This window comes from Grus americana, chromosome 2 (assembly GCF_028858705.1).
Source record: "Grus americana isolate bGruAme1 chromosome 2, bGruAme1.mat, whole genome shotgun sequence".
Lineage (NCBI taxonomy): Eukaryota > Metazoa > Chordata > Aves > Gruiformes > Gruidae > Grus > Grus americana.
The window spans coordinates 27,647,568-27,777,170 of record NC_072853.1 but is presented as its reverse complement, the minus strand read 5'-3'; the positions used below and the strand labels follow the sequence as shown (position 1 = coordinate 27,777,170).

Here is a 129,603-nt window from a genome sequence, read left to right as displayed (position 1 = left end):
CTCGAGTGAAACGTTGGTATGAATTACAAAAGCGAGAATTATCGTAGCTAAATGTGCGGGCGGCAGATAAGGCAGGGGTGCTGCCTCTTGCGGTTGGGATGGGGGCTGTGGGTTTTGCCTGGTTCTCCAACCTTTCTCCTCCACCAGTGCTGGTCACCTTGTGGCTTATGAATTCACTGATGGGACAGTGGAGTGAGGGGAGAGAGGCGGTGTCTCTTTCCTAGACGATGTGGGAGGTCGCAGTGCAGACAAGCCATGAGGTACGCACTGCGCAGCCCTGACCGGACATACTCCATGGGTGTGCTGGGAAGTGGGATCTTCAGGGGTGCAACAGCCTTTGTGAATGCTGAATGTCCCAGAGAGACCCCGAAGGCTGTGGTGAGAGTGGACGTCAGAATATCCCATCTGCATCATCTGAGTAGTCTACAGGACAACACTTTGGGCCATCAGCTTTCATAGTCTATGGAAGTGCAACAACTTTGTATTTCCAGCCCTTCAGGCACAACCTGCCCTCCTCTATCTCCCAGCTGATCTCCTGGGATGTATTTATGAATGACAAGCAGCGCATGTTGACTACTTAATCTATGTAAGTAGCTGAGCAGACTTAAAAATAGGGTCTGAAATATGGAAGGCATTTTCTGGGCTTTTCTTGGCTCCAGTAAGAACACTAACCCACCAATTCCTTTGTTTTGAGAGACTAATAAAAACAGCAGATGGGTTATGATTAATCACAAGAGGCATATGGTATATGTACTTCTGAATACAACTAAAATCCTTAGCAATTGCCTCCGTATGTTATAAACAGGTATATCATAAAAAGAATTGTTCATACACAAAAAAAAATCTTCATTTAAAATTCGAAAAAACCTAGATATAATCTCTATGTTCCAGATTAAATAAATGCATCAAAGGTATTGATTGAAAAGATTTATCCTCTCTACAAACTAGAAAAATTGGAGCACATAAGCTTAAATGCTAACAAGACACAAAATATTCCTAGGGAGCTACATTTTCTGCAAAGCTCCCTGAACTTCATCAGTCCTGCAAATACTTTGCCATGATAGCTGAAGAGATTAGATACATGAAGAGTCTGAAGATGCTGTGTTTGTCCAGAAACAAACTTATAGACCTTCCAGATGTGAGTAATGCTGTTTTCTTTTTTCTTTTTTTTTTTTTTCTTTTGAAGAATAATGTCTTATGAAAACATTTGAGCAATATATCTTTTCTGGAAATGATTACATAAGTCATGAAAATGCACTTTAATAATTGTATTCTGGATATTATTGGAATACTCTTTGGAGGAAACAAAGGATGTGGAGATTTTAAATTAATAATTCTTCTTTATATACACATATACCCTATAAAACTCAAAATATGAATAAAACCTCAGAGTTATAAATAGGTAAGTTTGTTGCTAAATCCTAATAAGGCTCTCTTCAGTTGGGAAAGAGTGAGGGACAAAAGATGGCATAGCTCCTGAAGAACCATTTTTCTCTTAGCTGTATGCAGAATGTTGGAGCACAGAAAGCGAAAAGCAGAATAGGGAAAGCTGTTGCTAACTGAGGATACCTGAATGAAATACACAAAAGTATCCAGGCTAAGAATGGTGAGGCGAGAGAATACAAACGTGAGGGCTAGAATAGCTCTAGGACTAGCCAAGCAGAGAGATGGCAAGCTAAGCTAGTAGCCTGTTCTGCAGAAACAAAAGATAAACTGCACAGGTGGGTTGTGTGTTACTCACAGGGTCTCTTCCTATGCTAAAAAGTATTTCTGAAGGGGGAAAGCAATGAAGGTAGGTGTTTGCAACTTTTACTGCTTTTTCTAGCTCATCATTTACTTAATACTGTCCTGGTTTTGGCTGAGATAGAGTTAATTTTATTTCTAGTAGCCTGTATAGTGCTGTGGTTTGGATTTAGGATGAGAATAATGTTGATAACGCACTGATGTTTGTTGTTGTTACTAGGTAGTTGTAGTGTCTACACTAAGTCAAGGACTTTTCAGCTTCCCATGCCCTGCCAGGTGCAGAAGAAGCTGGGAGAGCACAGCTGGGACAGCTGACCCAGACTGGCCAAAGGGATATTTGCCGCCATAGAGCGTCATGCTCCCTATAGAACTGGGGGAGTGAGCCAGGAGGCAGATTCGCTGCTCAGAAATAGACTGGGCATCGGATTGTTTTTCATGTGGTAAGCAATTGCATTTGTGCATCACTTGTTTTATTATTATTGTTGTTGTTATTGTTACTACTATTCTTTTTCTTCTTCTCTTCCTTTGTTATCCTATTAAACTGTCTTTATCTCAACCCACGAGGATTTTTTTTCCATTCTCCTCCCCATCCCCTTGGGGAAAGGAGGGGTGAGCGAGTGGTTGCATGGTGCTTAGTTACCAGCTGGGGTTAAACCATGACAAATATGAAAAATATCAATATACATCTTTGTACAGATCTTACTCGTGTACCTTTACAGCTCACGTGCTTCTGAAGAATTGCGCTGTATAACTAGCACTCTCAAACATTCGGGATTTGGTGAGCTCCCTGAAAGAGAGAGCTCTTTTGTAGCTTCACCGGCAGCTTCATTGCACTTGCTTCACTGGTTGGTAGAACTGAGGATTACTTCAATGGATTTTAAAAACTTTAATTTATTTTAATCTTTTATATATTTATCAGTATTTGACATACTGTGGTTTATGCCACTGGTTTTTTGTGCGTTATTTGCTTTCCCCTTGATCTGCTGCTTGAGTACGTTATCCATCTGCTTCTGGACTTTCTATCACAATTTTTGCAGACAGTTGCACATTGAGAGTCGACATGGAGATCTTTGAGAAAACCTACATAGGACAAGAAGCTGGAGAATGTAATGAAAGAATGCTTTACATCCAACTTGAAAAACTGTGCTGTCCAGTAAAAACAATAATGAAAAGATTGTTAAGGAAAATTACCCTGCTGATATTCCAAAACTTTACATTTTAGATTTTATGTTTTAGTTGTGACAAGTAAAAGTTTTGTTTGTTTGTTTTTAATAGAGAAGAAACTGGATGTCACACCTCTGACAGTGTACGCGGATTTTACAGATTCTGTTATTTCTAAAAGAATGGTAGCTTTCCCTAACATAACAAGTGATATTCCCCCTCTAGTGCAAGGAAACATTACAAAAATTAGGATAAGGGTCTCTTTCTAGTTAGACCATTTTGAGCTTCTAACATTTTTTGTGAAATATCCTTGATACTGTGGGTAGGAGTAGAGCTGTTTGGGTTTTCTTAATTAAAAAAAAAAAAATTTAATGGTGGGAGTTTTGAGGGGGGCCAGGAAGGACACAGATTGCTTTCTTGAATTAGGTGATAATTTAACTGAGACATTTGGGCACTATGTGGGTGTATTGAGAAAACCATATATTTAAAATCTGTATACCAATATATCTTTTACATTGTAGGATATATGCTGACTTGTCCCACATGATAGTCCCTTTGGAAAAAACTTCTTAGCTACAGAGTTTTGGCACTGGAGCTGGAAGTCTGTGGACTTTTACAGATCTAGGATATCACTGGGGATAAAAAGAAATGTGGAATAGCTTGCTTGACTGGAGCGGTGCGTTGGGTGGATCCAGTCTCTGCAGGAAGGACAGTCTGGGAAGGTGAGGAGGAGAGGTTTAGCTTAGTGCTCGGCTGTGGGACATGTGACAGGTCTGTTCATAGCTTATGGGTCAGGATCAGAGGGGTGGCACGTTGTAGTGAGTGCCTGCTACACACCAACCGACATATTTTTACTAAATTTACTAATAGTGGGGGTTTTTGCACAGTTTGAGTTCCTTGGCTAACTCCAGAGCCTTAATCTAAAATTAAGGCAAAGCAGGCTAAATTCAAAAACTATTGCCTAGTAAATGCATTTGATTATGAAGTCTCCATTAAGTCCTGTGTATGAAACTCAGTGTCTTTCCCCTGCAAGATTTAGTTATGTATTCTAAGAACACACAAGATATAGCCTATTTTTACAATGGGTAAAACCAGGTCTCAGTAGAGGCTTTCTTGTATTCTCACTTACTTCACACAATGTATGGTACATACCACAGTGATGCATGTAACATCAAGGTTTGCCAGATGGACAACCTAGGCTATTACCTCCAAAGGCTGGGCTTTCCAAAGCTGATAATAAATGTTACATGATTTAAGAAGGGTCTTGAAATAGTCGTTATAAATTTCAACTGCATTGGTATGCAACATTTTCCAGATCAGAGCAGCCATAATTAGGATATAATATTAAATAGAAAAGTAATTCCTGAAGTTTCCATAATTAAATTTTAAAAGAAACTTAGCAAAGATCTCTAAAGCCATTTGCCCATCTCTCAGAACTTATTCTTTGTTTCTCACAAAGCACTGCCTGACACAAGATCTTTGATTTCATTTACACCAATAGGTTTCAAAAAAATATAAATCTGTAACTCTGACAACAGTACATTAAAATGATGCAAAATGCCCATTTAGAATGATGAAAAAATGAACCTCCACTCCCGTCTGCACACGTCTGCTCTATTCGTGGATACTACTAATTCCTACTAATCAGGTGAGCAAACATCAGCAGTAAAATAGCACAGAAATCCACCAATAAAAAAAGATAATCTGAACTATCTTAAAATGCTTTGTATTACTGAAGAATTCTTTTAATTAGTTGGGTTTGAATGACTTTAGTCATAGTAAATGGAATATTTGAATTATCTCATTACTAGTCTTCAAAATGATACTGATGGGTTGTTTCTAAAGCAGAGCATTATTCTTACAGTGTAATTCCCTTAACCTAAGGTCCTCCCTATATTTCAACAGAAAAGTTTGCAACAGTTAATAACTAAGCAGTTTTGCTGCTTCAGTTTACATCAACTGTTTTACAAATTAAAAAGCAATTTAAAGATAAAGAAATAAAGACATATGCTTCATGCATTATGCTAAGTTAAAGCTCATCTTCCTTTGCAAAAATTTAGGATCACATAGTCCCCATGTGTTTCTAATAAATAAATCTCATATTTTAATCAGACAGCTAATCCACATTTACTGTACTAGATTAATCTTGCCACTTGAGTGACAGTTTACTGGAGAGCTAGAAATTGTCAAACTCAGCCCATTTAAGACCCAAAAGACAATCAGAATATCTGAGATCAACACAAAAAAAGTCTTCTACCTGCCTGATTTTAGATGTACTTTAATTTTGTTATCCAGAAGTGTTTCAGTGCAAATGACAGAGCACTTTTAATAGTAGACTATCTCAGCAGTGAAACACTTCTTGTTTCCAATATTTCAAATGAAAGTTGACAAATTATTTATTAAAGCACTGTACAAATTAATTATATATTGTCAAGAATAAAACTGTCAGTAAATCTTAATTGAAGAGCCTTAAAAATTATAGAAGCAACTTCACTTTTGACATATGGGACACCTGGGAATAAATAACCCAAAACTACACCGAGTAACTCAAATTATATTTTAAATTATGAAACTATGATTTTGCATGTCACTTATATGCTCATGAACATATAAAAATATATAGACATATTAAAAAAATATATATCCCGCATATTTGGTACTTCTTTATTTCTCACTTTTTTTCTAAAGTAAAACAATAGTTAAGCCAATTTCTGGAGTTAGTGCTGACAATATTACTGGCACGCAAAACACATGATATTCTGTTCCTTCAATTAATGGCTTCAAGGATAGCTTAACCAAGTATTTGAAGGACTGTACACCAAGATTAGAAATATGTATTAAATAGCCTTTACTTTTTATCTTTTAAGTATAATAACCTGTTTTTAAAATAGCATAAATCAAAACACAAGGTGGTGGAATGTGGGGTTGGAATGTGGGTCTTGAAGTCGGGCAAAAAATTCTTGACAAGGTTATCAGTGGCCTCAATAACACACATTATAAAACTGAGCAAGTACCTTCCAGCAGTTGGTTTGCAAAATGTCAAAATTTGATCACGCTTTTCTAAAGTGCAATGCAAAATAGATGAGTAAATATGAAGCACCATTTTCGTAGAATATTTTAGTTTCAAATGGATCTCTGGTGGTCCTCCAGACCAACATCCACTCAGAGCGGCACTAACTTCAGAGAGATCATTCTGTCTTTCACTTTATGAGCACCATCCTTCTGTATGTGGAAAAGGGAAGGAAAGGCTACTGAGAACTCTGTAGACATGGACAGAAGAGAAACGCTTGTTCTGTGTGTTTGCTTCAGGCTGCAGGTCCCTTGTTCCTCTGGCCATACTGGTCAGAGGGACCACACTTCTGAAAAGTTCTTTAGCTGAGGATTTCCTCAGTTTGAGCTGTTTTACAACTTCTTCAGGTTCAGCCTTCTAGGTCATAGGGAGACATTTGTTTGGGGTTTTCTGCTCAGTTTGTCTTTGATTGATAAATCCAGCTGACACACTAGAACAGCTTTAAAGGTACTTCTGTTTATTTAGCCTATTTATGATGCTGGTGTGTTATATTCAGCAGGATCAACTCACCTGATGCTTATTCCTTTAGACAAGTCTTCCATTCCATTCTTATCCTTAGCCGTGCATTTCTCATATGCGCTATCATATTTAAGGCTTTTCAGATAAACCATCTTATTGGAAAATAGCCGAAGCATTGCAGTGACAGACTGTAGTCTCTTTCTGCTGTGGCTGTGGCTGTTGAAATTGTTACTGAAGAGCTTCACCCATTTGACCTCAGTCCTTTCTTGAGATTCACAGAGCTCTTGCCTGTAGACAACATTGTGAACACATCCCATGCAAAGAAGTCTTCTTACCACATTTGGGCAGACAGTGAGCAGCGCACCCTTTGTTTTCCACTTGAATTTCAGTTTGTTATTTTTCATTTGTATTTCCAAGGATCTTTTTATGGTTGCACCTCCCTCCAATTTAGCAGCTGCTGCACATCTCATTAAAGCATTTTCTACTTCTTGCACCTCATTAAATGAAGGCTGTGTAAGACTGCACTGAACAGCAGTAATGGACTTTGTCACATGGCGTTAGGATCTCCCTCAGCGGATGCCTTGAACTTCTGTAATTCACCCTGAGTCTATCTACGTCATGGAGCACCAGTCCCAAAAAGTATGGAGTGTTTCTGGCAGACTGTTATGAGGCATCAAATACTTTGTTAGTTGGACATAAACTACACCAATTATTACACAGGAATCACTCATTTCATATGGCTTTCACCTCTTTTGAAAGGACTTCTCCATCTCAAAGTAGGTAATGATTTCTCTGCACGTGCAGTTCTTACTGTCTCTGCTGTGACTGCCAGTAAAAGTCCCAACCATATGATGATTTGTTTCAAAATCTGGACTTCATCCATGGGTAGCTGGACTCAGGCCAGGGTGCTAATGTCAAATAGTTTGTAGTAACAACTCTTGATTGTTACTCATAGAGTACATAATGAAAAGAGTGACTTGGAAATGAAAGGTCCTAAATTCCATTGCTATCTCCCTCAGCCATCCAGTCCTCAAGACACACTTTCATATACATTGATTTTCTGTAGCGCTGATAATCCTAGCTTTTCCCTAGATCCTCTTAAAGTTACAGAGTTTTGGGAGTAAACGATTTGTGTGCTGGATAATGAACTTTCAACCCCATATTAAATGATGTAATGCAGTTAAAAACTGCTCTTGAAAGAGACTGAGGTGGATATGCCTCATTCCAAATGCGTGTGACTTAAAGGGTCCCATTATGGAAAAATAAATGCAGCTTCATAGCCATAATTACTTTAGCTGACATGTTTAGCTGAACAGCAATAAAACATACATCATCTTAATATGTATTGTTAATCTTGCCAATGATTTATACCACGCCAGCTAAAATTACCTCACCAGGTTAGATAGAATGAAGTCAATGAAAAGCAGCTAAGCTTGATAATTAAGCCAGACGAAGTGGCAAGTAGTTTTTTTACTGCTTAATATGCTATTGTAATTTACTTGAGTACTGAAAGACAACATGAAATTCCTTTCTTTTAGCTATGATTGGTTCTGCTGTGGATGTGTTCAAACAAAACAGGTATTTCATATATTTTGTAACAGTAAATACACAGGTTTTTCTTTCATTTGGGAGAGCTGCACATTGGAATCTGCTAAGATTTTAGATTAAGAAATACCTCCAGCCTTGAAATTCTTCTGATAACTCATGGAAGGAAAGCAACAATCAAGAGAACTTCTCTGTTTGTCAGGGTTTTTTTTAAATACATTTCTGTCTGTGCTGCTTGGGAGAGGACATTTTTGTTCAGGTGTTTTTCTTGCTATCTTTTCTCATCTGAGGGAAGTCAGTGTAGTGGTGACAGGAACTGGGAATCTTTGTAATAACAGAAAAATCAAATTGTGTATTCATCTACCTTTTCCATTTGAAGATAATTATTATTTAGATAAAATGTACAGTATTTATACTTATCGGGATATTTTCAAGCACTTTAGCATAAAATGAGATAATTATATTTCACCAGCCAACAATATCCTTCTTTTCAATTTGGCCTTCGGGACAGTTTTTTGTAGCATCATTGTGCAAGATGGGCTTGTCAGTTTGTTAAATTTTTTAAGCATTTCATGATGGAAATCAAATGAGCAATTTAATTTTTAAAAATAGAAGCAGTAATTCAAGCCTAAAATTTGGAGGAAAAGAAAATCCATATGTTTTAAATTTTTTTTGTCATAGTTATTTGATGTTCTGTAACAACTTGGAGCAATGTCTTAGTCCAAGATTTCAAACAGAACACACTTGGCTTTTTAATCATGGCCACACAGTCACTTATGGGCACTAGCACGTTCTGTGTGCCAGTGAATATGGGAAAAGACAAATGATGTCAAAACAAAGGCTTGATTTGATAATCTATTTGGAATTACTCTTGATTTTTGTTTATGACTGAGTTATAAAGGATGTGCTCTTACACAAGCCTAATTTTTATGAGGTAGTGTGAATTAATGGTTGCTCTTTCAGTGCTATCGGTAGAACACAGGTGCATCTTTGAGCTTGTTACACAGGCCACTGATTTGCTATGGTAGATAAGGTCATAGGTTAAATGGTTTGTCTGTAATATGATGAATCATACGACAGGAAAGAGAATTGGGTTACACATGGATGTGAGATGAGAAATTGAGATGGAATTGTAAATTTCTAGGAAGCATTTGGATGTGTAATACTGAGAAACAGGAAATCCTGAACGTGTACTGTTCAGCATAAGAATACATTTCTAGGGAAGTAAATTAATTTTAAAGTGCTGAAGTATTTGGATTTTAAAGCTTTTTTGTTTTTCTGGTTCTGGATGATCCTAGATAAAAGGACTTGCAGTACTTTTCACTGAAGGACATAATATTTGGTTCGTTTCTTATACAGCTGTCTAATCAAAGGCCTCACTCTGTTTTATAATTTGTAGGTTTATAAAGCATTTTTAAGACATCAAATATGACTGCATTTTGGGTCCCAATGTAGGTGGTGGAAATGAGGGTTGAAGATGGTCAACACCTTGGAAAACTGAATCTCTTAAGAGCCATTTGAAAGTGGAACTGCTCCCAGCCGGAAATAACAGCTGGATTAAACAACTTCCCAGCTGGATGTTGCTTCTGCTCCCATTTCTATAGACACAGGTAACATCATTATAAAAAAAGTGAGAAACTTGAGGATCAGTTTACGGCATGTCTATAGTGCTTACTTCATTATTACTGGCAAGTCATCCATTTCATGGAGCTGGAGAATCACAGAATTGTCTTGCTTGGAAGGGATCTCCTGCGATAGGATACGATAGGATAGAATATAATCATTTTGGTTGGAAAAGACCTTTGAGATCATCAAGTCCAACCGTTAACCTAGCACTACCAAGTCCACCACTAAATCCTGTCCCTAAGTACCACTTCTGCACATCTTTTAAATACCTCCAGGGATGGTGACTCAACCGCTTCCCTGGGCAGCCTGTTCCAGTGATTGTTTTCATAGGATGGAAGTGAAGGTATGTATACATGTTTCAGAGTGCAGCATGAGTATATATAGGGGCTTGTGAGGATGGCAAAACTTCTGGAATGTAGCATTGAAGGACTGGGTATGCAGAAGAAGACAGAACTGATGTAACCCTATCCATACTGCCTTTTGGCCATGTTTTTTGAAGTGAACCCTCCTCCAAACTTTGGTGAGTTACCTGGAGCAGCCCAAAAGACCCAGGGAGTGAGCGAAAAATGAAGCAGTATGGACACTGAAGGGTCCAATGCATAAGTTAATTTTCTGGCCCTCAGCTATTTATTGTTGTGGATGTTCTCCATGAAGTCCAGTCCCAGTTAGTACTGTACTGCACTACAAGTAATAAATTAATTCCTTCTTCCAAAATTAAAAATAATCTAAATTGCTTTTGTGGTCTCAGAAAACTTGTTTTCTACACCAAATTATTGTCCACTCGTTCAGTTTTGCATGACACAGCAGCTAACAGTGGTCACTGTCCTAAGGATCCTTACATTTAACTATTAGTCTTGAAGACAAAATTTGAGTTTAAATTATGCCCTTGGAAGCCTTTGTGCCTTCTAAACAGTTTGAAAAAAACCTGACACTTTAGAGAACGTTTGACAGAACAAGAATTCAGCAGTATTTGTGGTACAGATTTGTGGAAAGCGATTTTGAAATATTGGTGTTACAGCTTTTCTTCAGAAAGTATGTACAGTGTCTCTTATTTTCAGAAGAAAATAAAAATAAGCTGAAGCGTACACCTGCTAACTATAGGGACGGTGCTGTGCTCCTACCCAGCATGGTCATGGACTGGTTGCTGCTGTTGTGCCATAGAGCAAGCAAGGAATGCACTCAGTAGATGAATCAGATTGCTCTCTTTGGTATTGTTTACAATAATGGTTAATTAGTTTCCTAGGATAGTACCTCATTTGTGGTCAAAATAAAATGTACACCAGATGGAGAGAAAATGAATTCCAAAGTAGTAATCTATTCATATATGGAATTATTCCCTGTAACTCTGTAATGGTGGTGTTTTGGGCTGTTTAAACTCCAGCGAAGGATAGATCAAGCAGATGACATTGCTTAAACATTATTCAGGGTTTTATTGGGTAAACCATAAACGATTGATATATGACTGCTTTTTGACTGGCTTCTTCCATGTGTTGCAATTTCATATTGTGATTAACATTTTTTTTTGTTAGAGATTTTGAGTTCAAATTTTAAAGTTGCTGAAAATGTTTGGATGTGCATAAAGCGTTACTTCTAATATGTTTCAGCATTTTCATTATAAGTTCCACTTTTCCTTAGTTTTGAAATTGTCTTTTAATGTGGTATACAGATGTCTTAATGCAGAAACAGATGCATTCTTAAAAATGAAGAAAAAAAGATCAGGTTCTAAATGTTTGAAATGTTTGGATGTTTTTTGGTTTTTTTCTGGAACAACTTTAAACTTAAAGAGGCTCTTATACCTCATGGAAAACATTGAGAAAGCATGAATTACTTTATCTTTAGAAATTCTATATTTATATTCTGCCTTTATTTTTATTCCTATGGATGATTTCATGTGGAAGCAAGAATATTGTTACTTTATTTTATGCTAAGAATCTGGTTATTCATGTCATTGCTCTCTCCCCTGAAATTACAGTTGTTTGTTTGTTAATTCTCACCCTTTTGAAATTATCATGATGTTAGAAAGACAAAGCTGATTCAGGAAACATAGTCCTAAACGTAAGTAGACAATTAGTCATTTCAGTGGGATTCTCAATGTGCTTGAATTTAAGGATGTGCTTAGTAAGCTTCTTCAAGTGGTCTAAAGTTACTTATTTTGAAATAATTCTACTAAATCTACTAGTCCTATAGTAGATACTTGTACGGCTTAAGAATAAGTAAATAAAAGTCCGTAAACATGTGCAGATTCTTTTTCTATAGGTTTTCTGTTTAGAATAAAGGAGGACTGGAATGCAAACATTTCTGGAAACTTTTGGCTCTGTGATGGACCCAATGGAGACATTTGGCATGATCTTTTCTCTTTGAACAATGAGAATGGCTGAGAGATGATGAACTTCTGTTATACTGCTATGCAAACTGTGAGGGGTATCTCAGTAATGCTCCAAATGTTCTAACACTTTCCTGATTCTGAACACTTTGGCAGGAAGGTGGTTTAAAAATAATTCTTTTCTGATTTTGAGGTAGGATAAAATGTAAACATGGCATACTAAATTCATATCCTTATCACATCAAGAGGGTGTTAAATGTGTGGACGTGACAAAACCAGAGTTGGTTGGGGGACCTTAGCTGTGCTTTCCCTTTAAGGTCTTTAGAAAACAATGTTTTGTATGCAATCAGATTGTATTTCCAAATACAAGAAGATCAGACTATTTTCATAGCTGCCTAGTCTAAGATACAGCATTACGCATGATATAAAAGACAATTAGTTAAAAAATTTAAAGAGAATCTATGCAGATTTTATTTTTTACATTCAACCAATTTATCTAGTATATATAGTGCCTTTCCGTTGGGTAGGGCATAAATCAAAATCCATTTATGATGAGGAGAAAAATGTATTACTGAAGTTTACACAAGTGCTGTCACAGAGCAAATATTTGTGTGGGCATTTGCACAAACTTTGTCTATATGTTGGAAGACATCCACACCCATCCAAGGTCCCGTTATGGAGACCTTGGGAAAATATATATACTTAGAGAATACTGTAGAACTTTAAAAATTCTTTGTAATTTATATACAAAAACTAATTCCTGTCCAATAGGGTGTTTATTGTTAAATGTAGATATACTAATTCACACTGAAATGTTTGTTCCATTTTCCTTTTCAAAAGCAGCTTCATTACAGCATCAAGTTTCACAGTATTTCCTGTTTAATGTTATATTGACATTGTTTTAAGTTGTCGACTCTTTAAATAACACATTTTACAGATAAACATACAAATAAATAAGGCAACATCAAAGTGGTAGATGTTAATTATGCATGCAGATAAAATAAATCTTTGATGGCAGATGGGGCCCTCATTTACCAGACACTGGGGTCTAAGATGGCTCAAGGCAGCAGGAGATAAGAGGTGGAAGATGAAGTCATGGTGTGGCAAAGTGGGCACTGGCTCTAACAGCTGCCCAAACCTTTGGTCTCCAGGTGTAGGTTCCCTTTACTCCTTTTTAGTTCTTTACAGTCTATGTAAAGGAAGGACATCAGGCTTCTCACTGCTTTACCTTCTCATGAACTTCTCCGTAACATCTCCTTTATGGATGGCCAGAGAGCATCTGAAATGTGAGAGAGGAGCATGCTCAGAGCTCTTCTGTCCATGGAGACTGAAATGGTAATTGAATGTGACAAATTGGTGTCAGTAGATGTAGGTGAAATCAGTCTTGTTTCTCATTCAAAATGTGTAAGCACACCAGATTTCTTCGAGGTCTGAAAAGGCACTCTCTGAATTACTCTGTTTCTGAATTTCTCCCTGTTATTCTGGCAGCTAGGTTTTCTGTAGAAGTTGTCCCAAGATGTGTTTTAAAGCAAGATATCTTTTTAAATTATTGTATCTTGGAGAAAGTTTCTCCTTTCTCCAGTGAAATCCTATTACAATTTCAGCTTTGGCAAAATTAACTCAAAGTAATTGCAGTTTGAAACAGCAAATCTCTGCTATGTATTCAATATATTTGCATTGTTCTGCCCAATGTTTAACTTAGAAATATTGCAAATTTCTGAATGAAAGATTCATTTGAGGGAAGTAATTCTAAACTGGGAAAGTGCAAAACTGATCTGTGAAAAAAATCAGTAAATAATTGCATCAGCATAGTTGAGCACACGGGACAGGTATTAACGAGGTAGAAGGGAAATGCCTGTATGGAGTACGAGAGTCAGAACATAGGAATCTTACGTAAGAGGAGAAAGATGAATTGTAAACCAGTGAAAGAGAAGGCAAAATCAGCACAAGAGCTAAAAGGTCTAAATTTCAAAAGTAGCAATAGAAAAGGAACTATGAGGGGAAAGGCAAAATAAAATGGTTTGTGTCATTTGTGAAAATAAGGAACTAAACAAAAGCAACTGCTAAGCACCTGAATCAGCAAACTATCCAGCCGTATGCTCAAGTGCATTTTTATTTAACAGAGCACTCCACAGTCAATTAAGCAGTCACTGGCATCAGGAGTAATCTTTCCAGAACTGGTATGAGAATTAGTTTAATCTCTTAGAATTTTTTTTTTTTTTTTAATTCAGTAAGACGTAGGTTTTGTGTTCCCATTGTTTATAGAACTACAGAAAATGAGGCTGAGAAAATGATAAAAAGATATTGTTTCATATACAATGAAAAGCACAGTCTTCCCGATTACTTTGCAAAATGTATTTGAAAAATTTGCATATAATCAATCCATGATTTTCTGTTTTGGCAATACATCTTAAAAAATACAGGTTTTAAAGTATTTAGGAGAGAGCACTGGCAACGATCTTAGTTGTCTGTGCTACGTCACTGTGACAAGGGAGGGTGACAATTTCATAAGATTTGGAGCTGTCTAGGGCAGATATTGATTATTTTGGAAAACAGCTGAAGTTCTGCTACAGTTGTCCAGTAGCAGTGGTGTATTTCTCTTGCCCAGATGAGCACATTTCAAACAAACTTTTCAAACATCTTAAAAGTGTGATTTAATTAAAGTGTGCACAAATCAGTCATGATAATGAATTAACCATTTATTTTTAGTGGACCATGGCCAAAGGATACTTCCTCCCTGCTCCCTCAAGCAGGACGGAACGGTGTACGCCACAGCCACGACAAGCACATCATCCCATCTTTATCAGCTGTACTCCACCCTCTAGTTGGTGCCATTTTCATTTTCCCAGGAAAAACGAGACATGCTGTGTTGTGCAATGTAGATCATTTGCCTGGAACCGCAGGAAAGGGATCAGGTTTCGAAGCCATAGGGCCTTTACTGAGACTACCTAATTTACTACTATCTCATGTTAAATTGTTTAATCTGAGTAACAGCTGATACTTAAGAAGGCAGCAAAACTTTTCTTCATCAATGAGGTTGTGAGCAATCACATCAGAAGAGAACAGGAGTATATCTTAATTAGCATTTGAAGCAGAGGTATAAAGAAGAATGCATTGCTCAAGATCACCTAAAAGAGATTTTTCTGCAGTAATTATAGACCGGTAACAATTAGGGCAAAAATGTCCATATGATAGAGTCCAGGCTATGCAAGTCTGACTGCACATGGAATTACTTTCTTACCTAATCACTTGTATAAAACATACACAGTTGCATAACATGTGCAAGTAGCTGCATTTGGTTGGATTGTGATTATTCTGTATTTTTTATGCAAATTAAAAAGGACTGTGGCTTGGGAATCAGGGAATATGGATCTGTGTAGTGGGAACTTTGAAAAAACTATATGGACTTGTCTGGCTGGCATCTTTGAATGAGCAATCTGGGTTTTTTTATATATTTTCATGGCTTCTTAAGGACCTGGCATGCGAGTCACTGTGTTCTGAGTTGGTGTACACAGATTGGGTTGGTTTTGTTCCTGACACTTTGGGAGAAAGTGCTGGAGAAGTAGCAACAAGGTTCCTGATTTCAGAGCACTTGGCAAGTATACCAGGGGATTTCTAAACTGTTGGAATTTGGAATTAATTTTTTGTTTTATAAGCTGTGGAGGCATGTATGGGGTAGTTTAAAAGACTTTCTTTCAAACTTCAGTATTTTGTGTGTGTATAGTTACTAAGTCCCAGTCAAGGATAAGACTTTTTATTGAAGTAAGCAAGATAGTTCAGTAGAGCTGTTTGTTGAGTGAGTTTTCTGATGTTGCTATCCTTTTCAGTAGTAAAGTTGTTTAGAAAAACAATATTCTTATGCCTCTATATATCTTTCAGGCTTATTTCTGGAATGAGTAATGTTAAAATTCAGATTATTATTAGCACAGAATTTTTTTGTCTTCTCACTGACTGCTTAACCATGAGGGGTAGCATTGTGTACAATACACTGGATTTTCACATCTACTTGCTGATGATTGATAAGTCAGTTTGGCAAACAACAATTTTGGGGAGGGAAAGCATTTAAGTCTTTTTGGGCTCGTGTTTGAAAAGTAACCCCCTTTTTATTTAGTATGCACTGTGCATCCTTCATGTGAAACTTTCTGTAAAGTATGCAGACTACAAGGTAGTAGTCTCATAAAATACCTTTTCAGATAATTTAAATTAAAATCGGGAAACTAAGGACTATGTGAATTTGTTGATGCTTTTAGATCAGGTTTTTCAAGAACTCTTTTAGCTGTCCCACAGGCTTCATGGAATTCGCTTGGCTGTGGCCCTGGAATTCCATTGGTTTGCTGTCTCCAAGGGCAGAAAGATACCAGCTATTTAAATACTAAATTTTAATTATTGCAATTCTTAGGCTTTCCTTTTTGAATGGACGTATTTTCTGTCATATGTAGTAAAATGTATTACCACTGTGATTTATATTATGACAGTCTACAGATCTGGATTAATATGCTGCCTTATAAATACAGTGTAACTTAGTTTCCTCAGTGAGGTGATTAAGTATCCATTTCAGCTGGCTAAAATTAAGCCAATGAGTAAAGTACACGGACACTCTAAAATTGCAGTTTTTGCTATTCAACACTTGCACCAAATGATGTCTTTCTGTAAAATACTTAGCAGCAGCAGCACAGTGCATCGTAAGAGTGGGTAGAAACAAGGCATTTAGAGGCTTTCACACAGAGAAAAAGGAGTGTGATAAGATTATCATGGGATGCCAAAGAAGGAATTTTATCTGCTGAAGGGTCTGGAGGCAAGGTATTGCTGATTATTCAGACAGTGGTATCTTCTCTCTGTAAGAGTGTCAGAACAAAAACTTACTATTGAAGGAAGGCTACGTGAATTGGGATGATCTTCAATTTAGTATCCATTCTTCTGCTATAAGACGATGTAACACTCAAGAGAGAGAACGTGAAAACCTCTCTACATTGCCCACAGTGTTTAATGTGGCATATGTTTTTGGGAAGAAATGGTAACCCAGAAGATGCTACAGGAAAGTGACTCTTTCTGCACCACTTTTGAAGCAAAAGGACAGTGATACCACGTTTCAACATTCTTTTCCTCTTACATGATTTTTTTTTAAATCTATTATATGACTATTAAAACTAGTCTTTTTCATGATCTTGATGGCAACTAAGGTTTTCCTGTTTTTAACATACTCACAAGCAGTAGAGTTACTGTGGCACAGGGTGGCTTTCTTTTTAGCCACACATTGCTACTGCTCCACTAAAATGAAGTTTGTTGCACTTACCTTTAATAGACTTTTTGTGTCTGAAGGCTTGGAATCAACTTACATTGTCTATTGATATAAAAGACAATTACCATTTTGATTAGCTTCATTTGTGGTTATTTTTCTGATAAGACTGCCTTATTTTTTAAGTCCACTTGTAAGTGAAGTTATCTGAAGCAAGGGAGTCTTGTGTCTGAGGAACAAGTAAAGGAAGGTAGTAGAGAAAACAGAACCAGCCTGTTGTCAAAAGCTGAACAGCAGAAGGACAAGAGGCAATGCTCACAAGCAGTAGCAAGGGAAATTCTGTTTGAATACATAGAGGAGGGGAAAAATGCGGTAAGAGGGGAGTTCAAATGCTTCTGTGGTGTGGCTGCTCCATTCCACAGGCTACGGAGCACCTGCCAGCCCATAAGGCACGCAAGGGAAGGGGGTCACTTGAGTTTGGATCTGTTGGTTTCCAAAGTTAAAAGGGTCTCCTTTCATTGTGTGGCTTATAGGCTGGTTTGTGCCCTCAGTAATCAGAAAATCCAGTTTATGCACTCTTAAGATTTGGATAAGTGAAATGATACAGAGAAACTGATGCTTGTGATTTAAACTTTTTTTCAGTGTGTGTTTTTGATGTTGAGACCTTAAACAGCATCTCTCTTGCACAGGTGAGTCTGTGTCAAAGCCAAGTGTTACCACAAAATATTTCTGTGTTTAATGTCAGTGTATGTATATACATATTTATGTATGTCAGCTATGAAGATGCATTCTCAAATGTATGAGTTCGTAAATCTCAGATTCCAGACCATTCTGTGATACTTATCCCAGTTTAAAAAGAAAAAAAAAATAAGCTTTTTTAACTAATTTGAAGGTAACCTACAAACAGCTGCTAGAAACAACCTTAAAAGAAAATGAAAAAAAGGTATTTTCTTTACAGATGTTTTCCCTAAGAGATGGACACTATTGGGTTTCTTATGCTTATTTTAGATGTGCTAAAATAATTTAATATAACTTCCCAATAATTTTAAATGTTTTTCCTTCATTAACACGTGTGACAATTTATTAGCAAACAGCTATATGAATCTCAACAGGAACAGAGTTTAAGAGGATGGTTGCATTATCAGATTTTTTTTTCCCTGTTCTGCACTTGCATTTCTCATTCATTAGATGACCTGAGAGCAGACTGTACCTGAACATTAGGAGCTCCCATGGTTCAGTACCTTGCTAATCTATGAGTCAACCTCGTGTCTTAAATTTCTGACTGGTAAATACATTTGAAATGTAGTGAGTAAACCTTTTATTGATGCTACAGATCTTTGATTTTTAATATACTGTATTATTAAACTATGTAGTTAATCTTATCCACTTCAAAACCCATCATGTCCTGAGGCAGTATCAGATCTAGACAGTGCTCTTGGACGCTGCAATAACCAAAGAAAAATACCAAGAGAAGCCACTCGATGTCAGTGTTGCTTCACACAGTTTTGTGCAGCACAGCATCATTAACAGTGCTGAAAAGCCCATTTACAGAGATGTTAAAAGTCGAGCCTGAGCCCATTTGAGTCAGGTCTGACTTCTGTGTGGCCTGGATGCTCACCGTTATCTTGTGATAATTCTGATTACTCTGTGGCAAAGGAGGTATTAGTGTCACCGAGGTGGCTCCTAAACATCCTGTATGATGAAGGGATGGAGATTTTTGCTTAATCTGTTTTGTGAAGGGCAAGAATCATAGCTTTTTCAATTTAGGTCCACATTTAAGTATTTGATGATTGAAATCAGGAGTACTTTTAAAGTTAGGTATTACTGAAAATAAATGCATTGCATCCAACTGTAGAAGATATATTGACAAGCTTTGGAGTTTGTGAATTATGTTTGGTTTTGATGCACCAAAATTTCAGAAGGGGAAGTTCCTTACATTTCAGTAGTAAATAATTTGCATACTTAAACATGCTTCTTCTATACCCTGGTTTAATATTTTATGTAACACATGTGATTGATAACATTTTTTTTTTTTTTTTAACAAATTCTCGAAATTCAGGAATGCTTTTTTAAAAGGTGTGGATTTTTGTCACTGTTTTTGTGGTGTTCTGTTAGTACTCTCTTATCATTCTAGTAGCTTGTATAATATTCTCATTCTGCTATGTATGAACTTCACAGTTTGGTCTCTTTGAACGAGTACCTATAACCCCTTATTTTAAATATTAATTCCATTCCCATCCAGATATGCTTTGTCAAACATACTTGGAATTTTCCATAGGATTTCTCTTGGAATTTTAGCCACCTTTCCTAAAGACACAAGCTTTGTGTGACTAAGATTTTTGCCTGTCTTTTTTTCTTAAGTCTTTCATCTAGTATCCTCTTAATCCTTTAGCATTGTTATCTGTATTTGACAGCAAGATAATAGTATCAAAGCTGAGTTAATAGAAACTGTTGGTCAGGACAGAGGACAAGAATGAATGGAAATTAGTTTCCCCACTGAAGAAAAGGTGAGGAAAGCTCAATCATTATATATTCAGCATGTATTCAGAGCTCAATCATATATATCTTCTGGCAGTGACTAGGCAGCCAGAAAGGTGCGTGTAGCTTTGGTGCGTGGAATTTCTCCCTAGGTGCAGGATCCTACACTTGCCCTTGTTGCATTTCATTTTGTTCCTCTCTGCCCAACGCTCCAGCCTGTCCAGGTCTCGCTGAATGGCAGCGCAGCCTTCTGGTGCATCGGCCATTCCTCCCAGTTCTGTATCATCAGCAAATTTGCTGAGGGTACACTCTGTCCCCTCATCCAGGTCATTGACAAATATGTTGATGTCCTGGGTTCAGCTAGGACAGAGTTAATGTTCACCAGAAGCTGGGATGGGACACAGCCAGGACAGGTGACCCAAACTAGCCAAAGGGGGTATTCCATACCATGTGATGTCATGCTCAGCATAAAAGGGGGCTAGTTGGGGAGGGGGGCGCAGCTCCAGGATGCATGGCTCGGGGACTGTCCAGCTTCAGGACAGGTCTGAGTGTGCAGTCTGAGTTGTACAGTCATTGGGTGAGAAACTGCATTGTCTGTCACCAGTTTTGTATATTATTATCAGTACTGTTGTTGTTTCCCTCTCCCTTTGCTGTCCCAGTAAACTGTCCTTATCCCAGCCCATGAGGTTTTGCCTTTGTCTTCCCATTCTCCTCCCCATCCTGCTTGGGCAGGGGGGGGCGGGGCATGGGGCGAGCAAGCGGCTGTGTGGTGCTGAGCTGTGGCTAAATCATGACAGTTGAATAAGATTGGACCAAGCATTGGCCCCTGGAGCACACCACTAGCTACAGGCCTCCAACTAGACTCTGTGCTGCTTATCACAACCCTCTGGGCTCTGCCATTCAGCTAGTTCTCAACCCACCTCACTGTCCACTCATCCAACCCACACTTCCTGAGCTTGCTTATGATGATGTTATGAGAGATGGTGTCAAAAGCCTTGCTGAAGTCAAGGTAGACAACATCCACTGCTCTTCCTCATCCACCCAGCTGGTCATACCATCATAGAAGGCTATCAGATTGGTCAGGCATGATTTGCCCTTGGTGAATCCATGCTGACCACTCCCAGTAACCACCTTCTCCTCCACATGCTTATTGATAACCTCCAGAATCATAGAATGGTTTGGGTTGGAAGGGACCTCAAAGATCATCTAGTTCCAACCCCCCTGCCATGGGCAGGGACGCCCTCCACTAGACCAGGTTGCCCAACCTGGCAGAATAAGTCCAGAATAAGCTGTTCCATCACCTTTCCAGGGATGGAGGTGTGGCTGACTGGCCTGTAGTTTCCTGGGTCCTCCTTCTTGCCCTTTTTGAAGACTGGAGTGACATTGGCCTTTCTTCAGTCCTCAGGCACCTCTCCTGTTTTCCATGACCTTTCAACAATGATTGAGAGCAGCCTAGCAATAACATCTGCCAGCTTCCTGAGCACTCGTGGGTGCATCCCATCAGGGCCAATGGATTTGTGGATGTCGAGTTTGCCTAGATGTTCTCTAACCCGATTGTCCTCAACCAATGGAAGGTCTTCCTTTTGCAAGACTTTCTCTCCTGCCTCCAGGGTCTGGGTTTCCTGAGGGCTGGCCTTAGCGGTAAAGACTGAAGCAAAGAAGGCATTCAGTAACTCTGCCTTCTCTGTATCCTCCATCACCAAGGCATCCACCTCATTCACATTTTCCCTAGTCTTCCTTTTGCTGCTGATGTATTTGAAAAAGTCCTTCTTGTTGTCCTTGACATCCCTTGCCAGTTTTAATTCCAAGTGGGCCTTAGCCTTCCTTGTTGCATCCCTACATTCTCTGACAGTGTTCCTATATTTCTCCCAAGTGGCCAGTCTCTTTTTCCACATTTGTGGACTTCCTTCTTCCCTCTGAGTTTACCCAGGAGCTCCTTGCTCATCCATGCAGGTCTCCTTCCTCCTTTGCTTGATTTCTTACTCTTAGGGATGCACCAATCTTGAGCTCAGAGAAGTGGTGCTTGAATATTGACCAGGTCTCTTGGGCTGCCTTACCTTCTAGAGCCCTAACCCATGGGATTCTCCCAAGCAGATTTTTTAAAAGGCCAAAGTTAGCTTTCCTGAAGTCCAGGGATGTAATCCTACTTATCACTCTGCTCCTTCAATGCAGGATCCTGAAGTCCACCATCTCAATGTCACTACAGCCGAGGCTGCCTCCAACCAGTCCTTCTTTGTTAGTACAAGATCCAGCAGCACCCCTCTCCTTGTGGGCTCCTCCACCACCTGTGTCAAAAAGTTATCATCGATGCTCTGCAGGAACCTCCTGGACTATGCATGCCTGGCTGTGTTGCTTTTCCAGCAATTATCAGGGTGGTTGAAGACCCCATGAGGACCAGGACCTGCCATCGTGAGGCTACTTCCAGCTGTCGGTAGAAAGCCTCATCAACTTCCTCATCCTGATCACATGACCTGTAGTAAACACCCACAACAATGTCACCCATATTAGCCTGCCCCTTAATCCTTACCTATAAGCTCTCGACTCATTCTTCATCCACCCCTAGGTAGACCTCGATACATTCCAGCTGCTCTCTCACATAAAGAGCAACTCCACCACCTCACCTTGCTGGCCTGTCTTTCCTAAAAAGTACATAGCCATCCATGACAGCATTCCAGTCATGCAAGCTATCCCACTATGTCTCTGTAATTGCAATGAGATCATGGCCCTGCAACTGCACACAGACCTCTAATTCTTCCTGTTTATTCCCCATGCTGCGTGCACTGGTGTACAGTCATTTCAAAGAGGTAATTGAGCATGGAGGTTTCCCTGGAGGGGTGCAAGAGGGTCTGCTATAGCCACACACACTCTTGAGGCGGTTGGCTTTCTGGTTCTGATCTTGGGAAGCAGCTAAGGAACATTTGTCACTGCTCTGGTTAGCCTGGCTTATTCCCCAGTTGGATGCAATGGCATCAGCATTGCCACTTTGGACCCCACCTCCTGAATCCTTCAGTTTAAAGCCTGCTTCACCAAGCTGGCCAGCCTGCTGCCAAAGATTTCCTTGCCTCTTCTAGACAGGTGGATCCCATCCCTCCCTAACAGGTTATAGTCATCAAAGAATGTCCTGTCATCATAAAAGCCAAAACCCTCATGATGGCACCAGCCACATAGCCAGGAGTTGATATGCATTATACATCTATTTCTGGCTGCCCCCTTTCCTCCAGCTGGTAGAATGGAGGAAAAGATTACTTGGGCACCAATGTTTTTCACTTGCACAGCCAGGGCTTTATAGTTTTCCTTGATTCTACCCAGGTTCCAGCTTGCAGTGTCATTCATGCCCACATGAAAGAGTAGCAGTGGATAGTAGTCTGTGCTCTTGACAAGTTGTGGCACGCTCTCAGCAACATCTCAGATCTGGGCTCCCAGAAGGCAGCATACCTCTCATGACTCCCTGTCAGGTTGGCAGATGAGCACCTCAGTGCCTCTTAATCAAGAGTCACCCACTACAAGTTCTCATCATTTCTTTTTATGGCATCCACTGCGTGCTGCTGGTACAGTTTCTCCTTGCAGACCTTGCTCGTGGGTGTCTATAGCTGCTAAAGGTTCATATCTGGTTTTGGTTGTGAAGCTGGAGGGTGGAGACTGAAGCAGAGTCCTGCTTTTGTGGGTAACCAGGGTCCAAGGTGCCTCATTATCAGTGGTGCCCACTACAGGTACTGGGTTATGAAACCACCTATCTATCTCCATCTTGGCTCCTCTAATACTGCACAGCCTTTTAACTGTTTCCTGCAACTCAGCCACCTGACACAATAGATCATCAACCTGCACACATCTTGTTCAAGTACTTACCTTTTCACTAGGAGAAGGATCTGAGCGCTCACTGCGACCAACCACCTCTACTGAAGTGTCCTTCCTTACCACTTCCATCTGGGTGGACGCATCAGACATCTCAGGAGAGGTGTTCTCTGTCAGAACACTGGTTTTAGCTCTGAGGCAAGTGCCCACCATTTTGGTGAAGACATAGAGCACTTCCCTGGGCTGTGGGCCTACAAGCAGGTTACAGGGCCCTCCCACACAAACTGCCATTCACCCACTCTGTTCGCAGTGCCCCCTAGGGCCGTTTAAATCTCCCGCGGTTGCTCCTGGCAACGCCCAAGTCACGTCAGCCTCTCTGGCGAGAGCGGCCGGCGCCGGGCGGAGCTCTGCGCTCTGCCTCGGGTTCCCCTGGCTCCGCCTTAGTCTAGCGCTCGGCCGCACGACCCAGCGTTGGCACCGCTGCGCTGCTCGCCGAGGAGGTTTAGTCAGTCCGCGTTGGATTAGTAGTGGATGTTTGCAGGTATTTAGTGAGCGATCTGTCTTCCTGAGAAAACTTACAAAGAGCAAGTCACATTATTTCCATCGGGGCATCTGTGCCTGCCTGAGGTACGAATAACTTCATTTAAGTGAGCATACGTAGACCTAAGTATAGTTCTTGAACTTTCCTGTCAGTTTATGTGAAGACTAAAAGCAGTTCTCGTGCAAGAGTCCAGTGATTTCCTACAAAAGCTGCTTCCAGACGAAGTGAGGATTAGGGCTTCCATTTCAAGAGTTTGCCAGAAATTTTTCTTCTTGAGGTCTAGGTTGGAGTGAGGGGTTAGATTTTTTTTTTTATTTTTTTTGAGGCCAGAGGTAGAGAATCAAACCACCTACCTCCACATATCCACCATCTGTGCAAATATCCAATGTATGTAAAAGTAAGAGGAGCCGATGAAAATAGACTGCCCCCACAGAGGTTACCCCATTTTTATGGAACCTATTATAAATCTGGTTTGAAAAGCCCACCAGAACTGATCTATGACGCAATAATTCTTTCCTTTTATATACTGTCTGTATTCAAAATTTTGATTTATGGTAGTTATCTTTTTAGCATTGGACATACGTACACTACTAGAATCATACTTTTGTGTACTTGCCAGAAAAAAACCACAAACCAACAAACAACTAATCACTGGAAATTAGGCTTTACTTATATAAGGTCATCAAAAGAGCTAATTGTAAAAAATCTAACCTTACAACAGTGTGTGTGTGAATACACTGACTTAAATGTATAAAACCAAAGGTTCCTCATGCTTATCCTTTGGTGTTCCAGAAAACTAAGTGTTATGCCCATGTTTGAGGAAAGGAGAGGGTCTCATAGTCCTGATAGCTCAGGTACGTCGTGATACAGTTTGAAGTACGACAAGTCTGCGTAGTCTGGGAGTTTATAGATTATAGGTTTAGAGGTTAATGAAAGCCACCTGATGGGAAAGTGTTTAAACATCACGTGTGTGTGATATGGTATGTGTTTCAGTTAGGATATTGATGTGTTTTAGGAAAGTGTTTTTTGATGTTTCTTTAAAATTCAAATGTCGGACTACTGTGTAATGAGGTATAGGCTTGCCATTGTGCATACCTGTACATCTGTTTTTCCTTAAAAATTCTGATTTCCTTGTCTGTGGGGGTTGTAAATTATATATATGTGTGTCACTGCTAACTAAGAATACTTCATTAATTTCAATGTTACAACAAGGAACAACAGTTTTCAAGACTAGTGTTGGTGTTATCAACACCAGATTTAATGATAACGCAATTTTTTACTCATCGAAGTAACTGTTGGAGTAAAACAAAATTTCCACACAAATTCCACGTCAGCATGGACATCCCAAAGACTTTGCATGTGCCATTCTGTCTGCATCTAACAGGGATTATTTTCAAGTATTAGTTATAAGATGTTTGCACTCATGCATGCACATGCATAGAGAGAAACCATCCCTTGTTATTGGTGAGGGACAAAAGTCTGTTGATACAGCTAATCCTAGGAGTTCAGATACTAATCTGGGATTGATGAAAACTGTCCAGATTTACTGACTCTGCAAATGTGAGGTGGGAAAATTTCAATCACGGACTTTTTCAAACAGCTTCAGCATTTTGAAGCGATAAGTTTGAAGAATAGCGAGTATGTTCTTGTGTGTTTAGTGATGATTCTTTCATTTCATAATGGGTTTTTTTTAACTGTTTCAGAATATTCAGAGCTTCTAGCAAACCATGATTTATTTTTTTTTAAAAAATGGACCTAGTCTCTTTTACACAATTACCCATATCTATGTGTAGAAATGTATTTTGATTTTTTTCTCCCAATAAAAGCTATTACAGTTCAAGGTACTGAACATTTTATCAAAACTAAGCAGCCTCTGACAGCTGAATAACTTGCTGTAGCCAGAAGGATTGCTGTCCACTTCTGATCTTTGAAAGCAGGGAAAGGTCTGTGTTGTGAAACATTTGGCAGCCATAAAAGCCTTGATTACGAAGTCCTTGAACTGCACTTTCAAGCTAAAGGCAGGGACACACACACAAAACCCAAAACATGAACTTCACATAATAAAAAACCCCAACAAAACCAAACCCAAAAAAGGAATCGATGGTTAGAGGTTTATTCCAGTGACCAGGAGTAAGGCAAACCTGTCTTGTGTTTCTTCTGTTCTTTAAAAAGTGTACATGGTTAAAGGATGGCCAGGGTAAAGAATAAATGCCTGGAATAGTCAAAAGTGAGAGTCTGTCTTAAGCGATCTTTTCCTGCTATTTCTTTTTCTCTTTTTTCCCTTTGCACTTCTAAGGGACATCAGGGGACACCGCCTGAATGTCACTCAGTAGAATGAACTGTGGTCCATTTGCCCTTGTGCTTTTCTCCCTATTGCATTTGGAAATGAAGTCTCATTTCTCTAAAGTTGTGTTGGATGGATAATGCTTCAGTTTTGTTCATCTTAATCTAAAAAATAAAATGTAAATTAATTTATATAAATAAAATGGAAATATTTAAAAAATTTTTTTTTTTTTTTTGCCTACTGCAGAATAGTGATTGGGAAGACACTTGGATCTTACATTTTAACTTAAATTTCTTTGCCATGCAGAGATACAGAAAACTTGGAGGAAAACCACTGTGTCCTTGCTCCATATTGCACAAGGCATTTAAATGTCTTGACGTTTAAAGCTCCTCCATGCTCTTATCACTTTGTGACTGAGCACTTTGTATTGTACATAAGGTGCATGACGTTATTACAAGATCGAGTTACTTGGTGAACTGTCTCTGTTGAGAAAGCCTTTGCTGGGTGGACTATCAAGAGCAGAAGGGAGTAGCTTTGAAGAAGAATGATCATCACAAGCGTTTTTGGCACTTCCCATGTGGAGCTGATAGTTTGCAGTCCTTTACTGCACTTTAAGCTTGTTCTACTTAAGTCTGAGGCTTTGGCTTACAGAGAGAATCTGTGTATGTTTTCAGCAGGACTTATTGCTGCCTCATGTTCTGCATTTTCTACATAAGTAAGCTTTTTACTGTCATTTAGAAGACAAAACAAGTTTGCTAGCACCAGGATTACTGAGATCTTCATGCCTTCCGACCACGGCCAGGAAAGCTCCCCCCAGGAGAGGCAAGGCTGCTCTCCTGGGCTTGGCAGGGAGATGCCTGCTCCGCTGGGCACTTCCCGCTCATATTAGCATAGCCCAGCCTATATCGCACACACACCCAGTAATACCTCATTTTGCCACTGGACTGAGGCCAAAAGCACAAGCATTACAGGGAATATAAAGCGGGAGGTTACTGGAAAGAATCACAAACTAACGTGAGACTAGACCAAATTTTTGCAAAGAGCAGAAAATGTGATCTTTGCTATAAACAGTTCTTGCATTTCATGTAGCTGTTTATATGATTGAAGCATTTAATAAGTGTTTTTATTGACTATAGTTAGAGAGCAGCTGCAGAAATCTTAAGTGCTTCTGTTCATTTTTTTTTTTCTCTGTAGTTTTGGAACTGCAAAATCTCAGAAGAAAACTGGAGACTGACACAGATTAGGGTGATTCCTTGACTGTGCGCTCTTCTGAAAGAGGAACTGCTTTTGGGGGTGGGAATGATGACAGGAGCAAAAAGGAAAAGAAGTGCAGTCTGGAGGAAGATCCAGGCTGTTCGCTTTGAAGATATCAAAGTCTGGTGTATGAGAAGGATGCCCATCTTGAAATGGGTGCCTGTCTACAACTGGAAGGAAAATTTGATTCCGGATACAGTTTCTGGGACAATGCTAGCCATCCAACAGGTGACTCAAGGTACAGTTAACTCATTTCAGATCCATATTTTGAATCTGGTCATGCTGAATCAGTCTGATCATCTTTTTTTTTTTTTTCCTTTTTCTTCTTTCTTGTTTAATATTATTGTAAAGCTTTGGTTAAAAAAAAGACATGCTTATGTATCTAATTTTGATTTAATCTAAAGAAAAATATAAGGAAAAATGTATAGTCTTACCTCTTATGTGTGTATAGTGGATGTGCAAATGTGGATAGAAGTGCCTTGTGCTACTGTAGCCAATTTCTGTGAGTTGGAACTTCACTATATATCCCATCCCTTTGACAATTTTTCAGAAACTTAATAGATAAGAGAGCAGTAACTCTATTCACACAGTGTATGGTTATATACAATGTTTTATCAGTTAAATTACCACCTTTTCCCCTATTTCATATGGAAAACAAAATATACTTAGATGATAATTGCATTGTAAGAGATGCTGTTCTGGAAGAAACATTGCCATTATACTATTACCTGTGGAAGCCCAGAGCACAACAGGAAAAATTAACTTTCTGTGCATAAAAGGTGCTCCTGCCAGAAACATTACCCACAGAGAGGATCTGCCGGCACCCGCGGCTTGCATGCTTCAGCTTCTGTGTTGATTTAATGCGGTATTACATTACCTACCACGTCTTTTCAAGCAGCAATACAAAGTAGGGGTGGAGCTAGACTCCATTTGGCAGCTGGAAAAAAAAAAAAAAAGAGAAAGGAAAAACTCCCCAAAACAAAAGTCTACATGATGACCTGCAGAAAACTAAAGTCTCAGTAATCCAGGTTTGTAAAGTGATTGCTACTGGGAAATAAATGCTTTTGTCGGGTTTTGATGTCTCTTTGATAGTGTCACCTTCTTTTGGCAATATTTTATATTTGTCTTAGGCAAATCACAGCTTCTTATCTGCCTCAGATGGATTTTAACTCCTTCCCTCATGTAAACTATACATATTATTTCTTAAAAATTTCCCATATTAGCTATGCTTAACTATCATTCATGTTGTTAAATTATAAGCACTCCTTTAATTGAATTATGCTGGAGCTGGAAACAACTGGTTTGTGTAAGTATTTGTGCTTTTAAAGTAATTAGGAACATCTGCATTGGCATGATTTAACTTTAAGAACCTTAATACCATAACACTCTAAAGTATCTAATTTCACTGGTATGTGCGTATACAACAATTGTAATTAAAATGCTGCTAATAACAATATGTTGAAATTCATCAAAAATATTAAGTTAAACAGCAGTTCTGCACTGCTGGTAGTTTTAGCCAGGATTTTCTTGTTTGAGTCTTGTACCAAGTAGTAATTTAATGTAACAGAGAAATTTAAGAAGACCCAGTGAAGACAGAAAATATTGGTTTTGTTTTTCTAGATTATTTTTATGTAATCTAGAAATAATTCTATCTTTATTTTATGCTGTTTAAAAACAAACTAATTGAAACTCTTCCCGCCTGCTCACCTGTTTTTTCTTTCACTCTCCTCACTGCTTCTCAAGATTTCAGAATGATTTTAGGGGATGGAAAAGGAGGAGAGTTAGATACCAAAGTGTTTTATCACATTTGTAGTGCTTTAACTTGAACTCAACATATTTACTTAGACCCTGCTTGCATTAGCTCTTTCCTAGTGTGGTAAGCCTTCCAGTTACCTGGACTATCCTTTAGTACTCTTATAGAGAGTGTAATGCAAGAAAATTAGAAGTCATATTTATTATACAGCATGAAGAGAAAAGACCCCAAATTTTGAGAGGTCTTATTGTGTCTGTTTCCATCCACCCACAAAATAAAACAAGAAGTTTTGTAATAAAATGAAAGGCAGAAATTCTAACAATGGTAGGAAAAAATTAGTAACCAGTGATAACTGACATGCAGAACACAGTGTCATTTGGTGTTGCAGCAACGTTTAAGTAAATTCAAGTATATGGAAATAAACTTGAGTTATGGAAGTATATGGAAAAATATGCAGTTGTATTCATATGCAACAATTTTCTGAGTGATGAAAGCTGCATACTCCAGGGTAGACAGCAGTCCAGTAGCTTGAGAATAATTTAAGAAAGACCTTCCAATTGAGCTGTGTTTTTCACAGTTTCCTACTGTGGGATTTTTTACTCATCTGGCATTGGCTATGTTCAGACTATTCAGGTTGGCAGCTGCTCTGATCTGGTGTAATGTGTCCAAGTTCCAACTTCTAATCTAAATTTTACATGATATAGCTGGCTTTCGTTTGTAAAGGAAGGAAAGAAAGAGGAAAGTCACAGTCCTTAGTGTGTCATAGTGAATGCAATCAAGGTAATGCTCATAACTGCTCTCACAGAACTTTCAGAAATTGTTTCTGGAGAATTCCTATGCAATAGCAGGTTTTGGTGTCTGCCTTATAAGTGAGAAAAACAAAAGAGCAAATTAATAGAAATGTCAGCAATCAATGTATGCAGATAGCTGATACAGTTAGCAGGGCTCGTTGAAAGAGCTTTAAACTAGATTTGAGGGGGAAAGGGATAAAACCAGACTCGCTAGAGAGAAGCCTGGGGGTGGCATGCCAATGTTTGAGGGATGGTGTTCTAGTGAGGTCCTTTGGTCTGCTGTCTCAGTGGAGGTAGGGAATGGAGATCCATGTGGCAGCAAAGACACAAGGGTTATTGATGTGTTAGAAATCACAGAAGCACCTGAGAACGGTCACATAGGAATTAGGGCTTCTCCCCCCAGAAAGGTGGCAGGATCAATAGCCCAACTGAAGTGCAGCAGGAAAACGATAATATAGTTGCGATCATGGAAACATGGTGGGATGATTCGCACAACTGGAGTGCTGCAATGGATGGCTATAAACTCTTCAGGAGGGATAGGCAAGGAAGAAGAGAATGTGGGGTAGCCCTGTGTGTTCAGGAGTGTTTTGATTGTCTAGAGCTTAATAATGGTGATATTAGAGTTGAGTATTTATGGGTAAGAATCAGGGGGAAGGCCAACAAGGCAGATATCATGGTGGGAGACTGTTATAGACCACCCAACCAGGATGAAGAGACAGATGAAATATTCTGTAAGCAGCTGGGAGAAGTCTCACAATTACTAGCCCTTGTTCCTGTGGGGGACTTCAACTTACCAGATGTCTGCTGGAAATACAATACATCAGAGAGGAAACAGTCCAGCAGGTTCCTGTAGTTTGTGGAAGGTAACTTCCTGACACAGCTGTTGAGTGAGCCAACTATGGAAGGTGCCCCACTGGACCTGTTGTTTGTGAACAGAGAAGGACTTGTGGGTAATGTGATGGTTGGAGGCTGTCTTGGGCATAGTGATCATGAAATAATAGAGTTTTCAATTCCTGGAAAAGTAAGGCACGGAGTCAGCAGAACTACCATCTTGGACTTCCAGAGGGCAGACTTTGGCCTGTTCAGGAGCCTGGTTAACAGAGTCCCTTGGGAGGCAGTCCTGAAGGGCAAAGGAGTCCAGGAAGGCTGGACATTCTTCAAGAAGGAAATCTTAAGGGTGCAGGAGCAGGCCGTCCCCATGTGCTGAAAGACGAGCCGGTGGGGAAGACCAACCTGGCTGAACAGAGAGCTTTTAGCTGTTCTTATGCCACATTTTATTTTGGCTAAAGTTTTAAAGAGCTACTATTATTCATCTTCTGATTTTCAGGGTCAAAATTATTAGTTTCTAAATGTGACTTAAGCTTTCAAACTCCTGTAAGATACCTTCAAGTCAGCTATTTGTAAATTGAAACACTTGAGCTCAAATATTAGTTTAGGTTTAAATGTCTTCCCTCACGACACACATAAACTAGAAACTATGTCCTGTGGTGACAGTCTAGGCATGGTGTACAAGAAAGGCATGCTACCTGAGTATTTAATTGTGTTTACTTCCATGTACATTGTGGAAGAAATGGATCTTGAGAAGGTGGAGTGTTACCTTGCCTAACACTGAGCTAAAGTAAAACCATATGCCTCTGTGCCTAAGGTGTTATTCTTACTCTCTCTCAATGTTATCCAATAAATATAGTAGTTATTAAGGAATCCATAAGAAATTATGTAATAATTTCTGCAGAGAGTGAATCTTCTGATGCTGCTTTTCAAATGCTTTTGAAACCTGTTTAAAACATGCCCAAGTCATATTTGACCATTCAGAGGGAATTCATTGATTGATAACTTTCAGTACAACGAATGGATCCAGTACTGGGGTGGGGAGAGGAGACTGAGGAGTATAGGGAGATAGGAAGGAAAGGCAGCATGATGTGCTGCTTGGCATTTGTGATGAAAGAGTCATTGCTGAAACCAAGCAGTCATTCTCCAAGTGTTTCTATAGCTATTTCATTGCTAAAAATGCCAAGTTAATCTTAATTCACGAGTCTCAGAATTCACCGCTGAACACTTCTTCCTATTTACCTATTGAGACAACACTTGTACGGTCTCTGTGTGTGTCCTTTAATTTTAAAGTCCTTAGATAATTCCACAGAAGATGGAGAAATAAGTGTCAAAGATAATTATGTTTCTACAAATTTTATGAAAATGGCCAGTGGAAACATACCCTACAAGTTCTAAAAAGTGATAATAGAAACTCATACCTTGTTAGCCATTAGATAATGTGGAGCGCAAAGTAAAAAAAAGCCCTTTCAAATGGACCAATTGCTGGAAAGATTCAGTTGGAGCTTGCACTGCCTCAAGAGCGCAAAGTCAGTCAACCACAAGTCAAAACCAGTAAAAGAAACTAGGCTTCATTAGTTCCGGCTATCATCTAGTATTAGCTCCAACTGTGATTTAATAATATAGAACTCAACACCTTATTTTTCAGACATAGAATCCTTATTCTTCCTCTGATACCTCAGGCTGAAAAATAACCTTTGAATCTAAAATGAACTTTTTTATCATCCAGTCTTGAAGCTTGCTATATACTTTCACAGACAGTTAAGGAATTTGAGCTTTCATGTTTTGGTAATCACTACCTAATTCATCTGTGTTTCTCAAAAATCTGTTATTGATAGACTAGAGCAAGATGTCTCTAAATTAACAAATAAATCCTTAATTTGCTTCTTGACTAGCACTTTGTTGCTCTCTTCCCTTTCCCTTTAAAATTTATTGATACCCCATCAACAGTCATCATATGAAGATTTTTCTTTCCATTTCATTGTGTTCCTCACTCATACACACCCTTTATTAGGTCCACATAGATGTCTCATAAGTGCCTGATTTGTTGTTTGTTTTTTTTCTCTCCAAATTGAAATTGTTCTAATAAAACAGAGGTTTTGCAGTGTAGGTATCTATTTCTCAGCAAGCCACTCTTGCGTTCCTTACTTAATCAACTAGTTGATAAGAGTTAGTGAAATTTATGGTGTTCAGACTGCTCATGGGAGGTCATGAATGACTGCCTTTACATCACTTTTTTTTTCTTTTTCACTTATTAAACTGTCTTTATCTTGACCCAGAAGTTTTCTCACTTTTGCTTTCCTGATTCTGTCCCCCATCCTTTGAGGAGGAGTGAATGAGTGGCTGGGTGGGTGCTTAGCTGCTGGCCAGGATCAACCCACCACAGGTGTGATTCATCTGACTAAATTTAATCATCTACTTTGTTAAGGTTGATTGATTATATTGGTAAGATTTCCATTGAGTGTAAGAGGGGATTGGCTCAGGTGTATACACTGATGATGTAGACATGAAAATTTAGGTGATGTGTTTTTCAGCCATTATATCTATGGCATTGTGGGTAATAAAGAGTTCATGTTCAACGTGGTTAAAGGCAGATCTTACTGTTTTCTTTCCTGTAACTCATCCGTTAACTGTCACAGTAATACCAGAATTCTTTTTGTGGCTTTTTCATCTGACCTGGACACCACCTACTTGTATGAGAAGCATACTTTGAACAAGATGAATTTTTCTCAGTTTCCTTGCATGATAATATTAAGATGCATTATGATGCAGACTTTCCATGTAGCTAAATGTCGTAAAGCTGTCATTGTGTTTTTTCTGTAGCCTTCTGAACACGTGCTATAGCCCCTTCATATCTCTTCAGAATGCAGCTGCTTAGCTCATTTTCACAGTCTGTGGTAACTTTTTATTGCACCAAGCAAATTATTCATCTTTACTTTCAAGGCCTTTCATAGGTGATCTTTCCTGGCATCATTTATTCGTTACCAAGCTGTTGATCCATCTCTGATTAATCCATTTTGCTAGCCTTCTTCATCCAATCTTGCCTTTTCAAACAAATAGCTTTGTGCCTTCTCTCAGGATTTAAATTATGCAATGTATGTTGTTTGGCACATCATATCTCAGTATTTGCTTTTGGATTGTTATTTAGAATGCATTTCTTTGTGGTTTGGTTTGTTTCTTTGTTTGTTTTGGTGTTTTTTTTCTGGGCAGAACTATGCATACTGTCCACAAAGACTGGCATCTAGAAGCCATTTAGGTAATGCTGCAACACATCACCAAGCTTCTCTGACTGTCATGGACTGTAAAAAAAGTAAGTCTGATTTTATCTGAAAAAGTCTGTACAAATATACTCTCTGTTGTGGAGCTGTGTTCATCGCCAGAGAAATTATCCCCAAAGTTAGTCTGCTTGAGTATGTATGTTAGTGTACGTAATTTATTTATGTATGTCAGTTCTCTATGTCATGTAAAGGGTGTGAGTCTGATGTGTGGCTGAGGGAGGCCCTCCTTTTGAGTCACGAGGTTCAGAAAGGACCCCCTTGCTTTCTAAACTCCTTCTCAGAGAGGAGCTTAGGTGTGGCTAGGTCCAGTCTTAGTCCCAGACTTGGTCAATGGTTCATGTCTAAAGGATTATGTCTATAGCCACATACCAAAGTCAACATTTGCCTGTCAGAGCTCCCTAACGGACTTGCACTGAAACAGGTTTGCAAAGTTGAAACAGATAGGAAGTTTATTAAGGCAGCAGATATGAAGAGTTCAGAATTGCCGTTGATAAATACATTTACTGCAATAGTGCCAATATATGATTATAATGCCAGCAAAATGCTATCCTGGGTATTCTCACTGAAAAAGTGAAATTACAATTGCTTACCAAGAAGGCGTCCCTATTTTGGGCGGAGGAGAAGGAGCACAGCCCATCAACTGCCTCTTCAGGGTCTTCAGTTTTTTCTCGCCCCGCCCCGCCCCCCCCCCCCCCCAGTGTAACTTCCTCAATATCCTTTGTACCCTAACCTTAGCTGTTCCCCTTTCTGTGACGTTTAACATGATTTGGGTGGAGAGTCGAGTACTATAGTCATATATGTTTAGCATGTAATTCTTTTAGCTCGTTATTATACTTAGGGGTGTCAACTTTAATATTCATTTCATGGGTAATGAAGCAAAAGGTCTCACTCTGGGCACCGTGGCCTTCAAGATTCTGTGTAGAAACTGTTTATTCTGCATTCTTTATCCAAAACAGGGTCATCCTGCTGCTGTAAGACTCCCTCCTTCGTCTGCTTCTCATGCCAACCTTGCGGATCTCCATCCACAAAGTTTGTAGAAGAGATAAGCAGATACCTGTGGTTTTAACCTCTTAGGTGCAATTGTCACACTATATAGTTAGGGGACACAAATGTATCTGAACTATTTTGGTTAGGACTTCATATAATGTGAAAATTAAGTGCTCTGCTTAACACCTGAAGTTGCCGTACTCTTTCTGGATATAAATTCCTAATGTAGGTACTTAACCTCAGAAAATGTTAACCTTTTCCCCCAAGATTCTTCCAAGATCTTGCTTGAAGTTTTGATAATTATAATCCTCTTGTGTAAGCCTTTAATGACCAGAGAGACTCCTGCTTAGACAAATACATGACTTAATTTCTGTTTTGTCATTCACAGGGTGATGATAATGCTTTCACTCTGCACTTTTAATTATAGCATCTTGGAGCTCTTTGCACTGTGCAGTAATAGAAAAGTATATGGAGAGGGAAATTAGAAACAGAAGTGCTTTTGCTTGAAACACAGAAATGACTTACGCAGTACCGTATTGACAGTTTATGGTGCAAAGAGTACAGGTTTCAATTGTTTGCTACTAATATGAATGTCCAACATCACAACTGAGTTAGACCCTTGCAAAAAACCCCAAACCCACTAATGTTTTTTCAGCCTTAGAAAAAAAGGGGACAAAACAAAGACATGGTACTTTCTGCTTAAGTATTCAGTCTAAACTGAAGCCTCAGTATAAAATTTCAGTTTTCTTGAAGGGTGATGATTTTGCCTGTGTGGGAAATGGTCAATCACATGGATATGTAGCTGAGATTAAACACAGAAAATGAAACACGCTCAGATCAAGGGCTGAGATGGGTAATCATCATCTCAGAATTCTGAAAGAGCAGGTAAGTGACATTGCAGATCCAGTAACAAGTACCTTTGATGATTCTGCCAAATGTGGAATGATATTCTATAGTTTGACCATAGTGGCTGTAGTGTTGTATTCAAGTTACAAGTCTGCATTGCAGATAAGGGACTGGAGCAGATGCAAGCAACAGATGTGTATTTCCCTTTAATGATAATAAAATAACATTTTCATGTATAGCAATAAAGGATACCAGAGTGATTGATTCTGCTACCCAATTCTGAAGCAAGGCTCTAGGAAGTGAGTGGGTTTTGCTTCAGATTTATATATGCATTCTAAAGACAACTCTGCTGATGTTCTCAATTAGGAGTAGTTTTAATGATCTGCTGGAAAATAATTAGCCTATTTGAAAACAAATGGGTTGTTAGGTGGATTAGGAGCTGCAAAGAAGTTGATGACCGCAGGTAATGCTGACTGTTGATCCATTATCTGAAATATAGTGTGTAATTTAAGTTGCCTTGGTTCATGGAAAATGATTTCAAACTTCAGTAGGAGAAGAAAAGGCTGGGAAAAGGATCAGAAAAACAAAGATTGTATTTGGGAGAATACTTAAATGGCTTAGGTTAATTAAAACCTGAGAAGGCTTTTCCTTGTCAGGAAAGGCATTTAAAGTAAAAGACAGTTGCAGCACAAGAACAACTGAGTATAAAGTAGCATGAATATGTTCAGACTTAAAATGGGAAGTAGTTCTAAAAATATTCTGTTAAAATATTGGGATAAGAAGATGTATCTCCTTATCACATGATTCCATTTGTAGATGTACTTAATTACGTTTGCCTGTCATAAGAGGGAACAGAATACAATGCACAAGGGGGTTCTTTCACAAGTTTGTGTTTCCTTTCAATATCTGCTGCTGCTCAAAAAAAAAAAAAGGAAAGTTTTGAACTGAAGTGTTAATAAGTTAAGACAAATGTGTGGGGGTTTTTAAAACTAAAATACTGTCACTGTATTTCTGGATTCAATCTTTATCTTGCTAAGTTCCTGGTATTTGGCTGGATTCATAAACTTTATGCTATTTGTTTTGAAATAAACATCTGTCCATGTGCTATACTGCTTATACTCAAAAGTTGTGCATGTGAAAGCATGTGGGTGTAAGATTTGGACTTTGGAATTTATCAGATCTGGGACTATGGCAGTGTTTGTAATTTTTTAAAAAATATATTTTTTGTAGTCAGCTAGCACATGGATATACTTTATACAGAATTTATATGTAGTGTTATACATTCGCTGCCTTTCCTATGACCTATCATGAACAAGAAATGCTTTGGCTCAAACAGGTTTTGGTGGGCTCGTTTTTTTGGGGGGGTGGAAAGCCCTTGAGACATATTTCCTCCAAAAGTGAAATATGTAGATGGCATCTGATGAAATCAGTATTATTATTCCTGCCAACTTCTTTTTTTCATTCTGCAAGCCCAGTAATAACTCACTGAGGATTGGTGTGTTTTGTATGTTTTAATTAAAGTTAATTTAATCTCAAGCTGGATTTATTGCTGAACAACTAATTCCTTAACACTGGCTGGAGACCTTGCCATTAAAAAAAATGAACTATACTGCCTTCATGCATTCCAGAACTCATGCCCAGTGTTTTGGAAGGCATGATGCCAAAAACTCACGGAGTTTTTTTTTTAGCTTTTCATGGAGGAACCCCAGCTGTGTCTTCTCAAGGGTGATGGTTGCCGAGGTTTTTTTTCAGGCTCTGACCATAAATGGAGACATAAATATACTCTGAGCAGGCTAACTGGAGCTAATAATTTTATTAAGGGGTAGATCTGTCTTGTAAATATACATCTGGCATACAAATAGCATGTGTAGATGAAATTAAATAAGCACATTTGGAAACAAAACCAGAAAAATCTCCTAGAGAATGCATTGGAGAATCCATGTAGTTCATAAATGATTAGTGGAAGAGAGTGTCCAGCTGAACTCTGTTATAGTTCTCCCATACAAAGAATAATGATGTAAGCTGATCGTGAAATGTAACATGTTAGTAAGTAAATGTAGGGCAATGTTTCATATTTATACAACTTTCCAGCAGAGGAGAAAGGCACCGATGCTGCTGTGCATGCATTATTTCATTTCTAATGTCTATTACAATTCTTCCAAGTTATACATGTGCTAATACCTGTCTGACAGACTACTAGAAATGTGAATTTAACTTTTGAACGACCTCTGAATCCTTTGGAGCCTAATGTGCAGGTACACTTGTCTTAGTATGATCCAATGAGCTGCACAGATGTGCGATCCCTGCGCCTGAGGGTGCCTGAGCACCATGGACAGAGACTGCCAAACCCAGGAAATGTTCATTCCCTGAAGGAAGAAGTGACTTCACCTTTGATCTTCTAGGTCAGAGAGATCAGGGAAGCTCTTTAGTGCTGAGATTCTTGCCCACCTATTTGTCAAAAGGGATGCCCTTTTCGTGGATTTCAAAAAGTGCAGTTCATCTTGATAAAGGCCTGTCATCAGTCATGATTGGTCTTTATTTCTCCACAGCGTTGATGCTTCTCAAAAGACTGCCTCATAGTTACCTGCTTGCCAGAAGTTTCTTATGGGTTTCATTCTCTGTTTATTCTTGGTGAGATACAGAGGAATTTCCCTATAATTCACTTTCAAAATGCCTCTCTAATTTTATTTTGGAGATGGCCAGATTCTTCAGGTATTAGGGCTGACCAACGTATAATAGTTCATAGAATTCTCTGCATAATAGTTTATAAAATCTCTGTGGTGTTCAGGTATTGTGTCAAATTCATCCTAAAGAGGTCTAAACATTTCATCTCTGATTGTCTGTCAGGAGTCATAGCTTTTTCCAGGAGCTCCATTAAAAAAAAGAAAATACTAATTTTTTTCTGTCTATTTTTGGGTATATCCAAGCTTTTTTTTATGTACAGAAGAGTCAAGCTATCTTGAATAGAGAATTCGTAAATGGGTCATGCAGTCCACTTGTTTTTTCCACCATAATACTTGCATATCCTTTCTTTTAAACATCAAGATACAAGTGTCAGTATCTGGAGATCTGCAAAGTGGCATAATAGAACAGCAGTGCTTTCTCAAAAATACCTTTGATGTAGTTGTCAGATGGTACACTGGAAGAGCTGCATTTCAGATACTGTGAAATACTGTGAATTCAGGTACTATGACTAATACAGTTGAGATGCTTAATTCTCACCAGACTGAAGGAGACACTTGCATGGGAAGGAACTGCACTGAAGCATCCTTCAAAAAAAAGAGAGTGGTTGCCAACTCAACATTGTGGGGACTGTGAAAGATTTATGGTACATTTCTCAGAATCTGTCCTCCCATCTTGCTTTTACATTCTTCATTCTTCTTGTGGTCTGACCATCTTAATATAATCAAATTAGAATAAAAGGTTACAATAACAAAAAGTTATTTGAATATATACACTACCAGAAAAACTTTTAAATTTATAGCTTTTCACAGTAAATAAAGATAGTAAATGATACAAATTTTGGAACTCCTCAAATTAATTATAGACTTACTACTTTTCCTGCTTCTTCATTTAAATTTCTGGTTTGCATATCATATTGCCAAAAGACATGGTGTAGCTTTCCTCAGAACATATGTCTGTATCATGAACATATTTCCAGATGGAGAAAATTGTTAACTAGTTGACCGTACTCTGAGATTTGCAGCTCTTTCTATGGAAAATATTTTTTTATTGCTGTAGTTTTGGCACTAGCCTAATTAGCAGAAACTATCAACTTAAACCGAGACCTTTCTCCTGTGGTAGGACCTGGCCTTGTTCCTATTTCTATCAAGCTTGTCATTTTGTAATAATCTCCATTTGATGTTTACCAACAGTGGTGCAACATCTCTTGCTTTTCAGTGGGGCATGCCAGAGGACTGTTATGCATCTGGTGCTAGTCAGAGAGCATGGTTTTCAATGAGGCTCTGTCGCACAATGTTATCTTATGATAAGGAGGTAGTTAAAAGAAAGAACCACAATATTAATGTACTGTATCTGAACTTACTATGCATTTTTTGTTTGCATTTCTTTCCATGGAATTTATATTCTTATTTGAAAACCTTAATGTCGCTGCCACGGAGGCTTCGCCATATTACCAGTGAAGATTACGTGGGATCGTTATTTTTTGATCTACTTCTTTTGAGTATTATTACTGTTTGGAATGAAAAAAAAAATAATGTTTCCTGTCTTTTGACTAGTTCTTGAACATATGGAATGCATTGTAGCAAAGTTTAATATGAAAATTAATGAAGTGAGCTGAAATATACTACTGATCATATCTTTAAAAGTATTTGAACCTTTGAACATTATACGCCTAATCAGAAAGCCTGAAGTCTTTACTAATTCTGTTTCATAACGCCCCTCTGCTCTTGCACACGATTGACATTCTTCAGTCATGGGAACAAAAAGCTAGCAAGCAGAGCCAGGACTAGAGTCAAAGGCTGGTAATTTTAGCTCTGTCCTGACTGCCATGACCTCACCATGAAAAGAATGAGACACTGCTTCTGGAAACTTAATACAAAAAGACCGTGAAAGGGCAAAAACAAGGGTTGGATTTATGTTTAGATTATCCGCCTGTAAACAAGAGAGATTTCTCATCGGAAAGTCTGTGAGTAAAGCGAAGTTCCTGTTGGATGCTGGATGTTTGCTGGGCAGGGTAACACCTTTTCCATAGTTTTACAGGACTCATGCCAGATTTCTGTCAGCCAGTTCTTCTGCCCGTAAGGGTTCATTCAGGTTGTGCCTCTCTGTTCCCCTCAGCTCTGTTCAGAGAGTGGAATTGAGATGTTGACACAGTTTCTGTGTGCGTGATCTAGGGCTGGGTTGAGCTTCTTGTGCTCTACCCACAACATGTACAGTTTATGCTGGATCAAACAGTCTGGCCATAATTGTCAAATGTTTCAGATTCAGAAGGTCTTAGGAAACATAAAAACAAAGTAAACACATGTAGAGAAGCGAGAATTGGTTTTTACAGCCAGATGGTGACAGAATATTTTGCGGTAGCTGAACCCTTGTTTTCCTTGTAAATGTTGAGAGGAAAGAACAATATATACTGTTCTTAACCCTGGATTAATTGGAAATACTGAATAGTAAAAGAGCTGGTAGTCCCTCTTCTGGAAATATTTTAGCTTAGCCTGCGGTGTATTACTGTACTCTTCAGTTTTGTTTTGTACAACTTCTAAGCCAACCTCCTCTTGAACTGATAAAGTTACTTAGGGTGAAAACCTATTAAAAAAGTGAACCATGTAGATTTTATAAGGAAAACTTCAAGGTCCAAAATTAACACAACTGAAGCACAAACTTAAAAATTATATTAACATAATCTGTTTTCTGCAAAATGAACTTGATATTTCAAAATATATCTTTCAAAATTCTTAACCTTTCCTAGTGAAGAGGGAGTTTTTGTGCTTCCCTTGCAATAACTGATGGAGTCCAAGTATTTGAAAAAAAAATGCAAGGAGGAGAGCATGCAAAGGAACTCGCCAAGGTGAGTTGTCTACGCATTGTGTAGCTGTTCTGCAGTGTGTGAATAGGAATTTTTGGAAATAGGAATGTTTTCAGATGAAAATGTTCTATATTTGTAATTCTGTGGTTTAGTGTTAGAGAATTTCTTTCATTTAATATTTTAAACATAAAGAATTTTGCAGATCATCTTAACCAGGATTTATAGACCTCTTCCCAATAGTGCTTGTAAAGTACATACTTGTCTCAGCAATCAGTACTGAATCTTGTGTATATTTCCCTTATACTTGTCCACACCGAGAGGTCACTTCATTTCAATTATGTAGTTATAATTAAAGTGTGACTGAAGTTGTACAGATTTTGCTGGTCCCTTTACTTTTTGGAGAGTAAAATAAATTAGCCTTGCATAATGCTTTTTTGCAAGACTGGAATATCTCTGTCACTGGTATTCTACTAACAAATTAATTACAAAATTTTTGTTTGCTTTTGGTTTTGTTCATAAAATGGTTATAATAGAAGAGCTTTTCAGTGTTGAACAAGACTTTAAAATCTCTTTCTCCTTTTCTCCATTTTTTTCCCCGCTGCTCACTTTTGTCTGGATAGGGTCATGCAGTTCTCTCCTGTGCTGTTTTTATTCTCCTCAAGCACATCTTTCTGTGTTGCTCTTGGGTCAGAATCTTCTTTTGCATATAGTGATCGTGTGAACGTGGATGTAGAGCTATAATTTCAAAGATCTTTCTGGTTCATAATAATGGTGTGCTAAGAGAAAAAAACAAGTGATGATCAGTAGATATGCTAATTAAAAGGCAAAAGAGCAATTAAGTCCATTTCTGTTTGAAAGAAGGCATCAAAGTTTTAAAACAGACGTTTTCAAATATCTATTCTCCTCTCCAAGTTGCAACTTATAGTGCTACTTTGCTAAGCAAAGTGTGGATGCAGATGATCCATGTAAGATCCATCTCAGCAAAACCTTCACCGTGATTTTTTTTCTAAGAACAGGTGAACTGCTAGTCCTTGTCTGCTTCACAGGGAACTTGACATTTCTGGCCTTTCGGCATTTTATTGCCTCCCCCCACTATGTGCTCTTTGTTACAGACTCAAATGCAAATCCAAGAAGAGAGCTCTTGAATCAAAATGTTCAGAATTGCCACTGAAAGTCTATAAGCAAAGATAACTCTGGCACTCTCCATATTTTTAAAACCCCATACACCAATGTTTCAGGTAAAAAATGCTTTCTGGAGCAGTCAGGAAAGTTTGGTGAGAGCAATTAATCCTGCACATTTAATTTTCTTTGGAGATTCAAATGTAGACAGAAGGCAACTCCATTTCACAGATCTGAATCACCTCTGCCCCAGACCATGCATGGTCATTCTCCCAATACACACACATACACACTTGCTTAGACTGGTCCCTCATGTTGAAGGTGGACTTCAGAAAGGCACCTTTTGTGTTACACAAACCAATCCTGTCCTCCCTAGTGCATGACAAGGTATTCACCAAGATTTGTGGAGCAAGGCTGCCAGGCAATTTCTCCTACTCTTAGTTTCTAGGAGAAAAAACGGTGAAATGACAGTAGAGGCTGCTGGTCTGAAGCACAGTTTGACTTAGGTATCTAAAGTTGAACAGCAACCAAAGCTCTGCTTTGCAGGAATGTCTCTGTTGACAGATGATTTCTTGGCATATTCTGAGGCTTTCTAAGAAAAAGATGGATACTGTCCTCTATAGCTAAACAATGAAGATAACTAGTAAGTCTGTAAAGTTAAATCCTAACCAATTCAGTTCAGTCTCCATCTCAACATGAAAATCAACTACTTTCTGTTTCTGGACTGGCAGCTTTACATAACAAACAAACAAGTTAATATCTAAAGGATTAAACCCCCCCAGGCACCTAAAGACAATGGACTCTGGAATATTTTTTTGTTTAATAAATTAGAAGAAAGCAGACTGAAGGGGCTCCATCCAAACCAAAATTATAGGTTTTGAACTGTTTGTAAGAAATAACCATCTGATCGCCTGGAGCCCTGGCAGTTTGAAACCTGTGTTTGTGAGGATGGGGGTGAAACGGTGCTGCCTCCTCCTGTGAGGACTGTCTATTAAAAAAATATTTGGAACCACTGATGGAGACAACCTGGAAACATGGTAGCTGGTGCCATAGATTGTATCTGTGACCCATTTGTTTCTGCTGGTGACCAAGACTCAAGAAAGCGTGAGGATTTTGATGGCAGATAATGAAAAACCTTCCACAGTTCTTCCTGATCCTCATTGTACAGTAGGTGGTTTATGCTTCTAAACCATGAAGATGGTTTTTTCCCTGCTCTTAATAAAATTGTGTTTCCTTATTAAAAAAAATTAATGCAGAACAGTTTTCTCTTCATATAGTAAAGTAATTCCATTTAACTTTCCGTAGGGCTGGCCTTTGCGGTTCTGTCTTCAGTCCATCCGGTTTTTGGTTTATATGGCTCTTTCTTCCCTGTCATTATTTATGCCATATTTGGAATGGGACGTCATGTTGTGACAGGTAAGTGACTATTTGCTAAAAACATTTTCAGAAATAAGGAATTGGAAACTGAATTATTATTTTTTTTTTGTTATAAGATCAATGGAAGGAAAATTATCTAAAACTAAATAGAAATAAGATGGTTTTGTGCTTCTTTTTATAACTATTTTTTTGCCAGTTAAAGTACTTTAAAGAGCCTCATTAAGAATATATTGGAGTTAATACTGCCATTATAATTTAATATTGCATTGACACTTCCTTTATAAATGTAGTTTACTAAGGGCTTTTGTATTTTAACTCTACTTTAGAAATCTGCTTCAGGCTAAGATTTTAACAAAGGGCTCAGCCAACAAGTTCTGTGCAAACAGGAATGAAAAAGGCTCGATTGCTTCTTAAACCATAGAAAACACACATTACTTCTCACCTGTCTAAAACACAAATCCTGCATTTCTCAGAAAAAAAGCTTTCTGTGCCTATTACCCGCTATTGTATCAGAATCACAGAATGTTTTGGGTTGGAAGGGACATCAAAGATCATCTAGTTCCAGCCCCCCTGCCATGGGCAGGGACACCCTCCACTAGACCAGGTTGCCCAAAGCCCCATCCAACCTGGTCTTCAACACTTCCAGGGAGGGGGCATCCACAACCTCTCTGGGCAACCTGTGCCAGTGTCTCACCATCCTCATAGCGAAGAATTTCTTCCTAATATCTAACCTAAATCTAGCCTCTTTTAGTTTAAAGCCATTCCCCCTTGTCCTATCACTCCATGCCCTTGTAAACAGTCCCGCTTCAGCTTTCCTGTAGGCCCCTTTACGTACTGGAAGGCTGCTGTAAGGTCTCCCCAGAGCCGCCTTGTCTTCAGGCTGAACAATCCCAACTCTCTCAGCCTGTCTTCATATGAGAGGTGCTCCAGCCCTCTGATCATCTTCACAGCCCTCCTCTGGACTCTATCTAACAGCTCCATGTCTCTCTTGTACTGGGCCCCCCAGAGCTGGACGCAGTACTCCAGGTGGGGTCTCACAAGAGCAGAGTAGAGGGGCAGGATCACCTCCCTCGGCCTGCTGGTCACACCTCTTTTGATGCAGCCCAGGACACAGTTGGCTTTCTGGGCTGCAAGCACACATTGCCGGCTCATGTTGAGCTTAAAGCTAGAGATTCTCCCGATGACTTCAGTACAACTCCTGTCCACTTGCAGAGTCAGGTAAGTAGCAAATGACTGCTATGCTAGTATTTATGAGTTACTTGTTTACCCTTAGCAGCGTGAACAGCAGCTGCAAGAGTTGGATGACTTTCATCTCCTAATAGGTTGGCGAATGCTCTGTTTCTGACTCCGAAGAAACCAAATTATGGATGGAAATTGGAAATAATACTCATGAGATTGAACCACAAGTTCTTTGGTGTGCAGTAGTGGGCACTTGGTGGTCTCTGAAGTTTGCAGGAGGGATGAGACAGGCCCAGTAGTAAAGAATGGTAGGACTGGGTAAAGGGAAGTGACCTCTGTGGTTGTCAGGAGATTTAAACAGGTGGGAGGTGTGTTTTCCTTGTGGAGGAGAAAAACTGAAAGGAGGAGAGATGGTTCTGGGTAATCACACACAAAATGAATTCTGCAGAATCTGACTGCTCACGTGTATGCTCTCGAGTGTATGCAATGTTTTAGTAAGAAGTTAGACACATTTTTTAAGCACCTTTTTTTGTTCAAAAATATTCAGTTAAATTATTAAAAATTGCTCAACATCTATAAAGTGTCTTACAGCAAAAGGCAAGCTGAAAGTTTGTTTTCCCTTGAGACACAGAAAGTATTTGAGCGTTTTGATGTCCAGGAAGGGTCTGTGGATGCTGTTGTAAGTGATGGAATGTACTCAGTTCATGTAAAAAAGAGAAGCGTTTGAAAAAAAGGGAAAATTTAGAATTTGGCAAATAATTTTGTTTCTTGAGTAAAGATAGATTATTATACTTATTAAAACATGTAGCTATATTAAAAAGCTGTTTCAGAACTGAATTATTTAGTGTATTGTCAGCAGTTTGTTGGTGTAAGATTATTAGGAAGACAAGAATCCATCACATGATCATATGTAGGAAAGTAGATAAATAAGTATCTGGCTGACATAAATTCTAGTAATGAAAACAGATGATAAAATGGGTAAGTACAGGCTGTGAAGTCTGATGTTTTATCCTTGGGAGGGAATACCGTACAGAGAATGATTTGCTGAGTCCCACAGTTCCATGGCTGCGGATTCCTGCACAGTCCTTGGTGTGGAAACCTGTTCCTTTCACAGGTTTCTGTTCTAGAATTTAATCTTAAGAAAAAAAAAAGCAACAAAACAGTTCTCTTGCAGTCATGAACAATTTTTTTAAATAAGTGTGCGTGACATATACTGTTGATCCTTTCAGTAGAAATCTCATGCACGTGTCCCACCAGCCTCGGTTATGGCGTTACGGGTGCAGGCCGAACTGGAGCTATACTGCCTGCCTCAGATCCCCAACTGCGCCGTAATTCCTCATGTACATTGGTGACTACCTCTTCACCTAGCAGCATTTTCTGTAAGATCAGCGGGGCTCTCCATATGTATACAGGCTATAAAAGTGCCCTTTGTTAGTGAAGTCAGTTATGTTAATATGAAATGGAAAATTAATCAATGGCCCAGTTCTGTCAACTTTTACTCACTTGAAATGTCTCTTCTGTGAGATAGCTGATCTACTTTAAAAGATTACTCACCTGAGCAACTAACCTCTACACCTTTTTCTTGACTGTTCTTGGTATGTAATTGATCTTGGATCATCCTCTGAGACAGCTTCATCTGTCATAATACCACATATAGATCTTTGATTTTAGATATAATTTTATGTAAACTGTTTTCAAATCTAATTTTATGTAAACTTTTTTTTTAAGTAAAAATGAGAGAACAGGTTTAAAAGAAAAAAGAGCAATCTGAAAAGCAAAACACCTACAATTATCCTCAGTGTTGCTTGAAAAAAATGTATTATAAGCCCAGGTAAAATGTGTATCATGATTCAAAAAAGGAAGTGTGATCAAAAAAAACCTCCTTCATGGCTCAATGGGAAAATTAAGGGGACTGTCATAGGGAAGAGTTTGGCACATGTAAAATGGAAAGCTTGGCCAAATGAGGTAAGCAGGAAAGCCGTGAAATGTGGCAGGTCAAAAGCATACAGGAAGTTTAGAAGGCTAAAAGAAGGAATTTGAAGAATGCCATGGAGAGGATGATCAACCTGGTAGTTAGAAGTTCTTTAAATGCATCAAAATTGGGATGCCGGGAAGGAGACTGGTGGGACACTTTTCTGTCTAACGTCTAACAGGGACATTCTATGACAAGGCCACAGGATTGTCAAGTTACCAGTGTAATTTCACTGTCAGAAGGGCTCTGGAGGGAATCCTGGGAACTGCAGACCTCTCTATAATAAAAATAAGATAATATGGAAAGATATGTATAATCAGAATCTATTGGAGAGGACTTAATATGACTCCTGTAAATGAAAATCCTACCTCAATAACCTCCTCAAGTACTGTAGGAGTGTCAGTAAGCACATGGAAAAAGGAAATACTTTGAGTATAAGATATCAGAATAGTCAAACAGCTACTGATAAGGTTCCACACCAAAGGTTACTGAAGAAACTAAGTTGCCCTTGTGATAGAAGAAAAGTCCTTTTATTAATTATTAGCAGGTTAAAGAATAAGAAGCAAAAGGTAGGACGTAGTGGTCATTTTTCAGGGTGGAGGTGTCCCTGGCAGGTTCCCAAGGAATTCATGCTGGGAGGTTTACTCTGGGAAGGCCAAGGTGAAGGTAGAACTGCGTTCACCAAGTCCTGCAACAGTAGAAATAAGAAGAGCTCAATGAAACTGGTGAGAGATCACTTTAAAAGACTTTTAAAGTATAGATTAAAGAAAATACTGCAGCAGGTGGTGAACTTCTGGAACCTGCTCCCAGAGGGCATTGTGGAGGCATAAAATACAAGCAGGTTCAAACAAAGCTTTGACAAATTCATGAGTGCTAGTCCATAAACAAAATGTAAAAGGGCCAGATAAGGCTGTACTTCCCTAACACAACAGCTGAGGGGATTATGAAAGCAATGGCCTGCAGAAAACCACCAGGCTTGTGTGCTTTCCCCGGGTAACGCTTCCAATTGCCACAGCTGGAGGCAGAGTACTGTGCAAGATGGACCATTGGTCTGACATAGTAGGGCATTTCTTATGCTCTTAGAGCTCTGCATGAATGTGTTTGTGCTTTTTAACATTGAATTATCATCCTTATTTATCTGTGTGTCATTAAACTTGCTTTACCTCTCTCAGCAAATAAATGTTTCTCTCATAATCTGCCTCCATTTATTAGAGTGCAGCCTGTTGAGTTTTTGAACTTACAAATCTGCTAACTATAATGGGCTAGGAACTATGTATATAGCGTGAATTAATTGCTGTAGTAATTTGGATGGTGAACATTTGGGATTCTCAGACAAAGAGCTGTTTCATCATATCCAGGGCAAGTTAAAAGCATTTCTGAAAACTTGAAATCATTGTGAATTGTTGTGTTTGAACCTCTTTTGTTAACATGTTTTTGTTAAGATACTTTTGCCAAGAAAGTTGGACCAGATAATCCTTGAGGTCCCTTCGAACCTGGTATTCTATGATTCCGTGAACATGTCTAAATGAATGTGGTCATAAAAAAAAATAAATTACATTTAATTCTCCTGTACAAATGGTATTTTAAATAAAGAAATGTGTGTTACATAGAAAGTTTACCTTAGAAATTTTTCTTATCAGGACAGAAATGCACAAAATGGCATTTTAACTCATAACAGCCAAGTTTTGAAAAAGAGACCATGAGTGATGAGTACATACAGATATAGAACTATTGGTGACTAATGTGTGGCTTTTTTTATAGGAACTTTTGCTTTGACTTCCTTAATATCTGCCAACGCAGTTGAGCGTCTTGTTCCTTCAGTCAGCACTAATTTCACTACAAACAATAATTCAGGAGTTTTGGGCCTATCGGAGTTTGAAATGCAGAGGATTGGAGTTGCAGCAGCAGTTTCATTTCTAGGAGGAATCATTCAGGTCAGTGGCAAACACATATTCTGTATGCTACTAATGCATTGCATTTGTGACAGCTATGACTCTTGTAATAATTTTTTTTTTTTTTTTATTTTTACTTCTCTGAGAAAAACTGACCATGGGTCTGGTCGGATGTTTAGGAATGATGAGATTAATGTGTTTTAAGAATTTGCTGCTCCTTTGTTGAGATGTAGTAATTGTCTGTATACATGCTCCTAGGGTGTTGCAATATGAAGTAAAACCACATTCAGTCAGCTCTAATACAATATTCAGTTGCTGTTGGTGTTCCCTTTCTTCCTCCTTTAGAAACAAAACATGAATTAGCTCCTGGTAAGCACTGACATATTCCTGAGGTTTTCTATTGCTCTTGGCTTGAAGAGAAATACTATACAATATTCAATAATTAAAAACAGTAGGGAAAACATCTTTAAATTCTCTTTAGAGTTCACACACCCATCATTAAATTGAAATAAATTAGTAAACCAGATGTCTTCAAAATATTCTCCAAAGCTTATTCAAATGATCTGAGGTCTTTTAAATTTCTTCTCTTTCCCTATTCTGACCACAAGCACTGAGTTCCTTTTATGCATTGCCAGTTGCTTAGGTCTTCAAGAAGGCTTCCCTCTTTCCTTGTAAATATTAAAATGGAAGAAATGTTCCAGCACTCGACATTGCAACACCTCCTGGGTACCTGGCCTCTTGAAAGAAACCCAGATCCCTGCAACTGGTGCTTTGGATCCCTCTGCCGTGCAGAGGATGAGTGAAGGAGCCCAGGATGGGATCTCCAGTGATCCGCACACTTGGCAGGAACTGGCACATGTGCTTATGTTAGTCAGTAGGAAATATCAAGAAACATGGTCATTTCTGCTGCATTTTCTTCATTCTTTTATTGGTTACAGAATTATGACTAGTGGCAGCAGCATGCGGGAAACCCTACGGACAATATACGGAGTAGAGCTGATGCTGATTGTGCCTGGCTGCTGCATGTGCTCTCCCATTGCACCAGTGTGCAAAATGCAACGCTGCATGGTGTGCAGGGTGCTTGTAACAGCAGAGTCCTCTGAGCACGCACAGAGCTCTTCATTTGGGAGTGCTGTGCTCGCAGCCTGACAATCTCTTACGTCATTCCCAGAGAGGCTTGAGTGTTAAAGGCCAAAATGCCTCAAGTGGGAAGCTGGTGCCTGCGTTTGATCTAACTTCAAAATCCGATGCAGAAATTTCTTACTTAGCTGCTGCAGTATCCCATTAGGTGTGTAAATCCTCTGGACCATTTACACTTTCATTCTGAAAAGTTCTGCTTTTTCATATACCTTCAGCTGCACCAGCTGACTTATCTCAGCCTATGTCCTCTCTAAGCCTGACTGGAATGAAAAGAAAAACCTCTGCCTGCATCTTCGAAGCAGGTCTGATAGGGAACTGTGCCACATACATGGGCTCCTCTCCCAGGTCAGTAATGTAACTTGCATTAGAGTCATACTAATACAGCTGGGGCTTGTAGTGCTGCCACGAGTCCTTTATGTGAGTTTAAGGGGTAGAGACCGAATTAAAATACTTATTTCCTAGAGGAGCACCTTGAAGCTACTGATAAGCGATATGCAAGTGAAAGTCTGGATCAAGGCTGCGATTAAACTTTGCCATCATCCCAAGTGCTGTTAAGCGTGGGAATCCACGTTACTCATCATGGTTCCATTCTCTTGGCTAACTGTTGGTGCAATTCCCAGATAAGCTGACAGGCCACATCTTGCTGGTACTGGAGAGCTAAGTCAGTGACCTGCTTCTACTTATCAGATTAAACTAGAAATTAATGAGTAGCCTGGAATACATGTGGTATTCTGGGACAAGAAGAATAATGTGATGTATTTTGAGGCAACAGTTTTCCATTGAAGACATCCTGAAATACAAAAAGAAGTGGAATTGTCAGTGTAGTTGGTAGTTGGGGTGGTACTTCTCTGGGAAGGGAGCAGACCTGGCTTCTAGTGTCTACTCTAAGACTTTTTCTTTATACTGAAAAAAGTCAAAATGAAGTGCTCTAACCAGCCATTAATAACACAAAAATGACTGATGCTATGACTGTTCCATACTTTGGGCAGCTGCCACACAAAGGATGAAACATCCCTCTCCAAAACAGGTGGTTCCTTCTTAGAAAGACCTCAGGTAAAGACCTGAACCTCCTTGGCCAGAACAGCAATTTGATACTATTTTTCCAGTATCCTGGCTAAGTACACTAATCAGCAAATAATGTTAAAGAAAGAAAAGGAAAAAACATACAAACTAGTGAGTCACAGAAGGAAGGCAAAGGGAAGAGGTGTGGTTTTTAGATGAACTGCTGTTGGCTGCTTTGTATTTTGTCAAGACCTTAAGTGTGCATTTGTGTGTGAGGCAAGCTCTGAGCAGGCTTTGTGAATCTCAGTGCCATCTAGACATGAAATAAATTAGAACTAGTTTCTTATCATCAGACAAGAATAGGTGGAGTTTATAAGATTTGAAATTTGAGATTTAGCTGCCTAACTTTTCTTCCAGTAATTAATTTCAGATTCCTAAACTGCTTTTTAAATCTAATGTTTGAGCGAGTGCTCATAAAAGAGGGAAGATATTTAGTTATCTTAAGAGGCATTCTGATGAAGGTAACATAGTATTAAAATAGAAAATAAGTAGACATAAAATAAAAACTGTAATTGCCAAAAACATTTAATATAATGCATTCACAGAGACAATTTCATTTTTAAAAGCACAATGGAAGGTATAATGCAATTTTTTTTGCGTTTATGTAACTGCTACTCTATAAAGATAAACAGGGAATGGAAAACTAATCAGGTTAATGGAATTATTTCCTGATATTAAATACCTCAGAGGTATTGATGGGGGGAGGAGATGACAGAACATAACAAATGCCTAAGTAAGAATTTTGTAATTAGATTGGATGATGCCTTTATAGCATAAAAAAACACTCAAAAAAAGCTTTTGGGTAAGATTTCATTTTTTCCTATTAGTACATTATATGTACAAGAATGCTTGCATAACTATATGTGTCTATAAAAAACCTCAACATACTAAACTGAAATTCGACATTAAATTTGCTGAATAGATACAGGAAAGCTGCTTGCAGTTCAAAGTGAGAAAAAAATAATTTTTATCCTAGAAAAAAAATTTTATTCTCTGGAGGACTGCAATGCTACAGATTTCAGTTCTGCTACTCTTCTGTAAATGAGAAATAGCTGGTTATTACATTCCAGTCTTCTACATTTTTACTGGTAAGTTCTTCAGCTACTGTATATTAAAAACATGTATAATTAGTTGCTGATGTACAGTATTGGAAATAAAAAAAATGTTTCTGGTTATCAGGAGTACAAATTTATATGGTCTGTTATCAGTTTGCTTAATAATGAAGGAGCACATTTGAATATGAAGGGTGTTTTTGTAAGGCTAATATTCTTGTCCAAAGCTTTGTTTCCCTGTGGGGAAAGTTATGCTGCACTATTCTGTGTTATACATAGTTTTTCATGAGGTACAAACACGAGTCTTTATTATACAGTGATAATCAGGAAGAGTTCATTCTTCTTTCACAGTGGAAATAACTTCTTGCAGGCACATAGTCTGTATCTTGAAAAGGACAACTAGGCTGGATGGGAGTCCTGGTTCCCACAATTATGGTACAGCATGCTATGTGTTAGTCCAGAAAGACCACAGAAGGAAGTCTTCTGCAGGTCCTGGAGTGAGGAAAGCTCACTCCACGCACCATCAGAAGCTACCAACCACTCTCAAGCCACCCGCAATGAACTTAAGAGCTGTAATTCAAAGCTCCCAATTATAATGTCTATTGAAACAGGCCAAAAAGAGTTTTAAGTTGGTGATTCAGTCAAGCTGAACTGTCCATGTCTGACTATAGTCTCCAGACGTTCCATAGATGTTTTCACTTTTGCAACCTCTGCTTTTGAGATAACCAATACAACATACTAAATGAGACCTTCACAGTCTGTGCTGTTTCCTTCCAAGAGATATTCCCAGTGGCTGACCTGATCTTCTTAGCCCATGCAGAAAGAGTATCAATCACCACTTTTTGTTCAGTTTAACGCTGAAAAAACCCCTCACCTTCCAGAATGTGGAGTTTTGAGAGGTTTAAAATTCATTCTCCAAAACTGAATTCATGCAGCAGGTAACATGATACCAGCCTTTCAATTACTGTGGACAGAAAGTTTGAGATGAGTGGTTTCCAAAGTGCCCGCTTTGTGATAAAAATTTTTACTGGCCATAAAGTTAGATTGACTACACAGTGAGAGTGGAATTTGAACAATAATAACTTGAGCACGTTGTCATGGCAGGATAGTATTGAACAATTGAAAGTGGACAAGAATCAAAAGGGCTTGCATTAACAAGCATGAGGGCTTTTTGCTATTACTCATTTCTCTTCTCCTGGCTAAATGCTCATTCTCTTCTACTTGTCAGGGTAAAATTATGGAGCAGTAAAGACAGCTGCAAGTAAAGTTCCCTTTGCATTATCTTTCTTCCATTCTCAACTTTAGTTTTCTTTTTTTTTCTATATTTTTTTTTTAGAAATCCCACCTTCCACCACTTATGTCTAATCACTTGGTTTTATAATTTGTTTCCATGATGTTTTCTCCTTTGCTGTGCATTAACTCAAGGCTGCTTTCCCTCACTTTCTCCTTTGTTTTTTTTTTTTTTTTTCCTTCCTATGACAGCTCCTGATTTCATTCACATGAATTTAATCAAGACTGTATACGTGGTGAAAGCAAAATTCATCTCAAGAAAGTTACTTCTTAATGAGCCTTTTAACATAGTGTGAAGTACTGAAAAAGCTGCACAAAGAAACTGTAGCCATGCACCTTTCAAACCATTTTTGTTACTGTGGTTGTTCTCTCTCTGAAATATTCCTTCAACCCCTAGGAACTAAATTTTGAAAAATGAAAATTTATGGAGGCAATCCTAAAATATGTGAAAATTTTGTTCCTTTTACAATTTAAGAAAAGCCCAGTGTTAGTACAAATAATGAAAAGAGAAAGCTAGTTGCCTTTGGTATTTTTTTTAATTTTATGTTTTTGCTGTTCTGACATTTCACTGTCAGTTTCCCTTTAGTTTTTCTGCATCAAGAAGGAAGAAAAATCATACAATATATCAGAAAATAAGATGGGAAACCTGCATCATGACCACAGCAAGGATAAAGTAGATTATTAGAAATTTGTTTAAGAATATTGAACTTTCTACATTTTGGTAATTGCTTAGTGGGTGAAAGATTTTATGACATAACACAATGTGATGCAATCGTGAGCTGTCAGCTCAGCTTAGTTTCAAATGGTGTTTATGCAAAAAGCAGTGGCAGCTGAGCTGTGAGCTGTATGTCTGTTCCTGACCATGGCGGGTTAACTGAAGAGTTGATCTGGGCCTGTGTAAATGCTAAAAATATGAAGTACCTCTGTCAAGAAAACTCACATGCAACTAGATTAGGGAGGCTTGTTTCAAAACAACTTTTTGCCCCCTCTTCATCTAAGAAGTTTCTGTACATTACTCATGTTGCAAGGACAGCAGGAATTTCCTGTACCAGCTTATGCTGAAAATTACGCCCGCCTGCCCGGGTGTTTTTCTGTTTTCTGTTCTGGTTGTTTCATTGTTCACCATGGAAGATAGATGGATGCATGTTATATTTATTTATCTATAATGTCAATAAAGAGTAGGAAGTACATGCTGATGAAGCATTGCCATTGTTTCTGGAAGTCCTGAGCTACCTTCTGCAGTAAGAGATGGGGGACCAGTGTAGGCTGCTGCTTGTTTAACTGAGGGGCTATAGAAATTGTCTACCTGAAACCATACTCATGGGTTGGATGTATTTTACATAACCCACAGTTATAAACAAACAATAAAAAGTCTATTTGAAATGTGACCTTCCAGTTACTACCTGTGAAGCAGGGTTGCATCCCCCTAAAATGCTGAAGATTTAAAGGAAAAAAAATTAAAGTTAAAAAAAAAAAAAAGTTAATATAAGAGTGATGCTGGAGTTGCTACGTTCTGCAATCATGGCACCATTTCCCTGTAATTCACCGTAATAACTTTCTCTGAAATGCTAATAACTAATATTTCTCTGTGATACTGTGTACTTCACAGAATTGTCTCCATGGTTTTGAATCCAGAGCTAAGTAAACATCCATCTCATTCTCTGGAAACTCATCTATTACACAGAAATTTCATATCCATACAATACAACCTGATCTTAGAAAACAAACAAAAATTCACTATGGAAGGGACAATTTGTTTCTTATTGAACCTTGCTACTGTGAACATTGTTTTAGGTATATGAATAGGCACATTGTTAGAACAAACAGCTAAACAAAATATCTGAAGTTAGTAATTACTGTTTTTTGGCCTGACTAACTAAATTACTACTCACTAAGGGTATAACAGTAATTATCATTATTAGGGTCCAATCTTGAATGGCAATCAACGTTCTGATTGTTCGTAGTACAGAGCCATTCACATGCTCTTAGTGGGAAATATAAAAAAAAATCTCAGATTTAATTTCTCAGAAGGAAGAGGAAATTGCTCACTAGAGGTTTTTGTGGTAAATTAAAAGCCACTCACTTTGGTATTTTTGTTTCTTTTGTGCTATTATACTCGTAGCTCACTGCACACAGGTGAGATTTATGGTGAAAAAATAAATGGTGTTCAGGCATAAAGAATGATAGCATTTGGAAATGAAGCTTTTAGCTTCTGAACAAAACAAAATAAAGCAAAATAAAGACGACTGTGGTATATTCCAAAAGGATGATAATTAGTATGGTAAACACAAAATAATCCTCTTGGAAAGTATTGTAACAAACAACTCTGTGCCAAGAGCATGTAACTTTTCAGGCAGAAGGATAGCAAATGCAAAAGATTATAGAAGTAAGAAACTGCTTTTTTATCTAATGAATCTGCAGAACTCATTGTAAGGGGAGTTAATTTAAATGTAATTTAATATCTTAATATGGATCAGAATAGGATTAAGTGTTATGCTAACCACAGTAGTATCTATAGGTATGTAACAACCTTGTTCAAAGAATTAAGAGCTCCCAAATCTCATTCTTCAGAGGGAAGGAGTGATAGCAGACTGGGATAAGGGGAGAAAACACAGTAGTACACAACAATACTTTGAGTATTTATCTTACATTGCTATGAAGTATCTACAATAGCTGTAGATTCAGATGTAGTCCAGATTCCTGGATTAGAATTCATTATATGCCTGTGCTCTGAAATAACTTCTGTAAAACCTGCAACAAAGCTGAAATAATCTTCAAGGTCGAATATAGCTGAGCCAAAGTTTACTCTTTTTTCTGGCAGAGAAATCCGGTTTGTATATGGGATTGTGTTTATGAAATTGGATGTCGAATTTTTCTTACTGTTTTAAATTTTCTGATTGTATAACTTTAAGTTAGTTCAAGTATTTCTCAAATGCACAGGGAGTAGTTTTGAAAAGTCTTTAAAATAGTTTACTTTTACTATAAGTTTGTAAAGTTTGTTCATACAGGACATGTAACTACATAAACATCCCTGTTTCTCTGTAAAGAAGATTAATATTTTTATATCCTTCAACATCTGAAGCAAGTTCTTTTGCTCCCTTACCTGAATACCTGCAAAACCAGAAATCTCAATGTATGAAGCTGATGTAACCAGAGGTAGTGGACTGGCGGTACTCGACATATTTGATATTATGATATCGTAGCATGAGAGCACCAAGTATCCTTGTATAGTGAACAGTATGTGCAAGGTCAGCGGGATATCAGGAGGCTAAGGGTCCACTGGAGGAGCAAAGCAGTTGTGTGACTGCAATGGGAAGGGAAAACTTATGGCGCAGCAGCCTGGGGAAGGGCAGGGCTCTGCAGGATGATGGGGTTTTCACCATGAGACTCATATCTCCCTAGTTCTAGCACCTAATAAATGTGGTAGCTGTTGAAATTACTAACGTTGGGAATATTGATATTGTCAAGTTGGCAATTGGTAAGCTGGACCAAGATACGGCCCTTTGCCTACTCAGGCTGAGTATCAGTGGAGCAGGAATGAGTCTTAGCACCACCCTCACCTTTTGAGTTGCTTTACTTCATGTTGCTGTGTTGAGTTGATTTTTTTATAGTGTTTATTGTGCTCACATATTTAAGCAGGACAGAATAATAAGCCTTGCATGAAGTCAGTTTCCCTGAGCCTGCTTTTGTTACTAAACTAATGTTAGAGTCTGGTAAACTAGTGATGTGAATAAGAATGCAGGTAAACCCACAGAGCTTCAAGGGGTTCCATTTTCAGCTAGAAGCATCCTTCGAAGGACTTCTGCTTTTTTAGCTTTATCTCATTTATCTTACAGTTTATTGAAAGGTCCTATCACCAGGAAGCTGCATTTTATTACAATTGCTGATATACATACCTTTGCCTTTTAGGTAGCGATGTTTATGCTGCAATTGGGCAGTGCCACTTTCTTGCTAACAGAACCAGTGATAAGTGCGATGACAACAGGAGCAGCTACACACGTTGTGACTTCACAAGTGAAGTATCTGCTGGGAATGAAAATGCCGTATATATCAGGACCACTGGGATTTTTTCATGTGAGTTCAGCAAAAGGGATGGTTTATTCCATTAGCTAACATTTTCTTAAATAACTACACTATTTGGCTATATGTAAGTGTAAGAAATTGTTTGCATGTGTGTGAATGAATGTAAGATGCAATACCAAAACCTTCATCTTGCTAGATCTCTTTGTAAGAACAGGTTAGGAAAACCTGATGAGGAATTAGCAGGAATGGGTCTTATTTTGAAAGGATACAGTAATCAGTTTAAAATGTGTATTACACCATCAGCAATTTCATTCATTAGCCTGAGAAATTACATACTTCTCCAAGAAAGGTTCAGTCTTTCTGGATCAGTATGTAGGAAGGTTATATGGTGATATATTCCAAATGTCATTCTAAACATATTTTCCTCATATTTTGCTGAATGTAACCTGACCGTCATTGTAGTAAAAGGAACATGACCCATGATTTGTAGATCTCCTATGCAAAAATTACCCTAGATCTGTTACTGCTTTATGACATGATATTGCTTTGCCATAAACAAAGCAACTTTACAGCTTTAGGTAATTTTTATAAAATGCATACAGCTTTTCATACAGTCTCATGGTTACTCCCTTTGGAAAGTAGATACTGTTGACTAAAACCTTAAAGGGCAAAGTTGTATAATCTTATTGCGTAAAAGATATGAGAACATATTCTTTAAGGTAACTTATTCCAGCAAACCCTGAGTTTAGGTGTTGAGAGAATAATCTCTTAGCAGAAGCATTAATGGTATTATAACAGTATCTGTCAAAATGATATTTTGCTCCTAATAAAACTTTTTTTTTTACTTGCTGAGGTGATATTTACATTGCACTGATAGTAATTAATGAATCGATTACCAGATGAAGTGAGGCTTCATCTAGCCACTAAGTACGGACACCTTATTTAAAAGCACTGACTATATTTTCTTGCACTTCTCTGCTCTTTACTTTCTCATATTATTTTGGGAAATTTGTTAATGTGAACTTTGTGATAAGATGATGTTGCTTTTTAGAATCTTATTTCATAGTATTTTATAAATTTGATAACATTTTGTATGGATTGGTAAGTTTTTTACAGGACCAATTTATTAATGAGAATTAGGGTCATGTAATAAACACAAGTAATTTATCTTGTAAGCACATAACTAAAAAAGTGTCATAGCTATTTTTATGAGTAGTCAGTTGGCCTGTGAGACTATTACAAATGATTCATCATATATTAAAATATTTTTTAATTCTTTAAAAACCTTTTCATAAATACTACTTAATATAAACTGTGGCTAGCCTCTTACTCATGGTGTTTCCATGGAGACTATACTTACATATAGGAATATTGTCATCTTGTAGAGATGACTGGTGTTAAGTACCACAGCCAAGACATAATCAAAACATATATTATGAGCAATAATAAAGAACAGCAGTGATACGAGGAAATTTCCACGTTGGTGTGCTGATGATATCATAAATGAGGTCATTCAAATGCTTTGAAAGAAATCTATTCCCTTATCCCTTGTATTTTTTAATGTATCTGAAACAAGTTCTTTGCCCTTCATTTCACTTTTGAAATCAAACCCCTTTGAACATTTTCCAAAGAAAATTTTTCTTGATTTTTTTAAGGTTCTGAATTGCTCTGTAGAATTGTGTGAAAACAAATGAACAAACAACAACTTAAAGGAATAACAAAAATGTCTCCATAATTAGAAGGGACAATTTTACCACACAAGTATTTTAAAAGGTTTCTGGTGTCTGTTCAGACTTATGGATTACTTTAAGAAGTAATCCAGTATCTCAGTCAGAAGCACCAGATTTATATTTTCACAATTTTTTTTTTGTTGTTGGTAGTTTTATATGAAAATTATACTAATTATGTATATATTAGTGTGCATATGTAACTAGAGAGTGAAAGGCAAATTTAGGATGTCTCTCCAGACATGTTCTTTACTACAAATTCTTGAAACCCAAAGACTGGTATTTTTGCTTTAAGTTGGGTTTTTTTTTTTTTCCCTCCACTCCAAAACACCTCCCACTCACAAAGCCGATTGCTTTGCCTCAGGCAGCCTTTGGGTTGGCAAAGCAAGAATAAGAATGTTTAATAAAGTGTGATAGGAGAGTTGAAAGTAAAGCAAGCCAGTGAAATGGATTCTTTATAGCAAGTGAGATCATGATTAAATATGTAAAAATGAACTTTGTATATGGAGAACAAATCTACTACACTGGCATTGAGCCTATGGGATTTTTGTGTTTAGACGTAGTTTATGTAATTTATTAAATTTCATTTTCTCCGTGCATGGTTTGTAGCACTGCAACTGAGCTGCACATTGCAGCATCAATTGATATTTTACAAATGGGAAAGGCAAGGTGAAGGTGAAAAAGAAAAATGGTGAGGGAAGACTGCATATGAGATCTAAATTTTACAAGGGACAAGAAAAGTGTCATCAAGTTTTACATAGTATCTGAAAACAGAAAAACATATCTATATTTGCCCTTTATCCATCTGTAGATATATTTATCCTTCCACAAGTTTCTGAGAAAATGCAGCGTGCAAATTGTAGTCCTGCAATGTAACAAACCTACTTTGCAAAACAGGGTCTTTTGTGGTTGTGTTGCAAGTTTGTTACAAAATCCTTGTGGTTGTGCAGCAATTAGCTGAAAAACCCTTCCTGTTCCCAGCTATCAGTCCATTTTTTTTCCTTTTTTTTCCCCCAGTTTGTTCTCTATACATTTGCCTGTACATTTTTCCCACGGTGTGATGTATTTGTCTAACAAACATCAGAATTAGACTTTTTTGAAAATACAATGAGGTCATCTACTGTTAAACTGTATTAAGTGTTTTAACTAATATGTTCCTTTAATTATTTTGTTTGCTTCAGCCTCTATACTAATTTAAAACTAATCTTTTGGCTTTTCATGTATACATTTAAAAAAAAACCAACTCAGAGGATTTCATTATTACATCAGAATACATATCATCGCAATGTTCATTATTACCCTGTCAAAGTATATGACAATACAATAGAACTCAAAGCCATTAATTTCCCATGAGAACAGGGACGTTCAGTGTCTGTATATATATGTGTGCAAAGTTAGAATATTGCTTTTTTCACTTATGTGCAAATTTACATCAATTGCCAAAATGTTCACTGCTTCCTCATAATATTGCCAGATAATTTCCATTAAAAATCTTTACACAAAACTAGCAATAAAACCAAAAAAACCGAGGCAAACAGCTCAATTAATATATTATTGCTGTATTTTTGAAATTTTTAAATTATATGACACGAAAAATTGCTTCATACACTGCAATATCAAACTAAATTCCACTACAGAATTTCTAAATTATTTGAGTAAGTGCGTCATCAACATATGTAAAATACTCAATTCATAATGATGTTTGTGATGAAAACATTTATAAATATTGCTTTTGAACCAGATGTCAGTGCTATCACAAACTTGAGCTTTAGGTGCTTACATTTAGGATTTACATTTTCACCTCAGGTGAGTACAGTGAGTGCACAGAATAACGTGTGACCTGTATAGTGTAGAGAGATAGCTGTAGTATATGTTAACCACACTCGTGTCAAGAGCCACACGCTCTTTTTTTGAAGAGCCTGTGAGTAGTTTGTGAAATGGTCTCCTGGCTTTGCCAGTAATAGCATGAAATGGGTATTTTTAGGTTTGCAGAGAACGGTTACCTGGGAACAGAGTAGTCAGTGGAAGCTCTTTAGTCTGACATTGTAATTGATTTAATATTTATGTCTTACTGCCAGGATTGTTTCAGTGTACTACAGACACTTTGGGAATAGGACTGTTGATGCTACTGAACTCGTACGAGCCATGAAGCACAGGTGGTCCCATTCTTTTTAATTTATTGGCTGATGTAGGCTACATACCGAAGGGTACGATCTGAAGAGAAACACCAAATACACTAGGCAGTTCATATAAAATATTTGTCACGAAGTCTGAAAAAGCTGTGACAAAGGTCTACAAGATTTGGCTATATATTTTAAAAATTAAATGGAAGCTTCTTTTTTAGTCAGTTTGTAAAGACAGAAATTCTAAAAGCTTTGGCATATTTCTTTGTAATACTGCCTTAAAATTATATTTATTCACCCAATCTTATGTCTTACTTTGTCTAGGAAAATGAAGTTAAACACCATAAACACAGATAGCTAATGCTGACAATTTGATAGACACTGTTCATTTCAAAACAAGCCCACATCTGTTTGACTTTGACAATTAGGAATCAATCCATTTCTTCCCTTTTCTTACCACTTCACCTTACATCTAGCTCAGCCTTTGGTGAGTTTGTGGGCACAGTTTGCAATATAGTTTTCCAGATTGTCTCCTTTTGTCCTAACGAATCACAGCTTCTGCTTGAGCACTGAGCCAAGTCCTGTGCTTTCTTGACAATGCATTCTTGGAAAAATTATGGGTACAGAGTCTAGTCCTAAGCCACACAAGACACAATCCACATATTGTCTGATTACAGTGGAGCAATATGTGGTTAAAAACTATGTGATTGCCATTCTTCAGATTTATGACATATATAGATCATATTATTTAATAAGTTGATTTTAAAATGTTTTACTGGGTTCTGAGAAACGTTTGATGCTGTGCATCCTTAATCAAAAGTCCAAAGGCTAAATTTCAAAGGACTGGACTAAATTTTACTCTTTGTGAGGAAAATTACATTTTGTCTCTTTTTCTGTAACCATTTTTAGGTTTTTTAAATTTTTTTTCCCTTATAGATTATGAAAACATTTTGAGAAAGGATGAGAGGAAAAATCAGGGAGTTATTTTGATTTACTCATTCTTGAAAATGAGCATCATCTCTTCAAGAAGTGACAGTGGAAAGAAAATTTATCATCATATTGACCACCTTTCTGCTAGAACAGGGTTCTTTCCTAAGATAATTTTTCTAGTACTTTTTCCTGTCCAATATAAATATATGTATTTAAGCTCCAAAGTGTCAAACCTTGTTAGCATTATACATGTATTTGAGAATAGGTTCTCTAGGGCAGAAAATTATTAATCTTTATTTTGTTAAAACTAAAAGTGTCACTTTTCATTTATTTTAGTGGTCATCTTAGTTGTTGCCAGATAAAACACCTTTTTAAAAAATATTGTTTCAAGCCTCAGTTGCTTGATTTTATTATCCTTAATGTTGTGGTTTAAAAAGAAGTTACTTGTGATGCAGTCTAAATCTACATCCCAGATTTTAACTTCTGTTCTCTCTGTGGTTTACATGTCAGGCTACACAATAGTTTCCAGAATATAAATGCAGAATTCAAGTAACTGAGCCTACCTTGTTTTTTACCCCTGCAGCTTTAGTAAGCATGTGTATTATATCCATTTTCATGCCTCTTTATTCCTCCAGGCAATACACTATTGCTTTTATTCATGAGACCTGAAAATAACTCGTGATAGGGATCTCATTATTTCTTTGTTTTTCAGGACAGAAGTTCCCTCTAGCTTTCTTCAGCCTATCTAACCATTCCAATAAACTTGTAATTGTTTTCACTACTTTCTGTTAATCTGTTATCATACTGATTTATGCCTCATTTTCTGGACCCTCAAATTCAGAGCAGAACTGAAATTACGGTTCACTGTGTCATCTGTGCTGGTGTGAAGACAACTGCATTCTTCTAAGTCTGTATTCGTCATCAGAGGTCTCTGTTACTCATCACCATTGGTCATTCTATTCCCATTCCACATTTCTATTCCACATGTTCCTTATATTCAAGACCATATTGCCTTTCTTCATCATAGACCCAACTATATTTTTCTAACCATGTTTTACAGCATGTTGCACCACACCTTAACCTTTGAAAAGCCAAAGGCCTCCCATTTGCAGCTCCATACCTCTGGTCCAGTCTCCTCTTTCTCTTTTAACCCTGCAATTTGCCTCTCACGTGCAGCGATGTAGCCATTCCCCAACATCCCGCTGTTGCAGGACTTTGAACCTTGTGGTCCAGCATGCCCCACCCCTCGCACCCTTGCACCTGCAATTCCTGCACCTTGCTGTGCAGAGTTTCCCCTGGAAAGCGCTTGCCGCTGGTGTGTGAATCTCCCCTTCTTCCCCTACCCTCTTTATACATCTTGCTCTGCAGCTTTTAACTTGTAAGTTTATATTAAGGAAATAAACAGGGCTTAGTAGATAATGTTAGTTATTTAAATAGCCAGTAACATAGGTACACAAGATTGACAGCTAATTAGATGTGCAGCATCTGGACCTGATCAAAGTATGCTCCATGGAGCACTCTTTGTGTAATGGGCAAGAGCAACCAACAGGGAGACTGAGTGCGCCCTGCGGAAGCTATACAGTTATTCTGGAAAAATATTTGGATGGACCCCCTCATGCACTGCAGAAGATGTCCTGAAGAGGATGCTCATCTAAGAAGGTTCCTTTTGCTTCTCTTCCCATCCAGCCACTACTGCATATTTCTTTCCCTTTTTGTTCTTCCTCTCTCTCCTTCTCTTTCCCCCTCCTTTCTGTCTTTTATTTTTTTTCCTCAGAAGTAACTTTTACTTTAGAGTTGATGGATGATAAGAGCTATGGACACTGAAAATAAATCTTTGTGCATGGAAGCTTGTCTCAACGTTTTTGTGCAACACTCATTTATCTCACTGAATTTAATGAGACTGAATAAGAAAAGGATACATATCACATTTACTGGAATTTTCTTGCTTGCTTCTACAATAGAAATTTGTAAATTCATATATACAAATATTTGGTGTGTTTTTTTGAGTTTTCAAATGTCTGTAGTAATAGTAAATTGGTGATTTTCTTCCTTGGAAAATATTAAGTGTAGGCTAGTTTGTCAGATAACCCAGTTCCTGCAGTGTTGATTCAGCCCTCACAGATTATTTAGGATGTCTGAGGTTGTGTAGAATATGCCATAGGATGTGACCCAAAATGATATATATTTTGATCTGCGATTGTTATTTGCTGTTCACTGTAGATTTATGCCTACATATTTGAGAATATCAGATCAGTTCAGTTGGAGGCTTTACTTCTCTCCTTGCTGAGCATTGTGGTGCTTGTTCTTGTTAAAGAACTGAATGAGAAATTTCAGAGAAACATTAAAGTTGTTCTTCCCATCGATCTACTTTTGGTAAGTACAAAATCAAATATCAGACTTTTTGCTTAAAAAGCTTTCAGTGTTTCAACTCATCTGCTGCAGTTTACTATGTTGTCTATAGTTACCCACAGCCACACCTGCCACTTATTAAATGGACAGCTAATGTTCATGGCTGTATGTTAAATGTAAGAACAGGAAACAGTTTGGCTAAATAATTAAGAAAGAAGTGGCATACGTTCCCAATTTGTATAATATTTTTCATGTGTTTACTATTTTTTACATAATCACAAGAACACGAAGCCTAGAATGTTAAAGTGTAAGGAGTTTGAAATAGAAAATGAAAAGTAACTGGCACGTTGTAACTCCAGGCAAGTCTTGTGCTGGGTAGTTGTGGCTTAGATGTTGCTTGTTATTTATCTGCAACAAAGTTAAATAGCTATGCTATTGCTTTCTGTAATTTTACTTACAGTTTTCCTTTCACATGGTATAGACTACATTGAAATTAGCTATTGCATTGTAAATCTCTGCTTTAAAGATTAAGCTGTAGTCAAATAATCAGCACCAGGACAGAAAGTTTCTGGTTTTCTCTAGACCTCTAAAAGAAAATAAAAAAACTGAAGGGCAGATGCTTTTCAGAGTGGATCATCACAATTACTCTTCTTTTGCTGGAAAAAAGTTATTTACATAAGAATAATTTTTCTTGGTCAAAATGCTGGAAAAAAGAGGTAGTGTTGTTCTGGTCCCTGCTCTAAGATCTGTTCCTGTGTTACCTTTTAAACAATACTGGATAAAACGTACCAGCAAACTGAGGATCATAGGCTGGAACCTGTGCCTGTTCTACTGGAATTTGTGTGTTCATCTCATAAGTACGGGAAGTGAGTTTGAAGGTCCTCAGGGCCAAACTATCCACTCCCTCAGCAAGATTTATACCTGCTGGAACATAAAAATAAGATGCAGCCACATCTTCTGCTGTGTTTTGTGCCGACGTCAAAACTGCCAGTCTGGATTAGATGTGCTCAGAGAACATCAGCTGAATCAGACCGCTCAGGAGCACCTAAATTTACGAATTATTTTAAGCTGCTCACGTGAATGGCAGTGGTCTGGGGCACATGCTGCATAGAGGCAGTTTGGACACTGATTGGCAAGGTTCCTGAGGCTTTACAGAGACTTTTACAGATCCCTTTCATTAACTTAGAATGTACAAACTCCACCATAGTCCTTCTTCAGCCATCTTTTCTAAATTCATTATTGTGTCCAGATCTTAGTTTGACTGTCTTCCACATTTGCAAAAAATTTTGTAATAATATTTCCCTGTTTTTCTGGATTGATCTAAGGATAAATGCATGAACACTGTCATGTGCTTAGGTATGGCAATAATAGGGACCATGTGAGGAGCTAAAAGCAATAGAAACATGACATTTTTTCCTGTGTTGAATCAATAGATAATTGCTACATCCGTTGCTTGCTACTATGCCGATATGGAATACGTCTACGGGCTAGAAGTTGTGGGACATATTCCTGAAGGGTAATGTGTTTTTTATTAGCTTGTGGCTTTTAAATATGTTCACTTCTGAGAACAGTCTCTGAAGGGGTCAAAGTAGTTTTCTGAAATAAGAAATGGTAAAAATCTATTGTGCTCATTTCCAACCTCCTCAAATTCTCTCTCACAATTCAACTCTATGTTAACAAGGTATATCTGTATAGATATCATCGTCAAAATGCAGACTTGTAAATTTTCATAGCTTTTTATTACTTTATGGAATAAAAAGGAGGTCCTAAGTACCTGATGATGGCTGATGGATATATGACAGGAAGGCAGAGCACTCTCTACAAGATTATTGCAGCCTGCTTTTTGAAGGTTGCCTTGGGTTATTGTAGCAGAAAGGACTTGCAATGAGATAAGTCTTGTAGATTACTACACTTTGTTCTTCTCCACTTATATATAATTTTAGAAAATGTGATTTCTGAGGAAATGTAAAGGATTTAGATATGCTTAATCTAGAAAAGAGCATTCTGACTACAGATAGTGATACATTTTTCTCCATGACCTTGAAGAGAAGGCAAAAAAGTGTTCAATATAATTAGCTGGAAAGAGAAATTAGATTAGATGTCAGAGAGAATGTTCAAACTCTAAGGGTTGGTAAAGAATATCACAGCTGTTATGTAATCTCCCCTTTGGAAATTTCAGGGTTTCCCTAAATTTCACAAAGTACAAGTCCAAGACAGCATGAGTGCATGTGTGGCAGCTTGCACTGATAGAAATAAAATAAGGGAAGTTGCTGAGACAGAATATTGGTTTTAAGTATTTAGGGCATGCTATTACATGCTAAGTGTCTGAGATTAAAATGAGACATTTTGATATGTGTTATGATCAGTTAAAACGTATTTGTGCAGCTTTAACCAGGAGCTTATTTTCTGTCTAACCTTGCATGAGAAGATTCTGTAGTGCTGAAAAACAGAAGCAGAGCCTGGATCATTCCTATGTATTTTTAGGCATTTACCTGAATTTTCTAACTAACTGCCTTGTCAGTGGAGAGCATTAGAAACCGTTAGAGCACAATTTGGCTCCTAGGCGGTGTGATTTATGCTCTGGAGAGATGGAAGTCTTTTTGTGGAGTACAAAGACAATCTGAGGTGGTTCGGTTCTTAACTGAGGCATTTCATTGCAGTCACCATTAGAAGGTCTCCATTAGTTTGAATAAATGTCCATACTGTCCACAGGAATACTAAATAGTTTAAAAGGTTTAAATTAAACATTACAGGAAAGCTACTATAAAAAAGAAAAAAATATACAGTAGAGTCTCTTTTATTGAGCATTACAAAATTAGGGAATGGTTGCTGATTTTACCCATCAGTGAGGGAGCTAATTTATAAGGATCCCTTCATAATTTCTCAAATTGAAGTTTGCAAATGGAATACTCCATCTGAAACTGTTTCATCTTCTTCTACAAATTCTCCTCTGGAGTTCCCCACACGCTGAGATCTTATTTATCTAAAATATTGAAAAATGTCACATTACAAGTATTACAAAAATTATCTGTGCTTGCAAAGATTGTTTCTCTTGTATTTTCATGAATTGCAGGTAGATCGAGGCTATGTATCAGGCTTTGCAAAAAAGACTGTCTTTATTTTTTAAAGGTTACCATCACCAAAACCACCACCCATGCATGTCCTGCCTGAAGTAGTCACTGAAGCTTTTGGAGTAGCACTGGTTGGTTATGTAGCGTCACTAGCTCTAGCCCAAGGTTCTGCTAAAAAGTTTAAATACACTGTGGATGACAACCAGGTAAAGCTCTTTCTTCTTACTCAGTAAGGCTTGAAATTTCTTCACCATTTTGGAAATGTATTATAGATGAATGCCCAGTAGGAAAGGGTATGTTCCATACGGCATCAGGAAGCTTTTCAGTAAAATCCAAATCTAGTCCAAATCAGCTCTGCAGAATTCCCTAGTTGGCTGAGCTGCTCGTTTTGGTGAAGCGCATGCTTCAGGATAGTCTCATAATGCTGCATTCAGTGCAGCATTTGGGTGTTGATGCATTTTTCAGTGCTCTAAGATGAGACAGCTTCTCCTTTGGCAGCTGAGCTCTTAAAGACCAGCTCAGATGTTAAATCAGCCACTGATCAAAGCAGCAAAGCAGTTCTAAAAAAACCCCAGGTACTTATAGTCCCAGGACATATCGGATGCTGTAAAATGAAACTTATGCAAAGTAGAAGTCTCATTTGAAATAAAGGTTTATTTATATTAAAGAAGCAGAGTGGGTTCAAAGAGTGCTGTCAAATTTGTAGCCAAAGGAGCTTTCTGTGCAGAGTTCCACTTCACGGTGGACAGGCTTAAACAAAGGTGGGATGTTACTTTCTGCACTACCCCACCGCTGGTCATGGCAGATGGGTAACTCCAAGCCAACTGGAAATCCATGGAGACAATCATTCAAGCACTGTGGTAAAAAACGCTCAATTTTAAATAACTGGCAATAGTCCTGTGTGATGAAAATGCTGCCTCCACCTTTGTCTTAAGTGGTTTGGGATAAATGACGTAAGGTTGAATGAAGAACAGTTGGTTTTGCCACTGGAGGTCTGTTTGAACAGGTCAGTCTTGCTACCTCAGTGCATGTCTTTTACATCTCATGTTATTGGAAAATATGGTGGGAATGTTCTTGTCTACTCAGGTCTCTGAAATATTTTTCAGAATGAATACATTGAGCCATGAATTTCTGTTGATGCCTCAGAGACATTATTTTCTAGCGAGCAGAGGGAAAATGCTTTCAGCTTAAGTCAGACTTCAGGGTGATATGCTGCATTGTCTCAAGGGCACTAAATGGAGCACAGCAACCTGTACATCTTTCTGCACCTTTGGAAAACTTGTAGCTTACACAGTTTAATTACTGAGGGGTTGGAAACTATTTGTAAGTCTGCATCGAATAATGCAGCAAAAGAGCAAAACCTCCATGAGAACAGAGCACAGTGGCAACAGGGTAGTGTAGCTGTATTGCCTTCAGGAGCCAGGCATAGGGCTCTGCATGGTGGCATGTGGGTGTGCGAGGTTGTCTGGGGACCTTTAAGGTGGTGCTGTCCTGTGCTGTGAAGACAAACTTATGATCAGGTATTGCCCTGCCTGTATACCATACTATTTGCGTCCTAAGCACTTCTAGCAGTAGTGGGGTCTTTTCTTACACATCACTCTCAGGAGACAAATGAGCTCCTTATAGTCTGGGGAAGAAGACTGATGCTGGCTAGCCAATTTGGAGCACTTTCTTAGAAAACACTGTTCAGCTCAGGCTGCAGATACAAGGTGGCTTCTCCACCTTTTCTTCTGTAAACCTTTGTTCAGACATATCTGCATTTTGACTGTGAATAAACACCAAATACATTTGTAATGAAAGACAGCATGCAGATAGTATTGCTACCACACTTCACTTTCACTAAAGCATGCTCTAAAAGAAAAAATCAGTGGCTGTCTTTTTCCAGTAGAATCATAAGCCAGAAACAACCTGGACACTGTCCAGAACCCACTACTTGAGACTCTGGCCTGTTAAAAAGCAGATGTGGATCAAGATGTAAATATTTTGGCTGAATTTCATCTTCAAAACTTAGCAATACCATTTATTCTGTGAACAAAATATACCTCCTGCGTCTGATGAATCTGGTTCAGCAGCTCTATCATTCAAATTAGTTCTGAGTTGTGAGAAGATACATTATGTTGTGAGATCTTTTATCGTGTACATATGTGATCCCCCCCCCAAAAAAAATATAGCCATCCTTTGTCATTGCTAATATTTACATAGGGGTAACATCCTTTGTTTGCAAGAAGCGTTGAAATGACAGAACGATGGGAAAAAAACATATTCTGTTTAACAACTTTGCAGGAATTTTTGGCTCATGGCCTCAGCAACGTGATTCCTTCATTTTTCTTTTGCATACCAAGTGCTGCAGCGATGGGACGGACGGCACTTTTATACAGTACGGGCGCCAAAACACAGGTAATGGGTTAGAGAGAAGTACGCAGGAGAATTAAAGCTATGATACTGCTCACTGGAACTTGTGCTGATTTATCCATTGTGTTTCTCTTTTCTCCCTTTTCCTCTCTCCTGGGAAATGACTGCCCTGTCATTGCATCTGATCAGCATCTATCTTACTAGAAAAGCTAACGGTTCCACTTGTTCCTTTTTACCTGTATGAGTCTGTGGCAGTAAGGAGGTTAGGAGTTGTGTTTTCAGGCTGCACGAAACAACGTGCAAGACCTTTCAGTTTTATGTGAATTTGTCAGTAACTGTAACAAAAGTGCCCCCTAATGGTCTTTAATGGATTTAATGGTTCAGGCTACACTGAAGCTTTGGAAAAAAAATTAGATTTAATTTAGTGCTTCTATCTGATTTTCAAAATAAAGTGAAAGTAACCTTAAGAGCTGTTTCTTAAAAAAACCCCAAGTAATCTCCCAACTTCTTCCTTGTGACATGGTGTACTTGTCCTGTCCCTCAGTATATCTTGAGCCCAGAGATGACACTCTGTTTTTAAGGACTTTTTTGACTATTTCCTGCTGTTGGAAATTAAACCCACAAGTTCTTATTGCAGTAGCTCAGAAAAGAGGAAACTGCAATTGATGAAAATTATAATTGTGACCCTGTAAGGCTGTTGTTACCTGTCCAAACCATGCCCATGAACAGGAGAGGTAGCAAGCTGCTCATCTGTGACCTTTGCATATGTTGGCACCACGTGGGCCACCGCAGCCGGGACACCCGCGGAGCAGCCCCCTACGCGCTGCCTCTCCTTCCTTCCTCTGAAACGCAAGTCTCCATTGGTGATATCCTGCCATATAAATGTTCTGTCCTTTGGAGTTTGTTGTTACTGTCTTTTTATAACTGTTGCTCTTGCCTGTGTAAAGGACATTAATTACAAGGAAAAGGGTAATGAGGTACAACTGAAAAGTCTAAGTACAGTCTATAGGTGCTGTTTCTTCTTGGCCATGTCCTGCAATTATTTCTCATGCAGATACAGCACTACTAAGAAATAATACAGAGCTTTATTTCAACATGTTAATTACTTGCTAATTAGCCGACACAGTACTCTAAACTCAATTAATCATAATAATTTATTCAATAATAATTTAAAAAAGCATTTATATGCAAATAGTTTAGCTACCACTTTGCTATTAGCTATTTCATATCTTTGAGTTGGATTCAATGTCATGCCATGTACCCTCATCCTCACAGACATCCTCTTCTGTTACCTGTTCATGTATTGTATGTACAATTTGCAGTTGTACTGCATCATGGGTTTTCCAAGGAAGTTTTAAGGTAACCTGAAGACCTATACCTGAAGACCTATACTTGAAGACCTATAACTTGAAGACATATAGGGCATCTGAGCACTTTGGCTGTGTTGGCAAAGGCCCCAGTAGAAGTGTATTCAATATATGAAATGGAAAAAGAAACCACTGTAGTTTGATTTCAAGGTAGGAAGTACATGGTAAAAATAACAAGGATCTGCTTGGTTTTATCCATTGGTTTCACAGTATAGCAGAGCCTGCATCCAAAAGTTAAAAGTGTGGCCATGTGTTAATGCTATGAGAGTACTTTAATAAACATAAAATTCCCTCTCCTGCCTTCTTTTTGGAACACAACACATTCACTCAATCCTCTGCTTTTGGAGCTGTCTAGGCAGTATGAAGAGAGGACAAGAACATCACTCATAAATGTTGGTCAGATCATAGGCAAAAAGAAGAGTGAGGGGTTGCTTTGACTATGTGGAGAGAAGCCAGTTTACTTTGGCATATGTCATGAAAGAAATGCAAAGAGCCTTTCCTCTGAAAGAGCAGCTCAGAGCAGCCCTTTTATCTCCAGTGGCTATACCTGGGATTCAGTGATGTCATTTATTCTTCAGTGATATCTTTTCCTGGGAGAAAACAGAAGTGAGGGACTGTATCATGGTGTAGAACTGTCCTTCAAATAGAATCAACACTTTTTTTTTCTTTTCTTTTTTGGGAAGGCAGAAAGAGGGAAAAGTGACTTTACCAGCAGATTTTGTGTCCCTTTTTCTGTAAACACTCTGTCTATCCTTCTTGATGGTATTTTTAAGTACACCATGGCTTTAATTTTCTAGTGTTTTAACAACTTGTCTGGTTTTGTTTTTAACAACTTGTCTCTTTAAATGAAACCTAATTATTTTAGTAAAGAAACATATTATCAATATAAAAATAAAGTGAGCATCTGTCTACTTATCGTCAAAAACCTTCTGTGAATCTGGACTGTATCTTAATGAGACCAGAAGTACTCTACTTTGTGAGCAGTCAGAGCGGAGCAGAAGACTGCAATTCTACTGTAGTTTTCCATCAGATTAATACCATATGATACTGTGAAGAAGCATATAATTCTTAGGACATATATTTGTCTGGATTCCTGTCACCTGCATTAATTATAATTTTTAATATATATAAAATGAAACAGGTGAACTGGTTACCCAGGATACGGAGAAGGCTGAGTACTCAACGACTTCTTTGCCTCAGTCTTCACTGGCAAATGCTTGAGCCACACTACCCAGGTCACAGAAGGCAGGGACTGCGAGAATGCAGAACCGCCCACTGTAGGAGAAGATCAGGTTCGAGAATATCTAAGGAACCTGAAGGTGCACAAGTCCATGGGACCTGATGAGTTGCATCCGCGGGTCTTGAGGGAATTGGCGGATGAAGCGGCCAGGCCACTCGCCATCATATTTGACAAGTCCTGGCAGTCCGGCGAAGTTCCCGCCGACTGGAAGAGGGGGAACATAACCCCCATTTTTAAGAAGGGTAAAAAGGAAGACCCAGGGAACTACAGGCCGGTCAGTCTCACCTCCGTGCCTGGCAAGATTATGGAGCAGACCCTCCTGGAGACTATGCTCAGGCACATGGAAAACAAGGAGGTGATTGGTGACAGCCAACACGGCTTCACTAGGGGCAAATTGTGCTTGACAAACTTGGTGGCCTTCTATGATGGGGTTACAGCGTCCGTGGACAATGGAAGGGCAACTGACGTCATCTACCTGGACTTGTGCAAGGCATTTGACACTGTCCTGCATGACATCCTTGTCTCTAAATTGGAGAGACATGGATTCAATGGATGGACCACTTGGTGGATAAGGAATATGGCTGGATGGTCGCACTCAAAGAGTTGTGATCAATGGCTCAATGTCCAAGTGGAGACCAGTGACAAGTGGCGTTCCTCAGGGGTCAGTACTGGGACCGGCACCGTTCAACATCTTTGTGGGCAACATGGACAGTGGGATCGAGTGCACCCTCAGCAAGTTTGCCGATGACACCAAGCTGCGTGGTGTGGTTGACACGCTGGAGGGAAGGGATGCCATCCAGGGGGACCTTGACAGGCTGGAGAGGTGGGCCCGTGTGAACCGCATGAAGTTCAACAAGGCCAAGTGCAAGGTCCTGCACGTGGGTCGGCGCAATCCCAAGCACGACTATAGGCTGGGCAAGGAATGGATTGAAAGCAGCCCTGAGGAGAAGGACTTGGGGGTGGTGGTTGATGAGAAGCTCAACATGAGCCGGCAGTGTGCGCTTGCAGCCCAGAAAGCCAACCGTGTCCTGGGCTGCATCAAAAGAGGTGTGACCAGCAGGTCGAGGGAGGTGATCCTGCCCCTCTGCTTTTGTGAGACTCCACCTGGAGTACTGCGTCCAGCTCTGGGGGGCCCAGTACAGGAGAGACATGGAGCTGTTGGAGCGAGTCCAGAGGAGGGCCATGAAGCTGATCGGAGGGCTGGAGCACCTCTCCTATGAGGACAGGCTGAGAGAGCTGGGCTTGTTCAGCCTGGAGAAAAGAAGGCTCCGGGGAGATCTAATTGCGGCCTTCCAGTACCTGAAGGGGCCTACAGGAAAGCTGGAGAGGGACTGTTTATCAGGGAGTGTAGTGACAGGACAAGGGGTAATGGATTTAAGCTGAAGGAGGGTCGATTTAAATTAGATATTAGAAAGAAATTCTTTACTATTAGAGTGGTGAGGCACTGGCACAGGTTGCCCAAAGAGGTTGTGGAGGCCCCCTCCCTGGAAGTGTTGAAGGCCAGGTTGAATGGGGCTTTGGGCAACCTGGTCTAGTGGAGGGTGTCCCTGCCCATGGCAGGGGGGTTGGAACTAGATGATCTTTGAGGTCCCTTCCAACCCAAACCATTCTATGATTCTATGATTCTATAAAAAAATTGTTCTTATATTTTCTAAAGCATTAACATGAAATAATTGGTGGTTTCTGATTTAACACAATAGTTTCCTTTTAGTGTTGATCTCAGTAAAAACAGAAATCTTCCATTGTGCAAAAACGATGACACAGTTCTCCATGTATAATTTTTGCTCCGTGCTATGACAGATCTGTTTAGTGCAACATAGGGTGTCTGGCTATAAATATGTTACAGAATGACAGTGGATGCAGTGAAACTTCTGGGATGAGATATTGCACACACACGCTCCATTTAATAATCGAGCGTGTAAGTGATGCTGCGGTCTGTGTCTGTGTGCTGTCAGCAGGGTCAAGCACAGATGTTGAGATCTCTTAACTATGTTTTCACTGTAGTTGGCTGAAGGTAATCACCAGAGATTAAAACCGAAATTACATGCATCTGCAATCCATGGATACGTTAACAGCTAACATATTCAACATCTCATTCTGGACTTTGTCAAGAATATTTATTAATTAGTCCTTTTTCACACATTTTAATTTTTTTTTTTTGTTAGACTGAATGATCTGCTTTTCTTGTTTATCGTTTTAGGTGGCTTGCCTTATCTCTTGTGTATTAATTCTTGTGGTGATCTATGCAATTGGACCTTTGCTGTACTGGCTGCCTATGGTACGGTACTTTTCTTTTTTAAAGATTCTGTCAAATATTTTCTAATGACTTAATTTCTTTCAGGGAAAGATAGTACTACCTCTAAATCAGCTTTATTTAATTTCAATAGCAGAAAGAATAGAAAGGGAACAGCAAGTCTCAAAATCATAAAATACTGAGGTGACAACATAACACATATAGATTTTACACATATATAGTTGCATATATAGGCTATCACATAAGTATATTAGAAAGCATTTCTCTTCTACTTATTTTTGGCAAATAGTTTATGAAAAATATACATCCAGATTGCTGTGGATTTGTAAATTGACAAAGTGTAGTAGAAATTAATGAAGATTCAGAATTTTTCTCCAGTCATGCATATGATGTTGACTTTGCTTTTCATATAAATTTGACACAAATGATTGTAGATAGTGATCTAAGCTTAATTACAGGAAGATTATGAGATATTCTTATATCTCTGTCATGGAATACATCTTCTACACTAAACCAACTTCTACACTGTAAAGCAACATGGTGTGTTTTGATATAAGCTATGTCTGGCTTTTGGTATTACAAATTAATAGTTATTTTTAACTAGAGGCATACAAAATACAGCTCCAAAATTAGCCATAATCCTGCCATGTTTGTATATGAAATTTTAACTCAGCTGTATTTTAAATTTACTTTGTGCTATTGTTTACAGTGTCACATGAATGTTCTCACTTTTCAAACACAGATACTTTTATAGCTTATTTTGACCATGTGAAGTAAGGATACTTGAAGAGGGATGCACAATACGTCCTTTTTCTTACTATACTGCTTTCCTCCATTTTTTATATGGATTATATGTAAATTTTGACTGGTTTCCTATAGGCTTTTCCCCCCATATTTAAAAAAAAAAAATCATATGTTGCTTTCTTGATATTTTACTTCTTTTCTACTATGCTTTTCCAGCCCTCCCCACCTATGCACTGCAACTCCATTGCTTTGTACTCCATCCTTTTTGGCTCCAGATGATTTCTTCATCCGTCTGCTCCCCCTTTCTGATTTGCAGAATAATAAATTATTTTGTTTGCTACAAAGTTAATGGATTTTTTGTTCTAGAGGCCTTCCCTAGGTGATGAAGAAGGGGAATTAAAATTCTTCACTGTGTAGGAGTTGAGTTCTGATTTGCTTCTTAGTTCCCCAGACTATGGCTGAATGTCTTTGGTCTGGCGATGCATGGAGAGCCTTAGGATGTCCTGAAGTTTCTGTCATTTTTCTCACAATCAGGTGGCCTATAGATTGCCTTCAGGAAAGAAAAATTAAGTTTGGTACTTTAAGTTTGTGTCACAAATGCACCTTGTGCTTATCCCATTTTTGAAACACTAACTTCATTTTTTGGTAATTTAATTATAATATTGACTGCTAATCTGAAGAAAGAGCATTTGTTTTCACTGCCAATACTGCAAATGGCTTTTGGTTTTTATTTCTTTGCAGTGTGTGCTAGCAAGCATTATTGTTGTGGGCTTGAAGGGGATGCTAATGCAGTTCCGTGACTTAAAAAAATATTGGAATGTGGATAAAATAGACTGGGTAAGTGAAACTTAATCTAAGGAGGCTTTCCTGAGACCCTTTAACAAATACCTGCTAAATAAACTTTAATAGTTCTGTGGCCCTAGAAGAGATAAGTGCAAGCCATTATTACTAGGGTTTTTGTGGACTATCTGCTTATTTTCTGTCTCAGAATAACAGCATCTGTAATGTCAATTGTATTAAAAAATGGAATTTTAGCAAATGATAAAGAATCAAACCTAATTTAATGCTGAAGATGTGCATACAGACAGATCAGGTTAATCCGAGCAGATGTGTGTATCTAAGTTTGTACGCCTTCTCTAGCTGGTTAGCTGGCTTTTGCTATTGCTATTGTAGTATTATCAAAGAGATATCTTTGTCAGCTGGGGATATGGAATGACCATACAGGACAAACAGAACTGGAAACACTAGAAATGCAGAAAGATACATATCCGAGGGTGCTGTAGGTAAATTGCCTTAACTCTTTCCGATTTTGCGAACAGAATATCTATTGTTTAATCAGAAAGAAAGGTCCTGCAGTATGAGAGGAGGAATACATCAGAAAAAGCAGATAGATGGAAGGAGACATAGTACGAAAATCTTGTTTAATGCAAAGTCTGAACGGTCTGACATACATTTGCACAGAATTCCTAGCAAATATTAAAGACGAGCCCATGTTTAGGAAAACTCCTAGATTTCTCTTCTTTGAATGTATTGGCCAATTAGCGGAACCAAAACCTCTAACCATTTACATAAATACATACTGACATCCCATAAAGCTTTTGGAACTTCTGTTTGTGCAGTTTCAGTTAACAAATATTCAGAAAGGTATTTTGGCCATATCCTCCTTCTCTGTGGTGGGACATGTAGGTTACTGGAGGTAATATTGGACTTTGTTGAATTCACCAGTGACTTCGTATTCTACAGCAGTAATGGTAAGTCTAGACTGAATAAAACATTTTTTATAGAGTACTGGGTTTCAGTATGGAAAGCAGAGCTGAGTAAGCAACATCGAGTTTGGCTATGTGAGATTTTTCGCATTCTGTCACAGAATACTAGAGTTGGGGGGTTTTTTTGTATCATCCAGAAAAAAAGCTCTGTCTTTCAGGAAATCTTATGTTCCTCAAGCAGGAAAATTCTGAAAATATCTTCTATCACTTGTACTGTATTTGGTCTTCAGCTTATCCTAGATTTCCAGTGTCCCAAGGGGTGGATGATGTGGATCAAGAATTATTTTGGGGACAGTGAACTTAAGAAAATTGGTAGTTAGGGAAGAGAGATATATCTTCTCTATCAGTGCACTGAGGTAATAAGTAGTTAAGTTTTCCAGCAGGACATTCTGGAAGCTCACTAGACTTGATGCATCTTCATAGATTGACTGATTTCTGCTTTTGTGGTGTTGGCAGAAAAGGATGAGTGAGTAGTTAGTTATTACATCTCTGACATCTGTCATTATTTCTAAGAACGGGTTGAGAGAGGGAGAGTTTGCTGGGTTTATCTTCTTGACTGGACATACTTGAACAATGATTTATCTTCAAGTAGTTGCACCATCAATCCTTAGCCTGACAGGGTAAATCATCTTGCTTTAAATAGCATTGTCCAAAGTAAAGCTACAGACGTTGATCTTACATTGCTGCCTGGTCTGAGGGAGCCCCACCAAGCCCAGTGGTTTGAGTAACCACACTGGTGTTGATTTTGGCCTGAAAAGATTCACCCCAGCAATTGATAGCACATTGGAAATGAATCAGTTCCATTACCCAGGTTATCCGAAGAATTTTGAAGATAGAAACTCTAAAAGAAAACATTTGGAAATAATTAGCAGCTGTCATTTCTGGAGCTGATTCTTTGAAGGGCGTGTGTCATGTAACATAGAAGTCAGGTTTGTTATGCTCATAGGTCTGGCAAACGAGAGTGTGTGGAAACAGAGTATTACGGCTTTTGTTACCTTTTTCCTTTGCACTTCTTTAAGCTTCTTATTGAGCACAAACAGGATGAGTAATATTTATTTGTTGATTAGTTCTTTATAAAATGTGATCCTGTAAATGTAAAAGGTACAGCTTGAATGGTACTGCTCAGGGGTTGAACTCATCATGGGTCCCTTCCAACTCAGGATATTCTGTAATCTCTCCTTTCAGCCATAGATTGCTTTTTCTTATAGATTTAATGTTTAGGAGCAGCTGAGTTCAAAGGAGCAGCTAGGGTGACAGACCTAAGTAGCTAATACTAAATATTTTCCGCTGAATATTATTACATATATTTGTTTTCTTTCAACCTGTTTTTTATCAACTGTCAGTACTGTCCTGTTTTTACATCCCACCTCTCAAATCATACCCAGTTTCTTTCCAGCTAGAACCCTACTGCCCTTACTCCAAAGAGCCCTTTTCTACCATTCACAGCACTCCTATCAACTTCAAAGGTCTCTTGCTTCAGTTAAGGTCTTTCGTCAGTCCCTACACCTTCTTGGATAACTTCAATAATTTCAGATCACTAATTGCTCTATTCCACTGCATATATTAAATACATAACTGTATGCATAACAGTATTTGTCCTCCCTCTGCTGTCTTCATCTTTTGACTGCTTCCAAGGTGTTGATTCCTATGTTATCTGTGTTTTGTACATTAACCCAAGAACAATTTGTCTTGAATTTTTGCCTATTTTTGAGGAACTACCAGGAAGCTGGTCTGGAATTCTTCTGGAAGTATATCTCATTTTTCAGGTTCTTGGATCAAAAGTTGATTTCCATATCCTTCCTGCAAGCCTAATTTCTTGTGCAGGCCTACTTCTTGACTAACTTCCCATTTTTGTTCTCCAGCTTGACATTGCACTTTCCTGGTACCAACAAAAAGGCCAGTGAAGTTCTTGTTAACTCTTGTTTTTAAGGCTGAGCATCCCAGATGAGCTGCAGCCATCTAAACTAGGCGAAGACTACTGCCTGGTAATGGGTTGCTGAAGAAAAATGTTCTTTTTTCTGTTAACAGTTAGACTTGAAAGTGCAAAAGATGGGAAAAAGGTATTTCAGAGGGTGAAAATTTTCTAACTGAAAAATGACAGTAGAATAAGGATTATCTTCACGAGTTAATTATATAACAGGAATTTGGGGTATTCAACAGAGAAATAATATGGCATTTAAAGAGAAAAAAATGTTGAAAATTGTACAAATGACTTTACCAGCACATGACCAGAGCTGAGGCAGCACTATGTTGTATGCCTGACTTGTAAAGCAGAAAAAATGACAACAATTTATGGTAAAAATTACACATTCCCTGCATGGTGCCCTGATGGCAGAAGTAATTATGGATGTATGAATTGTAAGTGTGTGCACATATATTGATATATAAAGATGTAAAGAATGCTACTAATTCAGCAATTAAAGTAAATCCAAAGAGGAGGGTCTCACTTTCAACAAGTGTCCTCCAAGATCTTGCCAGTTTCTAAGTGAGTTTCTAAGACAAGGAGCCACCATCCTGTCAATATATTTTGTCAAAATAGACTGGAGCAGGGGGCCCAGAGAGACTCTTCCATGGAATTTTGGAGCTCATTGGTGCAAGTTCATGTATTTTTAGAACTTTTTAACATATTATCCTCAGGAGGGAGATGAACTTTTAAATTTGTTCAGATGTTCACCACATAGGGGCCCTGATTCATGAGAGAGCACTGAAGGCTTTGCTATATAAACAATTTTCCAAAGAGTAGGAAGCCATCTCTTCTATGATAATAATTTTACACGAATGCTTCCAGCTTATGACATCCTAGGGAGATTTTCTATCCTTCATGCATTAGTGAATATGCTACCCTGAGTTATATTAGTTTTGCTGTAGTTAGTCTCAGTGAGATGGGAAGGAATTTACAAATGCTTAATCCATTGAAAGTGTGATTGCCATATAAATTCTTTTTAAAGAATAATATCAGTCCACCTGTCTCCAGGGCAGTCTGTGCAAACAAATACCTTCTTAATCATTGTGTACAGAATGCCTGTGAAAAATTATATTAAAGAACTACCATACCACTTTACTGTTTAGCAGTTCCTGGTTTATGGCTGTAGTGGTCTTCACTTCACCACTTGAATCGTAGGTTTTGATTAAGGGTGCCCTGAGGATGTATGCAGGCATCAGTCATTTGTCTGCAGGACATGGGAGCATGAGCATGCTATGCAGCCTTCCTGGAGCCAGAGCCTCCTCCTGCACTCCAACATCTTCTCTGCCAAGGCACCCCCTGAACGAACAGGACCTTAATAGCATTCTTCTTCTGGCTGTGTGCTGGTGACTGCAGTAAGGGCCTCTGCATCTGAGCAAGTCATCGCAGCCTCGTATTACAGAGAGTGCAGAGCTGGTCAGTCAAATCATGTTAGGGTATGGTTCACCCCTTCCTGAAGTAGGCAGCAGCGTAATCAGGTAGGAGTCAGGTGAACTGCATCCTAAATTCCCCCCACTCTGATAACGAGGTCTCTATTGATTATGGTGGGAATCTAGACAGCTCACCCAGTTGTAGCCATCTGTGCAGTAGAGAGTTAATGCCAAGTGAAATGAATCCTACCCATACAGGCAATAGCTGATCATCTCCTCAGTCTGCAACAAAAAGGGAAGTTTATAATCTGGTTTCAAAGAGGTACAGAACCATTTAGTATCACAGTGTCTTAGGACTGCACTATTTAGCCATTGGCTCAGAGACTATTCTCCCACTTCACCTATTTCACCTTTTTTTTCCCGCCAAGTTCCCATTTCACGCTCCCCTCAGTGGTGGATGGGTAGACCTTATGAAATGAAAAGGAAACATACTGTCCACAGAGTTTTGGAGGCAGCTGCTATCTGTACAGTCACAGTACCTCTCAGTGTTTCTGATACTGTCTGATACATACAGACTTGAACATAAATCCGTATCTCCTACTTGTTTCTTTTCTCCCCCTTTAAATATTTTTTTTAATTAATACAGTACAAGCATATTTTGAAGTTGGGTTTTGTTTTGACTTTTGGGAATAACGTGCCTATAACACATTATTGATAAGATTTGAAAAATTATTAGATTCTATCTGGCCTGGAATATACAATAACCATCCTGAAGTAAGTTGCCAAAGAAAACTTTGATATTTCTATGACTTCTTTGTTGAACCTTGCAACAACCCATGATTTAAAAAAAAGTCTATCAGATCAACATAACTTCTTTCTACAAGTTTGATGGTACCATACCTAAAAAAGTACTGACTCCAGGCCCATACAAAGCACTAAAAGGGAGATTGACAGATAAGAATATGATTGTTTTGGCTCATCCTTTACAACAATGGCAGTCTCTAGTTACAGTTAAGATGTGAGATACTGGGCTGCTTAGTACTCAGCAGTACTTAAACATTTTTGGCTTTGATTCTTCGTATGTAAAGTTCATATTGGATTTTCATGCTTTCTGTTTTCTGAGACAGAAGAATTTTGCAGGTCTTGCAGCAGTGATTTAGTTAGATGTGATGAGGCTCAGGTCTGCAGCTGAAGTGGATTGCTTGATCTCAGGCGTGGTCAAGAGTTCAGCCTTATCAGGATGGGCTAATTCTTGATCCTGCCTGAATTTCAGGTTTGTAGTGTTTCTGTTAGCCCTTTCATGTCCAGCGAGCTCCTTCGTAAATATCTATTGGATTTGTAAATCTTAGATTTACTTTCTCACTGATTAATCAGAACTCAATGTTTTTTGCCCGTAGAGGTATTCTTTGCAAATATATTCACAACAATTGGTATAAGATGTCATAAAAAATAAGTGGAGGTTGAGCACTCTTTCAAAGAATGAACTACCTCATTACTTAGCAGCTTTGCTGTTGAAGAGACTGTAAAACCTTTAGCAGTAGTTTAAAATTTGAAGATGAGGGAGGAAAAGGTTTCTCAGTAGAGTCATGTAACACTCTGTCCTCTCTGAAGCACAAATTAGTATGGTATGACTTACATTTTATAATTCATAAAATAACAGTTCTGAAATCTGCCTGAGCAAAATTCCTGTGGTTAGGCTGAAAGTATTCTATTGTCTCTGGCTTTCCTGCGCTAAGTGAAAGCATCAGAAAGGATAATTTTAGCACTGATTGTGCCATTGTAATGTGATCTGTTCCTCTGCAAACATTACCAAGAAGCACTGTAATTGTTGAAACAGGCACCTGTGGAGATCAGTATATCCAGAGGAGTGAAAATACTTTCCATTCTTCTTTAACACTTTTTATATAAAGATTAGGTGGCAGTCTTTGCTTAAGGCTCCCTCAAGGAAAGAAATATATGCTGACATTAGGTTGGTATAAGAAATCAAGTAATTTGTGTTTTTCTCCTTTTAATTGTAAAACCTGGACATCTCTTGGCCATACATGTCATTGTATAGGAATATAAGTGATTGTTTAGAAAATAATTCAGAAAAAAATTTGAAATGTTACAATCTTTTGGGTTTTAAATATTTTAAATTCTTTTTCAAAGTGACTTTTTTTTAGATATGCTTCTTTGTATTTTTTTAAATTGTATTTAAAATTAATCCAAAGTTGTATTAATCAAATATTGAAAGATGGGGCAGTAATCTGAAATCTCACTGTTTCCATGTGAAGAAATCCATTCCCCAATAATTTTTATTTGTTATAGAATTGGTTTAGTCAGATGTACTCTAATAAATGCCACTTTTAATTAACCTCCTTGCAAATTGTAATTCCCACTTATACAATTAGTGGGAGAAGAGCTCTCTGTATGTGACCTTTGTGGTACCTCATTGTGTAAAAATAAAGGAGGATTTTAAATGTATGCAGTGAAGAAGGTGACAAAAACTTGCAATGTGAAAAAATAAAATATGGGTTTTACAAAACAACTGAGTTCATTCTGAATTATGCTGGCAGCACAACTACATATGCTATTTTAAGTAACCCTGAAAGCAACCTCTGTGAGCATTGGAATGAGTAGTGCTATGTCATATGTGTTCTCCCATGGGTAGACATTATTTTAATTGCTAGTTCAGTCTTCAAAATTTGCCAGTTCAAAGATCTGAAAGTTCACCTTTGAGAAACCATCTTAATTTTAAAAAATCTTTATTTCTGCTTCATAGAATGTAGATTGTTACAAAAATTAAAGCTAATCGCCTCTTTCTGTTTCCCTCCTTAAAGAGCATATGGGTTAGTACCTACGTGTTTACAATATGCTTTGCTGCTAACGTGGGACTGTTGTATGGCGTTGTCTGCACTATAGTAATTGTGATTTTCCGCTTTCCCAGGTGAGAAATAATTTATTGAAATGTTCTAGTAGCACATCGTTATGTCTTCTTTCTGGCACATATCTTCACCATCAGGGTAGACGTATAATACACTAAATTTCACAATGAAACATCAGTATTTTAGTTGCAGAAAATTACAAGATAAGACAATTCGAAAGAAAAAGTCATACTTGTGCATTTACTATAGGCTAAGGATCTCTAAAACATTTTATGCTATGGCATTATTTTGTGATTTCTCTTAGTATTACACATCTCTATGACTCATTAGGTGAAAGTAGCATAAAATCAACAGAAAGATCAATAATATATTTTTTTTTCCATTAGATACTTATTTGCTCCTTAAGGATAAAGTATGTCTGGCAAGCCTTACTAGCTAAGCACCTTTATAAACTCCTAGATATAATGTTGCACAGGAGTTGATAGTTGCCATTTGCACTGATAATATATATTAATGAAACACAACTGCACAACTATTCTAATGTCTAGGGAAAAGTACATTGTAAATTCTATGTATGAACCAGAAAAGAGTAGCTCTCTGGCAAGCTATAAAACAGTAATGAAACTTAAAATTAAGATTTTATTGACCAGAAATTTCCATTTTTCATATTTGAATTAAAAAAAAAATCACATTTTCAAAGTTATATACTATAATTTTAAAATACGCTTTTTATTCTTTTAACTGGATAATTATCACAAAAAATAAGCTTGATATGCACAAAACTATCTATGGATTGCATCATTGCAACTTTAAGCTTCTATGCTGTAGTTTTGGAGTGTGTCTCTTCCTGTATCTGTTCAAGACTACTGAAGATTTGCCTTACAGATTTTCTCTGTGTATTGATTACAGAGCAAAGACAGTGAATTTGAAATATGTGAAAGAAGTGGAATATAAATACAAAACAGAAGATAACTGTGTAAGTTAAATTATCTTTTTCTGTGTTTGTGTGTTCCACTAATTCAGATTTGTTTATTTTCTCTAGTTGGTTACCAGATTGTAATCGGTGAGTCAAGGGAACATTTTTATGAAATGATCACTTGCAATCTAAAGCCAGTATGACATAGTAAATACAAAACTAGTCTGGGCATCAGAAATTGGAATTTTTTCCTGGTTCTGCTGCCGGTCTCCAAAGTTAGGCAAGTCCTCTTAGATCTGTCTTAGTTTATTTGTTACTTTTAAGTTAGGAATTGCTCTTTGCAAAAGTTTCCTAATTCCTAAGTCTAAGGAAATCTCTTGGCAGCAAGGGCAAGGGCCATCTGAGCAGACAATAGCTGTCTCTGTATTCTTACCAGATTTCCACATTTCCTGAAATTCCTTTGATACTCTCATCATCCACAATCTCTTTTCTGACCCCATTTCTGCCACCAGCCCCTTGTGATCGGATTGTCCCAGAGGACACCATGTGTGGCTGGGGAAGGAGGAAGAGCAGCACGAAGTTGTCACAGACTGCTTCATGCATGTCACCACCCTTTAACCAAACAAGGGTACCCTCAGGTGAAAAACGGATGGAAGAATCTCTCCGAAAGACTGTGCTTTTACAATTTGGCTTCTTACACACTTAAACCTACCAGTCAGAGATTTTAAATTCTTTCGGTTATTTTCATTGCAATTATCATCAAAGTTGCTTGTGGTCAGGCCTATGGTAAGAGGAGAAGGGTAATGACCCAGAGAGGTGAACTCCCTCCTCTGAGATGAAATGGTAGTTCAGCAGCCAAGAGAGAAGTAGAACCATGTGTCCTTTCAGCACAGAGTCCCATCACTAGGGCATCCTGCCTTCTCTACCGCGGCAGTTTCTACTATGTCCTCTTTCCTTTCCTTATGCTTATGAAGGGTCTTATGTATCAGTAAGCAACATGCTCAGCAATTGTTACCTCACTACTAAGAAGCTCTAAAGAATTTATTTTTTCTGGCAAATATTTCCCATCAGACCTATCTTGGGCTCAAAATCTGAACTTGGCTCAGGGGGGGTTTACTGTTTTGGCATGCTGAACAATGCTGGAATGTGAAAGGTACATGAGAACAGGGAGGGCTCTGAAATGTGAATTTAAAATGGTGGTGTTTAGGCTGGCCCAGCTGTCAATTATTATATCATTTTTCATTCTAAAGAAAAATGTTGGAGTAACTTTGTCAGAGATGGGTAACCAAAATTTGATTTGCCTGCTTTTTTTCATATCAGTTCATAAAATATTTTGTACAAATCCCTATGCATTTTTTTTTTAAGCTAACTGCTCCCCTGCTTTTTTTCCTTAATCATTAAGATTAATGCCAGTAACCAAATAATAACAAACTAGTGTCTGCAGACAGTGGGGAAAATAACATTTTGTTAGGAAAGCAAATTGCTCAAGAGCTTATTACACAAAGTAAAGAAGGAAAATATTTTTAAGATTTAGAAAAATGCCTTTAATTGAATTTAGGGTCACTGGGTTGCAGTAGGCATTTAGGGTAATTTTTAATGTATGAATGTTAGACTGATCCAAGTTCCCCTGGTAAATAACAGCTTAGACATAAACAACAGGACTTTTAAACATGAAAATATGCAAGCTTAATGATCTACCCTGCCATTAAGGTCTGTGGATTTATAGAGGTTATTTCATCAATAGGATAAAAGACATTTTAATGTGGAAAAAATCAAGAGGGTATTTAGAAGCTTATGTGAAACACATTGCATCACAGACCTTCCCTGAACTGAATTCTTATCCGAGCGTAGACAGTACTGTGCAGAGTGCACGGGGCAATTGCCAGTATCCTTCTAAGTGACAGCAGGGGTAGGTCACCTGAGATAATTTTCTTTCTTTCTTGGGAAGGACGTGAGAAAGAGGAAGTCCATTTTTCTCAGAACTGTTCTTACTAAAAAAGGAGCTAGAACCAAACCAGAGCCAGAAATAACTGAGCCAAAATTGGCATAGTTGTCCTTGCCCATCCTGGACAAAAAATCGAACCTAAGTCTGCCGTCTGCTTCATCTGGCCTTATTATTTGAGCCTTTCAATTTTTCCACCTTGTATTTTTGGAAGCTTATTAGCTTGTTGATCATCACAGGCTTTGATCTTTGCACATCGGTCTTCCTTTTTCTTAGTTTTCTTCTTCCATTTGCTCGTTCAGGTATGGCACCAAAGGGCTCACTTGTCTCCACACCAAGCTGTGTATAGCATTGTTTTTAAGGGAATTTGTGGGATGTTGTAGTATTTCCCCATTCAAGCATATATTGCCCTCTGTTTTGCCCTTATTTTAGAGTTTTCTTTCATATAATCTTAGCCATTTTAATTGCCAGTTAGGCTTTGCCACTTGACTGACCGAGGTATGTTGGTGATATTTACCACAATCACATTCATAGGTAAATTGCGTAAGGTCCCTATACATAGTCTGGGGTTCATTGCCTCAATTTTGGATGTTTGAAATGTTTCCTTAGTCTGTATGATGGCTGCTGTGGTGGTGTCTGAGAGATCATCTGGTTCCCAGAAGTCTGAATAGCAGTCTACAATAAGGAGGTAGTTTGTGTGGTTTGTGGTGAAGACTTCCATTTCTGTTTTGCTTGAAGGTCTGTTGGGAGAACTGTGTTATCTTCAATGCAATCCCACATTTTTTGAGCTACTTAAAAAATTGCCTCTGTGTCAGCTCCACTTGTGTTTGATTGTGACCTTGTTACATGTCTCTGACTTTTGTTAGGAAGACTAGAGGCTTTTTGAACCCATATTCTCTTGCGAATTCTTGGTTTTTACTTCCTATTAGCCATTGTCACAAGTAGTTCGTTTTTGAGAGCTGATAATCACATAAATCAGATATTTTATTTCAGCAGTAAATGGATATTTTCTGTATCCAGACCCCTTTTTGCACTTAGCAATAGGATACTTTATTGCATATAGCACTTTTGTGGACTGAATTCCTTTTGGAGCACTTCTCAGAATCAGATCTGTTTGATCTGCCCTCAAGGTGTGCTGCTGACCTGCTGAGGTGTTGTCAGCTGCAGTGTTTGCCCATTAAAATCAGCAGAATGGTGTCTCTCATCCTGTTTTCATTCTTCCAAAGTGGGCAAAGTTTTTTCTGAGATTGTTGAAACCGACACTCGGCAATACCACGTTTTGCATGTGAAAATATGTGGTGGGAATTATTGCTGTGCAATGTTCAGGTGATGCATTCCCAGATCATCTTTGCCTCTCACTTGGAAGGAGGACGCTGTCAACTTCCACATGTAACCTAGAGATCTCCAGCTTCTGTAACAGACATTCCTGAAAGGGAAATTAATCCTATTACTTTTTTGGCAACTGGCACTTACGAGCAGTGTTTTTGTGGCTATTTAAGATTCTCTAGTTGCATGCATGCTCGTCAGGTAGAAAAAGTAGAAAATGCTACTGAAAATATTGGTAACTTTTACAGGCCACACATGATCCTGCTTCTCTCTGTTTACAGCACTAGATGCGTAAAAGCTTAATACAGTTATTTATTGGAATGTACGTAAAGAACTTTGTAAGTAGATGTAATATCTTTTACTAGATCAAATAGTACAACTGGAAAAAGTAGAAGACACTAACGGCTGACAGACTTTTCCTCAAGTCTGAAATAGAATCAGCAGAAATCAAAGCAGCTGTGCTCCACATTGAATTTGGTCTGTCTCAGACCTAATTTTCCTACGAAAAAGAGAGACATAGCTCACAACCTGCAGAAAATGGAGAGCTCAGTAGCATTAACTTAATTCTACCTACCTACAAAACTAGTATTTCAGCTGAGATTGTGATTGCTTATATCCAATATATTTATATGTAAATATTAATTTTCCTCCTGGCTTTTGAAGGTCTTTTATAAGTCCACCTTGAGAATAAGAGAAATAGTGTTTGTTTTGTGGGAAATGTTCCCCACTGGTACCTAGGGGTTTCTGACCCTTATCTGATGTCCTTCAGAAATCGTTCTGCTGCGTAATGTCTGTATTTTGGGCTATACAGTTTTGTTGAAAGTACCTGGTGAACTGGTTGAAACTTACTCAAGGAAGTGCAGAGACAGGATTGGGGGCAGCTGATGGTTCTCGTGTGGATTATTTGTTCTGTCATTTGTACATATGTGCTGGCAAAGTTTTAAATGTGTCACTCAAGCTTGGTCTGTATCCACTTAGTATTTCCATGGAGAAATACCCCTGTTGTACTAACGTCATCTTCAAATGACTGAGATAAATGTTTTCAGTGTTCCCCAAACCACCTGCAGTGTACGCCTCAAAACGTTGCGTACTTTTTCCAATACATGTGTTTGTCTAATAAAAGAAATTCCCTGTCTGCAAACCTTTTCTTGCCTATGTTTGGGGATCATACCAACTGAAACAGTGCTACTATTATTTGACAGATAATAATTCTTAATATTGTGCATCGTAATGAATAATGATTTTTCTTTCATGCTAACTTGAATTAAGGATAATTTTCCTCATAGGTTACTTATATTTCCTTTTTTACTACAGTTGTGTGTGAAGACTGATCAAGACAGTTATTTGTTAAATCATTCTCATGACCCAAAGCTCCTTCTAGGCCAATTTACAGGAATTTTCAAGATTTTTAAAGAAATTTGTTTGTTTTTTAGTCTCCAAACCCGAGATAATCTTTTCAGCGTTATGTTTATTTCATTCCACAGGAATCATTAAAACAGGTAAAGATAGTTTCAGTCAACAACCCATTAGTCTTTCTGAATGCCAAGAAATTTCATGCTGACCTGATAAAGATAATCCAGAAGGATAGCACGAGCAGCCAGGCATGCGAAGATGTAAACAAGGTAGGATGTGCTATATGCTTCAGTAATCATGGTGACAATGTTGAAGATCATGATTGCTTTCCTTGTGTTTCTTAGAGAATACAATCAGATACCGAAACAGATATAAAAAGATAATACTGCAAATTGTTAATTTAGAATAGAATAAAGTTAATCCTTCTCTTAATCAGATTCAGTATGGATTATTTTCTTATTCTTACTTGAAAAGAATATCTCTACTATTTCTGCATATGATCCTGCAAGACACATTAAAGCACTGATCTAAAACTCTTCAAAATTTCTGGCAGAACTTACATAACCTCAGCTAATACAAGGTTGTGATTTTAAAAAGACAACGAATAGCTACAAATCTACTTGAATAAAATATGATTATTTTTGCTGGAGGTGAGTCCATGAGAGATAGACACTTCATTTCTGTTTCGAACTATAAATAATTCCAGGAGAATTAGCAGAAGGTACAAACTGGCTGCAGTTTTTCTCAAAGGTAGTTTCTTTTTCATTTTATGCATTGATTGTATTGGAAAAATAAACAGTATACAAATTATGTATAACTTGATTTTGGAGAAAATCTCCATAATTATAGTATTTTTTGAGTTTATCTGCACATAACTACTGTAATTTCCTACAAAGCTCCTTAAAAGGGAAAAAAAAAATCTTGTTATTTTTCTGTCATTACAGTGAAGACATTCCAATACCATACAATGCTTACTGTAGGCAATTTCATCCAGTTCGGTGAATTGGGCTGAGAAAATCACAGCCATTTCTTAGATGGGTTGTTAAGACAGTGTTCAGCAATGTGTGTCTACCACCTCTGCTGTGTCTTGCCAAAGAGCTGTGCTACCTACTTTGGTGGGTGGCTTCTCCTCGTTGTCCAGAAATTCAGCTCAGAAATTGTGCTGCTTCTTTTTCTTGGTTCTGCTAGGCTAACTGATTTGGATTACTATGATAACAAACCCCCAAACAGAGAGAAATTACTTAGAATTTGCATGGAACTAATTTATGACTTAATTTAATAAGTGTAATAAGTTAATTTAATAAGTTAATTTATAAGTAACTTAGGAGGGAGATTTTATCCTCTGTCTATTCTGTAAGGTACTTGGCAGTACAGCTGCCTGAAATACTGTGCATAATTTTTTTCTATGGATTAAAAAATGTCTTTCTATAGCACATAATGGGAGTGAAAAAAAATTGCACTTTGGATTTTGTATCTGTGCTGTATTTCTGGTTTTAACTCATATATCTACTGAGAACTTAACATACATATTGAAATCATTATTAAAAAAATTCTCCAGATAAAGGTAATTCTTTAATAAATTTACTTGTCAAAACTGTTGTCACTAAAATATTTGTATAGCAGATGATATTGCAGCAAGTAGAAAATGAATCAAAAGTTAATCTTATAAAATCAATGACTAGAATTTATCTTTTCAAGAACATCTTTTCCATCTTTTGGCCACTTCTTAACCAGCCCCTGCTTCCCCAAAAGCATCGTGTTCATAATATGCTTTCTAGCGGATCCAAACATGACAGAGATTGAGTTATCTAAAAAGAAAAGCAAGATATCAGTTTGGTATAACTTTAGAAGAATACTGAGAGACATACTCAGCAAATATTATATATCAGATAGGCTGTTGCGTACAACATGATTTTGGAGAGAAGGAGTTAACTTTGATATTGAGAAACCAAATTCTTATGGATTGCATTGATTTTCTCTAGTTACCATGCATTGGACTAGTTTTCCTTGGTATGTTAATAGTTTGCTGCTTTTATTTCAGTGTGAGCAGAACACATTGCTCTGTTCATTCTCCAATGGAAGTTGTCATGGTGAGTTTATTATCTATAAATGATATTAAAACCAAGATGGATATAAGTGTGCAAAATGGCTCTGTGCTTTTATTATTTATTTGTAGGTGAACTCAAGTTGTCTGGAAACTAATGTTTTCAGTTAGATCACACTTTTAGTGAAGCATGGATGCTAAACAGTGTTAGGCTGTGTCAATCTTGGTCTAACAGGTCTTATTTTTATTCTGTTACTGACTGACTTTTTTCATATTTCAAAAGCAGGGAACCAGTGAAAATACCTTTTCCATAGGAGTCCCTGTGGTTCTCGTGAACCACTGTGCGCATACTGAGACAGGTACACAGTGGGGAGAACCGCTTCCAGTGTTACCGCCCGGACCGGTCTTCAGACGGAGGCCTCAGAGGCTGTTTTGCTAAGCTCTGGTCTTGTTTTTTTGCATTCACAGTGGGACTTGAATATTAGTATGCAAAAGTCAGAATATGTAAAGATCAAAGCCATACTAAATCTTTGTGGTCCTTAAAGCCACTTAGGAGAAAATCTCAGAAAACATCAACTGAATTATATCAGTGACACAATGGCCACCAATATTGCACAGTATATCAATATGGTATAGAATAAAGGAAAAAAACCTAAGAGTTTGCTTTCAATTAAGGATTAAGCTGGATAATTCCATTCTTCCCACATTTTCTAACACTTAAATCAAACCAGAGCACATATGTTCCCATGGGAGAGCTGCAGCAAGCTTTTGCAGAAGACACTTTATACAGATGACTTCATTGTGGATGGAATTAAAATATTGTGCTTATTTAAAACACTTACAAGCATTAAGGCCACAGTAGAGAATCTGATTTGGGGGTTGTTGTCTGAATGTTTACATTTATTAACTAGACTTACGACATTTTTATGATACTACAGTGTTTAGTTTACGTGGGCGTGACAGAGTGCTTTGCTGTAATACATAGCAATGCTATAACTGCTATGGAAGGCTAAACAGCGCTATACTGTGTAAAATACTAAAGGAGTGTAGAGCACTTTAAATGTAAAGAAATTTTTGGAAGGTCTTGGCAGTACATATTTCAGTCTTCTTTTGGATGAACTGATTTCTCATGTTACAGCAGTGACAGACAGCACAAGACCTCTTTTCTGAGGAGTTAAATGTTCTGTTGTTCCTTGTACCAACCAGTCTATGGTGACTCTTCATGGGAGCTTTAAAATAAAAACCAGAGAGAAGAAAGGAAAAACCCCTATAAAAAGGAAAACAAAATGTGGGGCTTAAATTTTTAGGAAAGAGGGGAGCAGGAAGACATGATCCTTAATGCTTATGGCAGTTGTCCCAGAGGATGCAGCGATGTACATCTTTGTCAAAATCTTTCCTTTCTCCCTCTGGGGAATACTGATTCAGCACCAAATTAAAGAGCAGCTGTTGCCCTTGCCCACTGTCTCACAGAGGGAGAAGGTCTGTACCTAAACCCCATTCAGAAGCCAGGCAGCCTCTACTGCAATGCAGGATGCCAGCTGGGTGGCAAGGTGGCATGAGTAAGTAACAGGGAGAAAGACTAAGGTCTTTTGTTTCAGAGGCAGAGGAGTTGCATAGAAAAGATTACAAGGAGCAGCCTGGCAGATCTTATAAAACCTTTCTTGGTTTCCATCACAGTAATGTCAGGCAGAAGGTTTCCTTTGAAATTCTGTATTTTTGGTTGGTGTGTATCTATTAATGTATGTTGGACAGTACAAAGACAGTAAATCTCTGGAGGTGCAACTCCAAAAGGCTCTGGCTCTCAGACTACTGTCAGAAAGGAATTAGCACCATCATAAATCTACACCATGAGGAAATTCTAAGTCCCCTCAAGAGTTTAAAATCTTTTCCTCTGCTCTGTCAAAACCATTTAGCTTAACGCGTTTTTACATTCAGAATTCCTTTCCTTCATTTTTTTTTTTGAGTTTTGTGCATTACGATAACTAAATTTGTTCACAGAGCAATGTAAATAAGATGTGCATTATTTTCTAGTTTTCCCTTTATGAAAGCCAAGAATAATTTATGTGCTAGTTCAGGATGCATTTAGTACAGAGCATGCTTAGTTTAAGCACAAGACAACTGAGGTTGAAGAATGTGTATAAGACCTTTGCAAATCTTACCAACATTGGGTTTTTTCCAGCATCAATACATGATAGTATGTAAAAAATTAACCAAAGAAAAAACAGCACAGTAAAACCTTAGGAAAATGAAACACTGCACTTTTTACATATTTTTCTTCCTTATAGGAGGATATTAGTTAAGCCATAAGCAGGCATTTAGGTACTACAGAAATGAATGTCATATCAGAACTTAAAAGAGAGTTATATTCTCTGTTTATCCCAGGTAAACTCTTCCAAACAAACCAAGATATTATCCCGACTCATTTAGAAATTCAAATCTGAAGAAGCAATTCGTCAAGTCTTGAGAGACTATTCCTGTTTAAAACATCTCACTATTAATATGTTCTGCCCATCATCACTTCATCCCATTGCTCTGGAGGTCCTTCATTTGCGCTTCTAAAATATGCCACTTGCTTGACTAATACCCCAGTTTGTAACAGTACAATTTTTATTGTGATAGTTTGTGCTTATTTTGTCGAACTATAATTGTTCTTATACACACTTCTTGACTATTCTCCCTTTTAATTAAAGCTTTTCATTTATCAAATATCTAGGTGAGTCATTGCAGTTGTGTCACAGTGAGCGACGTGTTTTGATATTAGACTGCAGTGGACTGAATTTCTTTGACTACACTGGAGTCTCAGTGCTGTTTCAGGTATTCATGACATCAAATTCTGTACATAAAAATATAATTACACATATGAGTTATTGGGGCCAGCTACTAGTCACCTCACCTGTATCAGTGGATAAACATGTCACTCATGAAAAAGATGAAGAGAGATTTGGTATAAAACTGCATGATGTTTATATATAAAATTATATTAAAAATAATTCTAAAGATTTTGGGTGACATTCAGTGCAAATGTAAGTATCTGTATGTAATGGAAATTAGTTTCTGAAGGTGGGGGTTTTTTTGGTGGGTTTGTTTGGTTTGGTTTGGTTTGGGTTTTTTGTAAATTTTAAAGCTATTTTAGGTCATATTTGACCTGGTCATATCAGTTATGTCAGTTGCAGTGGAGCCATGTGTGGATTTACCCCTTTAAAATTTCAGCTTTTAATGCTGTGATTTTATCTTTATGTCCTTACTTTCTGCTAAGTCAGAGGTCTTAATGATCTCCATGTTTTCTCCTGTGGGTTACACACCCAGCAGTCTGGGTTCCTCAGGCATTGCAGGAGCTCCAGGAAGCTCCCAGTAGACTAAAACCAGTAACCACATAATGAGCAGTGGATGAAAAATTATGTTCAAAAGCTATTTCTTATGTTTCCATTGGGTCTGGCATTTAATAATTGTGTAGTGGGTACAAATTTAAGTGGGTATGCAAGGTTTGGTTCATATAATTTTTCTGAGTAAGACGGAAGACTAGATTTGAGCTTGGGTCTTAGCCCAGGCCTTTTCTTATCCTAATCATTTTCTCAATTTACTGCAGTGATTAAGCAGTGACATAAGCGCTGCCTTAAAAATGTTAAATTAAAACTCCATATATAGGTGGGGATATAGTCAAAAAGAAAACTGGAAAAATAAGGTTAGTGGGAGTTACTCTGTATTATGTCTTCCCTCAAAATAAAGGACATTCAATAAAGCGTTAATTAAAAAAATAACTGTGCAACTGATTTCCAAAACATCTTAAGAGACTTCAGAACTACAAAATATATCAAGTCAGTGTTTGACACATTTGTTAGAGGTAAGTCCATCATGGGCTGTGAAGTGCAGTCTCTGAGTGAATGACTGGTCCAAAACAGCGTTACCCAGAGGAGGAACACACTCAACGTGTCCTCGTTACATTCCTTCCCAAAATATCATCACTGCTGCTAGACTTGGAGGGATTTTTAGACTGAGTCAGACTTTTGGTTTATTTTTTAACATAAAATATTCTGATGTGGTTCTCATTTAATCTCTCAGAGTTGTTCCACTTTACATGGATTATTTAAACAATTTTTGAAGCAGGGACTGCTTTGGATGTTCCCCATCTTCCAGAAAAAAGACCCTACTCTGGTTCTAGAATTATTTTAACTTTTTTTTACTTTCTAGCTTATTGAATATTTAGTCTCTGTGAAGTTGAACATTTTCAAAGAAAGAATAAAGAACAACTTACTGCAGAATGTAGCATGATGGTTATGGTGCTTTTCTGGTAGACTGCTGGAAGTCTCAGAGTTTCCTAGGTCCAACTCATGCCTTTGTGGGCTGGTAGGTAAGCATGTGGTGAGGAGATTGGGAAATTTGCTGAAAAAGGACAACTGAAAAAAAACCCAACCCAACAAATCCTAAACGATATAGTAAAGAATGTAAAATTGTTAAGCAAATGCAGATTTAATTCTCAGGTACTTTGAGGAGGGGGGAGGAAATTAGTGTGGGTTTGTGGTGGTTGCATTATAGAAGGGCTCACTCTGGTGGCTGCTGGCAGCATAGCTTCAGCAGCAGCACTTCAAGCTCTCTGCCTGCTTTGAATATGGTCTTTTTGAGTATTTTGTTCTCTGTTGGTATTTCAAACAGGTTTTTTTTTTAATTTCACGTTTTCACACATACAGATTTACATGGACTGTAAAAACAGACACATCGATGTGTTGCTAGCACACTGCAAAGGCAAGTATCAGTTTACAGCAAAATTTTTAACATGATGGTTTATATATCCTCACTGCTTTATCAGTGCTCATATGTTTGTTTTATTGCAGCTTCCTTGATAAAAGCAATGCAGTACGGTGGAAACCTTGAATCTGAAAATCCTGTCTTCTTTGAATCTATTTCTTCGGCAATCGATGCCATTCAAATTCACAGGGTGAGACTTACAGCAGGGGTAGATGAAGTCTGGAGGGTTTTGTGGATGCTGACAACAATTTGTTAAAGTCTGGGGAACTCTTAGTTACCCACTGAACCTTTTGTTCAGAAAGCTTTTATCTATCTATTCTTTACAACCAGTCTTCAGCCTTTGGACTACATTTATCAAGTTTTTCCTGCTAGCACTCTCTTCCCATCACCTTCTCTCCTTTAGCAACAACTTCTTGGTCCTCTACGCTAGATCCAAAGGTACTATGTTGTGGTTCATTAATTTGGGTGCATTCTCCACTAAAAAGCACAATGCCATCTAGAAATACCTAATGTAGCTTCTCGGTGAGGCAAATTAACTCACACCCAGTTCCGCATTACTGAAACTACACTCTGTTCTCAGCCTGGGTTGCCTAAAGGTACGTCACACAGCACTGTTCTGGCTGAAACGCTTCTGGATCCTTAGCACATTTTTTTTTCCTAGCTAATAAATTGGCTCTATCCTGCACTGTAGTGTGCTGTGTTGGCTCACTGGTGGAAAGAGGGGAGAGGAACTGCATGAGGTGGAAGAGCGAGCTAGGGGGAGAAGGAAGGTTTGACTCAGAAGTTGAGGCTTGAACATGCATTTGCTTGAGGATGTTTTTACTCGCCCAGTAATAATTTTTACATTCCTTGTTAAAGGCTGTAAACCTGGGCTTTCCTCATAAACCGTGTGAGCCTTTTCCATTGTAATCCCAGCGTAACTGAGCGTGCATTACAAGTAATGTGCTTTCCCATGGTTTTATTTATGATTCCAAACATGGCTAAAGCTTGGCTCAGAGCCTTCTCCAAGAGACATTAAACTCATCATGGTCTATGGTTTTGGGTTGGGGTTTTTTTTCCACTTTATATTTTACTAATTAAATTAGAGTTGCCTATGGACAAAATCACTTTCTATTGATTTATCCAGATAAGGCGAGATGGCACAGATGGTCTAGTGGATTGACTGAAAAACATGTTCTCTGCAGAGTTTTTCAACATTTTTCATTTTGTTGCCCTGGAAAAAAAAAAAAAAAATTACTGAATGGTAACTGCAGGGCAAAAATAAAGGGGATGACTATTGTATATTTTGTCTGGGTCTGATTAGATGAATTAGGATCATTGTTGTGTTATAAAAAGTCTACATTCTTTATAGACATTAACCTTCCTAACATTCTTGTGAGATGGTTATGTACTAGGATTCCCATTTTATGGAAATGGGACCTGGAAAGACCAGGACAAATGTTCTGAGTGGAAAGGGGGAGTTAGAGCTCAGAAGCCCACTTTTCTTGGAACTGATCCCATGTTTCTATCAGAGCTGCTAAGCAAATCAAAACTCTGAATAGTGGCTTAGTGGATTAGTCTGAAAAGCTTGCATGCAGCCTCAAATTTTAAATGTAATTATGAACAGTGTATATATGCTGCTGATGCCTCCTCAGAGTATTCAAAGTATGTGACTTGGGGTTTTTTTATGCCTTTAACACCTGAAGATAAGAGAAGATGGACAGGAGTAAACAGGCAGTGTGACAGCAATAGCAGCACCACACTGTAATGAACACAGTCTGTCTATGTACTTTTCCTGCACCTTTTTAAGATGATGAGGTCAGCAGGAATTTTGAGGAAGGAAATGAAGGAAAAATGACAGGATGGGATAGGGTGGGATAGGGTGGGATAGGATAGGAAAGAACAAAAGGAAGGAGTTGGAGATTCATGGAAAGTGATTCATTCCGATTTATATTTCAGCTTCCCCGCCCCCAAGCAGGAAATAGTCTTTCACTGGCAGAGAGATAGAGGCAAGAGGCCTTCATGGTTCCTTTTCGTCTCTGCTGCTGTTCGGAAATGCAAAGGTGCTCTTATCTATATTCTCCAAGGATAATGTCATGTAATTATATTTTTTATGTTGATAAGTTGATAAGAGACTCATCTGTTGCTTTATGCAGTTCATCCTTATCATAATAACTTTTTGATTCATAGTCTTTATAATGGTGCCATTTTCAAACTAGCACTACTTCATCTGCTAGTTTTACGTGGCATTCTAGGAAAACATTATAATACATTTTTTTCTGTTTCTCCCAATTTAGAATTACAGCAGGTTCAGTGAACAGAGTGAAGTGTGATGTCGACCCATTGAATATGACTAGTTTGATCTGCTCATATTCAGAATGAACTACACCACGGTTTTTCCGTAGCTTTTTTCTCCAGGGGATCTCATAGATGATCTTTTGTATGCCATATATATTTACTACATTCAGTAATGATAGATCTACCATTCAGAAAAAAGATCTTTCAGCTGCCATCACTCAGCGAATGTTCATACAATTGTTCTATAGTGGTTTTATATAATATTTTTATATACATTTATGTACAAATTATTAGGACGCAGACATGAGGTACTGACTGTGTTTACCAGTGAGGTCTATTCTTTTAGATATCTTCTATTGTAACATTAGTTGTAATATGCATCTGTAGTTTTGTGCATGGAATAATGAGATGTTATGAATTCTTAAAAGCAGCGTGTTGTAATTAATACAGTATATGCAGGAAGCCATATACCAGTGCAAACCGTTTCTAATGGCTTTACTTACTCTTTTTTTCTGTTCAAGACAGCCATTTGCAATAACAGCATCATATCACAGCTATCGTGTTCCATTTTTCATACGTTGTTTTGTATGCTTTTTAATGCCTGCCAAGGTCAGTGGGAGCACTGTATATTCAGAGAAGGCAGATGTATGTTTGGTAAGTGCACTGGATTGTCTCCTCCACTAGTCGTCATGAATTATTATTATGGTTTGCTACATTTTCAAAGTCACAGATTGAAGAGGAAAAACTGGCAATATTTTTCCAAAACTTGTTCTTGTTTCCAGCATAAGAGCAGTCTGCATTTCCAGTTTGAGCTGTGATTTGTTTGGTTTTAAAGTCTTCAGCTATGGCAGCTGAGTGATGACAGTGGAGAGACACTTCAGGTGTGTGCCACATTTCAGCCCCAGTTCTGGTGTGCAGCACTGTGTGCGAGCACACAAATGAGGTGGAGGAATTCATGGGTTGAGTATTTCGCTTGTAATTATATATTGTCGTCAATCATATTAGATTATGCTATCATATCAGTGTCATGTTATGTGGCAACATGTATGATTCTTTTTCTTCTTGTCTTTGTTGCCATACATGAGCACTAGCAGTAACATGTAAGAGTTGAGCAAAAAGCAATCAAAAAATAAGAAAGGATAAGGAGTAGGATTTTTCCTTACCAACTTAAAAAAACTATGGAAGCTGAAAGGTAAATGACTATGGCACAGCCATAATGGCCATCTTAGCACTACAGAGAGAAGTACAAGGGTGCTTTGTGCAGCTGCAGCGTATAGGCAAACTCTAATCCTGTTTTCAGCAGCAGTTACATACATATGTTTGTCTGGACTCCCCTTGCTGTCTCTGCCCAAAGCAGATGCCAGCAGTAGACGAGGTGGCTCACAGTGTGATTTTCATGTCGCTGCATACTTGTGTTAAGGCATCGACAGGCTTTTCTTCTGGTCTTGGTGATTACACACTACTAGAAGACAACAGGAGAGAGCCAGGGAGTTTTCTACCCTTTCAGTTATAGGTGAGCTCTGGAGTTATTCCCTACTTTGTCCCACAGATGACCAGAAGTTTTTTGTACATGTTCTGCTGAGACTGCGTTCATAAGTACCGTGTAAAGGGTTGATCGGTAACTGTGAGAAGCTTGTTATACACAGGAGAAATAAGTTCTGTACATTGTCCCAAGCACATTCATTTCAGATGCCATAGTCGATTGCAGATTACATCCCTGGACTCAGTAACAGGCTGTAACATTTGATTAATAAATTCCTCAAACAGTTTCAGTAATTTATTAACACTTTAGAAATTATTTACATTGTACTTAAATTGTAGAAGCATCAATTGTATGTCACAGCTGAACGGAGATCTCTACTTAACTGCAAACTGAATAAATGAATAAATGGTATCTTTTCTACTAAGTTCAGTATTTATTATTTGACAGCTAAATGTTTTTTCTGAAAATTTACAAATAAGTTGATTAATGAAATGGTTAAAAACAGAGTCTTTAGCAAACATAGCTTCTACTAGGAGATTTTAAGTTTTGTTCTGAATGATCTTGTAAATGGAACAACACAAAACAAGATGTTTTTAAAATTCTTTGTAGCGTTAGTCCTTGATGAAATCCTCTGCATCTTTACATCAAATTAACAATTTTGTAGTGCTAATCAAAACGGTTTCCACTTTTCACTGCTTTCAGTAGGAATAACTTTTCCACAGCTAAATGGCTGTTTTGAGATGGACATTTATTTCCCATTAGCTCAAAGACCTTCAGTCTCATTTAAAAATTGTTTCATCAGTGTAAGACTTCAAATTCAAAACGTCTTAATACTGTGATTACTGCTTGATTGTCTCTCAGGGCAGAATCAGAGATGAAATACATTTCTTCCCTTAAAACATTTAATCATGACTTTAAGTATCCTAACCTTCCAACACCGGGCTTTGGGATACTTGTAATATTCCCGTGATGTATTTTACCTTATAGAATTACCCTAAATTTCTCTCTATTTCTGAGAATATGCATTGTTAATTAGATTCCTGTTCCGGCCAGTGGCACCACTTAGGATAGTTGTTTCTCAGCAGAACAGAACGTTCAAGGGACCCATGAACATAGCTGCCCTTTCAGTTGCTTCTAAAACACCTGTACTGAGTTTAAGTGCTGTCAGACCGGAACTGCTTTACAGAACCATGGTTAGTGGGTGACAGAGGGTCGTTTCTTTTTTGCCATTGGCCTAGGAGGGGAAATTACTTCACTACTGATGGAGTGTCTGTTTCTCCACCACCATCCTTCCAAACTATTGACATTTCCTAAAACTGGTGATTGCACGTTGCCTGTCTTCAAGTGACCAGGATGACATGCTGTCAGATCTCACACACCGGTGACTGACCACCAGGAGATCACTGATTATTCTGCTGGTGGGCTGGGAGTTGCTTGGCGTTTTGCCTGAGTTGCTCTCTGCACATCTCTAGTTGTGGTGTGTTTGCTTGACTTGCAGCGTCATTAGACAAACAGGTGCTCAGTTCTTTGGTGAAGATTTAAGGAAACACCCTAAGCCTTCTAGATTAAGTTTTGGAGTTTGCTATGAATTTCAACCCTTTCCTCAATGCTTCTTTGTACAGACTGTCCACTGGCTTCTCTCTGGCTCTTGGGAAGAATTACTATGTAAATACATAGGAGCTTAACCCAAAACATCCCAATTAGCTTGAATAGAATAGCATAGAATAACATTGTTCAGATGAAAGGGACCTACAACAATCATCTAGTCCGACTGCCATTACTATAAAATAATTGAATATTATAGACTAGACTCAAATAAAACATATTTATTTTTCTGATTAAGGGCAAAGTGAGCCAAACTCACCGTGTAGCAAAGAGACCGCACAAAGTCTGTGTCTCCTTACGGCGGTGCAGGCCCTGGTCTCACGATCTACGTGGAGGTGAATTACAGCCGGTAAGAGTAAGGGTTTTAGTTATTGTGCTCTCCTGAGGCAGACATTCATCTTTGCACCTTCCAGCCTTATTTACCCGAACATCCCTAGGGAGGTTTTCAGACTAATGCAAACTTTTATTAACTGTGCTAGCATACATCAGCTTGTGCAGTGTTACCAGTAAGGGCTGAGTCCTGCAAAGTGATGTCTAAAGGCATGAGAGATACTTCGCACCCCGCAGCAGAGGCTCAAGGAAGTGTCTCATTTACTAACAGGTTTCACCTAATGAATCCAATGAGTTTACTACTCTGAGTAGTAAGTAATTCCAAAAATCACTTTGATTCCTATAGGTATACTTAGATGCTCAGATTTTACATTCCTGTATTCAAAATGTGTGAAGCACCTAGGTTGTGAAAATCAATGCTTCAGTTTTGCACATTTCCCTCATAGGAGAACAGTAACACAAGATTGTTTTCAAGAGATGGCCCAATATCTTCAGAGATTATGTATTTCCTTGATGTGTTTAGGAATTTTTAGCTATTTTTAGGAATTAATTCTAAATGTTAGACATTACATTATGTGAGTGAAAAGTTTTCTACAAAATTTAAGATGTGCCAATCAGAATATGTTAAAATGGGGATCTGATCATATGCTTCTTACAGAATTTGTGTTTCACACGTTCCAAAACAAAGCAAGCAATGATGAAAAAAAATAGAGTGCAAACTGATGTTAAGAAATTAATATAGTGGCAATTATAAATTAGGCATAAAATATGTAATATGGAAAAGACTGTTAACATTATATTTATGCAAATTAAATGTTTCTAATTCTCATCATATGTCTTTCATTTTAAAGGTTATTTGCCCTGATTCTATGATTCAAGTGTCACAAGGTCTGACTTTTGCTGCTTTGACATAATTTATTTGACAGCTCTGGGTGTCATAAATATATAATGTAACAAGGAAAGGTATTTTCACTGTTGAATGAAAACATTAATGCGTCAATACTGCGTATGAATACTGTTTGACATTTACTAGTTACAAAAATAAAATATACAGTATGCCTTGAAAATATGGCACTCCTATTTTTGGAAGATACTTTCTTTGTCTACAGAAAGTAGTGTCTCATAAATAAATGAACGAGTGCAGTTCCAGAGTGGATGCTAAATGGTGCTTTCATCATTAAGATGGATTTTTAGTAAAGATCACATAATCTGTATGTTTCCATATGTTTTACAATGCATTTAATTATTTTTTCTTGTTTCAATTCTGTGTATTAGCATATGTAACAATAAATTTATATGGAAATAAATTGGAATATGAGACAATTTACATGTGGAAGGAGGAAAATGCCCTCATTATTTCAATACTTAGCTGCTTTTTTTTTTTACATTCTGTACTAACCGGTCTGTAATGAGGTATGTTGCCTTCTCCACCCTCAAAAATGTATTAAATCTTAATAATGAGAGATAAGAAATTGCATTACATTCAGAAGTTTGGCTTCCTCACAGTTCTTAGGGTAGTATGGCATCTAACAGATGTTTGTTTTTACCTCTGTAAGATACAGAAGTCTTGGGCCAATTTTTCCAATAATGCTTCTATGCATACACAGCCATTTGACGACATCATTTTTAATTGTCATTTGCATCTACAGATGGTGCACCTCTTATCCGATTTGTGCATACTGATGGTATTCCTTACATACAGTCTGTGGCTTACCCCAGTAGAGAGGAAATTATGGGTAAACCCTCCCACCTCCCCAGTAACTGTGATGGCATTACTGGAAAATAGATTGACATATCTTTAAAAATTTGGCCTTGAAAGTAGCAGCTAAATTTTTTCAGCCTGGTAATTTATGAAAGCATTTGCCTCTACCAAAATTAATGCAACCTCTACATTTTTGTTTTACAGTAGTTTGCAAAAGTATAAACAAATCGCAGTGCCGTAAACTCCTAGATGCTATACAGCTAAATATTCTTGATGATAAAGGCTATTTTCTAGAGCTATGCTTCTCAATTAAACTCACACAATAGCAAGGAAACCACTTGGGAGTGAGATGGTTGAGCAACATTGATCTTTTAATTCCCAGAATGCCACGTAGAAGTCCAAGATCAGCTCTCACCAGGGACTTGAAAGGTAACTTGAGGAGCAACTCCTTCCCTAATTATTACTTACAAATAATAGTTGTAAGTTTTTGGTGAAGGTACTTTTTGCACATTTTTTACTTTGTTGAGTAAATCATAGACTTCATATAAACAAAGTCATCAGCAAATATGGAGCTTAGGCTCTCACTTACAGACCCAGGTAGCACAGTTAAAAATGCTTGCTGCTCGTCAATTCAGGAAATGAGGTGTCTATTAGTCCACAGGCAAAGTGGCGGAGCATCACCAAAGGATACATAACATCCCTTGGATTGCTTCAGATTTGTGCCATTTGCAGCTTCTGGAGTGATTGAACCATTAAACTGATAGAAGTAGTATGTGGTTTTAGAAACAGAGGGCTGGAAAGGACACTGAGTTGCATTTTGTATGTGATCTGGTAACCATGCTTTATAATCTCAAAGAATGATCTTTAAACTCATGATGGCTTGGGACATGACTTGCTATTTCAAACATTTGAAACTTGAACAGGCTATAGCAATTACAGCAACAATTCATTTGTGGTAGTTTACGGACGGAGAGTTTTCATAAATGAAAAGTAGTATTACCCAAAGAACAGTTGTACATCTCCACCCTGAAGTACTTCATACACCTCCACTCCCAATTACCTGCCCTATTCCTGATGACTTTCATACACACATGTTCCTCGCACAACTTCTTCAATCTGTAAACTGCTGAGACAGACAGTAAATCCCCCTACGAGCTGGGGAGGAACAAGATCCCTGTCTTTTGTTCTGCTGAACAGAACAGGAAGGAGCAGACGATATTTGCTACTCCAATCTTGAGAATTAGCTAATTGGTAGAACGCATCCATCCTGCATGCTCTCTATAACAAAGGAGAAGTGCAGCGTCTTGTTAGTCCTGTCGTTAGGAGGAGGACTGCCTACTTCTGTACATCATGCATCAGACACTGAACGTCATGCCTGCCTTAGGATCCAGCTCCTCTGTGGTACCAGTGGTCATTAGAGTATTTTGCTGTAATATCTGTAGCTGATTTTCTGTTCTGCCTTTGTGGACGTGCTGTGTTTACATCTCTATTAGTAAAGACCTTCTAAAGTATGTTTTAGAATAACATCATGACATTTTCTATCCAAGACGGTTTAGTAGTCACAGTAGTGGAATTGTTGATACTCCAGTGTAGTTAGTTTATACCTCAGTATAAACTAACAATTTCAAACTCCCAGTTTCAAACACATTTTGCTTCAAGTTCCTTTTTCTCTTTGCTCTCTCTTTAACTGTTTTTAAATCTCTGGAACTTATTCCTTTCTGTTTTAGCTTGGTTCCTATAGCCAAATTCTTAATTCAGAGTACCTCCATAAAGGAAGACATGTTTTGAAAGAATGAGAGCAATCCTAACTGATAAGGAAAAAAAGTGCACTTTTTTGGTCTTGGAGTGCTTCCAGATTTGAAACAGGTTTTGGAATATTACATTTGCAATCTGCAATTTGTGATCATTGTAGTTTTATTTTCAGTCGTAAGATTGTGTTTAAATCTGCCAATCATAGCCCAGGTTCAGTGCTGGCCTGGCTCTGCTGTTGCCCTCATTTCACAAGTCTTCTGTATGCCTCTTGTCTTCAGTTCCCAATGCCATGAACCAGAGATGGTGACCTGTAGGGGACCTGTGATGCTCTGCAGACCAAGGGATTGCTTGTTTTGCTCCTTCCTCCTTCCTATCTCTCCTAACTGGAGATGATCTGCTCTACAGACTGCAGAGCACAAGTGCTGGTGGGTGCAGCAGTGACTGAGCCACACGTGGGATGGTGCAGATGCAGACCTGGAGAGCAGGACGAAGATGCTGGTGGGCTGTGAGGCTGTGGTGCAGCAGGAGGAAGGCACTGGGCTGGGCAGAAAGTATACGGGGGAAGAAATCTCAAGGGAATGAGACTGTGTGCTGTTGTGCACGGATGAAAAAGTGGAAGAGCACATGGTGCAGCTGGGATGTCAGGCTGCATGGGGATGCTGGATGAAGGAGAGGTAGACTATAAAAACTTGAACCAATTGCTATTGGCAAGCCCTTCATCAGCAGCGAGGTTGTTTTCTTCAGAAGTGCAGCTTGCCTCACACAAGGATAGTTTCCCCTCGCTGCCATTGATCCTGCTAATGTGGTTGTAACAGCATTTAAATTACTTCACAGCAATAAAAGAGGAGATGGAGTTTTTTCTAGAGTAAGACTTTTTCCGACAAAATGCAGCATTTATAGGTGTTTCATCCATATAAGCATGAAGTACACGTATAAGCAAACTCACATCTGCCTCTTTTCAACCTCACAGACTACACCTTTTCAGAGAGACAGGTGGTGTATCCTGAGCATTACCACCTCCATGTTATGGACAGGCATTGCAAACACTGCACTCAAAGCACTTCAATCATTTCTCCATCAATGTCACCTCTCAGATACTTCATCAGGAACCAGCAGGGGTAGTGGCAGCTCCTTTCATGGCACGCATCCAAGAAAATTTAGGGTAGGACTAGAAGTGTGTTAACCAAAAGAGAGAAAGGTAAAGGGAAATACTTTCAGCCAAAAGATTAATTTCAAGCTAGGATAATAGTTTTAGAATAACCAGTCAGTTAGGACTTGGCAACAATTAGCTGTGAACGATGTTGATAGAGTTTCATGGGGACGTGGCACCCTGTGCCTTGGTGTGTGCCGCCACTCTGCTCACACAGGGAGCACTGAACCAGGCAGGTTCAGTAGGGAGATGTCTTTAGTGCCCTCCCTGCACCCCCACAGCTGCGCTGGGGTACCCCTGGAGATGTGTGGGCACTACACAGAGAACTACTGCACGACCCACTTAGCACAGGGCAACCAGGTGTTAGTGTAGCCAGAGGAATTATTGCACTATTTATCAGGAGAGAGACATCTGCGTGCGTTTGGACAGCTGCTGAATCTGCCTTCTATGTGGTCCTCAGCTTAGAAAGGGAAGATCCTGCCTGCCTGGGCTGTGTGCATCAAGGTGTGGTCTGAGAGCTTAAACAAAGCATTGCAAGATCGATGAAATCTACTGTGCCCAGGTCTGGGCTTCCCAGTGGAAGAGATATGGCCATATTGAAGTGAGTCCAGCAAAAGCCATGAAGCCTGACATAGCAAGAGAGGCTATGTTTTGAAAAGGAACGAATGAGCCCTTTTTACTCCGTTAGCAGAAAAGTCCTCAGTATCTACCTTCATGGAGCTGGGCTGGGAGATGGGGGCTATTGTTAGCCTTAGGCTTTCTGTGCCTTTTTACATGTCATCATGGTTCAAACAACCTCCTGAGAGCTGAGGTGTCCACATTTAATCAGTTTTTGGCTGGATATTTTCAGCCACACATTTCCTGTTCCTCCTTTGGGAAGGTGCCTTAACTCTTCTGTGATTTCTCCTTCCCATAGACGTTATCCTACTGCATAGAAAAGAGGGTAACAAGATTCACTGGGGCCAAGGGCAAAGGCAATAGAGGGCATGAGCTGGCGATCTAAGGTGAAGTTCCTAGGATCTGGTCTTTGTAATGGTGGTTTAACATTAAATATATAAATTGTCCTGGGAAGTGGGATTGGTGCCTAGGAGCTCCACACTCATTTGACTTCCCCAGACACTAAAACAGAGTCGGTCCTTTTCGCAGACTTCCCATTTCAGGCTTGAACACTTTGTGGCATAGCTTTGGAGGAAGGTATCCTCGCTCACCGGCGGGCAGGGTATTCCCCTGAAGGTAAAATGGTAGATTTGAATCTTATCAGCCTGAGAAGGAGATTGTTTCTGAATTTCTCATCTTATATGGTAAAAACTGGGCTACTGTATTAAAGAAGCTGCCCTATCTTATGTCTGAAATGAGGGCCACCACTATGTTTTGTTAGCTCTGCTGTCAAAATGGTGGAAAAACTGAAAGATCAAGGGGGAGCACATTTATGTTTCTGCAAGGAGTAAGGGAAATGCCTCACTGCTTGACCTGGTCACTGGTGGGTAAATTCTGGTGACACCAGAGCCTGGATACCAGCTAAAAACAAATCAAGTGTTCCAATACTGCAACACTCCCCAAAGTCAGGAGCAGCTGCCAAAACCTTCGCCAGGCATTGGAAGTGCTGCCTCTGCCTCTGTGCAGATGTCAAAAAGGATCTTTCCACAGAAAAAGTATTTCCTTTAGCAAGTACAAGGGAAAAAAAAAAAAAAAGTGATGTTTAATTCTGTGGTATGTAAAGTGTGTCTGCATCAGCAGTTTCTTCCCCACGGAAAACAGCAGGTAAGTTTTGGTGAGAGTGAAGCTTAGGCTTTTTTTTCCCCCTCCAGTTTCCTGGCATTTGTAAATTTAAGATAGGTCCTTAATGTTATATTAACATAGATTTTTATGTGTCAATTAACAGATAAATTCATTATGAAAACTCATTTAGGAAAGGGCTGACACCAGACAAAGCCTTGAGGCAGCTGTGGAGTGCTGGGATGCAACATCTGCTCCATCAAATTGCACTCAGATGCTCCCATTCCTCGGCTGTTTGCCGCTGCTCTGCCGTGTCTCAAGCAGCTACTTACCTCCTCGGGACATACAAGTTCGGACACAGACCCACAAAAGCCAAATGTCTCTGTTAATTCTCCCAGGCATAACCAGCTAAAGAAAGTTGTCAAGATACACAACCCTTTGACATGGTGAAAGAAAAAAAAAATCTGAACAAGCTGCATGCCATGTTGATTTGTCATGTGAGATTTGCTTTTGTTGATTTATTTACTCAGTATTGAATTCGACATCCATCTGAAATATCAAATCTACCTTTGGAGCCCACCTATTTTCTATGTTATGAACCTCATTTGGTAATTTAGCTAATGTAAAAATGCCTTCCATTACTAGCGGTGGTGCTTCTCATGACATAACAGAAAGTGACTCAGAAAGCAGCATATGCTGTTATCACCCATAATAGATCAGCCACATCTCAAAGACTGGAAGCCAAAATTACCATTTGGCATGTCTGTAAATTCAAATATACCGTCTGTCCCTAGTTGAAAATTAATGGAATTTTATCTGTTTTATATATATATTAAAGGCTTTGCTTTCACTACTGCCATAAAAGATTTTTCATTTAGTATTTGTATTATAGTAGCTCTCCATGGGTGTTTAATGTTATTGCAGAGCTCATCAGGCTGCAATTTGTAAAACACATCCCGTTCTGCCTCCCTGCAGATTGTTTCCTCCACAGCGAGGTTCAGTTCTTCCAGAAAGAGAGAGCTGGGAGCAGGACCCCGAGAGGCTGTTCGACCGCCTCTCTGTCCCAAGGCAGGGCCCACTAAACCATGCCCAATGGGTATTTGTTCATGAAATGAAAGGCAATACTGAAATATTTTATATATATACATATACACATCTCTCCATATATTTGTAGTGTATGTCGAAAATTCCTCCACATGGTCTGGCACTGTTTAACTTTTGTTTTAAAGGGCTTATAATTCAGAAAAGGACAATAACTGAGGAGAAACCTTATCTGCACGCTTTCTGAGCAGAGAGTTCCCCGACAGCAGGCAGATTTCCATGCATACACACGGCAGGAGCAGACCCTTCACGGGCAGCTCATTTCTATACCTGTAGTTGTGGTGCATTTTCAGCCAGCACACAAACTCCTTTCGAGGGTGTGCGGTGGGTTTTTTTGCCCAATTGAATTCACAGCCATTTTTTTCAGGCAGCCTCTGCCGCTCAAGTGTTTTTGATGAAGGCTTCTTTTCGACAGCTACAGTTTCTAAAAGGGACAAATTATGCGTCCAGTCCTGCAAGCCTGCCTGCAATGAACGCCTTTAGAAATCAGTGGAGCTTTCACATGGCAGATGGCTCCCTAGCATTGAGCTCTACATAATTTTGCGATATTTTAGCTGGGGATATTTTAGTGGCTTTTTCCCTATGCATGACAGCATGATTTGCTGGCTGCTAGAAAATGTCATCAGGCCCTTTCTCATTCCACAGTGAAACCTTTGGAATTTTTCTGAACGAGCAAAAATGTTTTCTTTCCCTGTTGTACAGGACACTCCTATCTGATGCGAAAATATTTCCGGATAAAACCAGTGACAGTAGAAGGGCAAAATAGCCATGTTGTTTCAAAACAGACCTAAAGCCAAAAGAAGGCGGGGAGAGGTTTTTCTAAAAGCCTTTAAACAAATATCCTATTATTGAAAATATTTCTGTCCTTTAATAATTTCATCTGTGGTGTCACCTGATTTCTCCTACAATGCAATAAATGCAAAAATTTGATAAATTCACCAGGTTGACCTTTTTTGCATTCTCTCAAAAAGGGTAATTGCTTAAGTGTAAATTCAATGGTTATTGCAGATTGGTCCACAGCCAGCCTGCCTCCTACAAAAACACAGCAAAAGAAAAAAACCAAAACAGTGCAAACCTCTCTCTGCTTTGCCAGCGTTTGTCTCAGTCCCAGAGAGAATTAATTCATTATCCCTGGCCAGGCTTATATCTGCATGCAGACATTGCAGCAGATTACTTTGCACTGGTTTTGTTGATAGACTTTGCAGTCTAGATACTTCTCCTTGAAGTTGGTCACACAACCGGTTAGTGGTAACAAGACATATTCTGACCAGCTACTACAGTGCTTAAAATGGACTTGCATGCCCAACAGATGTTTAAGTTCAAGATACCAGTTAGTGAGTGAAGCAAAGACTGTCTGGCTCCCTGGGCAGTCTATAGAGTGACATAGGAGTCTCATTTCCCAGCAAATCATTGCCATTGAATGTATATGAAGCTATGAGTTGCTGGCTCTGGCTAGTAAGATTGATTTTGCCATCAATTTCTTTGAAGGTAGGTGTAATTTTAAGCACCTATGTCTGTATTATAGACCAAAATAAGTAGTCTGAATACATCTCCCTGCTCCCTACACTCAGTAGTCTGTAACATCATTTACAGCACACAAAAATACATAACCTCCTTCGCAGTTTTTTCATTCTGATCTTTGTGAATAATTATTCCCTTCCAATGTTTCCACTTATTTTCATTAAGCATTCATTTCTCTATGACCTTTCACTATGATGGGTATGCAAGAAAACTAAAATGAATGTGGCTTCCTCATTTCCTTCTTTATACAACAGTGTAATCAATGACATCAATTGATCTCTGGAGACAGGAACTGCTAGTTAACCTTCCTTGCCACTCTTGGCTGAACAATCACAGGGCTTTGCAGAGTGTAAGAAATTGTAAATTACAGAAAAATAGTGGCTATCTTTAAGAATATGGCAACACAACAGTGATATTAACAGCAGGATATTTTGATTCATTGTTCACATTCATTTTCACATAATAAACACTTCAGGATTTCAGTCTGGGCTATTTAAGAGTGGTTTTTTGTTCAAAATAATTCTTAACCACGTTACTGTGTTACTCTGAGCCAGACACTAGATCAGAAAGGTCAGGAGGGAGTATTGAGAATCCCACCTGAGGTCGCCATGTGAATTTCATGTGCTGCCCTACCTGAGCCTGGAGATACAAATCGGTAAAAACTTCCACAAAAATACAGTACTAGGCATGATATGGGATCAGACTTTCCTTTGGAGGATAATACTATAACAAATGGACAAGAGAACATTCTAAGAAAAGAGGACGGATAACAAAGAATTTGCCTTGGCAGTTGAGAATCATGAATGTTTTTTGCATCTGGTAACCAGCACAACCAGGGAGGAAGAGTGCTCATTACTGCACCAGTGACGAGTCAGTATGTGGAGTTAATAACCCCATGCTTAGAAAATTAGGGAAATGGGACCTTGAGGAAGCACTCTAAGGCATAACATGCAAAGCCATTTTTGCTAATCAAAGAGGCATTGCAAACTCAGCTGACATCTGCTTTAATGAAAGACTTTCATTGTTGTCCAGCTCCTCCACGGAGTTCAAAACTGTGTAGCTGAACTCCAAATTGTCTAATATTTTGTGCTGAAGGACTGAACTTCTTTGCCAGCAGAGGAATCAATGGATTATGAGTTTCCATTTCCAAACTCTATCCAGCCAGCATGGGTGACCTCTTTGCTTAAGCACCTAGACTTGGAGACCTAACATAGCTCATGAGGATAGAAAGAATTCACTTTGTTACAGGACAAATACATAAGAATTAGCATTCTTTGCACAAGCTTACCGAACCAGACCAGTAGGATTCTCTATACATGTCACTTCAAATTCCTCACCATTTCCTAAATACACAAACACTTCTCTCCATATTTTGGAGGAGTCTATGGTTTTTGAGAGCTTAACATAATGCCATCTAAGTAATAACTTTCATGTACACATGTGCTAAGCAATAGTCCATAAAAGAGGAGGTCTCTTAATCTCCTTTTGTATTCCAAAAACTAAGTTACATATTGCATTATAACCTTGAAATGGATATATCCATTAAAGATCCTCTCCACTAGAGTCCTTGAAAAGTTTTGTTAGTGTAGCATCAAAATTCAGTCACAAAGGAGAGAAAACAGAGCATATTCATTATCCTATGAAACATTTTTTGGAATTGTAAGAATTTTTCACAATGGTTTTGTGGAGTTGCATCTGGAATAAAGGCAATGGTGTTGCCTTCACCAGTCTGGGATTTGAAGGGAGCTAGTCCTTGCAGTGGTAGAAAAGGCAGAGCATCTCTGAGACACCAGGGATCAGCTTATTGTTCAACAAAAAATATCATCGAAGAAGTGCCAGATTCATGGACTGACCCCCGGAAAAGAGTTGATGTGCCTGAGATATTCCCTGTCCTGCCTAGAAGGTGAATTCTGACATTATCCAGCAGCATTGTAAAACAGAGATGGTTAAAGAGAGGATAAGTATGTCAGAATAAATTAATTCTTATATTTTATTCTGAAAACTTTATTTTCATTCTTTTAGGATGGATTGAGAAGGGTAAAGAAGCTGTTTTGATGGAAAAATCACTTACATTGATTTGGTGCCTAAAACATGAAAGTAAAGTGCTTTTTGTCTCCCAGTGACAGAAAATATACTTAGATTTTCTCTTTGAATTTTTGTACCATTAATTAAAAGGATGAACATTTTTGAATTATTTTAGTAAAACTTTCATGTTAACTGCAAAATCATTTTTCACAGGGGAAAACATTTTGATAGAAAATTGTCAATTTAGCCTGATGTAAATGAGAATTAAATCCTTCTATATTGATGGAGAATAACAATAATGCAAATGAAATTATAATCTGCTGGGGAAAAACAAGTTTAATTTATGGGAGGCAAGAGCCTCAGTGGCTGTTCGGCTGAAAATCCTTAACATCCTTCCAAAGGCTCAGTCTGAGCTGCATCCGATGTTTTAGCTGCTTACGACATCCAGATTTTAATTCAGAAGATGGAGCTGTCTTGACCAAAACTTCTGCGGTGTCGTGTTTCCAAGTTGTTATCCATTCCAGGCGATGCTAACACAGGCAAATTGTGAAAGACTGACATTTTCCAATACTTTGATGCTGTTCCATGAACATGCACTGAGCTGAGATTATTTTATTTTCATTTTTTTCATCTTCCAACCATGATAAACAGGAAACCCAGTTAACTAATCCATGTATTTCACGGACTGTCAGTATTGAAAAAAGATGAGTTTTGGTCAATATTTTGCATCTAATTCTTACTAACATTTGAACAACAGACCTGCACAGATGCTCTGCTTCATCGATAGCGAGTTTGAAGCACGCATAGCTGTGCTTGGACAGTGTTTCCAAGAATTAAATGAAAAATAAAAATACTCTTAATCTGAAGACAGGAACACTGTCATTTGATTGCTGTAGTTGCACTAGATGCTTATAAAAATAATATCAATTATACAATTCATGCATTATTATACAATCATAATTAATGTTATTGATTCCATTAATTTTTTGGTATTTAAGTAGACTCCTGCTGAAAACTGTTTGCACTTGATTTGTGTTTGAAAATGTTTTAACAAAGCTGAATGAAAACTGAGTAACAAACTGTATGGGAATTTCGCTGACTAACCAGACTTGTGAGTTGCTATCTAAGAGCAGCACTGCTTGAAAACAATTTTATAGAACAGCTTCCTGATAAAAATGCAGTTTCATTATTTTCAAAATACTTAATCTATTGATTTTGAGAAAATGTACCATGAAAAATAAAACGATTTATTGCTTCTTTAATTGGTTTAATTTACTATCCTATTCAAATGCATTGAAAATTCTGTTATAAGTAATGAACATTTTAATATAACTTAAAATCCAAACAAAATACCTAAAATGATAACTGGAAACTCAGAATTTTTACAATGTTAAGGTGAGGGATATTTCTATTGTTAGAATGATGTTATTGAGGCCAGAATAAAATAACACTAGATAGATTACTGAAATAGATTGCTTTGACGAGTATGTACTGAAATTTTCTGGAATTTTTATTCCATGAGAAAATTTGGAATTTCAGTTCACCATTTCAGTTGATTCAGAGCAGAGAAAAAGGAAAACATTACTCAAAATGGAATGGCACTGCACTATAAATGGAATTTAAAACTATGAAAAAAAGAGTATGGAAAACCTTGGTCTGTGAGGTTTCGCTTATGTGAATAAGGACTGACATTACTTATTATATTAACAACTCTGCATATGTGCATATGTTAAATGAAAACAGGGATTTTGACATGACAGTTCAAATATTCAGGGGTTCATCCTCCATATTGCCTTACCTTGTAGAATATATTTATTACTTCTGTGAGGACACATAATTTATACGTACTCTTCACTTGACCCGAGCCACTAAAGCAAACGGATTACCATCAGTTCAAGTCAGTTTATACAAAGACTCTTTTCACTGACAATGTGCTGCTCCAGCACAATAACCTAACAAAGGCCCCACATAAAAGACTTTGTAGTGTATTTTTAGGATACTTTGTATAATTTTGATCTTCTTCAGCATACTTTGCATACCCTCTCTCTGTTGATATTATTAGAGTTCTAACTACAATGGACTTTATATAAAACTACAGAGGAACCAAACAGGGAATTAAAGACAAAAAAAAAAAGAAGAATCCCTTCTATGCTTTCATTTGTGGTCAGTCACCGCTGTACTCCCTCTCATTTCTTTTGAGATTTGTAGCCAAGAGCAGATCTACGGCCATCTGGTTTTAATCTGCTATTCAGGATGATAGTCTGTGGATCAATGAGCTCTAGCTATAGTCTATACAGAAACTGCAAATCTTTTTGGGATAATTTCCAGAGGATAATAATATTCACAAGAGACTCCTTTTGCCTTCCTTATTTCCAACTACAGATTTTCATAAAAGACTGGTATCATAGCTGCCTGTTCCAACAATTGCTTCTGTCATGATGCATTATTGCCAGAGAGCTAAACAATTGAAGTCATAAATCTTTGAGCTTTTAACTATGCTACCACTGCCCAAAGGAGATTTTGTGAGACAGCAGTGAGCTAAAGAGAGTCAAGCAACTAAATGCAAGAGGGTAAAATGGGACAGACAAGCTTTCCTTCTAAAATGTTGTCTGGATTTTCTTGCAAGAAGAACACAGCATGAAATAAAGTTCCTTGGCAAGTCTGAAATTAAACAGGGTGCACTTGCTTCAGTTAACGCCCAATAGACACTAACCGTACTGACATAAATGAGTAACTCTACCAACTGTACATTACGCTGAGAAAAATATTTCAGCAGGAAATAAAAACTACTGCTTGCCCATTGATTTGGCGTCCGCTGAGAATAAAATGCACAAATACATACGCTAAAAAGTGCTAATCTCCCTGGGTATCGTACGGTTCACCTGATTAGCACTCCCCTGCACGCACACTTCTGTGCACGACCTGCAGCCATCCTGCCAAAGCCAACAAATACATGGCTTAGTAAGCCCCTGAGAGTGCTTTGCAATGCTGCTGCTTCTTCTCCCTTCCCAGGCCTGAAAAAAAAGAGGGGCGAGTATTTTGAACTGAAGGAGATGCAGGTTCTTCATTCCCAAACTGAATGCAATACCATACTGCCGGACAACACAGTAGCTGGCCGAAATCCCCTGGCCCTAAAGGGTACTCGTTACCACATCTGCATTGCCATCCCTTGCAGAGGGGCAGGAAGGCATGGGCATGACAAGTCAGCCTACCAAAGTGCTCCAAACAAAAACAAACAAGCAGCAGTCCTTAACCGCTAACCGTCCCAACGCACTTTGTTATTTCTTTCAGAAGCTGTCTGAAATGAAACCAGTAGAAACTCAGGAACACTTTCTGATCTGAAATGCAGGCCTCCTGTCCAAACTGCATCACTGCACTTAAAAATCCCTGTTGATGTGAATACCCATCTTTTCAAATTATTTTTACATACCCCGTGTAAGCTGCAGCATCCTCATGTCTCTTGAGAAAAACCTAAGCTGACCATTCTTTCAGATTCTTGCAACATTATTTAAGTATGTTGAGATTCTGCACTTTAAATATGAAGAGCTGAATTCTCCCTCTAGATACATAAATGCAATTCCCTCTGAAATCAATTAAAGCTGTCTTGAAATTGCACAGAGTACCCTAAACTTTATATCCATTTATACCTTGGAAGTAACTGGAGATATATCATGTAAATTGTCTAATGGAATGATGCATCACCCCCATTTCACTATCTGGAAGAAGAGTTTGGATACTTGATCCACAGCTTTCCACTTGCTGTAAATTTTCAGAATCGCAGCTTCTCTGTACACTTCCATTTGTATAAATTATTTCAATTTCATGGTGCTAATCCTCTATTTTGTGGGCCTTATATGGATTTCCTGCCAAGAAAGACAGATCTATGGGGAAAAAAATTGTATTTTAAGTTTTAACTGAGGCTACTCTTACATAAAATATTTCTACTCTATAATATTATAGAGAACATTTAACACCAAAACATATTTTATAAGAAAACAAAAAGGCTGTGGTAGTAACCTGGGGACGTATTTGCCAGGGAAACAACTATAATGATGGAAATTCAAACTGTTGGAAAGTAGAGCTTGCCACACCCAAGTCAACAGTTTTTGCCTCTGACTTTTGTGCTGGGCAGGATTTCACTCTGCCCAAGGGGTGGGACTTCTCTCTTGCCAGTGGAATCTTTAGAGTATCTGAGAAAAAAATGGAATGGAAATTTCTTCCAAAATATTATTTCAAGAGTGCCTAGAAACACTGATAAGCATGTTGCTGAATCTAAAATGCCTTTTTACTTCCGAGCTGCCTTTATTTTCTGTTAAAAATAGTAAGGATTCTAAGCATATACAAAATATTCCAAAAAATTACCAAATATTTTGTCTGAAGCAATTTCTGAGATATTACTGTCATTGTTTTAATAGAAATGTTTTCTTGGGTTTAACATTTTTAATTTGGATTGAAATAAAGTTAGGTTGGGGTGGAAAATCCATTTTTAAAGACATATCAGGTCGGGAGATATAAGTACAGGTTAGAATCTATGAGTAGCCCTTCTAGGACAGTCAGTGCGAAGCATCGTTGTCGCAAATGAGTGTGAGAAATCGTAAAACCAGGAGGGAGCACCTAGAGCCAGGGACGGGGGGAAGCAGCTTTTCTGTCTTCCTTTCATTTCTACCACAGAGCTAGGGAGCTTCAGCGTTACATAAGAAATTGCCTTCCTCACCATACTTTTAATAGAACAGCCATAAACTTTTAATTAAGAGATAATCTGAATGAAACAGAATATTTTCATAGAGTAATAGTCTCCTGCTGTCAGGCAGGCAAGGCATTTACTGAAATGAGATTTATCTTCAAAGCAGAAAATATTGATCGTGTGCTATTACAATAACCGTATTATTTCTTTTACCAGGTGATTGATGGTGACGCAATGATTTTGATTGATGGATGTCAGTACACAGGGGAGACAGTGGTTTAATGTGAAGTTACTCAATAGCAAATCTCCGAAGAGTTCAAATCATAATTGTGCCTTCTGGGGGTCAGAAAACTAGGAAATTTTTAGAAAACAGTAGATATTTCTTCCGTAGAACAGATTTTCCATTTAAAATAGCATATTATTAGGATACTTCTTAATCAATGGGTTCATAACTACTTAATTACAATAATTTTAAATTCTTCCAATAAATGTTTCCTAGCAATAAAACAATTTTACTAATAAAGTATAATAAAGAATAAAGAGTAATTTTTTACATTCATCCTCAGAGTTTCATCCAAGATTCATGGAGTGTTTCTATGAACACAGAATGCACCTGCTGCAGTCAGCCAGTTGTGTATTTTTGGGTGTGACTTTATTTGTCCACGAATTTCCTACTAGGGTTTCGGAGCCCCTCTCCCAGGGGTGTGAGAATCTGAATTATCTCTTAACACCAGTGAGGAATTTTATGTGTGTGTGTGTGTGTAAGGTGGGGGAGACACTCTCCATCCTGGCCATCGCTCGGGGCATAGCCCTACCTAATCTTACCGGTGTGATCCATTTCCCCCTTAAAAACATCCACAGTTAATTCATCCTTTCTCAACTTATACAGAAAGTATATGAAAATATATTCCTTTAAAGACAGGTGGGAAAAAACGGTTTTCTTTTATGCCTGACATTTTGTGCTGAAAGCTGTAGGCAGGATATCCTTTTCAAGAAAAATGGTAAGAACTCCAGCTATGGTTTCCCTGCTTTTTTCAATTTATTTTATGTCTTGTTCCTGAGGACTTGATATATCTCATGAATGACTAAATCTGCACTAAATATTGTGGCTTATTAGTTTTCCAAAGTTTTGGACCTGAACAAACCAATACAAAAATATTGGGCACTTTCTGACCTGAATAAAACAATACAAAGATACTGGGCAAAAGTGCTTAAGCATTTTTATCTTCATTTCTACTTCTTTAATTCATTTGCTCGGGTTTTAGCAGCTGTGGAAAAATCTTTGTTTCCTGTAGCCTGTTAGATATTATGGTGGGTTGGGAGCCTTAGAGAAAAAATGAGAAATGGTACTCATCTCTATTTTCACAAGTTTATTTGGTTGACTCCAAGACGTCTGTTCTTTCAAAGAAAAATAGATATAGATATAAATATAAATAGGAAGAAAGCATTTTTAAAAGATTGAAAACAGTATTTTGCAAAAGATGGGGCGTAACAGGTCTGGCACTGTCTGCCAAACGTGGAGCTATGCTGTGGGTTCCTAATGAAACAGTCCTGCTAACGTCAGTGCTTGTGTTCCGAAACAGATGACCAAGACAGGTAAGGGGCTTTGAAGATCTCCAGAGGCAGATTTTTTCTGGCAAGTCGAGGTATCTAATGAGCAACAGCCTCCCCCTCTGGGAGCCTTGAGGGAATCTAGGGTTTCCTGTTGATTATACAGGGTATTGCTTTAGCCAGACAGACTATGACAAAGTTTAGGTGCCCATCTTTGGTAGGGTCACCAAATTTGACCAAATATTGCATCCTGCTTCTGCTGTAAGGAGGGAAGGACAGGAACAGGGACAGTTTTTGCTTTCAGCAAGTGTTTTCTTGGCACACACCTTGCTCTCTGTGTCCAGCAAGTGTGGGCTCGTATTGTCATATAATAGCTATGCTATACTGAGATATAGGGATGTACAGAAGCTTGGGCATGAAATGAGCAGCTGGGATACAAGTAAGGATGAATACAGGATTTCCCTTCTATTTTTAAACCTATCTTTGTTCTCTTGCTAGGTAGGATTGAGCGATCTCGGCGTTTCAGAGCCTGAACGAGCTGCATGCTTTACCCCCCCCCCCCCCCGCCCGGCTCACCAGGCTCTCCCCGACAGCGCCGGTACGGATGCTGCTAGCCTGCGGTGGGGCTGGGGCAGCTGCCTGTCCCCTGAAACCCCACTCCCATCACCCCTGTCCTGCTCCTTTCATCCACGGGGGAAAGGCAAAGCAGACAGCTCTGTTTCATCGGGGGAGGGGGGGGCGAAGGCGAGCCCCCTCCCTGCTCCTTGGCTCCTGCCCGGGCAGGGGCCCTCGCTGCTTTCGCCGCCTCCCGCACTGCCGGCCGGGAGCAGCCGGGGCCGGGGGGGGGGGCTCTCGCCCGGCTGCCTGGCAGCTACGCCGGCTCTGGGGGGCCGCCGGGCTCTGCGTGGGGGCACAAGAGCTTCCTGGCGCCACGTCGTTCCCATCTTGATCGGCGCCGCCGCTGCCGGGGAGGCCGCCTCTCCCTCGCCAGCCTCTCCGCCGCTCGCACTGCAGGCGCAGCTTGTCCTTCATTTGAATAAAACCATCATCAAAACCATTCGGTTGAGTCAGCTATTAAACCACTTAATTCCAAAATCCATACCATGGGTGATTTAGAAAGGACAATTAAAAAGCCAGAGAACACTCTCTATGGTTTTTTTATTGTGAACTTCATCAGCCCGGAGTGCCGCTTGCCATCCGCTTGGCTAATAAAAGTCTTGATACACAAATTGAAATAGTGTTTTATAGGTGCCTGCTTTGCTTCCCCTCCTCTACCCCATTCTGTCAGAAAATGCTTTCTTGGATATAAATCACTCTTTTATTTTATTTTATTTTGTTCTGACTGCAGATTTAGGGCTAGATTAAGAATGGCCATGACATAACCAACAGAGAGAGAAAGGCAATGAAACAATCACCCAGTGGGAGCTGTGTGGCTCTTCGCAGCTGGGTGCAGGACCAGCCCTGGCTGTGTTGTGAGCTTAACACTCTTCTCCTGGTCAAAGGAAAGGAGCAGCAGGGCTTGGGAATGAGCCAACTACATCACACTGCGACAGCATCCCCTCCTCAGGACCGGGACCAAGGGTTCAATCTCACCCTTGCCAGTCAAAGGTAAACAAGATAGGACTTATATCTGCAATTAAACTGGGCAAAATTCTGCTTTAATATCTATTAACTTCAGTGTAACAAAGCTGAGACAAGAGTGACTAAAACAAGAGAGTCACAGCAGGATTAACCTGAAGTTAATATTTTGTTCTCATGTTGTCCTCCTGACTGTTCCAAAAAAAAAAAAAAAAGCTAATATCATGCTAATGTTCCTTTTCATAGACACTGCATGAAACTCGCCTGTTGGAATCCTGCAGTGTCTGAACGAGAACCTGGCCCAGATCGTCTGTTCTGTGTCTCCATCTGTGCTGGTGGGTCAAACTGCTCTGTGAAAAGATCTCTCCCATAGCTCCTTATATTCAGCTAAACCAGTGAGAATCTAAAGCGCTGGGAATTTGGATTGAACTCAGCTTTCCTTTTGATTAAAAAAATCCAGACAAACACACAACTGAAAACCTTCCCCTCTTCCCCTGGGTGAAAGGGAGGGCGACTTGGAGCAGTAAGTTGGACGGGCTTTGCCCTCAATGCTCGAGCAGAGCTGGGGAACGGTGCTAGAGCAGCCCGAGTGGGAGCTGCCTCTTGTGCCTGGAGTGAAAATCGGCAGACAAAGTCCCCACAAAGAGTTAGTCTAGTCCACAACAGACATCCCTGGTTGTGCTGCGTCTAGTGTGTGGGCCTTTGTGAAGACACTTTCTCTCGTGTTCTCTTTGACAATTTTCCATCCCAGACAATTGCCAAGGCAGTGCTTCTTGCTGGATAGCATTAGTGGAGGTGTGTTTCCTTGCAGTTTCTACAACCGTCTGGTTTTCTACTTCTCTCCCCCTTTCCGTTTCCTGTTGGCACTGCATCCTAAACTCCTAACCTCTTACACACATGCACATTTTTTTTTCACTTGCTGGGAGGTGCTGCACAATGAGATCCATGTAGTGAGAGTTCAGTTGCTATATGTCGGAGCACCGCATATGCTAGCCAGTTTTCTCACCCACACCCCTCTCCGTGGGATTTCTCAGCACACTTGCTTCCCAGCTCCTGCACTCAACATGTGGTGCAAAGTGTAGTGGAATATCCGGGTCTGAGGCCCTGCAGTGTACAGGAGGACTCTTCCTGACTTGTATTAATATTGCTGCCAGTGAAATCTGTGGCATTTTGATTGCTTTGGAGCTCCGCTGCCGAAACGCGTTTCTCTCTCCTTACCCATATGACTCTCCTTTCAGCTTTTTGTCTTCACATGAAAGAGAGGGCAAAAAAAATTCTTTTGATGTTTTTGAGAATATTGCAAGATATTCTGAAGAAAACACCATTTCATTTGCTCAGGCTCTTGTTCATACAGGCTTTCATGACTTCCAGGATTGACTATTTTAATTTGTTCCTGGTGGTGTTCCAGATTGTTTGCTAAACTGGCTGCAGATGGTTTTGAATGTTGCTGCTGCCAGAATTGTTACTAGGACTTGATCTACAGATCATATTTCTCCAGTCTCACGTTCCTTCTACCCTGGTGCCTGTTAAGCAGCATATGGCTTTAAAATTCTTTTACTGACTTATAAAGCTTGCAGTGGCCCTGATTCTCTTTACCTTCCTGACCTTTTAACTCTTTAGACTTTGGCTTAGTCTCACAGCTTATCTGATGTAATGTCCACTGACAGTTCAGAGCCAGCATCCAGAAACTAGGGTCAAGTATGGCTTTGGGTTTTGCTCCTTGTCATGCTTTTCTGTAACTTCAGTGAAGTGAAGGGAGTGGGTTGTTTTTTTCCTTCTGTTGCCTAATATTCAAATGGTTATCCCAAGCTTTACACTAAGCTTTTCTACATAGATTTACACAAAGCCAACATACAAACAGCACACTGCTCCCTTAAAATTAAAAACTGCAAACAAAAGCAGTTTCATTCCCAGCTGATGTACAAGAGAACTGGTCTAATAAATTCTGGAGAGCCACTTCCCCGCTACACCGAGTTAAGAGGGAGAGGTCCTTGTATGTGCATAGCATGAAAAAATCAGGAACACCACCTTCTTTTATTTGTGTTCCCTTCAAATATTCTGGTTACTGAAAGCTCAGAAGTGTCACTCTCAGCTTTCTATCAACTTTGTGTCACCTCAGCTGAAAAACAGGTATGCAAAAACACTACCTTGCCTGCGTATATTTAGTCACCGGTATTTGGTTCCCCCTTAACTAGCTTGACCCTGTTGTTGGCTTTCATCCCCGTCAGATGCAGAACGAAGGACAACAGAAGGGAACTGGGTTCTTTTCACCTGTAACTGGATGTTAACTGTAACTAGAGCTTTTATTAACAGTGGTACAGCATGAATGCATGTTAGGTGAAATTTTATATTTACTGAAATCTATGGGAATTTTGTCAGCGGCTTTGTTACAGCCAACGCTTTAAGAAATGAGGCTGAGAAGCAGCTTGGATTGCTAAGGTTGCCAAGTGCATGGAAAGAGCTCTTGCTATCAGCAGCCTAAGTCAGGATTGCTCTGGGGGCCACTGAGATGTAACCAGGGGGATGTCATAGTTGTAGAGCTCTCTTCCAGAGAAGGGCCACTCTGCAAGCCTAACTTCTGGCATTTGTTTTTTGAGGGTTAGTCCAGGGTGGATTCCAGTCCTCCTGCTACCCTTGAGCCCCTCTGGAGCACTGAGATGTTTGTCTCCATCTGGAAGGAATTCCAAGTGCTCCCTTCTGCTCCCACCTCAGTCTGCAAAACCAGACCAGGAACCCCAGTGCATTCCACTCCTCTGCCTTCATTGTCTGCAACACAGTTATTTCTGAGAAGATACACGAGAGTTTCTTTCATCTGAGTAGCTCTGACTTTACAGATGTCTTTTTCTTCTTAGTCTTCCCAATCTGATTCTCTTGGTGAGCTCCTGTATCTTTTGTACTTATTCCTTTTCATTCTTTCTTTGTACAAGCTCTCTTCTGTTCTACTTTCCCTATTGAAAACCATCCCAGCTTTTTTTGCTTCTCTCACTTCTTCCAGAGTCGATCATAGTTGCATATTATATCATCCTGTGGAAATTTTAAAAAAAAAAAAAAAAGGAAAAATTGAACTAGGAAAAAAAGGGGGAAACAGAAAAAAAAGAAAAAAATAAATAAATTTGAAAACTTATCTCCACCACCCTTCAATCTGACTGCATTCTGGCTGTTTTGCTTTTGTACTGTTCTGTCAAAAAAATGGGGAGGAAAGGGAAGAAAGAACGGAAACATCAGCACTTCTTCATAAAAATCCTTCTCTCAAGAGAATTATATATTTAATGGAAAAAGAAGTCAAAGTTCAGATTACTTTTTGGAGCATAGAATATATTAATTTTATTCCTGTATGGTAAATTCGTCAAGGGAGAATTGTAGTGCTATATAAAATATTAGAGTGCCCTAGTAGAGTTTATGAAGTATATGGAAAGGAACTGTACCTATAGGGCAGGGAACATAAGACATAGGACATGGAAATTCATTAAAGTTCATGACAATTTACGGCTGGGATATTGAGGCCAAATGACTTATGAAGTCCCCAGGTATACAAGCAAGTCAGCGATAAGTAGAAATTAGGAGTTTTTTCCAGTGTGTGCACTGGTAAGACTAATATGAGAATATGGCACATGGGTCTACAGTCAGCTTCTAAACAAGATGTTGAGCAATTGGAAAAAAAAAGAGTAAAGGAAAATGAGGAAAAAGCGTAAACAAAATTATCTGAGATCTAGAGAAGTTACTTTGCCTTCACAAAGTTGAAAAGATGGATGTTGAAGTAATCAAACAGATATGGCCACAACAAGAGTTATGGCTGGAAGCTCTGGCCAGAAGAAGTCGGAAGAAAACATGAAACATACTCTGAGCAGTGAGGGCAACAGCTGCAACACAATACCAAAAAACCAGTGGTATCGCCTAAAGAAGTCTGAATGCTTTTCTGGAGGACTTGTGTTTACTCAACACAAGTTTTACTTTAGTCACACATATTACTGAGCTCGCTTAGTATGTGAAATGTACTCTGGGATGTGCCGGAGAACAGACTAAAAGAGATGTTGGTCCATCCTAGCCTTAAACTTTAGCAACCTGGGAGATGACTTGCTGGGTAAGGCCAGGTTTCTGTCACCCCTTGCTTCACACATAAAGGTGGAAAAACAACCCTGAGGGATTATTTGTGTTTGCTTTTAAAAGGAGGAAAACAATGAATATCAGTCTTTTTACAGAACTAGTTAAAATGCATTTCAGCAGATCCTTTCAGTTCCTTTGATTGAAGTTAAATGCCTTAACATTTTAAAAAAAAAAGTCTGATTTTGGTTTGTTGGATTGAACATTTTAGTTCATGAGTCAGAGGGACTCTGATTCCTCGTGGGAACTGTAGTTCAAATGCAGCATTCCCATTTTTCCCTGTGTTTTGGGGTCTCCAGCTGAACTGGATCTTGTTTGATGTTTCAGCTTCAGGAACGTCTATGGCGTAGCTCAGTAAAGGAAGCTTTTGCGAAAAGAACTGGGGCATGCATTATCTGAACTAAGCTCCCATGAGGCATTACTATGACTTTTGTGATCATGAAGTAAAGTTTAAATGATCTGAAGTGTTTTAACTAAAATGTTTCTCTCTGAGTCAGTGTTGTCCGGTGAAGACTCAGAAACTTCAAGCAATATGATTAATATTTCCTTACAGTAAAGTTCAGTTTTGCACAAAATGTATTTTCTATGAGAAAGGAGTCATGGAAATTTCCTGACTAGTTTTATTTAAGAACTAGAGAACCAGTTCTTAATTGAAAGGGGGAGAGTGCCAAATATTAACACCCCCAGGGACAGCAAAACTGATTAAATACATGTCTAATGTTCTGTTTTTAATCCAAGGGAAACTGCATCGACGGCATACATGTTGTTTCAAGTTTTTTTCATTTTTATGAAAAAATGTCTAAGTAAAACAGCATGTTCTTTATGCTGGGGTTCCATTCCCTCTGGTTACTCCCATAACGCTCATGGCACATAAGCGCTGCTCTTTTCTCTGAGCAAGCAGACGCACCAGCAACGTGAGGGCTAGAAGCAGCAATGAAGAAAACACTGAAGTGGTCCTTGTGTGCGCCTGACTAACTGCTAGGTCATGAGCTGCGGTGATCTAGAGACCTGAGCTCTCTTACACAGGCATGGTTATAGTTTCCATTGACTTCCCATGCGTGCCCACTCTTAGGCTCTTACAGCACTGGGGGTGGCAATGAAACAACCAGGCCATGCTGAGGCCACAGAAAGACAATCGTCCTCAGTGACTTGTCCTTCCTTGAAGCTACAGCTGTTACAAACAGCCCCACTTGGTGACTAAAGCAGATGGCATGGGATACTAAAAATGGCAAAGTTTTACTGCTGAAAAATCCAGCTCTTTTCAGAATCACAGAATCACAGATTGGCTAAAGTTGGCAGGGACCTCTGGAGGTCATCTGGTCCAACCCTCCACTCAAGCAGGACCATCTACAGCAAGTTGCCCAGGACCATGTCTAGACGGCTTTTGAATATCTCCAAATATGGAGACTCCACAAGCTGTCTGGGCAACCTGTGCCAGTGCTCAGTCACCTTCAGTGGAAAAGTGTTTCCTGATGTTCAGAGGGAACCTCCTGAGTTTCACTTTGTGCCTATTGACTCTGGTCCTGTCACTGGGCACCCTGAAAAGAGCCTGGCTCCACACATTGAGAAGATCTTCCTGAGCATTCTCTTCTCGAGGCTGAACAGTCCCAGCTCTCTCAGCCTTTCCTCACAGGAGAGGTGCTCCAGTCCCTTCGTCATCTTTGTGGCCCATTGTTGGACTTTCTTCAGCATGTCCACGTCTTTCTTGTACTGGGGAGCCCAGAAGTGGACACAGAACTCCAGATGTGGCCTCACCAGTGCTGAGTAGAGGGAAAGGATCACCTGCCTTGATCTGTTGGCAATACTTTGTCTAATTCAGTCCAGGATACCGTTTGCTGCCTCTGCCACAGGGGCATATTGTTGGGTCATGTTCTATTTGGTGTCCACCAGGACCCCCAGGTCCCTTTCTGCCAAGCTGCTTTCCAGCTGCGTGGCCCCCAGTATATATCAGTGCATGGGGTTGTTCCTCCCCAGATGCAGGACTTTGCACTTGCCCTTGCTGAACTTCATGAGGACTTCCTTGTAAAACTATGTGTTACCAAATAATAATCTTTGCTGGACAGACACAAATTACATTAAAGTGTAGTAGATAATTTAAAGAAAATACTTCTGATCTTCTGTCAACACTTACTGCTTATGTATCCACCAACAGCACTGTTAGAGTCTATAAAATATCTTACCTTCTGCTATACCAGATCCACTTTTTCCAGAAAACGTACATGTCGTTGATCAATATACTTTAACAATGATGAAAATCTAAAGATGTGGAGCTATTGAGACTACACTGAAATAACATTACCAAAAGCTTTCAAATCTCTGCTGCCAAGAGGAGAAAGCAAACATCTTGGGTTTTATCCCTTGTCATACTACCGTTGCTGCACACGCTGAGAGGCACAATATACCATCTCTGAAAGCAAATCCACATCTCTGTGGTACCGTCCTTTAACTTACTGACAGCGATCAGGTGGTCTGTTGCAATACAGCCGGGTGACTTAAGGAGGTAGGGGTGAGAGTCCAGATTGCCTTAGCAGCTCTAGCTTCTCAATGATTTTAAATTTGTAGAATGGGTTAGAGCAATGTTATTGTCATAACTGTAATATCAGCTGTCTTGGTGTTCATTACGTTACATCAAACTACATGATTTTTTTCTTGAAATGTATTGCATATTTATATGTATGTGTTGTATACAGTTTTTTAAAATTTAATTCATAAGATGGCCAGCTGACATAAATCTAAGTACAGTGCCACACTCCTCACTGGTACTGATTTCCTGGAAAGGCTGATGGATAATTGTAACTCTGGAAAATACGTTTGCTTAGGTGACTCTAAGGGTGAAAGCCATTTTTATAATTAGAAGTGTTAAATACCTTTTAAGAAAAAAACTGCCTTATCCAAAAGTCAAATGTAAATGTAGGCAAAAATTAAATAAAATCTGAACCTCTTTTACAGTACATAAATGCAGAGCTGAGGTCACATTAAACCCACAATCCAGTTCTGTAGACAACAACCTGAGAAAAAGCAGAAATTCTGAGAAGAACTCATCCATCCATAACAAGCAGGTTCTTCTCATCAGTGAACACAAAACCAGAGAAGCAGAAAAGACCGGCAAAGCATTAGTTTACTTTTACCACTAATTTGCGGATGACTAATTGGAGAGCACTGTGTGACAGCAAGCAACAAATGCTCAGTGTTTATATCAAGTAATCCAGTGAAATGGTCAAAGACAAGCCAAATCATTTACAGGAGGCTTTCAGCGTGGCGGAGGGTTTCGGAGTGGCTTTGCCAGTACACAGCTAGGCTCCGCTGGAGACGTTGCGTGTAACTGATTCTCAGTGACTGATCCTGGTCTCCGCGTACATGACTAGTGAATATGTGCATAAAAGCATTAGGTTTCTGGCTGCTGTTATCTCTCAAATAGTTAGGAACATGGAGTTGGAAAACCTTCCTGGGAATGCCAAATACAGTCTCTAGCAATTAAACACATAAACTATTTCTTTTCATATAGACACCTTTAAATTATGATATAGAGCTAATAAATCTTGAAGTGACTATAAATTAAAAATGGGAGAAGAATGGCAAACTTCTTGAATAGCAACATTAGGAGAAAGATAAACATAACAATTCAGTGTGATGTGGACAGGTAGTACATCTGCAATGCCGAAGACATGGCTAAGGGAGGAAGCGGAAGAGCTTCAGTGATTGGCACTTGTTTCCAGATCTGCTCCTGGATTAGATTAGGACTGCCGTATTTGTGACAAGGGTTTCCTGGCCAGAAATATGTGTGCATGCACCACCCAGATGGCCTACACATGGACTGGAAGTGCATCCCGACCTCAGCATGTCTGATATACTGTGCATGTGCTACGCAGCTGTGCACGCACAGTCAGTCGGATGGATCCAGCACACACTGCATTTACACTGTCATCTGTACAGTCTATAAACTACCGGGGGAATCAGGCATACGGCACATGTACACAATGTAGGATTTCTGGTTGCTTTTGGACTTCCTACATCCTAAAATTCAGCATGGGGGTAAAAAGAGGACATGCCTGGGACAACCCAGACAAATAGGGAACATTTTTTCTTACATATGATTTATCCAAAGGGTGATTTTGTAGAAGTTGGAAGATACCTGTTGTGCATTTGTGGACTGGGACACAGGCAGTGTGAGCAAAACCAATGCTTTGTTCATCCAGTGAAAGAAAGTGTTTAATACATGTCTTCTGGACCAAGCTGAGAATGAAATCATATCAAAGCAAAAATGCACCATTCAAGCAATGCAACACAGCTCCCAGATGCATAAACCTTTGGAGTAAAATAAAACCACATGATCCCCATTCATAAAAGCAGCCTTTGGTGGCATTTGCTCTGCCTTTGACTTGCAAACATTCAAGTGTGAAAGCTTTTGTTCATGAGGGTATCTGCAGGGCTGTGAATACTCCTACACGTACAGTACTGGTATTAAAAAAGTATATATGTATGCAAACCTCTGTGTAAATAGGCATCTACTATAGTGACTATCTGGAATGCGTCTCTTCATTTTGGGAGTCAGGAAGCAGACAGTATGCGGTTTTGGTGAGCAAATGCAGAGTTGGAAGAACAGAGCAGATGATAAACAGTTCATATAAACTGCTATGATACAGAATTATTTGAAGAAATGCGTGAAAATCAATTATGTACTTTGGTAAGGCACTGTCTAGGAAAGAGAATATAATGGAGATGATATGTTGCTCATAGTGATAGGTGTGCACAGTTTTCAGCTGTGTGTAAGTTAAAATTTTATTGTGCACAAGGAGAGATGCTCAAAAGATTTACGGAAAGGAAATTCACAGTAAAAATGCAGTGAGCATTTTTGCCAATAACAGAACCTCTTGCAGAACGCTTCTTTCCCTTGTCATTTCAATTCAAGACCTAAATGTTATTCACTGACACGCAAACTAACAATGACATTTTAAAGCTTGCACAGTGCACATGCATCCAGCTCCCCTAGGAAAAGT

At 38.6% G+C, this 129,603-nt stretch overlaps 1 protein-coding gene across 1 annotated transcript; it reads left to right on the top strand.

Annotated features, from left to right (window-relative positions):
• Positions 1-27,560: 27,560 nt before the first annotated feature.
• Positions 27,561-98,420, top strand: SLC26A7 (solute carrier family 26 member 7). Its single transcript, XM_054816768.1, has 18 exons — positions 27,561-27,750; positions 43,905-44,015; positions 48,889-49,061; positions 57,473-57,637; positions 64,587-64,739; positions 66,149-66,231; positions 67,845-67,992; positions 70,070-70,183; positions 74,946-75,023; positions 76,485-76,580; positions 83,662-83,768; positions 84,616-84,682; positions 89,375-89,512; positions 91,285-91,333; positions 94,001-94,101; positions 95,973-96,027; positions 96,117-96,220; positions 98,307-98,420. The coding sequence occupies exons 1-18, from the start codon at positions 27,561-27,563 to the stop codon at positions 98,340-98,342; spliced, it is 1,968 nt and encodes a 655-aa protein (XP_054672743.1). The 3' UTR covers positions 98,343-98,420.
• The last annotated feature ends 31,183 nt before the right edge of the window (positions 98,421-129,603 follow it).

Bases quoted from the DNA above. Each gene is read 5' to 3' on its own strand.
- SLC26A7 (XM_054816768.1), top strand. From the start codon at position 27,561: ATGACAGGAGCAAAAAGGAAAAGAAGTGCAGTCTGGAGGAAGATCCAG. The intron at 57,638-64,586 runs GTGAGTTCAGCA...TGTTCACTGTAG, and splicing joins GACCACTGGGATTTTTTCAT to ATTTATGCCTACATATTTGA. The intron at 84,683-89,374 runs GTAAGTTAAATT...TTCATTCCACAG, and splicing joins ACAAAACAGAAGATAACTGT to GAATCATTAAAACAGGTAAA.